Here is a 144,179-nt window from a genome sequence, read left to right as displayed (position 1 = left end):
AATGGAACTAGGGTAGAAGCTCTGAGGGATACAGGTGCCAGTGTCACTATGGTGAAAGACACACTGGTTTCCCCTGAGCAATACTTGATTGGGAAGTCTTACCCAGTCACCAACGCTGACAGTGTCACCACTAGTCATCCCATGGCCATGGTAACATTAGGCTGGGGGGGGGTTACTGGCCTGAAACAGGTAGTGGTCTCTCCAAAGTTGCCAGCTGCATGCCTGCTTGGAAATGATCTGGAAACCTCAGCCTGGGCTGAAGTTGAGTTAAAGGCCCATGCAGCCATGCTGGGCATCCCTGAATTGGTGTGTGTGCAAACCAGAGCACAGAGCAAGAGGAAGGGTGAAAAAGTAGGTTTGGAGCCTGGAATAATGGCCCAACCAACCAAGAGGAAGGGCAAGGAGACTGGGGGACCAGCTTCTGTACAGCCAAACACTCAGAACCCCTCTCCCCCTGGAGAGGATGTAGATACCCCTGAGGGAACTGAGTCCATGGAGCTTGACCCTTACCAGGTTGAACTCTTGGGCCCAGGGGGACCCTCTAGGGAAGAGCTGTGCCAGGGCCAGCGAGACTGTCCCACTCTTGAAAGCCTGAGACAACAAGCTGCTTCAGAAGCCAGGGGAGATGTCAGTGGTACCCACAGAGCTTATTGGGAAGAGGGATTACTGTATGCTGAGGCAAGAGACCCCACTCCTGGAGCCACCAGGAGGGTGGTAGTGCCACAGAAGTACAGGGAGTTCCTCCTAACTTTGGCTCATGACATCCCCCTAGCTGGACATCTGGGGCAATCCAAAACTTGGGAAAGGTTAGTGAGTCACTTTTACTGGCCCCAGATGCACCAAAAGGTGAAGGAGTTTGTCAGCTCCTGTGTTACCTGTCAGGCCAGTGGCAAGACAGGTGGCCACCCAAAGGCCCCCCTCATTCCACTACCAGTGGTGGGGGTCCCCTTTGAAAGGGTAGGTGTGGACATTGTGGGTCCACTTGAACCTCCCACAGCCTCGGGGAACAAATTCATTCTAGTAGTAGTGGATCATGCTACTAGGTACCCTGAAGCAATTCCACTTAGGACTACTACAGCTCCTGCAGTAGCCAAGGCCCTCCTGGGTGTCTTCACCAGGGTGGGTTTTCCTAAGGAGGTGGTTTCAGACAGAGGTTCCAACTTCATGTCTGCTTACCTAACACACATGTGGAAAGAGTGTGGAGTGCAGTACAAGTTTACTACACCCTACCACCCACAAACCAATGGCCTTGTTGAGAGGTTCAACAAGACATTGAAGGGTATGATCATGGGACTCCCTGAGAAACTCAAAAGGAGGTGGGATGTCCTGTTACCATGCTTGCTTTTCGCTTACAGGGAAGTGCCACAGAAGGGAGTAGGTTTCTCACCCTTTGAACTTCTGTTTGGTCATCCTGTAAGGGGACCACTATGTCTTGTAAAAGAGGGCTGGGAGAGGCCTCTTCAGGAACCCAAACAAGACATAGTGGACTATGTGCTTGGCCTAAGGTCCAGAATGGCTGAGTATATGGAAAAGGCATCCAAGAACCTTGAGGCCAGCCAGGAGCTCCAGAAGCACTGGTATGACCAAAAAGCTGCACTGGTTGAATTTCAACCAGGGCAACAGGTGTGGGTTTTGGAGCCAGTGGCACCAAGGGCTCTCCAAGACAAATGGAGTGGCCCTTACCCTATCCTAGAGAGAAAGAGTGAGGTCACCTATCTAGTTGACCTGGGCACTAGCAGGACACCCAAAAGGGTCATCCATGTGAACCGCCTTAAACTCTACAATGATAGGGCTGACATCACCATGCTGATGGTGACTGATGAAGAACAGGAAGCAGAGAGTGAGCCACTCCCTGACCTCCTATCCTACAGCCCAAAAGATGGGTCAGTAGATGGTGTGATTTTCTCAGACACCCTCTCTGCCCAACAGCAGACTGACTGCAAGCAAGTCTTGCAACAATATGCTAGCCTCTTTTCCCTGACCCCTGGTCTGACAAGCTGGTGTACCCATGATGTGGACACTGGTGACAGTGCACCTGTCAAGAACAAAATCTATCGACAGTCAGATCAAGTCAAGGAAAGCATCAAAGCTGAGGTCAGCAAGATGCTGGAGTTAGGGGTCATTGAGCCTTCAGAGAGCCCCTGGGCTAGCCCAGTGGTTCTGGTCCCCAAACCTCATCAACAGGGTGAAAAGAGAGAGATGAGGTTCTGTGTGGACTATAGAGGGCTCAACTCTGTCACCAAGACAGATGCTCACCCTATCCCAAGAGCAGATGAACTGATAGACAAATTGGGGGCTGCCAAATTTCTCAGTACCTTTGACTTAACTGCAGGGTACTGGCAGATTGGCATGGCCCCAGGAGCAAAAGAAAAGACAGCATTCTCCACCCCTGATGGGCATTATCAGTTTACTGTGATGCCCTTTGGGTTAAAGAATGCCCCTGCCACCTTCCAGAGGTTGGTGAACCATGTCCTGGCTGGGTTGGAGTCCTTTAGTGCAGCTTATCTTGATGATATTGCTGTCTTTAGCTCCACCTGGCAGGATCACCTGATCCACCTTGGGAAGGTTTTAGAGGCTCTGCAGAGTGCAGGTCTCACTATCAAGGCATCCAAATGCCAGATAGGGCAGGGCACTGTGGTGTACTTGGGCCACCTTGTAGGTGGAGGCCAGGTACAGCCCTTACAACCCAAAATCCAGGCCATCATGGACTGGATAGCTCCAACAACCCAGACCCAAGTCAGGGCATTCCTTGGCTTGACTGGGTACTACAGGAGGTTTGTGAAGGGGTATGGGTCCATTGTGACCCCCCTCACAGAACTCACCTCCAAGAAAATGCCCAAGAAAGTTAACTGGACAGTTAGTTGTCAAAAGGCTTTTGACACCCTAAAAGAAGCAATGTGCTCAGCACCAATTCTAAAAGCTCCAGATTATGCCAAGCAGTTCATAGTGCAGACTGATGCCTCTGAGCTAGGGATAGGAGCGGTCCTATCCCAGACCAATGATGAAGGCCAAGACCAACCTGTTGCTTTTATAAGCAGAAGACTACTCCCTAGAGAGCAGCGTTGGAGTGCCATTGAGAGGGAGGCCTTTGCTGTGGTTTGGTCCCTGAAGAAGCTGAGGCCATACTTGTTTGGCACTCACTTCCTAGTTCAAACTGACCACAGACCTCTCAGATGGCTAATGCAGATGAAAGGGGAAAATCCAAAACTACTGAGGTGGTCCATCTCCCTACAGGGAATGGACTTTGAAGTGGAACACAGACCAGGGACTGCCCATGCCAATGCAGATGGACTTTCCAGGTTCTTCCACTTAGACAATGAAGACTCCATAGGACAAGGTTAGTCTCATCACCTTTCGTTTGGGGGGGGGTTGTGTGAGAAAGTGCCATCTTTCTTGCATGGTATGCCCCCACTTTTTGCTAAATTGCTGAATGTACTTCGATTGAGTGTACCCTGGGTTCCTGCCAATCAGGTGCCCAGGGCCTATGTTCCTTCCTTAAACCACACAAACCCCAAATTGGCAAACCCTAGCCACATGTCAGCCCCTAGTAAATGGTACCCTAGGTACCCAGGGCCTTGTGACCAGGGAAGGCCTCTAAGGGCTGCAGCACTCATTGTGCCACCCTCAGAGGCCCTGTACCCTTACACACACACACTGCCCTTGCAGGCTGAGTGTCTGGGTGCAGGACAAAACAAAGAGTCGACATGGCACACATCACTGTGTACCATGCCCATCACCTACACTGCCCAGGCATATGTCAGCCACCCCTCTAGCTGGGTGCATTACGCCTATGGTGTGGGCACAGGAGCAGGAGCCCTGTGCCCCTACAGTACCCAGGTCCATTCCTGGGCACTGTAAGTGCAGTGCTGTCATTTAAGAATACATGGTGCTGAGAGCTTGTCAAACACGAGCTCCACAGCACCATATTGGCAACACTGAAGCCTGGGAAGTTTGGTATCAAACTTCTCAGCACATTGAACCCACACTGATGCCAGTGTAGGATTTAATGTACTAAGCGCCCCAGAGGGCATCTTAGAAGATGCCCCCTTACAGCTAACTTGCAATCCACGTCTGCTCTGAGGCTGCCCAGGCTGCCACACAGCAGACACGTTGCTGGACCCCTGGGTGGGAGAGCCCCTGCTCTCCCGGGCCTGCAACAATGCACATCCTGGGTGAGGTGAGAAATCTCCTCCCCCAGGATGAGCAAAGGGAAGCTTCAAAGGCATGCCGCCAGTTGGAGTTTCCCCAGGCCACTGCAACCCCCCACTCTGGCGGGAAGCTTGGCCGGAAACCCCATACAAGGACAGGGGATGTGCCAGCCTGCCCACCCCACCCCTCAGGTGGGGGAGGCGAGGTGAAGCACATCTCCGGGCTCTCGCCATCTTGAAGATAGGAGGCCCTACCCTATCAGGATTAGGCTACTGCCCCCTCCCACAGGAGAGAGGCAGGATAGGGGGTGTACCCACCCCAGGACAAGGACCCATTGGTCCATGGCCTTCACCTACCTGTAACGCCCCTAAATCTAGTATTTAGGGGCCCCCTGAACCTTCCTTCCTCAGATTCCAGATAGAAAAACGACAAGAAGAGCAAGAAGAACAAAGACCTGCCCTGCAGCTGCTAAAAAGAGAAGAAGACACCAACTGCTTTGGCCCCAGCCCTACCGGCCTGTCGACTCTCGAACCTGCACCAGCGCGGCATCCCACGTGGCCAGCAACCTCACCAACCCCGGAGGACCTGGCTACCTTTTAGCTCTAAGCCCCTGGGACTCCCACGAGTAGAGGCTCTACTCAAGAAACCTACTTGCTATCCCTGGCACCAGCCCGGGACCGCGGACCCAACACACTCTGCACCAGCCAAGCCGGGCCAGTGCCGGAGTGGACAAAGACCCAGAGGACGACCCCACGGCGACTGTGACCCAGAGTCCGGCACCCAAGGACCCCCCTCGACATCCCGGAAGAAGCCTGCAGCCTCAGAACCAAGTGCCACCCCAGCCGCGATCAACCAGAGGGTAAGATTCCCGACGTCAAAAGGCACCCCTGCACCCGGCGCCCTGCGACCCCCTGTGCCCAATCCCGGGGTACCCACCTAACCTACAACTACCCAACTTACCTCTCGAAGTGGTGGTGGCACCTGAAACATCCTCGTCCCCGAGCCTGCAGCCTCTTTCCAAACCGGAACATTCCCATTGATTTCCATTGAGCGCCCTAAGGCTCAAAAGCACCCTGCACCCAGCCGCCCGAGTGGCCCTGGCAGTGCCCTCTCTACACTAACCTACTTCCCCACTTGCCCTGAGTAAGTGACCAGGAGCCCAGCTCCCACAGCCGCGTGGCTTGCCAGACAGCAGCCACCAACCAAGGCCCCCCTATCCCTCATAGGATAACATTGGGCCCAACTCTCTCTGCACCCGGCCGTCCTGAAACCGCTGAGGGTGAACCAACTGTACCTACCTGACACTGGGGGACCCCTGAGTCCATGCCCGGAATTTCAACACTACCAGTCGAGTACTTACCCTTAAACCGATAACTTCATTTTCCTCATAGGGTAACATTGACTGGCTTTTTCTTCAAAAATCTTCTAAGTGTGAACTTTTCAAAACTGCAAAAATTCACCAAAAATCAGCCAAGTGACAAAAACGAATTTACTCACCTGCTCCTAGGTGAGCTCCCAGTGCTGGATCTTGGTGCCCAGCCCTGACTCTGAAAAGTGTTCACAACTATACTTACTTCTAACTCATTTTTCTCCCATAGGAAACCATTGTCTGCTTTTCTGTGAAATTTCTTCTAAGTGTCTACTTTTGCAAATTTGAAATATTCTTTTAAAATCGTACCATTTCTGCAAACGAAATTACTTACCTGCATTTGATAAGGACCCCAGTCCTGGGTCTAGGCACCCAGTCCTGGATTACTAAAGTAACGATAAAGTACTCTACCTGCAATTTGAATTTCTTGCCATAGAGATCCATTGAATGTTTTCTGTGAAATATTTTCTAAGTGCTAACTTTTGAAATAGCTAAATATTATTTAAAAATCATTACAGTTATTAAGTCGACTTTCATCACTTGATTCTGAATACTGACCCCAGGCTGGTTCTAGGATCCAGACCTGGAATTCCAAAAGTAATCTGAAAAGTAATTTATTACAAATAACCTGAATTTACCATTGAGCTCAATGCATTGTTATGTTTAGGAAATAGGATTGTTTATTGCAACCAACTGTGACTGTTTACACAAATTTATTGCTTGAAACAAAAGTATTTATATTCAACCTCTCATTCTGAGAAAGTATATTTTTACCCCCTTGTGGTTCTAAAAATAAAACAAGCATATATTTTATATATACAAATCATTGGCCTAGAGTTCAGTTATTGAGTGTGTGAAACCATTTGCTGACTGAGTGTGTACAATAAATGCTTTACACTGTCCTCTGGTACTGCCTTACTGCTCGACCAAGCTACCACTTTTGAGAGTAAGGTCATACCTAACTTTGACCTCTATCAGCCTCTGGGGGACTGTGGACTCTGTACACCCTGTACCTATTAGGGAACAGTATATACAGAGCCACTTTCTCACACCGGGTCGCCCCCAAGCGCGAATCCGGGGTCAGGAGAGAAGTAGGCCGCAAACTTCAATCGGTGCTCACTCCGGCACCCGAGGTCCGATTCGAAAACGGGAAACGGGTACCACCTCGGCTCAGGCTCACCGACACAGTTCCCTCAACTGATGCAGGATGAAGACAGGATAAACGTAGGAGGTTGCGGAGGTCCTCGGGAGCCTCGCACCATCTTGGTTGCGCGCTAGGATCCTCCTCCAGTGGACAGGACTTATTCAGCTTTTCCCATGAGAGAAAAAGAAAAGACAGTAGATGCTTATCCTATGAGAGAGATTCCTGGAGGTGGATATGTACATGTCCCATGGACTAGACAGGATATTTTATCATTTACGAATGATTTCCCTCGATTGAGAGAAGAGCCCGTCGAGTGGTATAGACAGGTAGACAGGTTTGTGAAATTGTCAAAAGTGCTGTGGATTGACCTGAATAGTCTGTTTGATATAATTGTTCCAGCAGACTTGTGGGCTGAGTGTAAAATAGTTGTAGATTGGCCTGCTAAGGAGCATCAAAGGGATCAAAAAACAGGAGCACCAGATCCAGAGGTGATGAAGAAATATGATCAGGTAATTGTGTTCCTGAAAAATAAAGTACCCCCGAAAGAGACAGATTGGGTTAAGATAGATCGAACACATCAGGAAGCAAAAGAATCAGTTCATGCTTTTTACGAAAGGCTGATACTGGCTTTTAAACAGTTTAGTGGCGATGAACACCTGGGTGATAAAGATTTGAGTCATTTTGTATACAGATTTGTATATGGCTTGAGACCTGAAATCAGTGAGAGAATTCGTGAGCATACAGTGGATTGGCAGAGTAAAAAGATTGACGAAATCTTGAGACATGCGAAATACTTCAGTGATGAGATTGAAGCCAAACAGAGAAAGCTGAAAGAAAAGGCAATGTGGGCACAGGTGAAAGTTGCTGAAAGACAAGAAGCACAGTTGGTGGAACAGGCAAATAATCCAGGAAATAGGCCCAGATATGCGGGAAAAGGAAAGGGGAATCTTGAGGAGGCAAAGAAAAAGTTCCCTTGTCACAACTGTGGACAATTGGGGCATTGGAGATCCGAGTGTACCAATCCACCATTAGTGAGTAATGAAAATAAACCCTTAAATCAACAGGTGCAGAACGAGGGGTGTAATCAACAGCAGCAACAACAGAAGGTTGTCAGACAGCAGAGTCAAGAGCCAAAACCGCCCTTGCCGCAGAATAGAGGGTCCCAAAAGTATAATCAGGACTCAGGATTCTACAATGATGAGCAGGTAAACAAACCGAGACGTTCAAACCCGTTACAACAGTACTGGTTAAAAAATGAGGGGAGTGAGTCTGAAGGGGACTATTGACGGTGCCGAAGAGAGGAGGAAGAGTGCATACTTGGTGCAACTCTAGAAATAGACCAGACAGGACCATTTGTGGATGGGAAAATAAATGGGGAGAGTGTTACTTTTTTGGTAGACACAGGAGCGACGAGATCAACTGTCAGGTCAGCAGATATTAAAAATCTTCCTCTCTCGGACGAAGCAATCCAAGTGGTTGGTGTAGCCAATACACAGATTAAGACTCGTCTTACCGAACCAGTAAGGGTAAGAATAGGGAAATTTTCAGACATGCACAGATTTGTTGTCTGTGACACTAGTCCAGTGAACTTGTTAGGTAGGGACCTATTGTGAAAAATGAATTGTACAATTTTCTGTACTCCGGATGGAATAGCTTTTGAGACACCAGATGAGGATGTTTTGTACCGGATGACTCTAGACAATAGAGAGAGTGAGATTGTTGGTACATATGCAGTGTTTAATCCAGATGATTTGCCTCAGGAGTTGAGACACACAGTAAAAACAGCAGTTTGGGATTTTACTGGAGAAGATGTGGGATTGATGAATAATGTAGATCCAGTGAAGATTTCAGTGAAAGAGGGGATTGTTTATCCTAATATTCCTCAGTACAGATTGACACCAGAAATAATTGAGGGAATAACTCCTATAAGTGACAAGATGATTCAACAGGGTGTTTTGAGAGAGATACTGAGTAGCCCGTGTAATTCACCAATAATGGGGCTGAAGAAACCTAATGGAAAGTTTAGGATTGTACAAGATTTGAGAAAGGTTAACAAAATTGTGGTGGCATGTTGTCCCATTGTGCCAAATCCCTCAGTGATTTTGTATCAGATTCCTCGTGATGCTGAGTGGTACACAGTGATTGATTTGTGTCATGCTTTCTTTTCAATTCCATTGCATCATGACAGCCAGCCGATTTTTGTATTTCGGTTTGGCCAGCGTATTTTAGCATGGTGTCGTATCCCACAGGGGTACACAGAGAGTCCTTCGATATTCAATCAGTTATTGAAAAAATCATTGGAGAGTTTGATCATGCCTGAAAGCTCAGTACTAGTGCAGTACTTCGATGACCTACTGGTGGCATCGAAGACACGTGAAGCTTGTGAAGTAGATACCATAGCTTTACTGAATCATCTGGCAGATGGAGGGTTAAAGGTATCTCCAGCCAAATTGCAATTTTGCAAAAAAGAGGTGCATTATCTTGGACACAATATTGAGAAGGGTCTGAGAAAGGTGACCGATGACAGGATCAAAATTATCAGAGGAATGAGAGCCCCAATGACCCAGAGAGAAGTGAGGATGTTTCTGGGGATGGTGGGTTATTGTCGTCAGTGGATAAGTCATTTCTCCCTGATAGCAAAGCCACTAATTAAGTTGACTAAAAGTGAGGTGAGAGACCCATTGGAACTGGATGGAGAACAAATGGCAGCATTTGAAGAGTTGAAGAGCAGAATGTGTGAAGCCCCTGCTTTGGAAATGCCAGACTATGAGAAAGAGTTTGAATTGTACTGCAGTGAGAGAAATGGTTGTGCACTTTCAGTGTTGATTCAGAAGCATGGACAACTGAGAAGGCCGTACTTCTCATCGACACTTGACCCCGTAGCTGTGGGTTTGCCAGGTTGTCTGAAAGCAGTAGCTGCTACATGCAGAGGTTTGGAACAGAGTGAGGGTATAATAATGGGATATCCTGTACGGGTATTCGTACCTCATGATGTGGCTATTCTTTTGACAAGAAGCAGGACTCAGTACATGTCACATAGTCGGCTGACTAAATATGAGAAAATCATTCTGGGAGCTTCAAATGTGACTCTTGAGAGATGTGTGAATGTGAATCCAGCGACACTTTTACCAGATGCTGACAATGTGAATGTTGGAGATGATGTTGATCATGATTGTTTAGATGTGCTTGATTACTGCACAAAACCAAGACCAGACATAAGAGATTTGCCATTGCCTGAGAGTGATCATGTGTTGTTTGTGGATGGATCATGTTTGAGGACTGATGATGGTGTGCTAAGTGCAGCATATGCAGTGTGCAAGGTTTCAGAAGTTATGGAAGCTTCACCTTTGAAAGGAGTGAGATCTGCTCAAGTGGCTGAATTGGTGGCGTTGACAAAAGCTTGCAAAATTGGGAAGAATTTGAGAGTGACTGTGATGACTGATAGTCAGTACGGATTTGGAGTCGTTCATGACTTTGGCCAGCTTTGGCTACAGAGAGGTTTCTTGACGTCAAGTGGGACTCCAATAAAGAATGCTGAAGTGATTGGAAAATTGCTTGAGGCAATACAGCTGCCTAAAGAACTAGCAGTTGTGAAGTGTGCTGCTCATGGACAAGGAGATGATTTTGTTACACTTGGTAATAGATTTGCCAACGACATAGCACAGTATTGTGCGAAAACCAATCAATCGATCAATAGGGCACGAGAGAAGGAAATGTCTTTTTGTTCTGTGATGTTTACTAATGTCCTAGAAACGTGGGATGAAGTGAAACAGTTGCAGGATGAGGCAGGAGATGAGGAAATGAGAGATTGGATCAAGGCAGGTTGTGCCCCAAGAGAGACAGATCATGTTTGGATCTATAGAGATGGTAGACCAGTCATGCCCAACTCCATGTTGTCGACAATGGCAAGAATGTATCATGGCCAGGGACATTTGGGAAGGGATGCGATGATCAGGTCTTTTAAACAAACCTGGTACAATGCAAAGTTCAGGCTGATTGCAGAGAGCATCTGTCAAAGATGTTTGATTTGTCAACAGTTCAATACTGGGAAAAAGACAGTGGTGAGTTTAGGAACAATAGGCAGAGAAGGAGGTCCTTTTACCAGAATGCAAATAGATTTCATTGAGATGCCCCAAGTGAACAAATTGAGGTATGTGCTAGTGGTAGTCTGTTTGTTCTCAAGATGGGTGGAGGCTTATCCGACTAGGAGAAATGATGGAATAACAGTTGCAAAATTACTGTTAGGAGAGTTGATTCCTAGGTACGGGTTCCCAGTGACAATTGAGTCTGATAGAGGTGGACACTTTCTATAATGAGCTCATGGGTTTGATTTGTGAAGCATTAAGCATACAGCAGAAGCTACATTGTGCATACAGACCAGAGGGTTCTGGAGTCGTTGAACAGATGAACGGCACAATAAAAAACCGAATTGGTAAGATGTGTTTAGCCACTGGAATGAAATGGCCTGATGTCTTGCCTCTAGTGCTGATGACTATTAGGTCTACTCCAGATAGAACAACAGGTTTGAGTCCGCACGAAATCTTAATGGGACGTGCGATGAGACATGCATTTGTGCCTGTCAACAAGTTGATGACAATAACTGATGACATGATTTTGGATTACTGTAAAGGCCTGGCTGATGCAGTTCATTCTGTGTTTCACCAGGTTGGAGAAGACGCTACCACACTTGAGAAGAAGCAAGCCCATGATCTGAGTCCAGGACACTGGGTGAGGATTAAGGTGCACAGAAGAAGAAATTGCTTGGTTCCAAGGTGGGGAAGGCCAAGACAAGTTATTCTAACTACGACAACTGCAGTAAAGTGTGCCGGTGTGAAAAACTGGGTGCATGCAAGTCATACTCTGAGAGTTCCAAATCCAAAAGAAGGGACTGGTAAGGAGTATTTTGAAGAGTCAGATTCTAGTGATGATGCAGAAACTGAACCAGTGAGAAGGAGAAAGAATCCTGAAAGGAGTGAAGGAGAAAGAGAGTCAGGTGATTCTTTCTTTCCAAGAGAGGCTTCAAGAGAAACATTGAGAGTTTCAGAGGAGAGATCAGATTCTGTAAGAGTGCCTGAAGTTCCAACAAGCAGTGGAGAAAACAGAAAGGAAAAGAGTAATTCCGCAGTGACTACACCTGAATCAGATGAAGAAGTTGAGAATCCACTTGAGATTACACCTGAAGAAGTAGGGTCGGTAGGAGTTAGAGAGGGACAGATTGCGGAAGACCCCCGAGGAGGTGTAGGGAACATTCCTGATGAGTTAGGTGAAGGGACAAGTAGACAGCAAGAAGATTGCGTGTCGGAGACCCGAGGAGGGACAGAAATAGGGAAATCTCAATAAGTGGTAGAAAAGACTGTGGAGCGAAAGGAAATTGTTGAAGAACAAGAGGCGAATGAGACAGAATCAGATGGGAGTGAAAATGAGAAATCAGAGGGTCGAGTTCTGAGAAAGAGAACTTGGATTGGAGAGAGAAATAATAAAGAGGTGAGACCAAAAAGGGTTGTAAGAGGAGATCTTTGGTCTAACAGGATAAAGAGGCTGAGGTACAGACTGACACGAACAAATCCATCAAAAGTTGAACAAGTGAACGAGGTGTCGAGTCAGAATCAAGCACAAGGTGAAAAACTAAAGGCTACAAAAGAACCAGAGGAGATCAAGAGAATAAGAAAACCTAACCAGAAGTATAGGTCACCGGAATGGACGTATGTGGCACTGTCTGAAGGTGAAGAGGCAGATAGTCAAGGAAATCCAGAGGGGACCGTACGTAAAGTGGTTGAGGAGAAAACTGTTGGAATCCTGAAAGTTATCTTGACTGACATTGGAGAAGAATCAGATGCACAGGATGTTGTTGATGATCTGATACAATTTGATGTTTCTGAAGAAAAGTGAAAAGTGATGAAAATCCAAATTGAGTGAACTAAAGGAGTCACTTGGAGAAAGTGAAAAGAAGAAAATCTGAAATTAGCTGTTTGAAAAAATCTAGTGTTCTAGTGTTTCAGTAGCGGAGTAGAAGAGGCTAAGTCAAAAGACACTGCCAAAGTAGTAAAATGGCTAACACAGAAAATAATCAAAGTAGATGTGCCTTCTTGAAAAGATGGTGTAGAATGTGCTGCTGCTGTACTGGATTATTAATGCTACTATGGGGTGTACTAGCTTTATTAGTTACTTTTAGAATTACAATAGACCATTTTGGAATACATACTGAGAATGTGACCAATGTAGAAAAGAGTTCGCAGAAAGTAGTTCCAACTAGAATTAGTAACATTTACATACATAAAGATAGGTCAATTAATGATTTTTCTAGCAATGTTTTTTCAAAGTTTTTGTACGAATCCGTAAAGACAATGGAAGTTAGGGATTGCTACGTTTGTATGCAATTACCTGCGTCCGTTTCAGAAGGTGTTACTTATCACCATTTACCAGCTACGTATGGAATTTCATGTAGTGTGTTAAGTAGTGTTTTTTATTTGTTAGGGAAAATAGATTATGAGATGTCTAACAAAGATAACATTTTTGGGCAATTGCCTATAAACAAAAAGCTGAATCCAGCTAAAGAAGCTAACATTTTTGGTGAGATTTTTATTGAGAAAGAAGAATTAACATTAGATTACATTTTTAAGAACAATTTAACTTGTAGTTTGAAAGAAGAAGAGAAGGCTTTTCTGAACATGGTAGAGGAAAGGAGAATGAGCATGCATGAAAAGGCAGGGAAATACAAAGTGAGTGAGACAATTTGGGACATTGAGATGGGAAAGGAATTGAGGAATGGGGCTAGTCCAACTTTAGCTTTAGATGCACCACAGAAGGGTAAGCTATGCATTACTAGAAGAAAATCCCAATATGATACATATTTTGTTGGGACTAGTGAGTGTTATGATACATACTTCATTGCAACAGGATGGGGTTTTAAAGGTGGAGAAGATCCAGTTTTCCCAGGAGTGTATTATGTTTGTGGGAACAAGGCTTATTACAAGTTGCCTGACCATTGGTATGGCACATGTTATGTGGGCCTGGTTTTTCCAAAGATTTTTCATATAGATAGAATAGAGGATGTAGAACATATTAATTTACTAACACGTTTTAAAAGAGAAACTTGGTCAGAAATAGTTGGTGATATATTTGGAGCTTTAATTCCAGCAGTGGGAATTTCATTGAATGCATATGGTATTCGGAAACTGTCAACAGTGGTGGATCGCTTATCGACAAGTACCGCTGGAGGGTTTCTTTTGGTAAATACGGAGATGATTGCCGTACGTGCCATGTCTATGCAAAATCGACTTGCCCTTGATATTCTATTGGCCAAGGAGGGTGGAGTCTGCGGAATGCTGAAAGTTCAACATTGTTGCACTTACATTCCTGACGAAAGCAAAGACCTAAAGGTCTATATCAAAAATATTACTGATTTGCATGAAGAATTAGTACTACTGGAAGCTGAAAGTATCTGGACTAAAATAGCTAATAAGATAGTTGCTGTTAAGAGTATTATTGCTAAGATAGGTAGTACCATTATTGGTAAAATATTTTTTCCATTGACTTGCGTAATTGTTGCTTTATTGTTACTAAGATTGCGGTGTTTGTGTTGTAAAAACAGGGGAGGGAAAAAGAGAATAATTAGAGAAAATGCTGAAAAGAAACAAAAAAGGTCAAGGAGAGATCCACAAGAAATAGAATTAGAAGAGTTGAGGGAGAGTGTTTATTTGGAGACAAAGAGGGATGATGTGAGGGAGTCTGGTGTTTAATGTTGTGTTATAAAAGACATTTTCAATTTCTCCTAAAAATTGGGTCTTAAATTTGTTTTTTGGGTTGGTTTTTGTGGTGATAAGATATCACCAAAGGGGGGATTGCTGGAGCAGAGTTTTCTGTTGAAAATTTATTGAGTTTTAAGCTCCAGTTTTGTCTATATGTTTTGATTAAAAAGATTAGATTAAAAACACTAATTAATAGTTTGTCTTGTTAAAGTCAGACTAACCAACATTACTAATGAGAGAAACTACACGTGGGAATGCATATATGTTGCTTAATAATAATGTGCGGGTCCTATTAAATGAATGTCGCAAAGTGCTATTTGTTTAAAGCACACATGCTTTTTAAAAATGACGTGTACTAATGCTTTATTGCGTTGCAAAAGGCTAGATAATTACATACACATAAGGGTATTAGTGGGGATTAACACTGTTTAATCATTATGCTGTGGTAACGTTGTTTTGTGTTTCTTTTAATTAAGATGGTCTGTTTTGGCCTAAAACAAGATGGCCGCCATTTACAGCCTGCACTCGAGTGATTGAATTTTGACGAGAGGCCTTGCTGAACATGGTCGAGAGTCACCTGACCACAGCTTTTGCCTGGTTAGAAAATCTTCCGTGAGGACAGCAGCTCTGGGAACGATTCCAGCTGTCCTTGGACAAGGATAAAGCACAATGAACATTGTCCAGTCTGCGGTGGCTCTGCTAAGATATCAAGGAAGAACATTTACGAAAGTAACATTTGCAAACTCGAGTTCCCTTCTTCCGTCTTTTTATTTTTGTGATTTTTCCTGAGCGGAGGTTTTCTAAATGTAACTGAGAGACTTCCTTTCCTGCTTGCTCTGCTCAGCGGCTCAACGGATAGTCAACATTTGTTTGTAACTTTTGTTCGCAACATTTTCTATAAATATGTTAGACTAGAGAGGGTCCATGTTCGTTCGTTCATTCATTTTTTCCTGGTGGTCATCGCGTTTGGACGTTACCCATGCTGAGGACGGCAGCTCGAGAGACTTTACCGAGAGACCTGTCCTGACCCTTTTAGCTAGAATAGGTAACTATGAGAATGGCAATTTTGCTAATGATTGACTTTTCATTTGAATTAATTTAGATAAACAAGCACTTGTTTGAATTTCAGTGTCGGGTGTTTATTCCTTGTCAATTATTGAGTTCCAAATGTATTTCCTATGTTTTAAATCATGACTCAGGACAGTAATTTTATGGTCTCATTGACCTCATTGTAGATGCAGATTGGTTTAGGTTTTCTCTCCTATATTCAGTGTGGATAGAGTAATAGCGTGAATTTAGTGTGATGGGCCCTAGCGTATGATGTATGTATGTGCGTGTGACTGTAGATTTACTCTGTCCGTGGAAGCAGGGAGATTTTATATGCGCCGATCTGCAGCACCGAACCGACTAATCTTTCCAACTACCGGCCCATATCCCTCCTCCCTTTTGGAGCAAAGATCCTGGAAGCCCACGTGGCTAGCTGCATCTCCAATTTCATCGATACATCGGAGTATCTGGAACCTAACCAAGCCGGCTTTCGCCAGGCGCACTCAACCGTGGCAGTGATCCTCGCAGTTCTGGACACAATGAGATCCAACGCCAACAGGGGTATACATCAGGCCTTGGTGCTTCTGGACCTGTCTGCAGCGTTCGACACAGTGGACCATACCATCTTATTACACCGTGTCGAACAAGCTGGTCTGCGAGGATCGGCCCTCGGTTGGGTGAAGTCATTCCTGAGCAACCGGACCCAGGCAGTTAAACTCGGGAACTTTACAGCGCCCAAATTATCTACCACCTGTGGTGTCCCGCAAGGTTCGTCATTGTCCCCCCTCCTATTTAATCTATATCTCAAACCCCTTTTGCATTCCTTAAAAAACAGGAGGGCTATGATTTATAACTACGCTGACGACCTGCAGCTAATTTTCCCACTGGACTCAACTGACTCCGCCGTGGAATTTCAGGCAACCATGTTACACATCCAACGGTGGATGGAGTTGAATCATTTAAAACGTAATCCCGGGAAGACCGAGCTGGTACTCCCGGGCAAAAGCTTGATCAGCTGGGGCCCTCATTTCTGGCCGTCAACAATGGGATCCCCTCCTTCCCCCTCTCCCTCGGTGAAAAGCCTCGGGATTACCATTAACTCTGATCTCTCCCTGAATAGCCAGGTAGGAGTGGTGATCTCATCTAGCTTCCATCAATTGCGCAAAATTAGAAAAATTGCTCATCTTCTCACTCACTCTGCTCTCATTCATGTGGTACTCGCCTTGGTCCTGTCCCGATTAGACTTTTCAAATTCTATTTATTTAGGCCTCCCCCTGTTCTTGTTTAAACGCTTGCAAACTGTGCAAAATTAAGCGGCTAGATTAATCTTCAAGAACCGTGGTGGGAGTTCGGCGAAACCATTGCTGGCCACTCTTCACTGGCTACCCATAGCCCAACGGGTAATATTTAAAGTAGGATGTTTGGCCTTTAAGGCTCTTCACGGGAAAAGTCCCATGTTCATTAACAACTTAATAATCAAACATGAGCCTAACCGCAATCTTCGCTTTGCTCATCAGTCCCTTCTCACTTTACCCTCCTTCAAACGGAAGCGTCAAGGCGGGTGTCGATTTGCTTTTCTTGCCCCAAAGGTGTGGAATTCTATTCCCCTGTTGCTCAGGAAATGTACCAATCTTATGGAGTTCCGGGGAGCCTTGAAGACCTGGCTATTCAAGCAAGCTTCGGGATAGGTTGATTGTTTTTCATTCTTTCCTCACTATCAGCGCCATGAAACCTCTGGGTGCCCGTGCGCTTAATAAATTCAGAATAACATAACATAACATAACGGGGGTTGTTTAGTTTACATGGTGGCGACGCTTGGAGGCTGGGCGGGCCGGAGGTGGCAGAGGTGCAGTGTGCCACCTCGAGCTAGGTATACTCCTTGGGGGGTGTTATGGTTAGATGAGGCAGGAACTAGAGGGCAGGAATTTGTGTTTGGGGTGGACATTTGGGGAGACAGCGGCGCACATATTACACTGCACAGGGTCAGACAGATCTGATTGCTGTTGTAAAGACTAAGACTGGCCTCTCAGAGCTAGGAGTATATATTTTTAATGGAGACTTGGGGTGTTATCGAAATGCACATTTCACACCTAAAATTCATGTAACCATTGAAGAGATCTTTTTGTTGATTTGATTACAAAAGATAAATAAAGTTTAAAAGAAAAAATAAAAAAAAATCCCTCTGCACACGTCAAAATTTCTTAGACAGAGCTCCGGTTTCTCCCCAGGAAGAACATTAATCAAATGAGTTCTCTTGACATTTTCATTGCTGGGACTAGGAACGCGGCATAAGGTGCTTTTAGAACAATAACCTTGGCGCCCCCACCCCAAGTCAGCGCCTGGTGTGATGGCACCGATCGCACCGCCCTAGAGCCGGCCCTGCCCTCAAGGCTCTATACTTGCACCCACTTTGTTCAACCTCTATTTGGAACCATTGGGAAATCTCCTAAGTAAATCTGGGATCCTCTATCATCTTTATGCGGACGACACCCAAATCTACCTTAAGGTGTCCTCCACACACTATCTCTCCATCCTAAACTCTACTCTCAACTCCATTCAAAACTAGATGTCAACTCATCAACTCATTCTGATTTCCTTCAAAACTGAATTCCTCCTCCTCTCCTCCTCTTTCTCTCCTTCTCCGTTTCAATCATGGATGGATCAGATGAATCTACTTAACAATAAACCCATCATTGTCGACAGCGCAAAATCCCTTGGTGTCATACTGGACAAAAGACTCAATCTACTCTCCCACATCAATTCCATTGCAAAGTCTGCTCGATACCAACTGCGCCTTCTTTGGGGGATCCGACGCTTCTTCCCGGAACAAGACCTAAAAACCCTGGTCCAATCGCTGGTTCTCTCTAGATTGGACTACCGGCAATTCTCTTCTTACTGGCCTCCCCAAATCTCACTTGTCCCCCCTTAAATCTGTTCTCCATTCTGCAGCTCGTTTCATATATGGGGCCAAAAGAAGCGACCACATCACACCCATTTTATCGTTGCACCGTTGGCTTCCCATCGAGGCAAGATCTATCTACAAGACTGCCTGTATCACCTTGCACTCCTCCTCTCCTTGCTACTTGGTGAATAAACTGAAACTCTCTGGAGGCTCTAAACCATCACGCAATGCGGAAAATGTATTGCTTGAACCTCCCACTTTCAAAAGGGAAAGATCGATGGCCCAATCCTTTTTCAGACAACGCAGTGAGAATCTGGAACTCACTTCCGCCTCAGCTCCGGACCACCACCTCCCCCAGGTCCTTCAAAACTGACCTCAAACTTCTCCTCTTTCAAACACACTTCCAAACCTAATTCACGCCATATCTATTCCCTCAAGGAAGTTCTCTCACTATAGGAAATTTTGTACTCCATGCCTACAGAAGTGCCTTCCCAGTGTGTTCTTGTGTTTTGAATGATTGCCACTTATTGCAGTATTATATCTCTACTTGTATCCAGTATGCTTATGTAATTTACTGAATTCATGCCACATCTATTCCCTCGAGGAAGTTCTTTCACTATAGGAAATTCTGTACTCCATGCCTATAGAAGTGCCTTCCCAGTGTGTTCTTGTGTTTGGAGTGACTGCCACTTATTGCAGTATTATACCTCTATTTGTATCCTGTATGCTTATGTAACATGCACACTTGTCACTCTTTCCCCTTGTAACGTATCGTTTGCTACCTCATCTTGAATATTGTTTACTGTTGTTACTTGCACAATTGTCACTTTTTCCTCATGTAACGTAACGTTTGCTCTTGTACTATGCACACTTGTAATTTTCTCCTCATGTAACGTTACTGTTCCTATTGTGAAGCGCTCTGACACCTTCGGGTAAAGTCTGCGCTATATAAACACGCATAAATAAACTCCAGTCCATATATCCCTTGTCTCATTACTCCTCTTTAATTGCTGCTCAAGTAAAGATAAATACTTTTAACGTTCGCTGAGAGTAACCGTTTTTAGGTCTCGCCTGGCTATCGCATAAGCGATCGCTCAGCGAGACTCTAGTAAGGGGCTCCCAAAAGTGCTCCCAAAAGTGGATTGCATGGCGAGCACGCGCACAATCACGTGCATCGTGCCGCCATGCAATCCGTTTGGCATCGTACTTCAAAGGGTCCGCTCCCCCGCCTGGAATGCGCTCCCCCGCCCCTCCGCCAAGCGCGCGCGCCATGCTCCGCCGGGCTTGTCTTGTTAATCACTTACTGACATAATCGCATGAATCCAGGGAGGCTCGTCAATGAAGCAGGGACATCTTTCAGATGGAAGCTCGCCCGTACCGTTCCAAGTAGCTGCTCCAGAGAGTCTGTTGAGAATCCTACCTTGAGGGAAAGAATACCTTTTTGGATGCTTTTATTTCAACATTTATTGCTTTCATTGGCCTGCAGGGGCAATTTTGGTTTTCTTACAAGTGGGTGGAATCATAAATGATGACTTTCTTTCTTTATTTCTCTCAGCACTCGTTCTATCGGGATATCTTCTTCCGAGTTGCAAAGTCTGAATGTAACAAACGTTCATAGCAGTTAACGTTCGTTAATGACCTGCTCGATGCGCGTCGTCATGAGCTGTGCCCATCATGGTTTGGTTTTCCAACGCGACACCGGCTTTCTTTCTCTTGTGATCGTTTTCTGTTAACTTTAGGCTTCTTTTCCGCACAGACCTCTGAGCGGTCCTCCCAGAGGTGATTTTCCATTCTGCGGTCTCACCTTTGTCCACATGCGCTTTTAACTCATGACCTGTATAGCGCCTCTCTACTTTTAAGACGCCAGATAGGGGGTGTAAACAAAAAAAAAGTCCATCTTTTGTAGTGTCTGCTGATCTACATAGTTGGACTTCAAAGTCGTGGCTGTAAACGAAACATTCGATTGCTTTATGAGTTTTAAGCCTTCATTAATTGCTTAATCGAGAATAATTTAGCATACTCACAAAGACAGACTTTCCAAGTTCCTTATGAGGTCGCAAGGGAATCGTATTTGAAACCGTCAACATATGCAAATATCAATCAAGCCTTCCCATAATGCTTTGCGTTCAGAGCTGGCCACTCCAAATTTGGTGGCATATCTGAGATCAGTTCACTCCTTCTACTCATAAGGTGTCTCAAAGATTACAAAATTAAAAAATAGTGCAGGTTGAAGGCTTAAGCAGTGAGTTACCAAATGTAATCTAGACACTGAGTTGAGATAATTTGACTTTTTTAATGGCCTTCAAAGCAAAGCCCGGTATCTGTGAAAATGAAAACAATATCTATTGACATTTTGGGTGATTAATTCTTGGTCCAGCTTATCGTTCAAGTTCAGGCATTCTAGGCTGTCGCATGTGTAAGACTTCTCAAGGCGCGGACATGCATGAAGCAACGCGGTGGCCTCGATATCATTCACTTCAACCGTGAAAGTGAGCAAGAAATATGAGTTTAGCAAAATAAAATCACAGAAGGAAAGTCGAGCAAGAATTTTTGCAATTTATGCAAGAAATTGGTACAGCGGTGATACTAAGGGCTTAGGATGGGACTGGCTCATGTTAAGAAATGCATCTTTAGCATATCATACGGAATAGGAAATATTGCAGCCATGATACTAAACAAGAGATGGAGTCACAGCAGCATATTCAGTAACTCGTATTACAACTGCGGCTTATTTAGGAAGGAGTAATTTAGCTATACCATAAAATACAAAAATATATCACATATTGGAATGGACATAATTTTGCACGTATATTAAACAATAATTTTGCCAGTCTCACTCCGCTGGATATTGAATTGTCGCACTAAAAATAAATTCACTAAGCAAGCAAAGTAACCCCAACTGGGAGAGCACTGGCAATGGCAGAATATTAGCAGGAAATATCAGGTCATGGACTATCCTTGACAGTAGCATTTGTTAGCATGCTTTCTTGTTATGAAGAACTATTGCAAGTGAAAAACAAATCCATAAAATAAGTAAAAATGTTGCTTGTATTAGCAAGGATTCTTGTGACCATGTACTAAGCAAGTGTCGACCATGACAGCTCTCTTGTTAAGCCTCCCTGACGCCCCTTAAGTTTTCTAGGAGCTATACAGAAAACAAATGTAGCCTGCTGTCTCCATGCAGTCAGCCACTTTCAGCTTTTACACCTTCTACTCTTGCAGAGTGTCTACACTTAGATACCACCTCAGATGTAACTGCATTGAAACACAAACGTTGGTCCACCAAGACGCCAGGCTGCCTAGCCACATTGTAAGTCCCGCTACACAGGCTGTCATGCGCATTGATGTATATTGAAAAAACAGCAGGGAGAAGAGGTTACCTTCTCTGCTCATTCTAGAAACAGGACTTGAATGACATGAACAACTTTCAAGAGCATCTTCTGACGTCAGAACCACGCAGCTGGAGATGTAATTTTCTGAGTATCACCACCTCAAGAGAATGGTAAAGCCGTCGATACCACAACTGTAAAATAATGTAAACCAGCTCTAAAAACAAGTGGGGTGAACTGTGCTTGGATGAGAGTGCAGTGTGATCCCTCCCTTGTGTTTTGAAAGGCTCCCTTGAGCCAACAAGCTCAGCCGGGGTGCACCCGTGTGCCTGTGGGGAGGTACTGTGACCTGTGAAGACTTCGCCAGCATTTCAGCAAACCCAGGTGACTTTTTCCTGCTTTCTACTACTTCTGCTCTCTACTGATGTTGGGCTAAACTCAGAAACATGTGTCTAGAGATAACAGCACTACCTGCACCAACTTTGGTGAAAAACTACAGCAACTTTGAAGTAAGCGTACTGCATTAACCAGAATGCAATGGGGTGAACTGTGCTGGGATGAGAGGCAGAGTGCCCCACCCCCCTTTTGGGTCTAAGAACATGTTAAACTGTTCTGTTACTAAGTGAAGGGAACACTTAAAATAATGGGACTGATAGGATTGTGTGAATTTTGAATATCTCAACATTAATATTTTATGCTGCCTACCTTAAGAGAATGTAAAACTAGGGGTATTTACAACAGTTATTTCATCTGTAGTGGAGCGTAAATCTGGAAGGGCCTCATGTAATGGAATGTAAAGTTGAGCACATATCCTGACTTTATTTTCATATCTCCGCTCACTGTCACTAGCCAACCTTTGGTATAGAGGAGTTTATGCACCATCCATAATGAGTCTGTAACTCTACAGGCCGCCTACAGGCTCTCCAGCCAAGCTCCAGGGGATGTTCTCTTGGCAAATGCTCAGGGGAATGGGAAATATATTCAGTGATAAGCTGTAGTAGTGTCCCTCGATCTGAGGCAGTGTCCATCGGTCTGAGGCGGTGTCCAGGGCCTATTTTAATATTGTCCTACTCTGATCTGCGCTGCGTATTTACCAAGCTGTTGAGAAAAGACCAAGTCGTCTGGTGTTGGTTCATCTGATTATTAAAACAAAATCCACCACCACACAGACATGACCAGGATGCTCCAGTAAAAAGACAAAAGTTTCAGTACATCCATAGAATTCAACCTATTCCTTGAATTATGCCAACCAAGCTGTTCCTAGTGGTGAAACGTGCTTTGCATCAGGCAGAGTGCTTCCATGGTGGTTGCTAATGATTTGGGGCACAATGTAAACCTGTAAAACAATCAATAGAAGCTACCTTCAAACAGACTGGAAAAAACATCAAATCGTTGTGAGCCCACCGCTGTTGTGTTGCTGTTGCGTTCCTCCAGCAAAAATGTACCCTGCTCAAATGATAGATTGTATAAGGTGTATTCATTTTCCGAACAAGGGGAGGTATAGGAAGAACAACAACAAAAGGGCCTGTCCTCCAGGTAATATGCTACAATCAACAAGCATTTGCAATGCAATAGGTCTCGCATTTGCGAGGGTTTAAGCTATTGGCATTGTAAATGACAATGCCTTTTATTTATGTTTTAAAAGTCAACAGATAAATAAAAGGAGTTGTCATTTACAATTCCACTAGCTCAAACTCTCGTAAATTCGAGACCTATTGCATTGCAAATGCTTGTTGCATATAGGCAATGATAACAAGCAGGAGTGGATGTTTACACTGGCTGCTACTAAAGTAAAATAAAGAAAAGTATACGTAAAGTATCAGAAGGGCGTTTTTTTCTTTCAAAAGCGGTTATCTTTATTTCGTTTTTTATTGAAAAGCATGAAACAGTACCAGACAGCACATTCAAACATATCACCAGGCTATTGATAAGTAATAGTAGAGTGCAGCATCTTTATTACGTTTTGATTGTGTTTTTGACCGTGCTTCCTTCTTCGACACACAATTCGGGCTCCTGCCAAACCGGAAGTCTCAGTCCTCCTTCCATTTCCATGGCGGAGCAGTGGTCTTTCCTCTCTTTCAGTGGTGGACAGCGCAGCGTCTGCCTGCTTTCAGTGGCGAGAGCCTCAGTCTGTTTTTCCTTTTCATTGCGTTTGCTTCTGTCCGTCGTCACTTCCCATGGAGGACGCGCTCTATCGTTGTGCACTTCCGGCGGGGTCGCAGAGTGGCGCTGTGGTCCGGAGCCGGGTTTCTTGCAGTTAGAGAGGCTACAGCCGGAGCTGAACCGCCGAGCGCAGGCCTTAGTCCCGCCGTACGCACCAGTGTCCTGCCGTCCAGTCGAGCCTTGCTCTCGTTCCTCGCACACCCGGAACGCAGGCCTCAGCCGCACTCGCCATGCCCACGGTGGAGGAGCTCTACCGTAACTACGGCATCCTGGCCGATGCCAACGACAGCGCAAGCCAGGTGAGCCCTTCTAAGAGACGCCCACACGATCAGAGAAGGCGCAGGAAAGTTAGGTGAGGCTAGCCAGACACAAAAGGCGTGCGTTGTACCTGCCAGAGCTGGACAGGGGCTACAGCACAAAGAAGGGTCCTTTCATGGGGGAATCCTGAGTGGTGTTTGCGTAGGAAAACCAACTGAGAGATTTTGAGGGTAGAGGAAAGCCGTCTGCTGGGGTCAGGGGCGCAGAGTAGGAATGCTTACGATGCAGTCTACTTTAGATGTGTTTTAATACGACTGGGTCTTGCAAGTTAAACGTATGCATACGCCTTCCCTGTGTGCCCAACTGCAAGTGAAATTGGTATTCTGAGGTTTCTTTTTTGGTCCTGGCACCATGCAATTGCATGGTCCAGAAACTGTTTTGTGACATGGAGGGGATCTCCAAGTGTACCCTCATAGTGGCATTGAACTATCCTCCCTGCCTACGGCTGCATCATACATAGCAGTGATGGCAGCATACCATGTTTTGTGAATCGGTGGTATACCCAGACTTTATTTTGTGGCAAGGAGCGAGCATCCTGACTTAATTCAAAGTTTTACTTTTATGTGCGATCCAGAGCCTTCCCCTGACATTCTTAGCGTGTTTATGTCCCCTGTAATCATGTGAAGATGTGTAAAAAAAACAAAGGTTAAAGTAACATTTTAGGTAGGTGAACTTCAGTGACAACTTTCACTAAAAAAAAAAGTAATTCAATCCCGCCATACACTGCTTATGACCTAACATGATCATGACATGTTCTAGGACATCATTGGTGACATCATCCAGTGAGTGAGCTAGTTTGATTTACAGTTTACATAGTGACTGGTAGCTACCATATTACCTTTCTACCTAATTTTGTACACAGCCTGTGCCCAGTTGATCGGTGTGTTTACAAAATGCCAGTGCTCCTAATGCATTCTAGGTTTGTAGAGGTATTTAACGTGTTCTAAATTTTAAGACTAACCCTGTGTGCAGATGACAGTTGACAGTTTGTGTCCAGCGCAAACAAGCAAAACACACAGGTTTTTAGGCTCCGAGGGAAAAGTTTGCCACAGGGCAAATATTCTACATACAAAATACCAAGAAATCTACAAGAAAATGGCGCTGTGCTGCAAGCCATTTAGCTGTGCTGCGTAATTTTCGAAGCATGGGGCTGCATCATGTTAGCAACAATACAATGCATCCCTGTGCTGTCCCCAGCGCTGGCGCACAATTGTCTGCCATGCGTCGGCACAGGCACCATTGCGTCGCTTTGCAAGGATGGCTGTGCTGCAGGATTATTGTTTTTGTTAAGAAAGGGAGACCTTCCTGCAACAAAACACTCATCAATGGCATTTTCTTCTTTCTATGCATGCTGCATTCTACAGCATGCATAGAAAGAGAGAAAAACACTGATAAATAAAAGTATTTCTCCTCCTTGTGCCATTTCTACTCCTCCCATGGGGAGGGGGTGTGAATTTGAATCATTCCCAGTTTTTCAAAATGTAAATCTCGAACCCATGGATGTTGCTTGGATACACCCACAGGAACACCTGTGGAATGCCTCCACGGGTAGCGCAGTTCACTTTAACAATCAACCACAGACATAAGAAAAGCCCTTTTGTTCAACCTGTATACAGATTTACAATACCTGCTTCTCTACTCCAATCAACTTCATTTGTCACTGTAAGTTCGGTGACTGTCAGGGGTTTGATAGATAAAAGCTGTTTGTAGTAGGTCATTTGTTTTGTAACAGGTGTTCAGAGAAACCCATGTTCCTAAAAATACTGAACAGTTATATACAGGTTGAGCACAAGGGCTTTTCATATATATGTGGTTGATTGTTAAAGTGAACTGCACTACCCGTGGAGTGTAAGGTCAATGCGGCATATAACGTATCCTTTCTACACCGAATGGGGTTGTTTCTGTAATGGCATTAATGATGCTTCGTGTTCTGAGCGATTTTGTACTTACTTTCAGAGCTCTAGTGATATACCCGTCTATAGGGCAATGTTTAAAAAAGAAGTTTGGATGATGTCATCCGTTACGTTCTGCTGTCCTCTGAACACGTTAGTGATGTAGTATGTAAAGTCATAAGCATTGCGTGGCGGTGGTACACGTTATAGTCAGCTCTGGTAACTGTTTCTGGTGATTTTTGTTCATTACATGAATGTTACTGTTCAATTCACCTAACTGTAACATTACTTTAACCTTTGGCTTTTTTTTTTCCAAGTAAAGTTCTAGGGATATTTTTACATAAAGTAATATTGCTTTACTATACGTAAAGCAAACCCTGCTGCTCAAAGCCTTCGTATTGTGAGCATCGGTGAGTTGTCCACTTGTCCGAAAGTATTTTAAATGGTAGTGTGGGGTCGGGGGCCAAATGCCCCCCGAGCCTTACAACACCCTCGAGACTCTATCCTCGAGAGCCTTTAAAAAAAATTATAATGGAGTGGAAGTAGGGGTGGAGTGAGGCCCTCTCCCGTCCCTTATTAGACACTGGGGATCTCATGCCCCATTGCCAATTTTTTAATGGAAGGGGAGGGCCCCCAACAACTTCTTTCTTGGAAATATGTGAGTTAAGTAAATAGGCTGTGGGGAATGTCAGACTCGTGGTTAGAACATACAGCCTAAAACAGTGCTGAAGATAAATTGGTAAATGGCCATTGAGAGCGTGATTATTTATTTTATTTATTTATAGAGCGCAACATTCATCCAAATGGATATCACGGCGCTGAAGGGAAAGCCCTTTCGGGTGAAACTTCCAATAAGGAGGGGAGTTCTATAATTCATCAGGCTTTGGGGAATAGATGTGTGTTCATCTGTTTACTGAAAAAAAAATAGCAACCAGTGAGTCGGAGTTCAGAAGGAAGTTCGTTCCAGAGTTTTGCCGCTAGATATGAGAAGGAGTGTCCCCCTACTCTGGATTTATTAATGCGTTTGGTGATTGCCCTGGCCTGGTGGCATGATCGCAGATTCCGGTTGGGAAGATAGAACTTGACTCTGCCTTGGAGAATTTTAGGTCCGACTTGATGCAAGATGTAAAAGCAATCAAACCGCTGGGGGTAGATTTTGCCAGCTGAAACAAGCCAACAGTTTTGCAGATTAAAGGGGACGGTGTCTCATTATAAGATCCCCAACCCAGCGTTCAATTGTCAATTCTTAATCTGGACAGGGGACTCCCTGGTACCAGTTTTAAACCACTATATCTGCACATTTTTTCACGTGTAATCCCGTTTTGTATTGTCTTCCCCCTCCCTATTGCTCTACCTCCAGCATTGGTCTGCGCGGAAGAGTGTTAGCTGCCCTATGATGAAGCTTGACACAGCTTGCTGTGTGTGAGGGCAGTTTTAATCACTCATGTGTATTTCCCCCACACAAACTTTCTATGATCAAGATTTCTTGTCCCTCTTCTAGGTTGTGATTAAGATATTGTGTGGGAGGTCGAGGAGGGACGTATTCCTCTCACCCTTCATTCTCTTGTGTGAGTTTTATCCTAAACCTGCAGCCACTGCAGTTGGTAAGCATGACGCCCCAAGAATAAGTTCACCGTAGTCTAGAAGTGACATCATTGGGGGGGGGGGGGTGTTCTATTGTTTATCTACAGTCAACAGGTAGGAGTATATTCCTTTACTAAGCTTCCTTATATAGAAGCAGCAGCTCAAAGGGACTATGCTCCCCTGAGCAGAGAGTGATATAGATATGTACAACATAAAGCCCAAGTAATTGACATCTAGCTAGACTAAATGCCGGGTCTAACCCCTGGGGCCACCAATAGGACGATAGGACAGTAGTAAATCCTCAAAACAAAGACTTTTATTTAGTCAGAATCAGTTTTGCTACTGGTAAGTAGGAACATAGGATGGATTGAGCCGTATTGATATCTCTAATCAAGGCCATAATGAGAGAATGGAGATTTCTCTGGGGTTGGTTTACCTCCTTCAATGGAAGTAGACCTTGGATGTTGCCAATTGGTGTTCTTGTTTAGTGTCTGTCATCTGGACATGGCTGGTCCATGCATCAATATTATCACCACTAAGTGTTTGCAAGGAGCGACGCCTATCTTGATCAAACGGCACTCTTCTGTCTATTTAGATATTCTTTGGATTGCGCAGTGGTTTGCATCTATGCCATTTAGTTGGGGTGCTCTAACATTATTATGAGTCATGCTCATAAAAAGAATGTCTTCCATATTCTATCTCTAAGGGGCATATTTACAAACCCCTATTGCCACCACAGCATCACTTTTTGTGTGGTTGTGGTGGCGATAGGCGTCTCCTTATTTATAAGGCAGCATTAAACAACTTAACGTGGCTTATTGCTGCCTTGTAAATCACCCTTTCACACTGTACTTAGCTTGAAAGGGGTGGGCAGTGGGTGTTGTGGTGGGTGTTCCACGGCAACATCCATTGATTTTGACGCAGCCCCTCATTTAAAAGGTAGCGTTAATAGGAGGCAGTGCCAAAAGTAAGACCAAGGAAAACCTGGTCCTGAACAGACGAAATGCCTTGTGCAGCACTCGTAGAAACAGCAAATTGCCTATGGTTGTTTATGTGCAGGAAGGTGACCCTTCTTGCACATAAACAATTCCTCAAAAAATTAAAATTTTCAACTTCTATGTGTGCTGCATTTAGCAGCACACATAGAAGTTTCAAATTTCCATGACGGATTGTTTATGTGCAGGAAGGGAGACCATCCTAGACAAACATTTCCCCCAACACATGCATCCTTGATCTATGTGGAAGGGTGCCTGCGTTGGTGCTAGGCAGCTGAACTCTGCGCCAGCACTAGGGGAAACACAGGGGTGTGCTGCATTCTTATGAATACGGCGCATCCCTGCATTTTCAGAATTGAAGTGTGGCGTTAGCAATGTTTGCTTAACACCACGCTTCTCCATTCTGTTGTAAATATGCCCCTTAGTCTCCTTCGTGATTGCAACCTGGTAGCTGAACCTCTTGGATTGCTCTATCCCCAGCTTGTCTGAATCTATTGAGATTCATTTCAGATACTGGAAAAACGCATTGCTCTATCCCCAGCTTGTCTGAATCTATTGAGATTCATTTTAGATACTGGAAAAACGCAATGTAGAACCATTTGAAACCTCTGCCAGTCAGCAGATTACCACTTTTTGTTTACGGTATATCTTCTTTTGGTCAGTAAGTAGAAACCCATTTGATGGGGCTACTTCCAAGTCAGAGAATACAGGTAATATGTTGCGTTTTCCTTCCATGTTAGGCTGCTTTTGAGGATTGTGTGTTGGGCAACCTCTTCGTAGACCTTTGGAAGTCTTTAGTTTGTCTAGGCCTATTTAGAGTTTACCTTTACATCACTGCAAAGTTTCCTGGAGTACTACTGTGCTGTTTTAGAATACATTGACCCTTAATGTAGGCTTATAAGCAAAATAACCGCAGCCTGATCCATCGCCGGCAATGCGCCCAAAATCTGGAACTCCATTCCAGTCCACATCAGGATCACGTTCTCCCCCTCAAAATTCAAAAGACAGCTCAAAGGCCTCTACCTCAATCGCTCTCCCTCGAACAGATAGCGTGTCACCAATTCAAACCTGCACATTGCAACAGAATAGTCTTGTAATCAATCACCTCCCCTGGAACTGACAGCTGCCACCGAAGCCCACAAAGCCTGCACACTGCAACACACCGAAACTGTGACATTAAGACTTCCACCTCCTCTTTCCCCGCCCATTACCCCCCTCCCTGATGGAGAAGCAACCCTAGTCAACGTTCTTATAACCAGGACATTAAAAGACCTCCTTGCTGCAATTGTTCTACTTCTCGCAGAGTCCTCAGAAGCGACTTGAAGCGTCTGAGCCAACCCGCATACTGCTGCTATATTAAGTGTAGGATTGCTGGCTTCTCTGAGCCAACCTGTGTTGCTGCAATACTGTGTGACTCTCTCGCTTCGTTTGCTGTAAAGCGCTCCAATACCTTCGGGTGGGGCAATCGCTATATACAACTCTTAAATAAAATGACCGTAGTCTTTGTATGTAGTATTTGGGCATTGATTATTATTTTTTGCCTTTGCAATGATGCCTGTTTTGTGGCTATGACCATTCTTTTGTTCCTTTTATTATGAACTTGAAGATTAGCGCTTGTCACATTCACATTTACCAATCTTTTTAAGTGGTAAGACCTAGATTGCTACGTGGACTTGTCAGCTTTGTAATTAATTAATTGTTAATCTTTATAGGTTGAGCTGAGCTTCCTCAGTGTGATGTTTTTATCGATGAAGCAGTTAGAAATTCTGGCTTAACAGAAATTGGAATCTGCTTGTGTGCATTTCAGTAGCAGCATCACTGCACTCTACCGAAGCAAACAGCCATACCCCATTGCAAATATTTGTCTCATGTTGTACATGGTCTGCAGAGAAGGGTAAATCGTGTTTGCTGGTTCTCTCGCAAACATTCTAGTTCTTATGTCTGCACTGAAAAAGCTGATAAGTATTGGTCTGTTTTATAAGAGCTTATCCAGCCATTAAGCACAATAATCACTCTAAAAGCAGAAATCAGGAACAAGTAAATTGTATCATAAATGGCAGAGCTATTAAAAGTTTTGACTTCTCAACCGTGTATGTATTTGTACATGCAGTAGGTGACACTTGTTCTACATTTGCTGTGCATTTGTTTGGTGTTAATTATATATGTATATTTAATTGATGCTCCATTTTCGCCGAGATGCCATTGACTAATAAGTATTTAAAAGAATGAGTGCAGTATCATTGCAGTATGACAGCTTAAAAAGTTGCGTTACCCCGGGCAGTGAGCGAGTGCTAAGGAAAAATGTGGACGTAGGCTGGGGAAGAGCTGGTAGGTAAGAGGTACTTGGGATCATGAGGACAAAGAAAATGGAACACTTATAATTAATTTGCTTGGTCGTTGTGTGTGTTAGAGGTAGGAGGATACAGTACTGTTTGGGAATGGGCTGGCTCACGAGTAACCGTGAATTAGGAAGGTTGAGTGTGAGTGATAGAGCATGCATGACTGAGTGTGTTTGAATGAGTGAGTAAAAATGTGACCGCTTTTAAAATATGTGATACGGTTACACCTTAACGCTTCGATCTTATACCGCCTGATAAAAATCATGTTAAAGAACAACATACAGTGGGAGTAGATAAAGACTGTAAGAACAATAAAGCTGGATGCACTTGGCTAAAGTTCAATTGTAAAAAAAGAGGCTAAATATATTTATAGTGGAGGGTATTAAACCTAGGGCAAATAAAAACTATGTGCAATCTATCAGGGGTAGAAATATTGTCACAGACACATGCAGGAAGCTCAGAGACTTTATGCCACCCACCAGTTGCAAATTATTGTTGGGTGATCATGTTCAAGCTTAACGGGGTCAACATCCTTTTACGGTAACCAGAACTATCAAGGGTCAGATAAAATTCTAAGCCAAGCGTCGATTTAACCAAATAATAATGGGTCAACGAGCACTCGGTCAGCGCAAGATCCTCTCTCTCACCTTGGTGGTGAAGACCTGCTTGACCCACTTAATATCTGCTTTGGGGATGCGGTCTGCGTCAGAAAAGAGATTGAGTCTGCCGAGGTCTCTCATAGTGCTCATGATATATTGCAGCCAGGGTATATGAATCCTATAATCCAAGTCCAGACAGTCCCTTAAGACATAAGTCACCTAAGGTATTTTGATGGCATAAATCAAAAAGTTCTGGCTCTGGTGTATTTTGTGGAATTTTTGGCATAAGGGGGTTCAGCTCCTATGATAGAATAGGTATACTTGCGTAAAGGATATCATTTTTGATATGTGGAAGATAATGGGATCACCAGCTGGGGAACGTCCTGTTTCATTGACTTGCCACACCATATTAAGACTATGAAGATTTGATGGGTACCCATTTTAGCGAATGAGTGTTTTTTTTTGCAAATATATGTGGAAATAGTGCTTTAAAATACATTCTTTCCTCAAAACTTTCTTAGCGAGACCCTCTAACCCTCTCCCCAACAAGAGGTCATACTCGCTACCGTTTAGATCTCCTCACCATTTTCACAGATCACCAACGCCAAGAAAAGATTTCACCAGTTGTAATCTCAAAAAAAAAGTCAGCATTGGTTTAATCAAAACAGTTTATCAGAACTACATATACAGCCAGAGCTAACACCTGTATTTGTGCATTCTTAATTGCTTTGAAATATGTTTGTGTGTGTGTGTATATATATATATATATATATATATATATATATATCTATATCTCCCCCCTATGGAAAATAGGTCCTAACTGGCGACTGCCAGTAGATAAAATATATAATGTCAAACATTGTTCATGGGATTTGCCAATCACAGTAAGTTTAACACTGAAAGACCTATATGCTGTTGACTTTACTTGCCACAGAGCTTTCATTTTTTAAATGTGTTCATGTCGGACTATATTTGTGCCCTCTTGAGAGATGTCGTTTTTCTAGGGAGTGGAACTGAACTGCTTTTCTGATTTAAAAAAAAAAAAAAAAAGCTATATATTTTTTTTCTCCTTTTTTTTTTTTTTTTTATTTTAGCACAAAGATGCCTACCAAGTTATTCTGGATGGAGTGAAAGGTGGACCTAAGGAGAAAAGATTGGCAGCACAGTTTATTCCCAAATTCTTCAAGCATTTCCCAGACCTTGCAGATGCAGCCATAAATGCTCAGCTGGACCTATGTGAAGATGAAGATGTTTCTGTAAGCGTTGTATCTGTTGAGGGCTGGACATTCTTTCAGTATATATAGTTAACCCTTGCCCTCTGATACCATTGGTTCTTTTCAATTACTGCTTTGTTAAACCACTCTGAGATGGGGGTTCAGTGACACTTAGGTAGACTAAGTGGTCCGATTACCATATTTAGGTCCCAGCAGTGCTTAATTTGAGCTGGTGGTTTCCTGTGCCTGGCTCCTTATTGTCAACACCGACTCTTATCACAGCCTGCCACTTGCAGGCGCTATTGGTCTAATTTTGTGAGGCGCACAATAGTTTCTTATTAATCAAATATACATTAAAAGTAATACATGCCACCCAAAGCTATAGGAATAGCTTGGGCAGCATGTATTAGTCATTTGTAATGTATATTAAAAGTCTGAATTGTTATACTTGTACGAGTGTGATGAGTTATGATGGTACTGTCATTGGCAGAGCTAGTGGCTGCAGTGGATAATGCAAGCTTTAGTGGTCTGACAAAGGTCATGACACTTATTTTTTTAACATAAATTTAGTTCTGGGTCCTAGGCACTAGTTGCTTCTGCATATCTGCATGTAACTATTAGCAGTAGAGGGAGTCCTTGGGACTCCTCTAGTATTGGTGCACAGACTCTTCTCTTCTGCAGCACAGTGCACTCTGGATAGTCTCCACTTCCCTCTGCTTGTCTTTATTCACTGTGCTTCAGTATCTCTGCAGGGCATTTCAACCTTCTGTTAACTTATTCCCTGCCCTTTCTGTTAAAGGTCTTATCTACGATTCACCATAGTTTTTGTGAAGAAATTTTGTTGCTTTTCAACTACCTTTCTCCCCTCATGTGATGTGCTTCACAGCGATCCCCATCAGTCACAGGACTGGCCACGTTTATTGTATATTGCACTTCGTTCAAAATTGTAGATGCCTGCCTGGATTCCTGTTTCCTTAGAGTTATAAAATCTACAAAATATTACATCTGTACTCATTAGATACCTTATTTGTGTTGATGATTTGTTTTGCAGATTCGACGCCAAGCAATAAAAGAACTGCCCCAGTTTGCTACAGGAGAAAACCTTCCCCGGGTAGCAGATATCCTGACACAACTTTTGCAATCCGGTACAGTCACCTCTGCATAAACTTTTTGTGGATGCCAACGTCCAAACTTACAATAGATGTCACATCAGATTTAGCATAGTTTGCTACAGTTGACTATAAAAAGCATACAGTTCGAGACCCAGTTTAAAACCACTGTGCCTCTATAGTGGAGTGAAACTAGAGAGGAATGGTGTCTGCCCATGTCGAACACTAAAACAATCCTCTTATCTCAAAGCTTTCCTCCTAATTAGAAAGAGATAACGTTTTAGGTTTCTATGGTATCTTAATCTCCTCAGGACTTCCCATAGCAGTCTTCCACCCAAGGTGAGGTCTGCCTTGTTCCAACCTCTTATCAGTTTCTCTATACATCCACTCACATTGTAACAGTACTGCCTGGGCATATTTCAGCAAGTCTGAGACACCTAGGCACCTTCTTGTAGGCTTAACACTTGTTGGTTGTGGACTAGTCATGCCTTCTTCCCCTGCTGTACAAATTCAGAGCAGTATGGCAGATTTTTTGCCCGCCCTTCATTGTAATTCAAGAGGCATAATCCGTAAAATATAGAGCATCCTGAGTGATGTGTACATCTTTAAATCAGCTAATTTCCCCACCCATAATGGTCTGATTCCAACTGGTGAGGCCTGTTTTGTCCTGATTTTAGAGTAATTTGGCATGGGTGGCTTTAGTGCCCTCCAGCTTGGGGTATCAGCACTATACAGTGATGTTTTTTTGATTCTGAAGATCATTTGAAGGGGGTTGGGCTTGCAAGTGCTTCAGGACTTATGATGTTTAAAGCTTGCATATTTGTTGAAGCCTATCTTCAAACCTGATACCCTGTGATACTTCTGGAGTTTTGCCATTATTGTCAAATAGTACTTAAAATATTGGAGTCAGGAAGGCCAACATTGCCAAAGAACCTAAACGGGTCACCTTTTTTTGCGAAAGTTGTACACTGGTTCCCATAGATTCGAAGTTAAAAATTCTAAGTATTATGCACAAAACGCTCACATGCTTTGCGAATGTCATCTCGTGTGCATAAACAATCAGTTAAAAGATATTCACTGAAATCCTGCAACAGAAAAATGTAACTTTAACCCTCACAACATTGATCAGATGGAAAGCTGTGCATACCTAACAAATCCTTGCCTATTGCCCTCTAACAAAATGTTACTCTGTCGTGCATTTCTGCCTCACTAATAGTCCTGCACATATCTGATAATTTATCTTCCCCCCCCCCCCCAAAAAATAATTGTGACTAGTTAAATATTTATGCCATGAGTAGGTGTGACTTACTGTCCGTAAACTAAGTAGTAAGTAAAGCATAGACTTGTTTGCTGAGAAAAATCTTTCCTAATTGTGTCTTGTATGTACCTGCATTATGTTGTCTGGCAGTGACCAGCATATGTTTGGTCTTCAGCATAGCAAGTTGCTGACAACCTTTTTCTTTTGACAGATGATTCAGCCGAATTTAATCTGGTGAACAACTCGTTGCTGAGTATATTCAAGATGGACGCAAAAGGTAGATTATTAGTCTTGGGTATGAAAGGAATGTCTCATTAAATCCGTAAGATGCAGCTTCTCAGTGCAGACGTTCTTCACTGTATTACCTTCAGAGCCACTGGAATTTTGTGGCTGGTTGGAAATGTTTCTAGGGGTATTGAGTAGATACCTTTATATTAAAGACTGAGCATTACGAAGGCTATATCTTTGGAGTAATAACTAGCAACTGTGGCTAGTTGATAAAAAAAAATATCTTAGTCAATTCGGAGTCCTAAAGGAGAAAAAAGTGATCTTGAATGATTTTTTTCATATGTACATGTGAAATATTGAATTAAGACAAAGAAGAAAACGCGTCTTTGAAATGTTGGCTATTTGTGGAATTGTGTTAAGTAAAATAAGCATACATTCATTAATTAAGACATTCCTTAAGAGTCAAACTGTAATGAAGGCATTCCTTAAGAGTCAAACTGTCAGCAATCTTACCACTGCTCCTTCTCGTAATACTCCAAACTAAAATACATTTGTGACTTAATTTGGCTCTCAAAGAAGTATTGTATTGGTGTCTACATGTTAGTTCTCTAGAAGGTATTGTACCAGTCTGAGCGTTGGTTCTCAAACATCTTGTAGAGGCATGTTAAGCTGTTACTGCTCAAGTCATCTGTATCCTTTATTATCAGCTATGTTGCTATGGTTTTATCCTTATTTACCATAAAGCTTCTTCTTTATACTTTCCTTTCATTTATGCTACAAAAATCTGAATTAAATGATATCAACCAGATGCGTTACTAAATAGTTTCGCTTAAATGCTCAGAATAACAATGTTTTAGAGGTCTTGAATCTTACTCCTCTTTGTTTTTAAAAGTTAAATGTTCATAGTTTGGGCTTGGGGTTTGCTTGTGATCTGGTGTAAATGCATTTGCCAGTGGTTCCTCACTTGGGTACCCAGAATTGTTTTACTCTGCCTTTCTGATGCAAAAAATGCTTTTTGTGCAGGAACATTGGGGGGCTTGTTTAGCCAGATCCTCCAGGGAGAGGACATCGTCCGAGAACGGGCCATTAAATTCCTGTCCACAAAGGTGCGGAATCTTCCGGAAGAGGTGATGACAAAAGAGGTGGAAGATCTCATATACACAGAGTCCAAGAAGGTGAGCTTCTCAGTTTAAAGTTGAATTAGGGTCGGTTCGTGTGTAAACTGTATTACAGCACAAATGTGTGTTTGTGTGTGATGAGGCACATAAAGAGATTCTTTACATTATAACAAAATCTTTAGGCCCTCCATGAAGTGCCATATTTGGCAACACACTTTAAAAAGCATGTGTTCACAGTTCCTTTTCTCATTATTTTGTATTCGGGGTGCCTATCCGTTTATTGCGCCAGGGGGCTTCCCTTAAGCATTATATACACCCTGTGCAACCCTGTGATAAGTCCTTTGTATGAAGAGGTTAAATGTTTGCCCGAACCAAGTTTCATTAGAAGCTACTATTAATAAATGCAAATTTTATTAATTTTTTAAAATCCATTAGGGCGAGAGTAAAGTTTGCTGACCTCTAGCTTGTCATACAAAATGCGTCTATCATGCGACAATCCTTTTCACTTTCCCCTCTCAGCCAGCCTTCCAAACTGCAGTACCATCCTCCCTCATATGATGACAAAGCTTGTATATTCCTTACACAAATATAATGTTGGTGAAACAATCTAAAATAAATAACCAATGAAAACTAAAACCAATTGATTGTACTTTTTGCTGATCAGTGTGTTCTCGTGATATTTTTTTTAAAAACAATTTTAGGTCCTTTATGATGTAACAGGAGAGGAGTTTGTCCTCTTCATGAAGATCCTCTCGTCTTTGAAAAGTTTACAGTCTGTCAGTGGGCGTCAGCAGCTGGTGGATCTGGTCTCCGATCAGGCCGGCTTGCACCAGACCCTGAATCCAGCAGATCCCGATTCAGTTGACCGGCTCCTGCAGTGTATGCGGCAGGCAGTTCCACTATTTTCGGTACATGGTTTGTTGTCTTTGCTGATTGCCCTACAGGATGTTCTAGTGAAATAGCCACTCAATGTGAAGCTTCTTGTGATGTTGTTTTACTGTTAGTGAAAGGACTTGAAAGTTAGTTTACAATCGGAGGGTATGCAAAAACATTGTGCTGATCACATTAAGTGAATTGTAGATCAAGCTTTCTTGTCTTTGTTGGTTTGTTTTATGTGCACTGTGCCCCAGTTTACCTTCATGCTCGGTTTGACTGCAAGCAGTTAGTCTTCAAATATTATGCTGATTTAATTGAGATGGCAGTCATTATATAGTGATGCAATAGTAGGCAGAATAATATGATCTTCTTCCTTTATTTACTTGAGAGAAAAAAACCATCAGGTGATCTGTGAAGTTTTTCCTTTCGGGCAGTACCGTCAGCACTTGAAACCAAATCAATATGAGCACTCTGCGCTCCTAAGAGTCTGTTAGCCAAGCAGAAAAATATGGTTTAAGGATCCACTCTGAAGTTTATGTGGTGTGGCTCTAATCGGTGTGGTGTGCAACTGAGTTTACTAAGTGAGAGCCATGGTACTGCCAAGATCTTATTACAAAGCCTTAAATATTTGGAGTGGAGGATTTCAGATTTTAGTAAGACATCACGTTGGAACCTATTTTTTTTTTTTTTTTGCTAAGAAGGAATAAAATGTCCCAGCAGCCACCTTTGCTGCTCCCAAATTCAGTGCCTTCATCTTGATGTCAAGAGACGTTTATAGGTTTCTACTAACCATTTCATTATGTGTGTTTATATCTGTAGTTGTCTTAATGTTCGTAATGGTTGGGATCCCTGTGGATTGTTTTCTAAATGCTTATAAGTAATTAGGGCTCCCGGTTTTATGGTAATTATTTTTTTACCATTTCAGTCTGTTTTTATCCATATTTATTTTTGTCGCAAGCAAAAGAGGACACGGCCGTTAGTATTTTCTCACATTTATTTTAATTGTCAATGCACACTTGCATGCGATTGTTATTGGTTTGGATACATTTATATAAACGCCAAATTAACTAAACCCAGTTCATTCATCTGAAACTTTGCCATTGTAGTACAAGCAAATGTGGATTTCAAGAGACTTTAAGGATACTGAGGCTCTTACGTGTTTGTTAATGAAATGAAGACCACTGAAAACCTATTCAATGTTTGCTGATGATACTGGAATGGCCATAAGATTCAGTAAAGATTTTACAGTTTTGGCCATTCTTGCTTTAGAGAACGCAATCATTTCATTGGTTTTTGGTCTTTTGCATAAACCAAGCCTGAGGTGGAACATTTGGTATGAGGTGGGTTTATCAGAGTATTAAGAATATTTTCTTTCAGGAGTCTTGCTAGAGTTACTGCACAATTATTTGGGAGTGGTTGTTTAGCCATGTTTCGGAAGGAATTCTTGGCCCAGTTTAAGAAGATAAAGAGTAAACCAGCATTGGCATACCCAATAGGTCTCGCCTTTGGGACGTTGTAAGTGTTTAGCCATGCAACAGTTGCATAACTAAATACTTATAAGGTCCCAAAAGCGAGACCTATTGGCTATGCCAAGCGTCCGTGCAGCCGCGAAAGTGAAAGTAATCGCGGTAAAGCCCGGCGCGCGCCCGTGCACATGCACTGTTCTAGGCTTGCCTGGTAGCACTTTTTGGAGCCCTCTCAATAAGTCTCGCCAGACCAGCGCATGCGCTGGGTCAGGCGAGACCTAAAAATGGAAGAAAAGAGAATTGAAGCAAGAGTGCAGTATTTAAATTGGACACAGCTGAGGAGGCGTTGTAACGTTAGAAAATTGTCATGCAGTTTAGTTCCCAGGTATCAAGACCAAGTCCTGGGCACACGTATAGGTATACAGTTTAGTACGTTTGTAGTGTTCAATTAATACAGAAATCAAGAGATCGACGCCGGTAGTTCCGTGTATTGAACGATGTTTATGCAAGTTTTAGAGTTCGTCAAAGCAAAACGCCAGCCGACACGTGTTTCGTCAACCGGTAGTAGCCTGTTACTCTTCAGGGCTGAAATAGCGTTAGGAATACGTAATCAAAGGACCGATGATAATTCTGACCCGGTCGACGGGTAACATGCGAGCTAGGGTTGTAGGTCAAAATAATCGTCAATCACATGGGTGGGTACGTCCGTGTTTGGCGTGGGCTTTGTAGAGCAGGGTCCAGCTTGTGCGTGTCTCGTTCCAGGATATGAGCCCTTTAGTCATCAAAGGAGCGCACTAAGCGCTCAAAAGGGGTGAGCGCCTGAGTGGCGGCCAGCGTCAAGGAAGATGGGTATACCCAGTGACGGAGCTGTATGTATTGTAGTCTGGCTCCCTCCGAGAGTTGGAACTCTTCCTTGCAGTGATCAAAGGATTTAAATATATCGCCTAGGAACAGATCCCTAATCGTTCTACACCCACCATCCAACCGGTCGGATAACACTTGGGGGTTAATAGCAGGCAGGATTTCGAGTCCCAGCTATGGGAGTGTGGTGAGACGGGAAAGTAGGAAGTCCCTTAGAAACAGCCACCTAGTCCCAGATGTCATGTACTGTCCTAGTGGGAAGAGCAATGTAGGCACTACAGGAGCGTGCGGCCCGGGGTAGCCAGAGGAGGTCCCAGATGGATCTTCCAGTCACCGCCTTGTCCATATGGAACCAGACCTTTTTGCTCTCCCACACCATCCACTCGGAGATGAAGCAAAGGTAAGAGGCCCAGTAGTACTTTAGAAAGTTGGGGCATTCCCCCTCCCCAGCCGTCCTGGGGAAGCATCAGAATTTTGTTGGAGAAATGCGGTCTGCGTCGGCCCCAGATGGAAGTTTGTGATTTCGCGTTGGCGACTTTGGATCTGGTGTTGCGGGAGAAGAGTGGGAAGACCTTGAAATAGGAATAAAATTTTAGGAAGCACTGACATTTTGATTGCATTCAGGCGGCCCAGATCCGCCAAAACCACCCTCTTGCAGTCCTGCCAGTTGACTTGAGACCATGTGGCGAGGGACGGAGTCAATTGGAGTCCCTGGTAGCGAATGGAACTAGAAGCCCACTGGTAAGGGACGATGGACTGAAGTGTAGGGATCTCATCCCTCAGGATTGTAAAATTCAGTGCCCAAGACTTCTCTTGGTTCATTTTGAGACCAGATGCCAATTTGAAGGACTGTAGCAAAGAGAGGAGTGCCGAAAGAGAGGTGTGCGGGCGGGCGAGCGTGAGAATCAGGTCTGCGAAAAAAGCTACTTTGTGTTGTTGGCCTCCAAGGGGGATGCCGTGTACGTCGGGAGCTTGTAGGATCATTACGGTCAGAGGTTCCACCACAAGGGTGAACAGGGGGGGGATAGAGGGCATCCCTACCGCGTGCCTCTATGTATGGAAATGGTATTTGTGAGTTGACCATTAACCCGCACCCGGGCCTGTGGGGTAAGATAGGGGGCCATGATCCGGGTTATGATTAACGGGCCCAGTCTCATTTTGTGCAGGACAGCCCGAAGGAAGGTCCAAGCCACGCGATTGAGCGATATTTAACATGCAGGTATGTTCCAATGATGGGCCTTCCCTACGAGGTGTGCAATACGCCGCACGTCCGCGCCCTCGCGGTGCCGGATATAGCCAACCTGGTCCGGTTCAATAAGGGCGGGTAAGTGGGGATCTAGTCGTTTAGCCAATATTTTAGTATAAATTTTAAGGTCTGTGTTTAAAAGAGCCATGGAGCGAAAAACAGAGGGTGGGATCCTTACCTGGTTTGGGAATGAGAGCAATTTCAGCCAGCACCATAGAGAGAGATGGCCCGGCCCGGCAGTGTCGGTAAAAGAGTTAAAAAGACGTAATAAGTGTGCCTGGATCTGTGGCAAGAAAATGCGATAAAAGTATAAGTGGAGCCCATCCGGGCTGGGAGACTTTCCAAGGGGGAGGTCCTTTAGAGCACTCGCAAGCTCTTCTCGGTTAAGTGGTTCTTCCAGCTGTTGAGCATGGGATGTACTGAGCGGCGTCCAGGTGCATTCGTTCAGGACAGCTTGTACTCGGCCTGGAGGTGGTGTGGCTTCGGCATAGAGCGACTAGTAATGGGTATGGAAGGCGTCGCGTTTGACTGCTTCCATGGTAGCCCACGTGCCATCCCCATTCTGGACGTTAGCTATGTGCACTTTGGCTGCCCCTTCCCACAGGCGCCTAGCCAGGACAGTACCCACCTTGTGTCCCCCCCCTTCGTAGTAGCGTTGCTTCAGCGCTAGAAGAGCCCGTTCAGTTTTATTAGTTCGAAGAGTGCGCAATTGGCCTCGGAGAGTAGCCAGGCGTCTTTGTGCGAGTGCTCATGGTCCTGTCTCTCAAGAACCTTGATATCTCTAGAAAGGTTGTTTTCCAGAAGGCGCACTTCTCGTGCTCGTGCAATCGCGATAGACGTGATATGGTCGTGGATCGTGGCCTTGAATACGTCCCACACTACAGGGAAGGGGGTTTCGTGGATGTAGTTAGTTTCAAAATGAGACCCAATGGCAGCGCGCAGGCTCGCCACGTCCACCGGATCCCGAAGGATGTGTGGAGGTAGGCGCCAGCAGGGTGCTCAAGCGCGTGTTACCTGATCTCGCAGGAGGAGTTCAATATGGGCATGATCAGAGACCGAGATGTTGGACATGGAGGCCGACAGCGACTCGCCGATCAGGGCGTGGGAGATAAAAATGTGGTCAATGCGTGAGTATGAACGGTGCACATGTGAGTAGTATGATTAATCACCCGCGTTGGGGGAATGATGACGCCAAAAATAGAGTAGGCCATGGTCCGACAGCTGTCTCTTGAGGGCCTGAGGACATGGCCACTGCCCCATGAAATGACCCGTCACTGCGATCCATAGCAGCGTCCCACACCATGTTGAAATCTCCCCCTGTGATCGGTGAAGGATCCTCCGGTGGTATATGCTCCCTCAGGAGTGCCCAGAGGTAGGGGGTCCTGCGCCTGGTTAGGTGCATAGATCTTGCACAGAGTGAATGATCGATGTCCGATCTTTACCCCTGCCTTGACGAAGCGACCATCTTGGCTTCGAAATACTTTGGGTTCCCCCTGCCGGATGCCAGGTCTACAGAGTATCGCCACTCCAGTTGTTAAAGAGGGGGCTGTAGCCCAAAACTGGAGAGGATAACGAGGGTGGCCATGTGAGGGACATCATCCTTCACCAGGTGGGTCTCCATATCTGGTGTCGTTTATTAGGGGAGTTGAGTCCTTTAACGTTAAGGGACAGGATTTTCAAGCAGGGTACAGTAGCCATGGTTGGGTTAGGGTCGTGGTCAACCTATTCCGCCTTAGTAGGGAGTAGGGTGTAGCAGCAAGGGGGAAGGACAGGAGGATGGCATTCCTATTAAGAAGAAGGGGTAGTCTTGAGGGGCACCCCCACCCGCCACGGGGAAAGTTAAAGGGGGAGAGAAAAAAGGATAGGATAAGAAAACGAGGTAGAAAAAATACAACATTGGCCAACAGGGCCACAGTGTCCTGTTCCAGTCCAGGGATAATAGCGGCCCAGAGGCACAGCTCATCCCAGCGAAGTCACTCTTCTAGGATCAGGGGGCAGCGGGGGTGGGGGGGTGGAGGGAGTCTCCAAGCTTAGAGCGTGTCGTTCAGGGAGACAGTCCAGCGCTGTCTATGTGGAGCAGGGAGGGCACCAGTTCGGAAGATGGGGCGCCGGCACATCTTTTCCAGGTAGCAGATGTGAGCGTCGCATCAGATCGATTCGGGGGGAGGCGTGCATCCATTCCTTCAGGGTGTAGACGGTCGAGAGCTAGCTGGAGATCGGCTCTCCTCCATGGAGAGAATATGCTGCATAATGTCCTGTTTGGCTTGTGAAGAGGACTGCGCCTCAGGGTGTGACGTTCGCCGAGAGTGCCACATTTTGGACCAGGACTGCTTTGCAGGCTCCCGATTGAGGAGGGGTAGGCGTGTTGGGCTTGGTGGCGGCATGAGGGAAAGTTGTAAAATTTGTGCCGCTTCCTGGAAGGATCGCACCATCCGGCGTTTAGACTCCCATTGAAAGATAAGCACAATGGGGTGGCCCCATTGATATTGGATGTTCAGACTTCTCAATTTATCCGTCGCTGGTTTAAAATCCTGGCGTCTTCGCAGCGTAGTGGGTGCAAGGTCCTGAAAGATCTGTATGTTAGTACCTTTTATAAGTGAGCTCTGGTTTGGAGCGCGCCGCTTTAAGAATTGCCTCCTTTTCCGTAAAGAAGTGGACCCGGGTTAAGATATCCGGGATAAGGCCCGCTCGATGGGGAGGGCCTGACACTCCATGTGCCCAGTCCAAAGCCGGTGGGGAGGCGACATCACCACCCCAGATATCATGTAGGTGCTTCGCAACAGATGCGATCTGAATGCTGTGTTTGATGTTGAACTACATCGATCGCACCCTCAACTAGCTGGCACTGCTGCGAGAACCCGCGCTGCGGCCCTGGGTCAGTGGGCACGGGGTTGGAACTTGCTAGATCTTTGGAGAGCGCAGCACTCGACTGATAGGGAATACTCCTTTTACTCTCATCCCCATCAGTTGCATACACGCCTGGACTACGTATTGGGCTCGCCGTCTTTATCCTCTGCGGTTTCACACTGCACGTATTTGGGCAAAACCCTATCCGATCACAACCCTATTGAATTGCGCCTCCAGTGGGGCCGATCTCCGACACCGATACCGACTTGGAGGATGCAACCCCTTCAATTAGAGGACCAAGTCTTCCGTGATACCTTACACAAGGCGATCACCACATACTTCACTGTTAACGAGGGCACAGCTTTGTCACGTTCCATAGAATGGGAGGCCTTTAAGGTCTCTATACGGGGGGTATCCCTGGGCTCCCTGGTGGGAGCCCGCAGGGAGGTGATCCGGGACTTGGCAGACCTGGAGGCATCGTTGCAGGAACCTGCCCTACTCCTATCCTGGCTATTAACACCCCGCAGCATGGACGAACCCAGACCCATTTGGGGATAAATTTGGCATTTCGGACCCATTACGAGGAGCTCTATGGAGCGCGCCGGGTGCGGATGCAATGAATGAATTCTTGACACAGGCGAACCTACCAGTCCTAACTGCAGCAGAAATCCATGCCTTGAAAGCGTCGATTACTTCGGCAGAGATCAGAGTGGCGATCAAATCCTTGGCCCGTGGGAAGACGCCCGGTTCTGACGGACTGCCCATCGAATTTTATTCCACCTTCTCTCCCTTACTAATTCCCAAACTACTACAACTCTATACGACATCACTTGCAGAGGGGAGGCTACCCCCTACCACTCTGGAGGCGATTGTCACATCCCTTTTAAAGCCGGATAAAGATCCCTTAGAAATGACTTCCTACCGGCCCCTGTCAATCCTGAATACCGAATATAAGATTCTTAGTAGGCTTCTTGCCAATCGCCTTCTCCCGCTTATCACGGCTAATTCATACAGACCAATGCGGCTTTGTTCCACGGAGGAGTACGTCGCTGAATCTCCGGCGCTTCCACGCGATTCTGCGTGCCTCCGGGCTTGGGCCGTCGGGGGCAGGGTGTCTGTCCTTGGACAACTCGCAGGCATTAGACACCCTAAGCTGGTCCTATATGTTGGCAGTACTGGCAAAGATGGGCATCCCCCCAGAGTTGAGTGCCTGGATTCGACTGCTCTACACCGCCCCCACGGCTAGGGCAAGGACAGGTTCGTTAATTTCCTCAGCCTACCCTATTTTTCGGGGTACGCGCCAGGGTTGCCCATTATCGCCTATTTTATTTGTCTTGGCGCTGGAACCACTGGCCCAGAACCTTCGGCGGGCCATGATCCCCCATGGAATTCCAATGGAGGGTGCCCTGCATTCAGTCTCGCTTTATGCAGACGACATGCTGCTGTATTTTCGCAATCTCCAGGCCGACAAAGGGGAGGTGGCAGGTCTTTTTCTTCTTTTCGGGGAGGTCTCTGGACTGCACCTTAATGCTACTAAGTCCGTTGCCTATTCCTTTGATGGGACGATCAGAGCCCCGGAGCTCCGTTTTGGGCCCTTATCGTTTAGGGTGGCACCAGTCACTTTTAAGTACTTGGGGATTAATATATATCGGTCAGTACCGGATGTCATAGCAGGTAACCTGCTGCGCACTATTTCTTCGTTACGCTCCCAAATCGCGTTCTGGAATACACTGCCTCTCACTGTGGCGGGACGAGTAGCGATATCTAAGATGGTGATGCTACCTCGCCTGCTTTACTATTTTGTCAACATCCCGGTGATCTACCCCGCTTGGATCTTCCGAGAGTTAGATGTACTGCTGACCTCGTTGGTCTGGGGCCCGGGGAGGCGCAGGGTGGCATTGGCTAAACTGAGACTACCGAGCGGTGCTGGGGGGGATGGGGGCGCCCGACTTCAGGGCGTACTGCATTGCGGGTCAACTGCAATGGCTGGCATACTGGCTGGCCGGGAAAAACCTGTTTGAGATTGGCTACACCCCGTCACTGCTGGCACGCGGTGCATTGCAGTCACTGTTGTGCCCCGGTGCCCCTAGACCATCGGATCCACCCGGCCCTCTTGAAAATAGCACTTCATTATTGGTCATCGGCATGTAAATATGCTAAGATTCACAATCCATATTCCCCTAACATACCGCTGTGTGGTCTCCCTACGAGGCAGGGAATTCTGAGTGCCGGGCGAGTACGGGGTTGGGCACAGCAGGGGGTGGAGACAATTGAAACCTTTTTTCAGGAAGGCAGTCTGATGCCACACGTGGATTTTGTGCGGGTGAATAGGGTACCCGATACCCACTTTCTGATCCATGCGGCGATCTCCCGGTACATCCGGGCGCAGTGGAGGGCGACACCTGCAGAACCCTCAACGTTTCACCTCCTACGCTCCCTGCATATCATGGGCCATGGGCCCTTCCTGGTTCGCTGGCTGTACCGGGGACTACGGGAACACACACAGATCTCCTTGGCCCCTCTTAGGCTGCGGTGGGGAAACAGATCCGTCCCGAGCATTTAGTGATAAAGAGTGGTCCTTTATTCTGGAACACCCCAGGAAAGTGTTCCGCAATTGCAGATTGAAAACGATCCAATTATTTATCCTCCATAGGGCTTATCTTACACCCCATGCACTGGGTAAGATGTACAATGCGGCAGTTGCGGCCTGTCCTCGCTGCCCGGCGCCGGATGCGGACCTGATGCACATGCTGTGGCAGTGCCCGGAGTTGCGTGGATACTGGGGTAGGATAACACAAATCTTAAGTGCAATCACCGAGCGCCCCTCCTGGGACGTAGCAGAGGCTTGTTTACTGGGTCTTTTACCAATCCCCCTTAAGGCGAAACTATTGCGTCGTCGTTTTGCCAATCTGTCACTCGCGCTAGCAAAGCGCCTAATAACACAGCGTTGGAAATCCCGTGCTCCGCCGCGGTGGAGACCTGGGGAGAGGAGGTCCTATATCCTTGGAATGGGTGCACCTAACTGAGCTGTTTAGGGGGGAGGTGGAGGGGTCTGAGGGGGCCGCCCCCCCGGGATCCCCAGTGCCCCCCTGCATGAGCTGGGATGTATGTGGACGATTGGGTTTGATGTTTGCTGGAACAAGTCTCCTGGCATTAAATGAAGACGTATCCCGGCTGATGGAGGCCGCATGCAGGTTGGGGGGGGGGGGCTCGAGCCTCCTGCTTACCGCCCCCCCTCGGCCCTCTGGGGAAATGCCTTGCGGCACTCAGATTTTTAGTGGAGATTATTGCGGCGGCTCCGGTTTTCCAAATCCTCCTGCTTTAATTGTAAGTCAATATGCTGCTCATCTAGGGCGGCCAGGCGCTGCCAGAGGTGCTCCTGGTCTTCCATTCGCGCGTCCACGGTCTTTTCGAGGCCATCCACTCTCTCCGATTTCGGCGACCTCCTTTCTGAGTTTCCGTACACTGGAATGGACCTCTGAGCGTAGGGAACCAATTTCAGATTTGAGCTCCATCATGAAATTGACCAAGGACTGAGTGGCGCCGTATCTCCTCCGGTCGATGTCATTTCTCCAGAAGCGGTAGGACCCGGCTTGTTCCAGAGCGCAGCAACCGGGTTGTCCTTCGTGGGCGCCCCAGAGTCCTTCACTGACTTAGTGCGCTTTATCTCTCCCTGAGGCCTAGCACACTCCGGCTCCAGGTAAGGTGGCCGAGGTGGACAGGGGGGGGGGGGGGGGTCAACCAAGGGCCCCCGCAGGCCCAGGATATTGGGGAGCTGGATCCCACTGAAGGCACTATGAGCAGCGACTCGCAGTCAGTGAGGTAAGATGAGGGGCAAGCGACGTTGCAGGAGTCGATATTACAGCAGATGCCATACAGGAATGGTCAATCTCCGTATGTCCGAGTCATGAAGACCGGGGCTACCGTGGGCCACACGCCAAGCGTGATGCAGGGGAGTTGAATGCGAAAAGAGAAAAAAGTTCGGGAGTCAGGGACCAGTTTTGGGCCGCAGCAGAACAGGTAGCAGCGTTGGGGCCACTAGGCGGTAAGGGGCGAGAGGACAACCCCCATCTGGGCAGTGCTGGCCTCGAGACTAGAGAGCGCAGAAGATACCACCCTCTGCGTAAAGGTGGTCAACGGAGAGTCCCCGCAGCCCGGATCTCGCCCACCAGGGCTGACAGCCCAGCAACAGTGCGGCCCAGCAAGATGGCATCGCCCCAGCCCAGATATGGCGGGCCCCGAGAGACCAAGGCTCGCAAAGGGCCCACCAGCTTCAGGAGGCGCAGTCACTGAGCCCCGCGCTCTCTGAGCTGTCCGATCCCCCAGGAGTGCAGGTAGCGGTCCCTGGGGCCCCGGCTCGCCACTGGGGTAGGCCTCAAGTAATCCCCAACATGCAGGTGAGGCTGACAGCCGGTGAGGAGCAGCCCACAGGGAGTGGTCCAAGAGTCAGCTGATCGGGGCCAGGGTGCGCATGGAGTCCCACCACTACACTTCACCTGCCCAGAGAATCGGTGTCACGGGAGCCCAGTGGAGAGGTGGCGCGGAGTGGGCAGGGAGAGGTGCAGGGCGACTAGCAGGCTTCTGCCCAGCCGCAGACTTACCAGGCTGAGGGGCCGCCGACCGCAGGCTGCGTCGCAGTAGGGACGCAGTCAGCCCCTCTGCAGATGAGGACTCTCCGGGCGCCTTCTCGGATCGCCGCTCGACAGCCTGTGCAGTAAGGGGCCGCAGGTCCAGAAGTTCGTGTAAGCGGCAACTCGGACCAGTCCCGCCTCGGGTGATGGATAGGCCTAAGAGGGTGGCCGCCGCAGGCCTTGTCAGTTCATCCGCACAATTTTTATCAATTTACAATTTTACCCCTGTCACAGTGGGGCCCCACACGGGTCCAGGTGCCCCTCGCAGGGCAGCGGGGTGTCCAGTGGGTCGGGCACGGCATGCAGCACACGAGGAGGCTCAGGACTGCGGCAAGTAAGATGGCCGCCGCCGTCTAGTCCGGCCGTTGAAGGCAGTAGAGCTGTGTCCCCGCGACAGACCGGCCAAAGCCGCCGCCCACTCGTCAGGAGGTCCCCTGTCCATTCCGCCACCCATGCGCTCCGATTTGCAGTGCCGATAAGGTCCCAGCTCCGCTGTAAAGGCGTCTAAAGGTGGCCTGTTGGAGCTCCTGCGGTGTGCGTCTCACTCCATTCGTAGCAAGGCCACACCCCCCCCCACAAAGCATTTTTAGGTCTCGTGAGCCAAAGGCTCGAAGAGACATTTTATATGTGAGTTTTTCAAAGTGCTACCCAGTCTTTTGGCTGGCCTAAACCTTGAGTGCACGAGATCACATGCACGTGCACAGCTGCTCCTCTGCTCATTCCATTCCCCCCTCCCTTCTCACCCAGCCCTTTGATGCTCTGCTCGATTACTTTCACTTTCGCAGCTTGGACCCTTGCATTCCCCCCTCCCTTCTCACCCAGCCCTTTGATGCTTTGCTTGCATCTCCCTCCTCCCTGGGCGTGAAGGGAGACAGAGCCACCCTGCTTGATTAATGGCTTTGCATTCCCATGTGTTCCCGTAGTAAACAAGCCCGAGGCGCCAGCCGAGCACAAGGCTCACGGCCAAAGATCACACAATGGGAAGACTGCAGTGCAGAGCTGAGCTCCTCGCCCCCACCTTACTTTGCAGCAGGTACTCTGGCAGCGACTGCAGCTTGGTTTGAAGGGTGCCACGTGCTTACCAGGGCAGCGTTTTATTTTCAGGAAGCAGGCCTTCTCGTGAGAAGGCATTCAGTGTGTTGTTGATTTAAGCCCCTATTGGTCCCAGGCACCGACTTAGATGTGGTTGTTTAATTTCACGCCACGTGATGGGAGTGGGCAACCGTCCACCACGTTCACAAAAGAAAGTATTTTTGACACTGAAATCACTACAGTCAAATCACAGTTTTGGTGCATTTACTAAATAAATACATTTTCTCACGAAATCATCTCGAATTTTGTGTTGCGCAATTGACTCGGGCACAGCACAAGAGTTCCAATTTTCATAGCAGAGAGACTGCTTGCAGAATCACGTAAGAACCCCAAATAATGTCTCACTTGCGTGACCACCTTCAAAGTAGGACCTGCGATGGCACGCTTAAATGTCAGAGAACACGCCAATAAAAGGTGCGGACTTCATATTCCCGCAGTGAACATAGATAAACATGTCCCCTCTCTCGCAAAACCGTGTGTGCTCATTGTGAACTGAATGCACAAGAAGGCTTTTTAAGCTTTTGCAGGGCAGGCCTCGCGATGGGCTGAACCCAGCATGCAATGCGGTTAGATACCTGTCTGACACTGACGCATCTGTATAACACAAAGCACTTTTCCCAGAACACTTGTTCTTTCAAAGGAAGCTGGGCGCTGGGCCACAGCTAAAATGTTGCCTACTGCAGCTAATATGTAATTGTAATAAATGCCCTGTCTGAGGGCAAGGAAGGCAAAGGCCCGACCCACGAGGAGCCACATTTGTTCGATCTACCAATCATTTAAACCCACCATTATATAAGTAGCCATCCCTTCTTCTGCATGTGCCAGCGCTGAGCTGATATTAATTGCATTTAAAGCTGTGCTTATGTTTGTTACTGGATTTTGGAATTGTTTGACATGCTGTTTCTCGAAATCAGCAAAAGCCAAAGTCTAGGTACGCATGACAACTGAGTCATGGAGAGCACAGATGCCTGGTGCTAAACGGGTGCTGGTTTGGACATGTGTGTGCAGCACAGGCATCGAGCCCAGTGGTGTAACAAACATGCTAAGGTCCCTAGTCCAGTCATGCAAAATGGCCTTTCAATCTCTTCATTACATTGTGGCATATGGCCATCATTGGAGTTCACAGGGCCCCTCGGATCCCTGGCCCTGGTGCTTCTGCACCTGTTGCACTGTTTAGCGTCACGCCCCTAAATGAGTTCAGAAAACATGTGCACATCTATGCTGGAATCTATCAGTCAAGGATTGTGAACTGTAGGGCCTGGGCATACAGTGGCCTCTCGCACACTGTACAGTGTGTTAAATGGTGGCACGTCTGTTTCTACATGGCTGCTACATCCAGAATCTTGTCTATGAATTGAGCCTTTGCTCCATCCTGCTATACATAAAGATACACTCAAATGCACAGTCGTGCCCACTTACAACCACCTAGATACGCACACATAAACCTACTTACATTTACAAACATAAAAAAAACATACACATGCCCACACCAGTGGTATACTCATCTGCCAACTAGCTCGATATCTCAGAGTGAAATGCGCTTGTATGCCAATTTTTGACATGAGGACTCATTTCATTTTAAAAAATAGCGCAAAAACCACATTTGCCGCAAACAATAGCGTCTCATGCTCTGACGGTTTGCGTTGTTCCTGCACTTTGCTATAATTTACTGTCAATAACGGCATATTTACACAACAAAGTGTAATGGCTTCATTTTGAGAATTTCACGTCAGAAGCATAATGCAAAATTTCCCAAATTACATGAATTACAGTAGCATAATTTAAATTTCACCCCGGCTGAGACCACACATACATAAACATGCAAACACAAGTCTTAAAACACACATACACTTGCAGCCATCCAGATTTATACATAACATAAATATTTGTTCACACACCTACACACACATTGCACACTTCCATAGCCACTCACAGGACCACACACACAAACAAATTCCACACTCACCAAACTGACCACAACTAGGCCTTTCTGGATGTATAGTATAATATCCCTCACCCCGTGCTTCCAGGGTATTCAACATGAACATTTTAGAAAACACAGCATGAAAGACCTTTGAATGGAGATTGTTTGCCTATATGTTGGTGGGTTTCATATCCAACTGGTTTTGATATTGGGTAGTTCGACGATTGAGTTCTAGTCAGAGATTTATGTCTCCTCTTTAGGTCTTTCCTACAAATAGTTTGTTGTCAAGACCTATTGTGAACCATACAGTACTTACAATGGGTTTTGGTTAGCCCATTTCATGCTAATGTTTGACTTTCTTGTCAATATTGTTTGCTTCCTCTTCTTGTATTTGTTACTCCCATGAAGCATAGTTTTTTTTTACAATTCTCTTGATTGGATGACTTGTATCCTTCTACTGCTCACATTTAGGGAGCTACTTTTTTTCTTTTTCATTCAGCACTCCATATGAGTGCTTGTGCTGTCTTGCTCTTTGCCTTATGTGCTGCTTCCTCTCCAAATCCCTGCCCCTCTGCACTGTTACCACCCACGCCTAGTTTGTCATTTGCTTTCCTCATTGCTCCCCATCCATTTTTAGGTCTCGCGGAGCCCAGCGCATGCGCTGGCTCGGAGAGACATTTTGTAGTCAGGAATTTTCAAGTGCTGCCTGTGGCCTAAAGCTTCAGTGCACGTGAGCGTGCACGCGCGCAGCCGCCAATCACTGCTGCGCGCGCACCACTCACGTGCTTGCCACACAGCGCTCCCGTCCAAGCGATCGTGATCACTTTCGGTTTGATCGCGATCGCTATTACTTTCGTTTTGCATACAGCCATTACTTTCGTCCTCGGTATAACTGTCAAGAGTATCTAAATGCAATGAGAGTTTAATATGGTAAATGACCTCGGACTAAAAACCTAGGCGAGCACGCAGACTATATTATGCAAATGAGAAAGGCATCTCTAACTTGTAGTGGGCACTATATGTTCTCTCCCGTCTTTTTATTCCCCCCACCCCCCTTTTCTCGCATACAATTATGTGTTTTCGGCTCTTTCCGTCTCCCTCTGTTGCTTATTCTGTCACTCACTTTGCTCACCACTCTGTCTCTTACGCTTTGTATCTATCCAGCTCTTTCCATTCTTCTTTCGCTATCTATTTGTACTGATCTGGCCTGCCGTCTTTTTCATCAGCACCTGCCGTTATTTCCATCGCTCTTTATCCACTCTCCCTTGACTAGTCTGTCTCTTTGGCGGTTTTCTTTTAAGATACTCTCTCTCTCCTTCTACCCCCTCTGTCAATCATCTCTTTGAATATGTCTCGACTCAATAATGTTTCTTTATCTGACTCTACTGAAAGCAGTCTCGTGTCTCTGCCTATGCCACACTCCCTGCTCACTCTTCCTTGTCCTGCAGCTGTCTCTCTCCGGTGCTGACACTCTCACACCCTCTGAACGTAAATGAAAGGGGGTCTGCAGGAAAGAGGCATCAAATAAACAGGTCACAGAGTGACGGAGAAAAATGTTTAGGGGGTTTCTTTTTTGACATTTGAACTACTCGGTCTCTATCTAGCCCCCCACCCCCTCTCCTTCGCCCCCTTACCTATATCTCTTAATTTACATCGTTAATTGCATTGGCCCTCCCGCCCGCATCATATCTTATGTGGATAGGGCCCATCCTTGGCTCTACAACCACGTGTCTCTTTCTATTGTCCTGCCCCTTCCTGTCACTTGCTCTGGGCAGCCTGGCGTCACAGGACGGCCGAGAGTTGGCTTCGGGCCTGCCAGGCTCCGAAGTGCCCTGGTGCCCTACATATGCCATGTGGCTTGCCCAAATCTCGTGTGGCTGGTTTTACGTGAGTGTGCAGCTCACATGAAAAAATCTAATTTGCAGCAAAAAATGACTCTGCTGAGACACTTTCTGGTCAGAGCAATATCTAATGGGCAACAATGACATGAAATTGCCAATCACGAAAATCAGCAAATTTCGCGTAAGTTGAAATTTGAGAATTTCGCTAGCGCAAATAGAATATCGCCCAGGCCTAGCACGGGCGAGGTCGTTCTGGGAGAGTTGTCACCAGCTGTGTGCCGGTTACACGAGGGCTTTAGGGACGAGGTTGGAGAAAGACATCTGGCGGAGGCTCCCTGCCCCAGCCCGACAGGCCTTTCAGAGGCCGCTTCTCAGTCTCTCTGGCACAGTCCATCAGTACCCGGGCCTTTTTGCAAAGTTTATTTTGAACTGCACCCTTCGTCAGGTCCACTTTGGCACATCTTACTTGGCAACATTTTCTTGAGTAAAACTATGAGCTCCTAGCTGTCAGCTAGCTTCATGTGACACCGATGACTTTCAGCGGGTTTTAGTTCTCAGACCGCTGTACTAAGAATGCTGGGACTTGTAGTATTACCTCTTCCATTTATATGACCAGTGCATTAACCAATTGAGTGATTTTACCCTGGAATCATACACAGATTACCGCAGTGAGTGGCCAAATGTCACCTGTGCGAGTTTTATCTAGCCGTGGTGTTCATCTGACATCACTAAGCATGCTAGGACGTATAGGTCCCAGCATGCTTAGTTTCTATTTATTGAATGAAGAGGATTGGTTGAAAGTTACTTTAGCCAATAGGTGGGGGCGATATTCTAAAACGTCCCACTGGCTAGTGCATCTTCTTTGAAAGTCTCTAAGGAGGAGACCTCTGTTACTTAATTTTGTCTTGGAACAGAAGTCCGGGCTTTACGTCGATGAGACGAAAGGCATATGTCGCTGCTGTCTTGGTATTGTCTGTGGTGGGAGTTAGATCATCGCTTGTGGATGTCCAAGCTTGAAATGTTCTATTTTTGTGCATTGCCCCTTTAAAAAAAAGTACATTTTTATACAGTTCATTTTAAAGCAAAATTGATGCCTGTTCCATTGACTGCTAGAATGCAGCAATTGTCCCGTTGGACTCCTGTGTAACAAATCCTCTCTGTGACTCGTATGCAACGTCATTGAATTCTTCATTACTTATTAAATAATGACACTTTTTTTCTTTACTCAGATCCTCAATAGACTTTATAGGAACTCGGAGCAATATATACAGTGTAATTAATAATAGTGCTTGGAAAAGCTGCCTTCTTGTGAGGGTTCAGTGCACCGAAGCATAACTTGGGGCTAGTAGTAATTTGTGATCTAAAATGAAGTTTAAGATGGTAAAGTGCTCTTCCAGTGGAGGAAAACCGAGAGTATGCTCGATTTTACGCAGTGTTTACTTAACCAAAAACACGCAAGTCCAGAGGCGCAAAGTTTTTCTTCAGAGCGCGCTGCTGATGCTGCTGAAGGCTGCAGTTGCAGTACACCAAGCCTGCCTAGTCCAGATTGCACTTCATGGTTTCAATGACTCTTTCTTTGACCCTACGCCTCCTGGCTCTTAATGTCACTTGCAGGTTTTTATCCATTCTTTATATCTTTGATTGCTTCCTATGCTTTGGTTTCCTCTTGATTGTCCCTTTCTTTCTTGCTTTTGGTCAGAGTGCATTGATGAAAGAACACACGCTCGCTAGAAAACCCAGCACAAATTAAGCACTAGATTTTTACAGCACTGTGAATTGAGGATTAAGGATGGGGAAACTGGTGTTTCCAGGATAAGGGCAGATAAGTGGACCTTGAAGTGTAAATAACAGGTCGAAATTTTGTGGATGTTCACAACTATTCCCAGTGGAGCATTCCACATATAAAATTATTCTCAACTAAGGATGTACCAACCTGAAAAGAAATGTAAAACAGGCAAATCTTAGGTTCACACAAAAGGAAAATAAAAAAATGTGACAAACTATAACCGCACACCAAAAGGTAGGAGAGAAACATAAAAGTAGATTTAAAAAATAACTCCATTGGCACACTGAAAACCCCTTTAAATAGAAGGAGAAATCTTGTAAACATCAACACTTATCAGAGGAAAGAGTTTTAATGCAACAAAGAGGTACTGGGCAGGCTCTGGCTGTGATATCCTATAAGCAATGAGCAGATATACCATTTTGTCTCCAATAAATTGTCTTTATAGTTGCCACCTACAGCAAGTACCCAATCAAAAATGAGAATATGCCTTTAGAATGCCAGTAGGTCTGGGTTGAAAGTGCTGACACAAGGTGAAAGAGTGTTAGCACTTTAGAGATAGACACTCTACGAAACAAACATTGTCTCCAAAGTCTTTGTAAGATCACGACTGCATTCTTGGTGTAAGACGTCTCAAATTATCCAAAAAAAAACCTAATGGGATGGTAAGGACTGTCTCATGCTGTCGAGCGCTGTCAAGGGATACAAAAAAGCATGCACTGTTAAAAGAGGCAACACATCCTGACTTGGGTATGTAATGCAGGTGTGAGGTGAAGAATTCAATATGCAAATAGTGTTATGCACCAAGTGTATTTACTCTTTGTTTGTGATTCTCCCCCGGCCCCCAATGCAATAGGTCTCGCAATATAAAAGTGTGAGCAGTTGGCATTGCTAATAATAATGCAACACTAGCTATTGGCATTGTAAATGATAATTGCATTTATTTGTGTTTGTTTTATAAAATAGATTTTAAAAAAAGGCATTGTCATGAACAATGCCAATAGCTTAAACTTTTGCAAATGCGAGACCTATTGCATTGCAAATGCTTGTTTAATGAAAGAAGCTTGTCACGTCATTGAATGGATGTGTCTAGTTCTGAGACATGGCTGCTTGGCTCCATGAATGAATGAATGAATGAATGAATGAATACTAAAATGTGTGAGGTGTGGATGTGGGATTAATTGGAGAGTGGATGAACTTTAATAAAGACTTTAGGCTGCATGAATCAAATGGTATCAATGCACTGACCATGGGTGGGTGCCATTGTTTTGATTTTACCGTCTGCATTACATCACCCTGCCCAAACACTATCATTAATCCTTATGAAACATGCATAGAACGGATGTATTTAACACAGGGTAGAGATTTATAACCTCCAATAATTAAAAACAAAGCATTATGCTTTGGTCTAAAATACTTGCAGTGGCATAATCACTGTAGGACCATTGCAGCTTACTTCAGGAATACTCCTGTGCCACCCCACTCCAAATCTTTTGTCTTGTCGCCAAGCACCCCCAATGTACATAGCTGTCCTCCGTGTGATAGAAGATGTAAGAAATACAGCTGTAGGGGATAGCTCAGAGGATTAGCCACCTGTGAGGCAGGTCTGTTTCATTTGTTTGCCTTGTGCCAGGGATGAGAACCTACATTACATACTTCCCTTGTTGATGCATGCATTTGCAATGTCAGTAGGTCTGGCTTTAATGTGCTGCACTGTGCACACTCTGCCTTCCCTTTCATTAATGCCCATCACCTTGCCTCTACATAGGCACTCGCTCACAATAACGTATTGAGTTCAATGGAAGTTTTAAGTTATTTGCAATTTATTACTTTCAGGATTACTTTTGTAACTCTAGGACTGGATCCTCGATTCAGTCCTGGGACAGTTCTTAGAAACAAGTGATAAAAGTCGACTTAGTAACTGATTTTTAGGCAATATTTTGCTATTTTAAAAGTTGACACTTCAATGATTCCCTATGGGAGAAAATTCAAGTTGCTGGGAAGTATGTTCTCGTTACTTTTGTAATCCAGTACTGGGTTCCTAGACTCAGTACTAGGACCTCCTATCTAAAACAGGTAAGTAATTACGTTTTCACAGTTGGTACGATTTTTAAAGAATATTTGAAGTTTGCAAAAATCGACACTTAGAAGAAATTTCACAAAAAAACAGTGTATGATTTCCTATGGAAGAAAATTGGGTTACTGGTAAGTACGGTTGTGAATATTTTTCAGGGTCAGTGCTGGGCATCAAGATCCATCACTGGGATCTCTCCTAATAGCAGGTGAGTGTTTTCGTTACTCGGTTGATTTTTGGTGAATGTTTTAAGTTTTAGAAACTCCACACTTAGAAGAAATTTCAGAAGAAACCAGTCAATGTTACCCTATGGAGGAAAATTGGGTTATCGGCTTTTGGGTAAGTACTCGACTGGCAGAGTTAAGGTTCTGGGCTCAGATTCGGGGGTCTCCCAGGGTCCGGTAAGTACAGTTGTTACACCCTCTGCGGCACAGGGGCAGCCGGGTGCAGAGTGAGTTAGGCCCAATGTTATCCTATGGGAGGCAGGGGGGCCTTGGTTGGTGGCTGCTGACTAGCAGGCCACGCGGCTGTGGGAGCTGGGCTGGGCTCCTGGTCACTTGCTCAGGGCAAATGGGGAAGTAGATAGGTGTAGAGATTACACTGCCAGGGCCACTCAGGCGGCTGGGTGCAGGGTGCTTTTGAGCCTTTGGGCGTTCAATGGATTTCAATAGGAAAGCTCCTGGTTGAAAAAAGGCTGCAAGCTCGGGGACTAAGATTCTTCAGGTGCCACCACCACTTCGAGAGGTAAGTTGGGTAGTTGGAGGATAGGTAGGTACCCAGGAGTTGGGCACAGGGGGCCGGGTGCCTTTTGGTGTCGGGAAATCTTACCCTTATTTGATCGCGGTTGGGGGGATACCTGGTTCTGAGGCTGCAGGCGTCAGGAGTGTCGAGGTGAGTCCTTGGGTGCCGGATTCAGGGTCACAGTTGCCGGGGGGACGTCCTCTGGGTCTTTGTTCACTCCGGCACAGGCCATGCTTGGCGGGTGCAGAGTGTGCAGGGTTTGGGGTTCTGGGCTGATGCCAGGGGTTAGAAGCTGGTTTTGAGCAGAGCCTCTGCTCATGGGAGTCCCAGGTGCTTAGAGGCAAAAATTAGCCAGGTCCTACGGGGTTTGTGAGGTTTCTGGCCACAAGAGGTGCCGGGATGGCGCAGGAGCAGGTTCGAGGGTCGTCAGGCCGGTAGGGCTGGGGCCAAAGCAGTTGATGTCTTCCTCTTCTTAGCAGCTGCACGGCAGGTCTTCTTTCTTCTTGCTCTTCTTTGTTTTTTGGAATCTAAGGAATGAAGGTTCGGGGTGCCCCTAAATACTAGATTTAGGGGCGTTATAGGTAGGTAAAGGGCAGGGACCAATGGGTCCCTGCCCTGGGGTGGGTACACCCCCTATCCTGCCACTCTCCTGTGGGAGGGGGGCAGTAGCCTAGTCCTGATTGGGCAGGGCCTCCCATCTTCAAGATGGCGAGCGCCCGGATATGTACCTGAGGGGTGGGTTTGGCAGGCTGGCACATCCCCTGTCCTTATTTGGGGTTTTCAGCCAGGCTACCCACCAGAGTGGGGGTAGCAAGTGGCCTGGGGAAGCTCACAGAGGTGGCATGCCTTTGAAGCTTCCCCCTGCCCATCTTGGGGGAGGAGATCTAGCACCTCGCCCAGAACGTGCATTGTTGTAGGCCCAGGAGAGCAGGGGCTCGCCCACCCAGGGGTCCAGCAACATGTCTGCTGTGTGGCAGCCTCCCAGACCAGACGTGGATTGTAGGTTAGGTTTCAGGGGGCATCTCTAAGATGCCCTCTGGGGTGCCTGGTACATTAAATCACACACTGGCATCAGTGCGGGTTTAATGTGCTGAGAAGTTTGATACCAAACTACTCCGTCTTCAGTGTTGCCATATGGTGCTGTGGAGTTCGTGTTTGACGACCTCCCAGCACCATATACTCTTAATGGCAGCACTGCACTTACAGTGCCCAGGAATGGACCTGGCTACTTTAGGGGCACAGGGCTCATGCTCCTACGCCCACACCACTGGCATAGGGCACCCAGCTAGAGGGGTGGCTGATGTATGCCAGGGCAGTGTAGGTGGTGGGCATGGCACACAGGGATGTGTGCCATGTCGACTCTTTGTTTTGTCTTGTATCCAGACACTCACCCTGCCAGGGCAGTGTGTGTTATGGTACAGGGCCTCTAACGGTAGCACAATGAGGGCTGCAGCCCTTAAAGGCCTTCCTGGTCACAAGGCCCTGGGTACCTAGGGTACCATTTACTAGGGGCTGACATGTGGCCAGGGCTTGCCAATTTGGGTGCGAGGTTTTTAGGGAAGGAACATAGGCCCTGGGCACCTGATTGGCAGGAGTCCAGGGCACACTCCCATTCAGCAAAAAGTGGGGGCATACCATGCAAGAAAGATGGCACTTTCTCACACTGACCACAGCATTCATTCCACAGATCTCTCACACTAGAATGCATACTGGGTCTAACCGAACACATAAAATTAGGAGCAGTCGGTTACATGGATATTACCGTGAATGTTTGCTCCTCCGCGTATGCAAAAGAAAGAACCGCTACACCACCTGAAACTTCTGCGTCATGATGTCATATCTTGCTGTTATTTGTTACTGAAAGTGAAGGCCGCTGGATGCCATGCGATTCTTTGGCATTTTCCGCATAGTCTTTGATTTATTTTCCACACAATCCACCACCTGGCACATGATTAGACCAATTTCAACAAACATTTTTAGATCAAACTTTACATTAAAAAGCGGCCACACAGTGGCAATTTGTTTGCAAAAGTTTATTTATTGATATTTCAGTTCTTGATTGCTGTATTCAGTTGTTAAACATATTTTTAAAACGTGAAATGTTTGCCAGCCAGAACATGTGATAAAATGTTAAAATAGCAAAATAATACACAACATAATACACAACATAATGAGCCGCCCTATGTGTATTTTTTTCTTCTGTTACAACCCAAATAAGTCCTTCATTGCTGTGTAATTCTACTGGCCATGATTGAATTCCATACGCATTTCACTATAATTGACAATTGCTGGTGCTTTAAACAGCTACATTTGCAAGTAACCGATGAATGTCTCATTACAGAAAACCATATAGTAATATGGATTATGTGTTTGTTTTTCTTCTCCAGAAAAACGTTCATTCCACAAAGTTTGTTTCCCACTACTGTGAACATGTGTTGCCGAATTTGGGGTCCCTCACCAGCCCAGCGGAGAGCATTGACATCCAGCTGGAGGTTGTATCTTCTATGAGGCTTCCTGGCATTTTTAGTTTTAGTTTGTGATTTGTTGTTACACCGTTATTGTCCACATAGTATAATTTGATGTGCACCTTGATTCTGAACATTGAAACCTATAGATTAAAAATTGAATTGACAAACTATAAATATCATTGCTTCAAACTTGCCTTAAATTGTAATAGTTTTCCATTTTTAGTCCATTTTTTCAGTCTATTTTCTTGTAACCCTTTTCAACTACAGTAAACATTTTGAGGTATTGTAAGCATCTATTATACATCTAGAGTTGCCTATCTTGCATTACCCGGACGTTTTAAAACGGCATTGAACTTTGCTTTACTTTGCTTCCTCTGTGCATGAATGCCTTGTTTGCCTGTTGTTCACCCTGTTGGCAGCATGCTACAGTTTATACCAGAAAGAGCAGAACTTATTAAACAAGATGTTAATGCTCGTCATTTTCATGTTCCTTTGGGGGGGGGGGGGGTGGTCATAGAAAACTACTTCTACTTTACCAACAAACTACGATGCATTAGCACCAGCAACATATCCATTGTTGAACGTTGGGAATCCAACATGTACAAGTATTTGACCCTGTTTACCACAAAGAGCTGCTCCAAGTACCTACTTGCAGACTATTATTGCACCCTGACTGTTTTTTTAACCACCTTCTGGAATCCATGCTTTTTGGCATTGAAAACCTTAGATGCAGTGTAAGAGCCAATCCTAGAAGGCTAATTACTTGTTTGCGGACCTGAAGATCGTATTATTACTATTAGCGAGAAGATAAAGAAAGGTGCTGCAGTATGAGGGTTTTTTTTTTTTTTGCATTGTTGAGATGAAAGGATGGATCCCAAAAGTAATGTTTGTTGTAAGAATGAAAATTCTCATTACCAGACATCTAAATGTAAAACTGTAGAGTGATGGAGAGACTGAAGTATGGAATGCTTTGTTGTAATTTATTTTAGTTCAGTAGCTTTTCTGTTATAGTAAATTATATTGCATAAATTTTTTAAGAAGGAGACCCGGAAGAGTGTCTGTTTGCTGTTGGCAAACGCTACTACCAACACAAATAAGCTAATCTCAAGTCCCCAAACCACCTTCTACCTAACCTCTACAATATTTATATAGATGCCATATCTCCTACCCAATAAGTATCTTGTTTGGTTGGATGCAAGTCAGAGTTAAAATCGCCTGGACTTACCCTTCATTTTCTTACAGGTCTTGAAGCTGCTGGCAGAGATGAGTGCGTTTTGTGGTGAGACAGAGAAACTGGAATCCAACTTAAAGAAACTATTTGACAAATTACTGGTAAGAGTACTACGTAGATTCTTTGTTAATATGTGATGCATGGTTGTTTAAAAAAAATACCTAAACCTTTTAATTCCCTTAGCTTGCAATTCTTTATAGACATAGTAACTTCAACTTGCTAAAATATGCACACGCATATTGGACACCACACTAAAATATAGTCTTAAACAAAATATGGTTAAAGACTCTACTTGGCTTCTTCTTTGTCCTTTCAAACTAGTTCTGTCCATTCTGTCTAACTAAAAGAACAAACTCCCTTTTAACACTTTACTTTCTGGGGATATGCTGTAAGGCTGTCAAGACTTATTCATAGAAGTGGTGTGTGCTTAAAAACGCATGGTATAACACTTAATATAATTTATTGGTCAGTTTTTAATAAAGAAACTCACTTTATAACAGGTAATTACATTTCAGTGCACAATAAATTATAAGAACTGAAAGTGCCAATGAGGTTCTGGGTTGTATGATGTTGGTGACTTGCCCATGGTACTGGAAAACAGTTTAATATTGAGCTCAATGTCTTTGTTAATCTTAGAGGGTGCTGTGGGTTCTCTCTAAAGTCATGACGTGCTCTGGTCCTCCTAAAACTAGACCTTTTAGTGGTGGGATAATGGCAGATAACCTTTTATAGTCTTTCGTTTTAATTACCTATGGTACCCAAGTGTGTATGGGATTTAAAAGATTTACCCCTAAAATTGTCCCCAAAAACCTGGATCCTTTAGCATTCTAGGCTATTATTGGTGGAGTGCTGTTCACCAGATGAATGACCACTGGCTACCAAAAGGGGTTATAGATAAAATTGCTGTAGTCCTGTATCCTACTTGATTCTTTTTTGGGGGGTTATTTATTAGACTGGTGGGTGTCCACTGTTTAAACCAGAATTTGCCATTGCTTTAGCAGGTCACTGGATCTCAGATCGTTCACGTTGTTGGAGAGGTTTTTGTCGTTGCCGGTTTACCCACAGGAAGCCTGCTGGAATTCGCGTGGCACTCAGGATGGGAGGGAAATGTGACGCAAGAACCCTCTATCCATTAAGTTGTCTTTAAAAGGAGGGCGTCCTTAGCTCTGTTCTTTTGAATCTGATCACTTATTCCCGGCAGTTGCAGTCTAGCTACTTATGCAGCAGGTCAAGCTTCAGGGAGATTCCAGAGGCTTTCCCAGTCAAGGTTAAGTCTGAAGGGAGAGTGGGGGCGTGGCCGAGCCGCAAAATGGCTGTCGAGTAACGGGGCTCCGCCGGCCGAACACACAATCCGGACACCAATCCGCCTAAAGCCTTCGTATCTGAGCAATAAATCTGCGGCGGGGAGTGCCTACGCGCTGCGGCTCCGGAGGAAGCCATCGCGACTGAAATCGGCGGCGGCGATCGGATGCTGTGACCTTCGCTGCATCGGCGGCCTGCGCCCGTCTCGCTGGGCGGCCAGAGGAAGTACTCAAGTCCCCGGTTGCGGGCCTGTGACCCGGCGCGCGGAGCTACGCAGCCCAGAAGAAGCGCAGGAGCGGGACTGGCCCGCCGTGTGTGGCGAGGTCGCTGAAGCGGACCATCCGACTGACCGTCAGCCTGCAGGCAAGCACTAGCGGAGGTGAGGCGGGTGGTGAAGTGCGCTGCGTGCTGCTGAGGCCCTGAGAGTGAGGAAGAGCGCCCTGGCGCACTTTGTTCGCTGCCATACACGCCACCATGGGGAGGAATGACTGCTGGGCCCTGGAGGAGTGCACCGATCTGCATATATATATATAGCACCTGACTGCATGCCTGCAACTGTGAATATCCTGGGGAGCAGAAGATTGGGGACAGGTGTTACAGCGCGGTGACTGCGGTGCCAGATTGGAGTGCCCTGCCCAGAGTGTCTATTCTGATACTGCGCTGACGCTGTGCATACAGCTAGGGCGAGGACGCCGCCATAGGCCTACGAATAGTGCGTGCTGGTGAATCGCTGGGCTTGACCGGCTTGCACGAGATTCTATTCACGGCGGGGGGCTGTGGGGGCGGCCCGCGCCGGGCGAGAACTCGGGCACGTGCCAGCCACAACGATCTGAGCGAGGGCGACACACAGAAGTGGCCAATTGGTGCCCCCCCCCTGATGCCCCCTCCCCTTCCCCCCCCCCCGAGGTGTCTCCCCGGAACCATCATGGGGAAGTCGGATGCCAAGCAGCACTGCCCGGAGCGCTGAGAGGACACGAATGTCTCAGACAGTGGTCCCTGAAACACAGATGGAGCCCACGCCAGAGGACGACGTCAGGAGTATGTTTCGCGACCTCAAGGGCTGCCTCAAAGAAATAGACACTAAATTGGACTCCATGGCACAGCGTATTGACGGCATGTCCCACAGAGTTGATCAACACGAGGAGCGACTGGCGGCAGCGGAGACGCGGATTGCGGAATGTGAGGAAGGACAAAGCGACACTCGAGAACAACTGTTGCGCATGGACAAGGTCCTGGAAGTAATACATGGGCGCAACAAGGATTTGGAAGCCCGCTCCCGTAGAAATAACATACGCATTATTGGGATTGCGGAATCCACCAATATTGGCAATATGGAGCACTTCGTGGAAGGTATGTTTCGTGAATTGTTTGGGACGGACCGGTCGGCCATGTTCCTGGTCGAACGCGCGCATCGTACGCTGGGCCGGCGCCCAGTGCCGGGAGCGCCACCTCGCCCATTTCTGGCCCGAGTTCTGAATTACAGAGATACGATCTTGAGGTTATCCCGTGAAAAAGGCAAATTAACCTTCCAAAACATGGCTATCTCCTTATACCCTGACTTTACGCAAGCTGTGCAGTCTGCACGGCGCGAGTTCCTGCCGGCCAAAAAGATCTTCCAAAAAGTGGGTGATCTTCACGGAGGCGAAGGAGGCGCTAAAATTTGCACGACAGACAGACAGAACGATCGCATCAGGAACTGCGCGATGGCCGGGGGACCCCCCCCCCCCACCCCCCCCCCGTCTGGCCAGCTAAGTGACTTTGAATAGTCACGCGTGCGGATACGAGTACTATGGCCATTCGCAGTGCTGTTTGCCGCCCTGCGGATTCTAAGTTCAGCATACGCCATTTTCATTCCCAGTGTTGGCCTGAGGCCTGGAGTTGGCAATGGACGCGGACCTGGGCTGACGGGGATGGTTGGCCGTGGGGCGGACTCTGATATCGCTTTGTGGCCGTGTACCAATGTTGTGATGGATGCTACGCGGGGCATGTCCTGCTGACCCTAGACTGATTGTGAAATGTTGAAGGCGGAAATGTTCGGCCACCCTGTCACTTACAGACGGGGTAGTGGGCCGGTGACCCCACGCCCTCAACGGGATGATTCCCATGCTACTGTCACAGGAAAGTTTTTGTCGGGTTTGTTTGAGGGGGGGTGCTGAATCTCAACCTGATTGGGGGGTTGGAGTGGGAGGATAGGGGGTATATTTTTTGTTGGTTTGTGTTGATGTACTGCAGCATTCGCTTCCACAACTTATTGATAGAGTGGCGTTGTTCCCTGCCATGCCCACATGGCTATTGGGTGCTAGACATGGTACGCTAAGAATCTCACCGCTCGCCCCACCTCTTGTACCGCGAATAGACACACCGCTGCGTAGGACACATGCAAATACACATCTCTGACCGCGCTGCCTGACATGGAACATTCGCGGTCTAAATGACCACCGCAAGATCCGACTGACTCATGCACACTTGGCCAGACACCATATAGACATCTGTTTCCTACAGGAGACCCACCTAATGCAGGGAGCCGGGGAGAAGCTTAGGCATACCAGATGGGGCGAGGTACACACTTCCGGCTATTCTAGCTATTCCCGGGGAGTGGCCATTTTGATTCGGAGGGGCCTGCCCTGGCAGACACTGAGGGTGCACGCCGACTCCGAGGGGTGATACATAATACTGTTGGGGAAATTATTTCACCTGCAGGTCATACTCATCAATACTTATGGCCCCAACGACCCAGGTTTCTTCCGGCAAGCGTGGCTTAAGGCGCAATCCATGGGCGTAGGGGCGTATATTTGGGGCGGAGATTTTAATGTGGTCCTTTCGTTGGAGCTAGATAGAGAAGGGGCCGCTCGCACACATCACCCACATGCGGCGGGCACTCTCCGAGGTCTTATGGAAGACTACAATTTGCTAGACTCGTGGCGGATACTGCACCCCGCGTCGCGAGAGGGAACTTGCTTCACCCCGCACAGGAAGGCCTGGTCCAGACTGGATTTTTGGCTGTTGACCCCGCATATACATGCCTGGGTAGCGGAAGTTTCTCACAGAGCGCGCACCCTCTCCGACCACTCCCCGGTTGAGCTGCTGTTGCGAGTCCCCCAGCCGTATGTTACTCCCTTCGCATGGAGATTGCCGCCGCAGGCCTTGTTAGATCGGGTATTTCGTGAAGAAATACATCAGCACATCCTCGACTATTTCGATCTTAACACAAACTCGGTATCATCGGTGGGCACCCTATGGGACGCCTTCAAGGTGGTTATAAGAGGCCACTGCATTGCGGGACAAGCCAGAGTGCTGAAGGCCATACGAAACACGCTCAAGGGGCTGGAGGATCGACTGCATGCTCTGGAGGTGCAGTACTGCTCTGACCCCTCGGCGGCAACGCTGGCGGATACGCGCACTACCCTTACGGCATACCAGACTGAGGCGAATAGGGAACTCAAATTTCTAACTAAACATGTGTCGGCCCGCCGCTATGGTGAGGGAGATCGCCCGGGCAAAACGCTCGCCAATCTGTTGCGTTCGCAAAGGACTTCCTCTTACATCCCATCAGTCGAGACGCCGCACGGTCATCCTGTCTACACTCCTCCAGAAATCCTGGACACATTTCGGACATTCTATAAAGACTTGTACCGATCAAGGGGAGGTCCTCCACTGGAGGACTTGTCTGAATACCTGGACATGGTGCAGCTGATCTGGTTCACTGCGCACCAAAAGGGATATTTCGATCGACCCTTTGAAGTGGACGATGTAAAGGACGCAATAGGCTCCTTGGCAGCCGGAAAGGCGCCAGGACCGGATGGCCTGCCGGCGCAGTTTTATAAGGAATACGCTGAACTCCTGGCCCCCAGGCTGTTGGCCGTCTATGCGGAGTCTGTGGAGGCAGGCTTGCTCCCAGCGTCAATGAGAGAGGCCATCGTAATCGCACTTTTAAAGCCGGATAAAGATGCCCAGAAATGCGACTCATATAGGCCACTATCCTTAATCAACACTGATGCGAAAATCTTCGCCAAAATGCTCGCGACGCGACTACAGCCAGTACTGCCACTCATGATACGCCCATATCAATCGGGATTTGTGCCGGGCCGCTCCACGTCTCATAACCTTCAAACTCTCTTTGGGGTGTTGCACTATTTGGCCCCACACGTAAAGGCCGCAGTGGTGCTACTGGACGGCACGAAAGCGTTCGATTCTCTGGAGTGGGGATTCCTGTTTCCTTTACTTCAGCGCCTGGGGATGAGTGAGGCCTTTATTCGTTATATTAGATTACTCTACACTACCATCACTGCCCGAGTACGAGTAAACGGGCTTATATCTGAACCCTTTGCCATTAGCAGGGGTACTAGACAGGGCTGCCCCCTGTCGCCCCTGCTGTTTGAGATTGCCACCGAACCATTGGCGGCCCGTATTAGGCAGCATCATGCGGCTAGAGGCGTTGGGTTCTCTTCCTGGGCTCTGACCGGTTCTATGTACGCGGATGACATAACACTATATGTGGTCGATCCTCATGAAAATCTCTCCCCCATGACAGGAGAGTTGATGAACTATGGCCGGCTGTCTGGGGTGACTATAAACTGGGAGAAGTCGGTCATTTTGCCCCTGACGACTGGGACGTCCCGCTTCACTCCGGACTGCCCGTTGAAATGGGCGACTGGCCCCGTGCGATATCTGGGGATATGGATTAGTACGGACATGCAGAAATTGTGGACAGAAAACTATGGACGTGCCCTTACGTGGATAGAGGAAAAGGTTGACCGCTGGAAACACTTGCCCCTTTCGCTGGCAGGGCGCATAGCGGTGGCAAAAATGGTGCTCCTACCCAAGCTACTGTATTTATTAGTTAACATCCCGATGCCTCTGACTGCGCATTTCCTGAACCAAGTGCGTTCGCGGATGATAGAATTGGCGTGGGGTGGCGGGCAGCCAAGAGTGGCCTGGGAGACCCTCACTCTCCCGCAGAGGCAAGGTGGTCTGGCAGCACCGGATTTCACGCTATATTTTTACTGCGCACAGGCACAGTTCTTGCACTACTGGGACATGTGGCCATAGAGATGGATAGGGCTGCCCCACTGCCGCTCAGCACGGCCCTATACACACCGCACAAGAGGAGATGCACAGACATTGATACTGTACACGCGCTTAAATGGGCCTGGGATGGGCTGCGTCGACTAGCTAAGTTGGACCATCTCTATGCCAGATCGGTGCCACTGCGCGGGAACCCCATGTGGCCCCCGCTGCAGCACGTGAAAACTGGGGAACGCGCGGCATCACGCGGCCTTCAGACGGGGGGGGGGGGGGGCCCTCTTCCCGGGCGACACTTTTATCACGCTGGAACAATTGTGCGGTACAGAGGCACCAATGATGCTTGATACACTGCTCTATTATCAGCTGCAAAATACAGCGAAAGCTATTTCCTACATTTTCGGCGCCGCCGGCGGACTTGCTGGCCTTAGAGAATGTGCTCAAGGTGGAGTCGGGGCGTAAACTTGTGTCCCGATTGTACAGCTGCATGCAAAGCACTTGTCCGGTTGTGGTTCCGGCGGCGCGCTGCATGTGGGATACGGAATTGGGCACCGAACTCACTGATGACCACTGGGATATGTGCTGTAGACTGCTTGAGACCCTTTCCCCTAATTATCGTCTCCGATTGATACATTTTAAATACATACACATGATCTACCGCACGCCTAGTCGGCTACATCGCATGGGCTTGCGGGATGCAGACAACTGCTGGCGCTGTGACGCACGCGGAGCTCCGTTTTTACATATGGCATGGGAATGTCCCACATTGGCCTCATTCTGGGTAAGGGTGATGGAGCTGGTGAATGCAATTACCGACCTACAGATCCCCTGCACTCCACAGACTACATTACTAGGGATTTTACACATGGTCAAGCCTAAACACCGTAAACTGCCGTCCATGCTAATCCTGCTCGCCAAACGACAGGTTGCGATGCAATGGGGAGCTGTCACATCGCCTCACATTAGGGAGTGGATTAAAAGCGTGGTGCACTGCCAGACGCAACTCGCACTATACGGGGAGCTCTTACCAGCGCGCTCGCGGCCGAAGGACATATGGGAACCATTCACACACTGGTTGACTCACACTACGGTTCAAGCGATATGAAACAGTGCTTTTGCAGCGTGAATCTTTCTGGATTCACTATGCTGTGCATTATTCCGTGATCTTGTGGTTGGGTCCGGATTCGTAGTCTTTTCTTTGTTTTTTTTTGTAGCCCAGGTGGGCGTCGACGTCCACCATTTGGTGCACCTCCCGTGACGTCGTCGTGCTTCCTGCGGAAGTCCCACCTTTGGGGCGCCATCTTCAGATTCTTTTTTCCGCCGTTGGGTCTGGATCGTCATCGGGAAGCTCCAGAATTACACTCGGAGGAAGAAGGAAGAAAAGCGAGTTTCGTCGATAGAATCACTAGAAGATATCAGGAAGGAAGAGATTTCATCAGGAGCGCGAAGAAAAGAGGACCAGCGCCCTTTTTCTTCGGCCTTGGAGAATGCACGCTCAGAGACCCTGAGCGCAATGGACAAGACGCCATTCAAGTTCTGCCCAAACTGCCACCACAAGTTCGCGCAGAAAGACCAGCATCCGGTCTGCAACCTCTGCCTACCGGTCGATCACCAGAGTATCGACTGCAACGCCTGCTCAGCCTTCGCGCCGAAGACACTCAGGGTGAGAGAGCGACAGAGAAGAGCCAACGCCAACATGGATGGCAAGGGGAAGCCCCCGACGCTCTACGATCTGGGCCTCTCCACGGACGACGAGGACAACGTCGCCGAGACAGCCGAAAACTTCACGGTCGTAGAGACCGACAAGAAAAAAGAAGACGAGGTAAGAGAATCGTCGAGCGCAAAACAGAAAGTACCTCAAACACGAGGGTGACTCGAGAAAAACTGAGTCAAAGTCCACGAAGGGAGCCCCGGCGCCGAAAACTTCGACGTCCAAAGGGGGGAACCATGGACAAGAGGCCGAGTGGATCCTTAGAAAAGGACTCCCTGGTGCCGAAAGACGCCGAAAGGCAAGGGTCGTCGAAAACATCCCATGAAACGGGCCGATCGACGCAGAAAGAACGTTCGACGTCGACGCAAGTTTCATCGAAAAGACCCGCGGTCGACGCCGAAAGCATCTCCGAGATGGAGAAAAAGAGGCGGCTCGAGGCCGAAATGGAGAACATCCTTCAAAGGAAGAAGGAGTTCGACGCCAGGATGAAGGAATTCACGATTCCAACGGTTTCATCGGCGGACGTCGGTGAGGTCGAAGACGAGTTCGACGCCGAAGGGCTGGCAAGGGATCTCGAAGAGGAAGAAGTGCCCTATTATGAGGGAGAAGCCGAGGAAGAAGACCAACGGTCGTTCTACGAATCATCGGCATCTACCAGCAACGACGTCGAATGGCACGATCTCGACACCGAAAACCCGGAGGAGCCCGTGAACACGTACCCTTCGAGGCCTTCGCCACCCGACGACATCGGGGTGTACAATATGGTGGTCAGGAGCGCAGAAATGGCCTTCGGCGTCAAACTCGACGAGGAGAAACCGAAAGCCGATTTTCTCGTCGAGACACTGCTCCCCATCCAGACAAGGAGCCAGTTCCTCCCCATGCTACAAAGCGTGATGAATCGGGGGAGAGAAGCCTTCAAGGAACCTGCCACCTGCCGGTCGATCACGCCCAGGACAGAGAAGAAATATAAGCACTCCTCCCTGGACCCCCCTTACATCAAGGGTAGCGTAACTGCAGACTCCATCATAGCCTCCACGGCCAGGAGAAGGGCCAATGTACCAGCAACTTCGGGCCCACCTCCGGATAAGGAGAGCAGGAGGATTGACCTCACAGGAAGAAAGGTCGAGAGGAACGCCGCAATGCACTGGCGCATGGCGAATTCGAATGCACTCCTCAATAGACACCAATACCAGCACTGGGATGAGATGGGGGGAGCTAGTAAAGCACCTCCCCGAAGAATACCGCCAGAGAGCCTCTCACCTGATAGACGAAGGGAAGAACATCGCCAACTCCTGTATAAAGACGGCGTTGGATGGGGCAGAGACTTCAGCAAGACTCATGGCCATAGGGGTCACAGAGAGGAGGCATGCATGGCTAAGAATCTCGGGATTCAAACCGGAAGTGCAGAACAACATCCTTGGCACCCCCTTCAACGGAGAGACACTGTTCGGAGCAACGGTGGACGAGAAGCTCACCCAGCTGAAAAAAGAAAACGAGACGGCGAGGTCCATGGGGGCCCTACAGCTGAGGGGAATGAGGCGAGGAAATCCCTCGAGGAGACCCTACGGTAGGGGAGGAAGCCAGCAGGGTACGTCGCACCAGGCGTTCCAACAAAGTCAGCAGGGTGAAAGTCACGGACAAGGTCAGCAGAAGCAAAACTGGCAATATCAACCTCGGGGCCAGTCCTTTCGCGGGAGAGGGAACGGACGTGGCCAAAGGAGGAGAGGGGGCGAACAGCCCTCGTCGAAGTGACTCAGCACGCAAGAGGACGCCTACCCTCGTCAGGACCCCAAGGGTGAGGCGCAAAAAAGTGTCATCAGGGGGAAGAGAAGATTCAAGAGCCTACGAGCATACGACACCAGTAGGCGGAAGACTGAGGTTCTACCTTCAGGAGTGGCGGCGTATAACCACAGACAAGTGGATACGGAACATTGTGCAGTACAGATACTGCGTAGATTTGGAGAAAAGACCTCCAAACAGGAAACCAAAGGGAAGACTGAGATCGGCCCAAGAACTGGCAATACTCAGAGAAGAAACGTGGAAACTCCTACAAAAGGGAGCCATAGAGACAGTGCCGTTCAGAGAACGCAACAAAGGGGTCTACTCAAACTACTTCGTGGTTCCGAAGGTAGACGGAGACCTCAGACCCATACTAGACCTCCGTTACCTAAACAAGTTCATCAGAACGCAAAGGTTCAAAATGACTTCACTGCAGGAGGTTCTGCCACAGATAAGAGAAGGGGACTTCATGGTCACCGTGGACCTCAAGGATGCCTACCTTCACATCCCAATAAACAGAAGGCACAAGGGTCTTCTAAGATTCAACATCGAACAGGAACACTACCAGTTCACAACCCTGGCCTTCGGATTAAAATCAGCACCAAGGGTCTTTACAAAATGCCTGTCGGCGGTAGCGGCACACCTACGAAGGCAGGGAATACATATCTACCCCTACTTGGACGACTGGCTGGTCAAGGCAAACTCACGCGAAAAGTGCGAGAGGCACGCAAAACGCGTAACAGACACCCTTACGAATCTGGGATTCTCGATCCACTGGGGAAAATCATCGATGGAACCGGAACAGGTGAAGATTTTCCTGGGGGCAAAGCAACTCCCGCAACAGTACAGTAGTGCCCAGCGACAGGAGGACAGATGCTCTACTGAAGGAGGCGAAGCTCTACCAGAAGGGGCGAGCTCTGACAGTGAGGGCTGTGAGCAAGATGATGGGGATGATGGCGTCCTGTATCCAGCTGGTGCCGAATGTACGCCTGCACATGAGACCATTCCAGGAATGGCTACAACAGCAATGGTGCAGTGCAGGAGGAGATAACTTGGTGGAACAGAGACAACATAACAACAGGGAGGAGCCTGACACCACCAATCCCAACAGTGACCATTACCACGGACGCATCGCAGAAGGGATGGGGAGCGCACATGGACAACCTCAGAGTGAGGGGTCTATGGGCTCCAGCAGATGCGGTCCGCCATATCAACTACCTCGAGTTGAAAACAATCCTGCTAGCCCTGAAGGCATTCCAGAGACACCTGTTCAACCAGAGGGTGTTGGTCCAAACAGACAACACCACGGCGATGTTCTACATCAACAAACAAGGGGGGACACAGTCGTTCCCACTCTCATCCCTAGCTCAGGAGATTTGGAGATGGGCCATACCTCTCAGGATAGATCTACTGGCAATTCACCTACCGGGGAAGGACAATGTGGAGGCAGACTGGCTAAGCAGGCAGACCTCAGCATCACATGAGTGGGAGCTCAATGGCCAGGAAACGGAGAAACTCTTCCGGAGATGGGGGACTCCCACAATAGACCTATTTGCAACACGCCACAATGCAAAATGCCAAAGCTTCGCGTCCAGGCAACCAGATCAGCAATCCAAGGGAAATGCCCTATGGATAAGCTGGTCGAGGACATTTGCCTACGCCTTTCCACCGATACCCCTGTTGCACAGAGTCCTCGACAAGTGCAGAACCAGCAACATGACTCTGATCCTGGTGGCTCCGCAGTGGGCGAGGCAGACATGGTTCTCACAAATTCAAGAAATGGCGCAAGGCAACCCATACAGGTTCGAGAGGAGGAAGGACCTGCTCTCAATGCAAAACGGAGAGGTCCTGCACCCAGAGCCAGAGACCCTCAACCTGGCGGCATGGCTCCTGAAGACCTAGAGTTCGCACACCTAAGATTGCCGCCGAGCACGATGCGAGTGCTACGGGAGGCGAGGAAACCAACTACACGAAAATGCTACAGCGCAAAATGGAAGAGGTTCACTGTGTGGTGCCGGAAAAAGGGCCTGCAAAACAGAATGACAAGAGACTCAACAGTACTGAGGTACCTCACACACCTTCTAAAGAGTAACCTCTGCTCGAGCTCACTAAGGGTACACCTAGCGGCAATCGTGGCCTACACCAGAGGTGAAAAAGGTGGAAGTTTCTTCAGCTCGCAGGTGCTGAGGAGATTCATGGAAGGAGCCAAAAGGATGGCCCCCCCCGAAAAGGTTGCCGCCGCCGGCATGGAATCTGAATGTGGTCCTGACGGAGCTCATGAAGGCACCGTTTGAACCCATTCACAAGGCCACACTGCAGATGTTGACTATGAAAACGGCCTTTCTGGTGGCCATAACCTCACTACGCAGGGTGAGCGAGCTTCAAGCACTAACGCTGCAGGAACCCTACATTCAGATTCACAAGGATAGAATAGTCCTGAGAACGGACCCACACTTCATGCCCAAGGTGGTGTCGGCGTTCCACATGAATCAGAGTATTCAGATACCAAGTTTCTTCCAAAACCCGACTTCAAACGCAGAAAAGGCCCTGCACACCCTCGACGCAAGAAGAGCGGTGATGCACTACATTGAGAGAACCAAGGAACTCAGGAAGTCGAAACAGCTGTTTGTGTCCTTTGCTACTAGCTTCATGGGTAGGCCAGTGACTAAGGGCACCATCGCAAGGTGGATTGCCCTCACTATTCAATTCTGCCACAAACAGGCTGGACAGGAGCTAGCGGAGGGGCCGCAGGCTCACTCCACAAGGAAGAAAGGGGCCACCGTGGCCTTCCTGGCGAACACGCCCATCCAGGACATATGCCTCGCGGCAACTTGGGCATCTGTGCACACGTTCACGAAACACTATTGCGTGGACATTCAGATGAACAAGGAAGCACAGGTTGGACAGAAGGTGCTTCAGCACATTTTCAACGACCAACGCTCATCTACCACCCAGCCGCCACAGAATTAGGGAAACCGCTACAAAGTCTATGCACAGCATAGTGAATCCAGAAAGATTCACGCTGCAAAACGAATAGTTTCTTACCTGTCGGTGTAGTTTTGCAGCTTGAAGATCTTTCTGGATTCACTAGCGAACCCACCCACCTCCGCCAGGAAGATGAGGCTGGAGGAAGAGGGGGTAAAATGGAAAAGATCAAAGAAATGAAAACATACAGAAAAATGGACAAGAAGGATTAATCAATCGCCTAGGGTTAAAAAAAAAAAAAAAAAAAAAAAGGAAAGGAAAAAAGAACCCGAAGATGGCGCCCCAAAGGTGGGACTTCCGCTGGAAGCACGACGACGTCACGGGAGGTGCACCAAATGGTGGACGTCGACGCCCACCTGGGCTACAAAAAAAAAACAAAGAAAAGACTACGAATCCGGACCCAACCACAAGATCGCGGAATAATGCACAGCATAGTGAATCCAGAAAGATCTTCAAGCTGCAAAACTACACCGACAGGTAAGAAACTATTCGTTCTTATTGATGGGGGCCGGAGGGGGCCGAGGACCAGTTACATACTGAGGTGCTGAGGTCATCGACTGTGCTGTGGGAACAATGCGGGCTGGGTGTGGGCGGGGGTGGGAGGACCGTGCGGGACTTACTGTGAAATGACGAGTTGGCACCCTGGTGTGATATTGATACTGTTGTTTTGGTGGGGAGCTGTGCTGTCAATCTCATTTTATACTTACACTGCAGTGAGTTGTGTTTGTCTTGTTGTTGAAAATGCAAATAAAAAGAATATAAAAAAAAAGTCTGAAGGGAGAGTGGCAAGCAAATCACTGGCTTTCACATTCTTCTGTACAGATACTGGTATACAGGACCTCCTCATTGATCAGTTAAAAAATCGAACAAACTACTGGCTAGCTGAGGAGGGCTGGTATTTATTATTTTATCCTTATCCAAGCTTGGCCAGTGAAGTCTGGTTTGACAGTGTTAAGCTCCAATTTGAGACCTTTCCTGCTAGTCCCTCCAGAGACTGTTATAGGTTGGCTCTGGTGGGTTTGGTGGCCCATTTCATGGAGGATGTTGTTCACAGATGGGATGGAAAATGGGTTTAACTATATCAAATGTAAATGGACTGGATGTTTCTTCCACTCCCAGGTGCACCGTTTCTGGGCAAGGGGGCAGAAAATGTGTGAATGCATGTTAGTATGTCCATGTAATCTAGACTTGGAAATTGGGCCAATTCTGAGAGACAAAGCAGTTTTTTGTCGTTTGTGTTGCTTGTGCGTGGAAAGAGATTGATTCACCGCAGCTGAAGTATTCAGAACGTATTGACTTGATGTTTCACACTCTTTGCTAGTGAAAAATACTCTTCATCTGCATGGTATATTTAATTCTGCACTTGTCGTTCCACCAACACTTCTGCTCTGAACCAAAAGGGCCTCACCATGCACAGCAAGCTTGATTATGATCATTAATTCCAAAGATTACAGACTCTGGACATGGCACACATTCTCCTCCAGCTGAATGGTCCATTCCAGGCTGTTTCATATAACCTTTTCTGATTGTTGTTGTACTTCCGGCCTTTAACTAGGTTACTTCATTAACGACTGTGGCTTTTCTGTCCTGTACTTGCCCATTCTGTTGAGTGGATTGTCCTACAAAGGCCAAATCCACTAATTTAAGGTGCTGTTTTGTTACTACACATGCTAGCCTTCTTTAGAATGCGATGTGTATGCTGCTGCTCAAAACTTGTCAAAGTTGTTTCAACCTTCAAAATGCATAAATTGTGTTGTGAAGGTGGCAAACTGCGTTAGCATCTTGAATTTTAGAGAAATAATATTTGGTCTCCTTGGTTTGAGAAATGAGAGACTAGCAGGATGTTTATTGTTGGCTTATTGGTTTATCCCTCAGGAGTACATGCCACTTCCCCCAGAAGAGGCGGAAAATGGGGAGAACGCTGATAAAGAAGAGCCAAAGCTGCAGTTCAGCTACGTGGAGTGCTTACTGTACAGTTTCCACCAACTAGCCCGAAAACAGCCCAATTTCCTTACCGACAAAGTTGATGCAGAGAAATTAAAAGACTTTAAAATCAGGTATGGCTTGTCACATAATTGTTGTAAGGGCTGTTTTGACTATGCACAGTGCACCATGATTGAGTAAGTATTCCAGTGTCTTGTGTCTGTCCTTATGACTGCATTTGAATAGGGTTTTTCTGCCTCTGTGATGGAATCTGGTGTAGGACTTAAGAGCTCTGACGTGTACACCTGTGTATTGAAAGCAGTGTTTCTTCATTGTGGAGCAGGCACACCGGAAAGGACAAGCCAAGGAATGTAGTGCTTTGTACTTTTCTCTTTTACTGGATTCGTGAAAATAATTTGAGGTGCATTGGCCGAGCTAGGGTAAATGCTTGAATACCATTCTTAGGAAAAAAATGATTAGATTTTAGTGGAGAGAATTTGGAAGTGAAAGGCCTCGGCTCCAAGTGTAGTACTGGAACTGCTATCTCAATCTCAAAAAAATCACCAATTTTTCTTTTTTTTTTTCTCCGTGAAATTACTTTGTTTTTATTTCAAATATGTGATGTGGACTATGCCAAGGGGTTAGGATGGCTAAAAAAAATGCTCAGCATTGAGGATTAGGGTTGCAGTGCTATGACTAGGGATGATTTAAAAGAAATTGCCAAACCTGCATAATTCTGGTACAGAGGGAATTATGCTGTTTAAACTGTTCAAATTAACTCTGCCGGCGAAACTGAGAATCCGGCAGTTTTCATGGGCTTTGTGTGGACCTCCCTCACTACGAAATTGTAGTCTGGGAGAACCACGCACATTGAGCATTTCTGTTTTGTTGGCTGTTTTCTTACTTTTTTTTATCATCAATGGCTGGCAGAAGCTGATGTGTCAAATGAGAAAAAGAATTGTTCTTGTTTTGACAAGTCTTCCACTATGCTTTGGAATATGGTTTAAAACCCATGCCTTAGTTATGTACCTGGCTTTCTCTCATTTATGTGCACAGGGTCTAAGAATACTGTACATCTTGTGATAACAAGCACTTGATTTAGGCTAGTATGGGCGGGGCAGTGGATCATATGGCAGAGTTGCATCCAAGGATTTAGCAGTTATGAAAATAACGTGCTACTATCCTAGCTCCCAAATTATTTTTCTTCAGATTGTGTAAAGATAACAGAAGCATTTTTGATAATCTCTCTCATGGATCCAGCTGTGTTTAACTTGATGTTTAGAATGGTGTGTTATTGATTGGGTTTATTAAAATTATCCACTCCTAGATAGTGACTACAAATGTAACTCACTAAATGGCAAAAACTGTCTACTCCCCAAAGCATTGGACTCGACCTGGAGTCTCCAACCTTTTCTGTAATATAAGCTACTTAAGTTCAATAAGCTACTAATATTAGTATTTTAATTGAGACCGCATTAGACAAGAATACATTAGTGGCCACTCAGTGCAAGATTATCAGCAGGGGTCCCCTCAGTGCATCAAGCAGGATTGCCGGCAATAATGTAAACATGGCTTTATAAATGAGGAGTAATACCTAACACCCATAGTTTCAATGCCCCTGGCACCAGTCTAATAATATGAGTAACTCACCCCCCCCCCCCTGTTGCAGGATTTAGCACACAAATATCAGCTTTAAATAGATTTCAAAATTAAACCATTTTCCTCCAAACGGCATCAGTTCTGAAATATACAATTTGTTCTTGGATACATGCTGGCCAATTTTAATATAGGTGTAATAGTTCAACTAAGTAAAAGCTTCTAATTTAGTAGGGTGGGCTGCACAGACGAGAGCTACCAGTAGCTCACAAGCTACTCGTTGGAGAAGCCTGAACTAGTCCCATAACAACATTTGGTGTTCCTTTGATCATTTCAGTGTAGTTGTTTTCCTCTGGATTCACAAAATGGGGTTTATTGAATAGGATTTCCCTGGTCTGCGTTCTATTTTAGTTGCCTGTATGCTGAAGGTGTGTTTCAGAAGATGATTGAGAATGGTGCAAACACTTAATGTGTCAATTTCCTGATTTAATGGATCACTTTCTTCTAGAGTTGGCACTTTCTCAGGTGGCGGTTGGTGTCTTTTGAAAGTGGTGGGTGTATTTTCACTAAATGATGTGATATTTTCATTAAGTAGATGCCTTGGGAGCTACTTCCTGTGAGAAAATGTTGAACAAATGAGCCAATCTCGTGCATTCTGCAGCACACCTTTTACATGCTTTGGCTCCAAATCCAGAAGTTCTCCAGGGACACTTATGAAATATTGGAACATATGCACGGCGACTCCCCTCCAGATTATTGGGGATTCATTCTCTCTTTGACAGCTTGGAAACAATTGCATTAGTTATTATGAGTTTAAAAACTGTATGAAAATGGCTATCCTCTCAAAATGTCATTGCACATTTCTCTCACCATTTAAATATACTATTGAAATGTTTCTCTCCTGCTTTCCGAACTAGACGCTATGTCATGTTAGGGCTGATAATCTGTTTGGGAGGGGTAGATTTCAGAAGACTAAAAGCAGCTCACAGATCTCATAATCTCGGCTACAGCCAGCAGAGGTAGGAAGATTGTACATGTGCTCACTACATGGTTACTACTCAGGTTACAGAGACCATTCAGGTTCAAGCAGTAGACCCATTACTCCAGTTTTAGGGTATATAAATCAGAAGAGATAGTCATTAAGTGCTGCATCAATATATAGAGACCACCACACAAGTTGGTAAATAACACTGAAAATAGTTAGTGCTCTCTGCAATTGAGGAAAACTTTTAAGAAAACTTATGAACTCGGCAAGATTCATCTCCAACTCTTCTGATTGGAAGTGTAATTTCTCCAAAGTATCAGATTATCATTTCAGTAAATCTGCACTTTCCTCCGAACCTTGGAACACTAAACACTAATTTTATACCCCAAACTCAACTAATTTGATTACAAAATGCTTTCTGGCTGCTAAAACCTTTTCTGTAAATAACACTCCTTGGGTATCCATGGGAAATTCTTTGCTGCGTGGAAGTTCTGCCTTTCTACAATGCACCACTCACTACTCCTTATTGGCCATTCTAGTCCTCTCCTCCCTAACACCACTTCCCAGATGGCACATTCTAGCGCTGCCCTCCCTGTACCTTGGTCAGCTGTCTCTCTGATGCCTACACTCCCTCTGCAGCCGTCCCCACCTGCCGTTATTCACTTCCTTCAATGGGTATATTTGTAAAGCGTGGCGTTCACTCCAAGGAGCATCTAGGTGCTAGCGGAAAAGACATGGGGAGATCTGTGGTAAGGGAAGGATGAGGCTAACACTTGGAATGAGTGTCAGATGAGAGAGAGCACAGTATTATCTGGGGCAGCAAAGATCCATGTTTTTTGCAGTATTTTTTTAACATGGGTTCAGATTGTGCAAGTCTCAGTTGGGAGGGCAGGGTATTCTAGGCTTTTATTCCCAGTAAAGCCATTGCCTCTTTTCTCCCACCCCCTCTCTCGATTTCAGACGAAAGGTAGGGGATGTAAAAGAGTTTCCAGAAGATGACTGCAAGAGGCGTTGAGTGCTATAGGGACTGATTCTGGACCTTAGATATTTCGGTCCCATTGCCCTGGAGGCCTTGTAGATGATTATTAAAATCTTCAAAAGAATCCTTTTATGAATTAGTAGCCAGTTTAGGGTTTTGAGTACTGCTGCTGAAGAACCCTTAGGTAGCTTGAGTACTAACCTAACTGCCGCGTTCTGGACCACCTGTAGTCTTTTCAGAAGTCTTATTCGCTCCTACCTACAGGCTGTTGCAGTAGTCAAGACGGGACAGGATTAGTGCTATGGTAACTGTCTTCCTAACGTTCCTAGGAAGTAGATCGAGGAGTTTTCTCAAGATCTTTATTGCGTGGAAGCACACACCTGCAAGAGCTTGCTTGTGGAAAGATAGTGTGGGATCGAAATTGATCCCTAAATTCCTCAGTGTTTACTGTGTTTGGAGGTGGAGCCGTATTTGATGGCCACCATTGTTTTCGCTTTAAGTGATCACATTTTCCAAACAGCATGATTTCCGTTTTTTTGCTGTTACATTTAAGATGGTTGAGTTTCATCCAGTCCATGACTGCAGTTAGACAGTGATGAAATTTCTCTTCAGCCACTGTGGAATTCTTCTCTAGGGTAAGAATTAGCTGTGTATCGTCCGCGTATGAAATGGATTCGATGACTAAAGTGTCCATCAAGGTAAGCAGCTGTGTCATATAAAGATTGCATAAAGTCAGGCTTCGGGACCAGCCCTGAGGGACCCCTGATGACAGCTGTCTTCCTGTGGATTTGTAACTACCAAGTGTTACTATGTTACACTTGTTCTCTAGAAAAGATGATAGCCAGGCGAGCGCCTTTTTGGTAATGCCACTATTTGGCAGCCTATCTCTCAGATCTTGGCAGCCTATCTCTCCGATCTTGAGAGACCGTATCAAAAGCGGCGAAGTCCAACACAATCAGTACCGCATCCTTGCCCTGATCTACGGCAAACTTTAGGGTTTCAGTTGTGTGAAGCAGCACTGATTCTGTTGAGTGGCCAGGTCTAAAACCAGTCATTTTTTGCCAGCACCTCCTTACTGTGCCCCACACTTTGACTCAATCCTTTTAACAGACTTCTCTGTGTCCGTTTGTCCCTTTCTCACAGTGCACCCAGCACACCTTTTGCTGTTTCCAGCCATGTCCCAGTGTCTTCAGCCGTTTTTCATAATGCCCTATTCACTTCACATGAAAACAACACTAGCCTCTTATGGTCGCATACCTCCCCTCCAACTTTTCTCCTGTCTGTCACGTCCATCTGCTCCCCGCTCTCACTACTCTTGTTGCATACCTCTGCATTCTGAGCATCTGTCATTAGTGTACATTTGAATATGCAATTGAAAATGAGCCTACTTCTTTGTGAATACTAGTGATTGCATTTGGGATAACAAATATACAAAAGGTATCCACTGCTTGTTGCAATTACTGTAATAGGAATACTATCTCATAAAATGTAACCTCTCATGCAGTTTGTGAAACAGAACAGCAACAAAAGCTGTCTGAATTGTGGTGAGAGTAGGATGAATAGTGAGGAATACTATGTGTACATAATTTGAGGGGGGGGGGGATATACTATGTACATGGTAAATTGCAGGACAAGCACTGCCTTTTTCGGAATGGGCCCCTTCACTGAGCATGCATACAACAAGGGGCAGCACACTGGTTTACAGTTCGAAAGTGCCCTTGCAGTTTGCTGGGTGAGGGAGGTGCTTGAGCACGAAGAGGCGGGTGAAGAGTGACAAGCTGTTAAATGATTGCATTATTTTTCACAGGGGTCATCACAAGCCTTTCTTTTCTGCTATTATTCACGCTGCACTTTTTTCCCCCTAGGGAAATTTTGTTCTCGAACCTAAAAACAAAACTGCACACACAGGACACATTAGTTAGAATCCGTTCTGGACAGGCATCTGCTATCTTCATTTATACAGCAATCGGTCGGTTCACTTGTCATTGTTTTATAGTATTTTTGATCTGCTCACTATATTTCGATCACCAAAACTTCAAGCTCCGGTCATTTCCATATGATGTGTGAAAACATACCTGACAAGACACTAGCATTGTTTTCTGTAAGATCCCCTGTACAACACTGAAATAAATATTTCAAAACGCTGAGTGCACTCCCTCTCAGCCTCTATCTGAGCTGGGCTGCGCGGCTCCTTTGCACGCATGGGCGTGCGCTTTGAAAATGCAGCAGCACCCAGGGAAGGACGGAGCTTGAAGCAGAAACCCCAGGATCACTTTTAATCTGTGTACATCTCGGTTTCACTACAATACCTATACATGGTGTATGGGGCTTCTTGGTTGATTGTGGTATTCGTTCCTTATAGAAATAAAGCATAATGTTGGCAATTCAAGTAAGCAGGAGCCCAGTTGCTGCAAACATCAGTTTTCTGTCCGGTAATGCTCAACATATGTACTCCATCTTTGTTTTGAGGGAGGCGTTGTGAACGCGACAATCATAGCTTTATATACATAATGCGTTGCATAAAAAAACTCTTAACTTTCATATATCTAGCTATCTATCTTTATCTATATTTATGTATCTTTTATCTTTAATCTATCTTTTACCTAGCTATTTGTATTTCATCAACATGCTGCACAGCACCCACACTACTCTACAACATAGCTTAAAGACATTTGCAAAGCCTATAGCTCTGGCTTAACTGTTATAAGGTCCCAAAAGCTAGACCTTTTGGCTATGCCAATGCTTTTTTCACTTCTGCCCTCCAAAATGGTCAGTTGCATGTGTAGATATTTATAGAGCAGCGGTAATATGTTATTTCTTATTTTTGCATGTGGTTTGATTAATGTCTGTTGTCCCCAGGTTACAGTATTTTGCTCGTGGCCTCCAAGTGTATATCAGACAGCTGCGCCTTGCCCTACAAGGAAAAACAGGCGACGCATTGAAAACGGAAGAGGTAAGAACTCTGGCGGCTGCTGTGAACTGCTGCTGGGTGTGTGTTTTTCACAGCTCTTAACCAACAATCTGGACTTAAATACGTTCTGGAGATTTTATATCTTTATAAATTAATGTAGTGCTTTCTCTTTTATCGCCCTCTCCTGTCTTCGTACATTTTAACTCTATATGTGCTAAGAATATAGCTTAAACCATGTCCCATTGAGATTCTGAAGTGAATGGTGGGCTTTTACAGATGGGGGAGCATTATTCGATTTAATTATATATGTGATTACATGCAGCATCCTAGGTTACAGTCTAAGTTACTGAAAGAAGGGTGACCGTGACTTTCTTTGCCATCATTCACTTTCGACAAATCACTTAACCATTTTTTCCTAGAAGTGGTTATCTTGTTGCTGAACTAGAAAGTGCTACTCAAAGCAGTCACCCACCTTTGTCCAGTAGCTTGCCCTCTCAGGTTGCTGGTTTGAAAATACCCTGCTTTTCACCTAAATATCTGGACTCTGCTTTGTGGTTGTCCATTTTCTGGTACAGATACCTGCGTTTGACTTGACACTAGGAGCATACAACCAATTTGTGCTGTAATAGCATTGCAGAGTGTTTTGTTAATAGGAGGAAAAGATGGACCTGTGTAAAGGAGATGCTTAAATATATAGGGCACCCATTTTGGCAGACTTGTAAAATATTTTGTCCCTAGCTTTTTTTCCCCTCTTCCTTTACATCAAGATACCACTTAAATAACTTGCTTCTGAAGCGGTTTGCAGTGTTCACAAAACAAATCTGATCACTCTGGATAAGTATTATGTTAACTGAAAGGGGTTTGCTCTTTCTGCCCCCTTCTCCTAGGCTTCTATTAAAACACTTAGGCTTCAGAACCTCTGGGCATGGCTACAAAAAAGTCACTTTCTTTCATCACTTTTTTATTAGTACCTATAATATGCCAACGTTTGGCCTCATCTAGATTACCTAGATGGCGGCTGAGAGGGTTGTTTCTGTAAAATGGGCTGAAGAATAAGTCACTTGTATTCTTTGTCCTCAAAACGTGGTGAAAGTGTCTTCAACATTGATAAGGACCTTTCAGTCCCTAATGGCAAATTCCGACATCCTCTCTACTGCTCTTCAATTGTTGTTCAGACTTGGTGTCAAAATTGAAAAATGAATTCTATGTCTCTGGCATCCCTAGACACTTCTCCTTTCTTCTATCCTCATTAACCTTCCCCATTTTTGTAGTGATTTGAATGTATTTTTTCTTATGTCCACTACTGTTGTGGACAGGAATCTGGTGTCTATCAAATCGGACTCTGCTCAGATCGCTGTTTCATGAGAACTATTAGTTATTAGTATGGCATTGGAGATCATCACTCTTATGCTTACTGATAAACGAAATATCTCTCTGGTGTTCAGTGGTCTGTATAGACTCAAAGACGACCTACCATTTTTGAAACAGATGACCAGTCCATGGGCAATTATTTGCCTATATGTATTCTCCTATTCCCTTTGAAAATAAAGTAATGTTCAGCCAATTGTGGACACTTTCTTTTTCTGGAAGATAACACATCTGCACAGCATTGCTACAGCATTAGGCACTGAATGGAGACTGTTCTGATGGTTGCTTTAAACAACCTCCATATGACACTGTACAAAACCGCATGACCATCTTATGCAACCCTCTATCATTTTAGGTGTTAGGGATTTTGCCTTCGCCTAGCTTTATTCTTTTCATGATGGCTACACTTTACTCCATTTTTTGATTTTATGTTCATGATTCACTCCCTCTCATCTCTTATGTTTGCCTCAGCTTTCTCTTCTGCTAATGATGAAGGCCCTCAATTAATTGGTTTGAGTGGTGTTACTGCCAGTCTACTTTCAGTTGTGTTGAACATTAGCCATCACCTGGATGAATGTGCACTTCCTAAAACTAAACATTGACAAAATCGAGTTCTTCATCCTAAGGAAAACTTCCACATTGAGCTAGGCCATCAAGTGTCTGAACGCCAGCAAAGTCCAGTCCTAATCTGGAGTTGGTTTTCCACCATTGAAATTCTCAAACACCAGGTTGGCTAGCTGACTGCAGGCCTCTTGTTCTTTGATCTGCTATACCTTGTCTTTCTGGTATTGCTTACAAAACAAGTCCTAGTCAGATGCTGTGAGAAAGTGCCCATCCTGGGACGAGGTGCCAAGCCTCCTCCCCCAGGATGGGCTTGGTGAGCTTCCCCAGGCCACTTGCTGCTTTCAGTAACTGGTCCCCACTGGTTTGAAGGGCACCAGAATTCCTTGGTGTTGTTTTCTTGGAGACCGCCGCTGTTCTCTAGAGTTCTGGTCTTTTTCAAAGGCAGGCAGTCCTACCAGAGGTCATGGAGGTCCATTGCTGCAGGGCAGGGTCTTTGAAGCTGTAGACAGTCCTTTTTAGGTCGGCAGGAACTAGTTTGAGGGTGTAAGGGAACCACCTAAAATACTAGATTTAGGTGCTTTTTAAGGGAGTGACGGGTAGGGTCAATGGGCACCTTACCTGGGGTGTCTAAACCCTCAATGATGCCACCCTTCTGTGGGAGGGAGACATAATCCTATCCCTGATGGGAAGAGTTCCACCATCTTCAAGATGGCCAGGACTGAAAGATGTGCTCCATCTCGCCTCCTGCACCTTGTGGGTGGAGTTGGCAGAGGTGGGCACACTTCCTATTCTTCGTGGTTTTCCTGCCCAAAGTGGGGGTCTAAACCGGGGGCTGCCATCTGCTGCTAGCAGCAGAGGCTGGGAGTCTCATTACAAAGGTAGCAGAGATTTGAAGCTTCCCTCTGGAACACTGTACCCATCCTGGGGGAGGTGCGACGCCTTCGCTCAGGATGTGCTTTTGTTTCTGGTCCCAGGGAGCAGGGGCTCTCAACCCAGGGGTCCAGAAACATATCTGGTGGTGGAAGGCTGATTAAAGCCAGTCTGTCATCACACCAGCGTTGGTTGTTTTTCAGGGGACACCTCTGGATTGCCCTGTGAGTATGTTTAAGCAAATCCCAACTGGCATCCGTGTGAGTTTGAGAGTAATAGTTTGGTACTAAACACTCCTTTGTTCAGAGAAGTCATCGTTGTGCTGTGAAACTCGAGTTTTAAAGTTTCCAGCCCATGTACTCTCCATGGCTTCCCTGACACAATATTCGGGAATATACCTAAATATTTTAGGGGCATATCTGCTCATGCAAAAATGCCCACACCTGTGATAGTGCCCCCTGCCTTAGGATTGTTAGGCCTGCTAGAGGGGTGACTTACCTATACCTTAGTGAGTGCTGGTTGGCATGGCACACAGGCAGTGTGCCATGTTGACTTGGTTGTTTTTGTCTGCTCCAGGTTATGTGTGCATGCTGCAGTGGCAGTCTGCATGACCTAGGGAACCCTCTTCAGTCCCAATGCCCGAGGTATATACCCAGGTATCATTTACTTGGGGCTTACATGGGGCCGCAAGGGCGAATTGTGGAACAGTTTTTCCTTTTTTCGTGTTCTCTTCAGACCACCCCTCCTAGAGGTGTCTTGGCTGGCAGTGCAACATTCCTCCTGCTTAGCTAGTTTCCCACCTGTGAAACAATGTCATCACTTTGTTCTAGGAAAGGAGCACTGGCACTGAGGTCTGGTTAGCAGGCCTCAGTGCACTGTCTGAGTCGGAAACCTGCATTCAACAGCTGAAAAGGGGGCAAAAAGTGTTGGGGGGGGCGTGTAGGCTACTGCAACAAAAGTCCAGTTTTCTACACATACGAGATTGCCGGTCATGTCCCCAATCCCCACTGTGACCTCACTCAGTCGTTAGAAGGGAACTACAATATTTATTTGTTTTGGTTAATCAATAGCTCACACTTGGCAAGTAGTTACATAGACCACAGTACACACATTTACTAAACACTATTATGTTGATTGTTTTAGAAAAAAGAATTTAGTGAAGTAAAACATCTGAAAGAAACAGTAATAGATTCCTCACCTTAGAATTACCCCTGGGCATTAGACTGGATTCGCAAAGTTTTTTTCGTCAGCAGTACCACTTCGCGTCGGAAGGTGGCATCGGTCGACCCCGCATTTAGCGTCGTGGTCCCCGGGATGATGTTGCGGTTGCTACATTGACGCCGCCCTCACGCGTTTACGTCCGTTCTTTTTCCGCGCCTGCTAGCTTAGATCCGGAGAGAGCGGTACCTCCTGTCACTTTTTGACTGACTTGTTTCTCAACTTTTGTCAAATCCGTTTTTTGAGTCCATCTACTCCTGGTGCTCTCGGGATGCCTGGATTCAAAGCCTGCTGTTCCTGTAACTGACTGATGTCAGTAACGGACCCGCACCGCGTGTGCCTCTATCGCCTGGAGCACCACCATGGCCCAGAAGTCTTTGCGGGAGCTGTCTCGAAAGCTACACGAGGTCGCGGAAGAGGTCGAGGGACCGGTCGCGGAGCCAGCACCATTCTTCGTCTAAATCTTCGCATTCGGGGGTCGGGTAAGTCAAAGCACAAGAAGTCGTCGAAGAAGCATTGTCACTCTTCGACTTCTCCCCGTCTGTCAGCCGACCCAACGAGGTATGCGGGTGGTGCCCCTCCCATGGCTCCGCGTGCAGAACCCACTGGGTCGACTTCAGGTTTCCCTCCATTTCTGGGACCCAGTGCGACCCCTGCCTAGCTTCAGGGTTTCTACGAAGCGATGCATGCCATCTTCGGGCAGCCCGCTTCTGATGTTGTGCCTTCTGACCCCGTGGACTCGGATGGGCGCCCTGGGTTTTCGTCAGCTTGGGCCTCAGCGCCGCACGGTCCCCTTGGATCCAGGCCTGAATCGGGATGGGCGCCGGTCGACCTGGTTATGCCTCTCCCTGCGTCGATTCCACCAGCACCATGTCCGCAACCGACTTCAGCTGTGTCCCCCCGACATCTACCCCGGACTCCACCTCGAGGTAGACACTGAGTCGGACCGGTGTCGTCGGACGCCGACTGGTACTTTTGTGCCCCTGTTCTAACATGGCTCTTTGAGACCAGATTGGCAGCCAGAGGAGGGTGAGGAGGACTGGAAGGGGTCTGGGGACCCTTTAACTGACCAGTTGACTTCTGAGCAGGACTGGATAGAGGAATTGGGGGAAGCCAGTGGTCTGGATACCTCACCAGACCATGGCATGTTGTCTCCTCCTCCCGTGGCTACAGAGGAGGGAGCGTCGTACTCGGTGGTGTTGTGTAGGGTGGCCGAGGCTCTCCACCTTGAGCTACCTATGGTGGCAGTCAGGACTAACCTCCTGACAGAAGTCCTTCAACCGGCAGCAAGCTCTTCAGAGCCCCTGCTGCCGTTTAATGAAGCCCTCACTGACATACTTTTGGGTACCTGGTCCAGGCCCAACACAGGGGCTCCTGTGGACAGGATGATTGCCCGACGCCACCGCCCGGCCCCGGGTGACCCCACTTTCCTCTCCCAACACCCCACCCCTGAGAGCTTGGTGGACCAAGCCTCTACTTCCAAAGGCACATTCCTTAACTCGCCACCAATAGGGAATCCAAAAAGCTGGACCACCTTGAGAAGAAAATGTTTTCTTCTACCAGCTTGGAACTGCGGTTGGTAAAGACTGCATGTCTGTTGGGCCCTTACACCCACTCTGTGTGGGATACGGTAGCGCAGGTGCTGTCTCAGTGCCCGGAGGAGGCCCGGGCCGTGCTCTCCCGTGCAGTTGCCGAGGGGAGAGACGCAGCGAAGTTTACCATCCGCTGTGGACTAGATCCCGCCGAAGCACTAGGTAGTACGATTTCCACGTCAGTAGACCTTCGATGCTACACCTGGTTGCGGTCGACTGGTTTTTCCATGGAGTTCAATCCACTCTTATGGACATGCCTTTTGATGGCAGTCGCCTTTTCGGCGACAAGGCAGACAACGTGCTGGAGCGCTTTAAGGACTCTCAGGCTACAGCCAGGTCCTTGGGCCTCTCCACCACCCGCCCTGCGCAGTCTGCCATTCGTGGCTACGGAAGGGGTGTCCCGCCACATCCCACCCAGGGCCACAGGCCGGCGCAAGCTGTGCAGCCTCTGCGTGGCCGGAGACGTGGGAACCAGCGTCGTGATTCTGTGGGCCAGCCGGCGGGCCAGTTCACCACTGCCCTCTCTGCAGCAGCCTCCAAACCCTCCTAGTCCTGCCTTTCAGTGCCACCAAACGCCAGTGGGCAGCAGGATTCGCCAACACCTCCCCGCTGGCGCACCATCAGGTCGTACAGGTGGGTTTTGCAAATAGTCTAAAGGGGCTACTCTCTCCCCTTCAAGACTACCCCTCCATCCATGCCACCTCAGTACCATCGCATGTCTGAGGATCATCAGGCCCTTCTCCGACAGGAATTTTCAGCACTCTTGGCCAAGGGAACCATCAAGTGCGTTCATGCGCCAGAAGTAGGTCGTGGTTGCTATTCCCACTACTTTCTGGTGCCCAAGAAGGACAAAGGCCTGCATTCTATCTTGGATCTCGGGTACGTCAACCGCTTCCTCCAGAAGGAGAAGTTCAAAATGTTGACGCTCGCTCAGGTCTAGTCTGCCCTCGACCCTGGAGACTGGATGGTAGCGTTGGACTTGCTGAAGGCTTACTTTCACATCCCCAGCTTGCCGGCCTACCGGTGTTGCCCACAGTTCACTGTAGGCCACGAGCACTTTCAGTTTACCATGCTCCACTTTGGCCTTACCAGCGCCTCTTGGGTGTTCACGAAAGTGATGACAGTGGTCGCAGCTCATCTGCGCAGATCAGGGTTTCCAGGCTTCCTCTATCTCGACAAATGGCTGTTGAAGGCGGCCTCGCCCCAGGCTGTCGTCTCCCACCTCTAGACTATGGCAGACCTACATTCGCTGGGGTTTCCATCAACGTGCCGAATTCACACCTAACCACCTCCCAGAAGCTCCTCTTCATCAGAGCGGTACTGGACACAACGCAGTTTTGGGTTTATCCTCCCGAACAGGGATATTCGGACTACGATTCTGCTCTTTCTGCCCATATCCCGAAGTTCGGTCAGAATGACCCTCCGACTACTGGGCCTGATGTCCTCCTGCATCCTGCTGGTGGACCATGCCAGAAGGCATATGTGGGCTCTTCAGTGGGACCTGAAGTTCCAATGGGAACAACATCAGGGGAATCTGTCAGTTTGCAACCAGTCCTAGGATGCTTTTTCCAGTCCAGGGAGGACCTGGCTTGGCAGTTCGGGCTGGATTGTTCCCATGAGGCACAGGGTCAAGACTGATTTGCATATGGCCAGGTCTAAACTGGGGTGGCATGGTGAGCAAAAAATTGATGGATTTAACCCAGATCTCTTGACTGGAGGTGAATGTTTTGATTTTTTTCTGCATTTCCTCCCATCAATTGTGTGTCTTTTGTTATCTGTCAGTTTGCGTCCAGATCGTGGAGGGCACTGCACACCAATTGCAGTAGTGGCTGCTAACGAACCAGGACTGGGCGGACAGCAGATCCTTCTCCCTTCCTCAACCAGAGTTCACAGTGGTGACCGACTCATCACTTCTGGGATGGGGCGGCCACATGGGGGAGGCGGTGATCAGAGGCCTCTGGCCTCCGGCGGAGTCCGGGCTTCACATCAACCTTCTGGAGCTTCAGGCGATTCGTCTTGCACTCGAGGCATTCCTTTCCTCTGTCCGGGGAAGAGTAGTGCAGGTGTTTACGGACAACACCACTGCCATGTGGTACTGCAACAAACAAGGCGGAGTGGGGTCGTGGACCCTATGTCATGAAGCCCTCTGCCTCTGGACATAGCTGGAACATCAGGGCATATCCCTGGTGGTTCAACACCTGACAGGTTCCCTGAACGCCAGTGCGGACACTCAGCCACAGGTGCATGATGGATCACGAATAGCCTTAGTTAGATCCATTCGCAGCTGAAGAGAAAGCACAATGTCAGCAGTTCTGTGCATTAGATTTTCCTATGTAACGCTTTTCGTCACAAGTGGAGTTGCGGTCTTCTATATGCCTTTCCGCCTATACCACTTCGACCAGTCGTTTGACCTGCCTCCCGAATTCTGCGATGTTGTCTTGGCAGCTAGGCGTCCCTAACTAAGACGGTATACGCCTGTCGATGGAACAAATTTGTGGCATGGTGCACAGCAAAGGCTGTGGATCCCCTTTCCGCCCCTCTTTCTAAGGTTCTCTTGTTCCTCCTTTCTTTGGCCCAGCAAGACTCTGCTCTGGGCACTCTAAAGGGCTACCTCTCGGCCATTTCAGCCTTTCTTAGGCTTCCTGATCAGCCTTCTCTTTTCAAGTCCCCTGTTGTAAATAGATTCCTTAATGGCATTACTCATCTTTATCCTCCTGTTCCCTTCGTAATGCCTCAGTGCGACTTGAACTTGGTTCTAACCTATCTTATGTACGCTTCCTCTGAGCCACTACATAACTGTCCTCTCGGGCATCTCACTTTAAAAACTTCCTTTCTGGTGGCCATCACATCTGTGCGCAGGTTGAGGGAGCTACAAGCTCTTTCTTCCAAGCCCTCCCTTTCTATCTGTCCATCCAGACAAAGTCGTCCTACGAACTATACCTTCCTTTCTTCGTAAGGTGGTTACTTCTTTCCACATTGACCAAACCATCCCTTTGCCCACCTTCTTTCCTCATCTTTCAAAAGAAGAAGAGAGGTTCCACCATCTGGATCCAAAACGTGTGCCTTCCTTCTACTTGGATCGCACCAAACAATTCCGGGTAACCTACCAGCTCTTTGTTGGTTACGTGGGCGCTAAGAAAGCTCGGGCCGTGCACAAACAGACAACCTCCATGTGGGTAGTTCTGTGCATTAAAGCCTGCTATTCTTTAGCAAAGAATGAGCCTCCAGTGGGACTGCGCGCCCATTCCACCAGGGCGACGGCAGCTACCACTGCACTAGAACGAGGAGTCCCCCTAAATAACATCTGTCAGGCAGCTAAGTGGGCATTGTTGCACACGTTCACCAAACACTACTGCCTGGACAGCCAAGTCTGGAGAGATGGCTTTTTTGGCCATTCTGTTCTCCAGGACTTTCTGGTGTGAACTTATTTGCAGACCCACCTCCGGGGTTGGTATTGCTGGGGTATCTAGTATAAGGTAAGGAATATATAACTGTTTCTTTCAGATGAACAAGTTACATACCTTCGGTAACAATATATCTGTAAGAAACATAGGTCATATATAGATTCCTCACGCCCCACCCATGCTCCCTGTTCTGTAAACTGACTTCTAGGGTTAAGGACATCCTTTCAGGGCCCTAGTTTTGTGCACATGTGGTCCGTGTCTTGCATGGCTCTGCGTTTTTGGCGTGGAAAGTCGTGTACAGAACGGATGTCAGCGCAGCGTCTATGCAGCTACTGCGACGTCGTCACGGCGCTGCCGCCGAGCGCGGAGTCGTCCGACGCCACCTTCCGATGCGCAGGGGTACTGCTGACGAAAAAACTTTCCAGATCCATTCTGACGTCTGGGGGGTAATTCTAAGGTAAGGAATCTATAACTAACCTGTTTCTTACAGATATATCGTTACCGAAGGTAAGTAACTTGTTCATCCACAGCCCCACCATAGTGAGTATGGCTGTACTGCTTTACATACAGTTCATGCACAGCATGTGAAACGACAGTAGGCGCACATGGAAGACTAATGTCGTAGCTCACTTAAGGCATAGAATTGTAGTTTGTTTTTCTGAAGATTCAAGTGGCCACCCCTCCCCAGGTGTCATGAAAAACATTAATTAGATGTATATAACAACGATTTTATCAATCGAACCTAAACACAAATACCAACACTGCAAGTTGAAATCTACCTTGGTAGATTGCATTGCAAGTTTCAGGATAACGTGATCTTGAGCCATGCCGAAGTCTTCCAAATCAGTTGCAATGTTATTTCTTGTAATGATGAACATATGATATTATTTCTATGTCCTTATGTTCAGTAAGTAATGCAAATGGTCTTTTTAATCAATATTCATATGCTAGCAAACTACTTTTACACTGGTACCTTCAAAGATAAATTAAACAAATATTAGTGCCACAATGAGGGTTCAAAGTCAGTACCCATGTTTGTTAGTGACACTGTCTTTCTTTTCTCCACAGAACAAAATCAAAGTAGTGGCCCTGAAGATCACGAATAACATTAATGTCCTCATTAAGGTCAGCTTTTTTGGCTTTGAGTTTTCAGTTGTGCTAGTACTTTTCATTAATGCCTCATTGCGGACAATTGGTAGTGGTCATATATGTGATGGGGAGCAAATTAAGGTCCATGTTCATTCTTGAAATATCTCTTTCCAGCAAATCATTTTTCAAGTCATTTCACAGTTGGAAGGGGGGCTTCACAGGGCTCCTCAATAGAACCCTGTTAAGACATTCAGGTGCTACATGACACAATCTGAACAAAACATTAAGAAGTAATCTGTTCTGTATTTGTGACTGCCAAAACTGGTGCAAACGTTGGTGCGAATATCACACCATTCAGTGAAAAGGATAGCAGTGCGATTGTCTCATGTGGCCAGCCTTTAATTCATAGACTGATGCGATTCTTGTGTGTGGCAAATGTGTACATATTTATAGCTACCCTCTGTTTCTTAAATATTTGAGTTCTCTGCGGAAGATTGGGCTCAAGTTGAAAACCTAGCCGGAATGATTGTGGAAAGATCCTGAGATGTACAGGGCACGCTGCATAGACGGTGAAATAGATCTTGTAAAAAAAGTTCACTGATATGAAAATATTAGATCATGAGTTGCTGGCATTCCAAAGTTGGGGCCTCACACTGGAGACCAATCCATCTCTCAGTATGTTGATTGCCAAGTTAATAGCGGTACATGTTGATGAACACAGTCCTGCTAGATCTAGTCTGTTGGTGGACTGTATTCTCTTAAAGCAAGATAGATGGGGGTAAAAGGTGTGGGGTAGAGGGAGATCTCATTGGGCGAGGGAGGGAGGGGCGGAGAGATCTGTGCTTGGTTGGCTGTAAGGGTGTTAAGCGTCCGACATGTAGGAATCGCTCACCATTTGCTGGGTTTGAGGGAGCAGGGGGACATCTACAGGTGTGTGATAGATTGCTCCAGTTCATGTGATGGGTGGGTTGGGGACTGGGCAAAGCTGTACTAAGGTGCTGCTGGTAGTCAATGTGGTGGGAAAAGGTAATCTGCATTTACCTAAGGAAGTTTGACTTTTATGTAGGTAAATATCAAAACTGTCCAGATTTTCCTCTGTTAAATGAGTGAGCTTTGATGTGCACAATATAGTCGGTTCTTCTGGTGTACAAAGTAGATCCCACCATTTTTTGAAGGGGATCCCAACATCTCTATAAGTTATAGATATTTGGGAGAGAAGTTAAATTGGGTGGATAGGCAGAGATGCTCAGGACTATGATGTTCAGGTATAATTTTAGATGAGTCTTAAACATATTCCGTATGATTTTTTTGGATATTGAATCTCTAAGACCAAAACTTGCGCTCAATATCCCCTGGTGGCGATGCATTTCCATCATAGTATATATTTGAGAAGACCAAATTTATAGTCCCGCTGTAGTCCAATAAGTATTATGTATTGACCAGAAATGGGTTTGGGCAAGAGAAGGTTTAACTTTGCTGTGAAGGGTGAATGCCAAATTCTTTCCCAGATTAAGTCCGGAGATGTTGGGGTCTGGGATTTGGGGGATCTGTACATCCCATGTATTTCTTCATTTGTTTTGTCAGATGATCATGTAATGGCTCACAAATTTTGTAAAGTCTTGACGCAGTGTGGTCATGTTCTTCATGTTCTTTAAATTTACGGAGCATGGTGGGTTGATCCGGGGTGTGGGGAAAGGCTGTTTCCCAAAGAGCAAAATTTAGTTTAAGGAACTTCTAGAAATCCCTGTTGTGTAGGGCAAAGTTAGCTGTGTGGGTGGGAAAGGGCATAGGTTTATCAGGAGAGCCTAGATCTTTAATAAGAGTGATACTCTTGTTAGCCTAGGAGACCCAGAGGGGGCTTTGGTACAACAAACATACCAAAATTCTTGACAGAGTGATGCCATGTCTAAATTTATAATTTTTTTTGTTTCGATTTTTGTCTGTTTCGGGGCATTTGAGATGCTCTGAATGACTGGGCGAGAGTTCCATGGGCAAAAGGCTAGTCTGATTCATTGTTAGGCTACAACATACGGTTTAAGGTCGCATTAACTGTGCTTCAATTGCAAACCATAAATGGGGACACAGCCTATCAGGGTAAAACCACCTAGGAATGCAAGCTGGTCTCTCTGGAAATCCGGTAAGTTCAAGCCCCCTTTAGATTTATTCAGTCTGGGTTTGTATAAAGAGATCCTCACCTTCCTGGATTTCCAGAGCAAGTCGGGAATAATTTTATCTAGCGATTTGAAGGAGGGAGAGGGATTGACTGGAACCATGCCTGATAAGAAGTTTGGCAGGGGAGCAATGATCATTTTGATGTCCATTCTTCCCCACCAGTTAATATATTTAAAGGACAAAACATAACAGACCCTTGACCCTGGAAAGAGTATTGCTTTAATTGATTGTCCTCGAAGTGTTGAGATTGTAGGTAAAGTGGATTCCTCGATTTTTATTGAAGTTGACTGCTATTTTAACCCGGAATTACCTATTACCTTTGGGGTACAGGGGACATTCAGTGGGAAGACCGTGGTTTTCTCTGTGTTCAGTGAATAGCTAGAGACGTTTGAGTATTCAATGATTTCTGTCATGATGTCCGGTATAGCCATGTGTGCATCTTCCATGAAAATGAGTACGTCAACAACATATGCCGCTATAAGTTGCCTACAACTCAAGAATGGAATTCCTTTTAATATTGGCATTAGTCTTTCATGTGCTTAACAGTGGCTCGAACAATAACAGCAACAGAGACGGAGGACATCTCTGATAAGGTCCCTGGGATCATTTGAATTGATTAGAGAGTTGGCAAATTTCCTAATTCTAGCTTCTCGATTGGAACATAGCACCATTGGCATGCATATGATTTGTTGCCCAGATCTTATTTTTGCAGTTGCTTGCGGGAAAGTCCAGGAGACCTTATTGAAGGTTTTCTCTGCATTATTGCTATGGAAACGGCTGGTGATGTAAGTTTTTGGCTTTGTTGATCACATGGTAGAATAGCCTTATTATCTGCCGCTAGCCTCCCCTTAACAAAGCCTGGATATGTTTGCCAATAACCTTCTCAAGACTGCAGGCTAAACATTTTGCATATAATTTGTAATCAATATTAATTAAGGATATGGGTCTTTAGGTTTTAGTGTCTGTGTGATTCTTGCCTTCTTTACGGATGACTATCGTGGCATTGGTTGCCATTCCTGAATTTGCACCATTTTCGCCAAATTGTTCAAAAAGGGCTTTCAGTGGGTCTAAAATGTCAGAGTTAATCGGTTTGTTGAGATCTGTATGATCTGCTTGATCCATGTGAGGGATGGGAATATTATTTAAGTAATGGTTGCTGTACTCTACCGAGATTTCTTTGTTTGAGTTGTATAGGTTAGAGTAGAAGTCTTGAAATGCTTTGCATATGTTCCCAGTTGACATAAGTACTTCTCCTTTTGTATCTTTGATGGCATGGACTATGGATATGTTTTGTTTTCCTATTATTTCCTCGCCCTATTTCTTTTTCATGTTGTCGGCGTTGTTTGTCATCCATTTTTGTGCTCTTAAAATTCTGTTATATTCATATTGAAGAGCATGCAGCCTTTTTTTAAGGAGGCTGAACCTTTGGTGTGCTCTAAATATTTAATATTATTTTCCAGATGTAAATGTTTGTTTGTGGCTTTTGTTTTTTAATTGCCATTATCATTGTGCCTCGCAAAATGGCTTTTAATGTATCCCGTGAAATAACTGATGAGTTTCTATTAGATTGCATGATTTACTCAAGGACTTTGTCCTTTGATTTTGTGTCCTCTAGCTGCGCGTCATAGTGTCTCCATTGTTTTGCCGGTGGCATGTTCTCGCCTGTCAATATTTCCAAGGACATGCATGCATTAGCTGAAATGACGACGTTAGGTTCAGATCTCGGATTGGAGGTCATTGGTACCAAGTTCTTGTCTGTTGGTATGTAATATATTGTAGGGAAGATGTGGTGTTGTTTTGATTATAACATGTAATCTTTGCCTTTGCAGTTAAATAGTCACCTATAATCTATAAGGTTGTGTTGATTGCAGAATCTTCTCCTCTGGTTGTTGGATTTTGTTTACCTGAATTTGATTTCAAAACTGTCTACATTTTTTTCAATAGAGAGGTTAAAATTGCCACTTGGAATTTGCTCGGATCTCCCAAATGACTGACAAATACTATCTAGAGAATCCCAAAACTTAAATGAGTTGTATGTGGGGGCATATATATTGACGGTGTGAAAAGCCTTGTCATTCTTGCCAGTAACAGTAAGCCATCTCCCCTCATTGTAATAGTGTGAAAGAACTGAGAATTATGATTTAAAAAAAAAAAATACAATTAACTCGGTTAGTTTAATGTGGCACTGGGTAGATTATCAAATATCCATGGGGCCTGAAGTTTAATATTGTCTTTTGGGTCTATTCTTGTCTCTTGCAGTAAGATTATATCACCTTTCAATCTTTTATAATACTCTAGAATGTTGCGTCTCTTGACCGGATGGTTTAAACCTTTGGTATTTGATGATATATTAACATTTTGGTCTTTTATCGTGCTGGGATGTCTTGTAGATTGTTTGGCGAGTAAAGTCGGAGAGGGTAAAGCTGGTATGGGCATTCCAGGTAAATCATGATGTTTGCACCGCGTGAGTATGGCTTTGATAACCGTGGTGAAAGACTTCTGCAAAAGAGCACAGAAAGTGGATGCCTTTCATGTCTCATGATAAACTGGTTGTTAGTAGCATATGGGGGCTGGATGAGGAACAAGCATTGGCAGAGCCAATAGGTCTCGCCTTTAGGACCTTTTAAGTGTTTAGCCAAGCAGCACATTCTCCTTGGTCCTGTGCTGCCAGGGATAGAATAGCTATACAACTGCTTTTTTTCCTGGTCACAAAGCCATCTTTATCCGAAAAAGATAATGTGCAATTGCACAGCATGGCTGCCATTCCCCATTTGGGAATAGTAGCTGAAATCATTAATCTATACCACAGTGTATATCCATAGAACTCACTAAATGTCTGAAAAGCTGATCCACTTGCATCATTTCAGTCACACTACAGAGAGTCCTGTAATTATTTAAAATGTACTACTTTCTCAATGATGGAATTTTTCAGTCTTCAAAGCTGTGATGGGAAGGAGGGTAGACTTGTGCAGTGGGCTATGTATGACATACATTGTTGGCAAAGACAGTATGGAGGCAACCTAATGACAGCAATCACTATGTAGCTGTGGCACCGTGTCTAAGGGTAATAACTGTCTTGTCACAGATAAGATGATAACAGTAAGATATTGGAACAGAAAGTAAAGGAGTCAGAACAGACAGAGAATCACTGAAATCTTCAATCTAGTATAAAGAGGTGAATATGCAGTACTGATGCAGCACAGATATTAAGAGTTGTATAATTTTGGCACACAAAGTAGGATTTACCTTGCAACAAATCTGTATGCCTTTTTGTATTTGTATGTATTTGCTAGAGTGCACGGGGGTACCTTCATCATATTGGCTCTAATATAGTGACTGGTTAGACTCTCAGCTATTAGAAAGTTACACAAATATGGTTCAAAATCATTTGTGTCACTAATGTGACAGAGATGTCACTGCCCAATATTAGCACCATGGACATGATAAATTAACAACTCGTATCAATAAGAATATGAAGGATGCTGGATCCCTGTGAGGTACAAGCTACAATGAAGGGAGGGTCACAGTGTGATATTGGCAACAATGTGGGTGGTCTCGTTGACATACCAGCACATACTCACAAGGGGTAATCACTAGGCCAGGTTTATAGCCAGGACAATATGAAGGCCCCACACTTTATGCTGAGCACACATGTAACTTCATATCAGCTTTTTAAGCTGCACAAAGCAAACAAGAACTCCATTGTATTTACCTGGGAAAGATGAAGCAGACCAATGACCTCCCAGAGTCTTCTTACAGTAAACATAAGGCTGACACATGCAAGGCGTGCCGAGATTTTCCACTTAAACAGCCACACATTAACACATGACGCAGGACTGCTATTCTCCAAATTGGCAGCACAAAGGCATTCTGAGAGTTATGATATAGATAGATATATATATTATAGCGCGCGAATGTCAAACTGTGTCTTGGCGCTAGCAGTGCTGAGTGAGCTGGGTTCTTGTGAGCTGGGTTCTCTATTTGTTGAATAGCCAGGTTTTAAGAGCTTTCCTGAAGGCTGTCAGAGAAGGGAGAGTTCTTATGGAAATAGGGAGGCTATTCCAGAGCTTCGTAGCGCTCACTATGAAGCTCCTGCTGCCCCATTTGGATTTACAAAATCTGGAAGGGAGCATCAGTTTTGCCCCTTCTGAAGGAAGGCATCTGTTTGGAGAATACCAGTGCAGTTACCGCCTCGAGAACTGAGGGCCAATACCATGAAGTGCCTTCTGCATAGGGCCTTAAAATTAATGCGACTCCTAACTGGAAGCCAGTGCAGCTTCTGAAAATGCTTTCCGACTGATTTAAACTTGGGGATTTCTAACAGTAGACTTGCAGCGGCAGTCTGAATCATCTGAAGCTTATGAAACTGCTTCTCGGGCATGCTGAGGTGAAGCCCATTGCAATAGTCCAGTCTGGCAAAAACTAGACACGTAACCACAGTTTTCCTACTATCTGCTGGGATAATAGGTAGGATTTTCTTTATCCCCTATCGTAAAAAGAAGCTAGATAAGGAGACTGCATTGACCTGTGCCTCAAAGTTCAATTTCTCATCAATAATCACTCCCAGATTCTTTGCTTTGGATGCTAGGATAGGTACTGCCCCCAAGTAGTTGCCAAAAAGGACTATCTCTGTTTTCCTGAGTTCAGCTTGAGGCAGTGTGAGCTCATCCATGAGCGGACTACCAGCATATAAAACCTGAATCTTTTAACTGGCGGCATGCTGTTTTTAAAGACTGACAAGACGATTTGAGTGTCGTCCACATAAGATGTTAATGCCACTGCTAATTCTGACACGTAGATATTAAAAAGAGTAGGGTTCATTGAGGACCCCTCAAGGGAGACCAAAGGACGGGGATTCGTAACTGCCCAAGACAACCGATTGTGTTCTGCCAAATAGAAAGGAAGAAACTAATGCTAGTGCATTGAAGATGGTGGTTAGAGTAGGGCCGAGAATCTCAGGGACCTTTTGAATATCCTGGGGGGGGTGATGTTCATAGGGAGAGCCCGATTTGGCCTGTAGGATAAGAGTTATCTCATCGTTGGTTACTGGTCTAAATTCCGTGAATACTGGAGTACAAGGGGATCGCAAATTTACCGAAGGATGTGTATCAGATCTGGTCTTGTTAAAAGTGACATAAATTTGTTCAACTTTGTTTTGAAAATGCTGGGCTAGTGAATTAAGATCCGATTGTGTGGGATGGGGCAGCACATGGAGATATGGAGGGGGCGCTTTGAGACCGTGATACACACTTTCAGACCCACAGAACTGGTTACGAAGAAAACAGTTGGGATTGTGTAGGCACAACATAAGTGACTTGGGAGGCAGAGGTCGTTCTTGCTGTGGGTGTCAAGGAAGGCGGTGTGTGTCAGGGTAGGGAGTGCTTTGGTGTGCCACAGGGGAGAACTTGTCAGGGTATGTTGCACAGGGTAAAAGACAATCTAGTACGGCGGTGGCAGAGAAGATGGGCAGAAATAATTGTGGGCTCCTTATGTCAAAAAGATCCAACAAACTTAAAATTGCACGTTGCCAAATGTTGCAAGGGATAAAGGAGATTCCAGTACGATGGTAGGTGTGTTTCCTGAAGAAATATGGTTATTAGTGTCCAAATGCACTGAACCCACAAATAGTGTACCTTGCAGTGCGGCCAGTCAGCAGGATCTTAACCAATGCTGAAGCAATTCCAGCAAAGCTATTACATATTTAAAAGCGCCACACGTCTACTGAACACGTTATGCAGGCACAAGATAAAGCATATCCAAACCAAAAATTTCACATTAGAACCTTAAACATGCAATGGCAGGCTCAAGGTCGGCGCGCATGAGAAGCAGCTCACTCCCAAGGACATATACTTACTGGTACAACGGTTTGACGCGCCATGCCATGCAGAAATAATAAAAGGGGCGCAGCCTTCTTAAATGGCTACTATTCTTTGCCTAGAAGGAAACCGGCAGGGGAAACCTGTGGAGGAGGTGAGGCTTTACTTAAATCAAGAGAAAAATAAATGACGAAACTTGGCCACTCCTAAACAAACACTGAAGCCTATGCCCTGCAATATTTTGAGATGGTGTGGCTTAACACCCAGAACTGCTGACTTTGAACCTGAGGGACCAGGTATGAGTCTTGGCTTCGGCTGTCCCCCCGTCTATAAGAACTGTGAATTAAAACCCCGTTCTCTCCTCAAGTGTTGAAGTCTTACAAAACAAACACAGCAAATGAAGTGACTGCGAACCTTTCATCAAGCACCATACCTAAACGACCACCTTTCCTTCCACGCACCCAAGAGACTTCTATCAGCTGAGCTGTCTCTGGCTACCATCTCCTGCATCTACAAGACCAGAACGGGAGGAAAGTCCTTCTCCTACCTCGCAGCCAATGCCTGGAACAGCCTCCCCCTCTGGCAAACCCCCACACTACACCAGTTCAGGAAGAACCTCAAGACCAGGCTCTTCAGATGACCCCAGCACTCAATGGAGTTGCCCCACCCATCCCCCCAACACCTTGATACACTCGCTGGTGAGTAGTTGCGCTATAGAAACCCCAGATTGATTGATCAGGCCCGTGCACAAAGTAAACAAAACGCAAACTCTTCCCACTATAATCCAAACACGAGCAAAGGCACGCCAACAAAAAAAAGTGCTCAAAGTATCATAAATAAAATGAGTAAGAGCGCATGTAACAGACGCAGTCCAATTGGGATGTTACAGAAGTCCAAAAGGAGGGTCTAGTAAGCCATTTCACCAGTCAATTCGGAATTCACGAAGAACAATAAGAGGAACAAATGAAAATGATGGGCAATGCTCGAAGCCCATATTGTAGATAAGTATTTGAAAAACAAGGGGGACCCCACAATTTTCAAGAACCTGGGTTAATAGATAATATTGAGAAAAACAGTGGTTCATTGGCTCAGTCGGTCCCATACATGTTTCTAATATGAAAAAAGGGTATTTACATTCGGAACCCAAATGCACCAATTCAATCCTAAAGGAAAGTATGATGAACAGCCTACGATGATTTTTTGTAAGTAATTCTTTGCAGCATAATATCTCATTTTTTTGGCTCTTGTTTTTATATATTTATCACAATCCAGTGCTTACAGAGTGAAACAAAAGTGCTCTAGTGAGTGAAAAAAATATTCCAAAGTGTTGGTCTTTAAAACAATTAACTACTGAACTCCTTTTGGTTATTTTATATAATGAAATAATGAGTTGGGTGAGTCGACGGCATTTTGATCTCATTCAGTTGAAATCATCATCGGGACAGGTGTGTGAGCACCTAGTATCTTGATCAGCCTGGACAGCCGTACATCTGAATCCAGTTGAGGGGGGTGTGGTTATCTTGTGTGTGTGTGTGTGTATATAGTACGCTCACAATGGATGAGCAGCAGGGACAGATAGCTTCTTGTATGCTTTAATCAGTTAGCAGCACTCTGTCCCAGTGTCTCAATTCTAGTATCGCTGTCTTCGGTTGGAAATGGTTAAGAATGCTTAATTAGAATGCCTCTATGTGATTCGTTCCAGTCGCGGATTGGATCTGATTGTTTAAGTGGAGTTCATCTGAAATGCGTTTTCATTCGGAGATGGACAGTTGCTCCGGTAGCTGGAAGTGAATCGGTACCTAAAAACTAGGTACGGAAGTGGTTTCTCTTTAGCAAGAACATCAATTCTATGGGGGGGGGGGGGGGGGGGGGCGGTGCTTGAAGCCCATATTGTGGATACCGCATGTCTCGGATACGGAAACAGATAACATAAACCCACCCAAAAGCCCACAGTCAAGTGTTCCGAGGAATCGTCTTCCCCACCCAACATTCAACAAGAATTTTGAAGACCATGGCGAGGCTCGTCCAAGATCAGATTCCATCAGGGAGCATTCTTTATGAAGCTTTGTTGTCAGTTTTTGCCCACTGAGTTAATTGCTCTGAGTAGAACAAAAGACTAGTATAGGACATGCTTTTAATACTGGAAGGTTCAGTAGTGTTGTGTATATAATCATGGGTTTAATGAAAATAGAGTGGTGGTTGATGCCAACGTTAGGAAGTGATCACCTACCCCACGGGTCACACATTTCTGCAGGGCGTCTGCTTATGTCTAGGCAGCGATGTCTTAGAGTAGATGGAAAATGGACATCATTACATCACTAAGCTAAGTGAAAACCTTTATATTGCTATAGAAACGGTGGGAAGAAACCTAAATGGAGCGGTCAATCAGAGTGATTGAGAAAAAACGGTGAATACAATACATTACTAGCACCTTACATTCTAAGTTTCATCTTAGCCTGCTTTGAAGAGAGAGAAATTATTTTGTCTCAAGAGCTGAGCTTTAAGGAGCTGGATTTAAAGCAATGGGGGCTGAATCCAGCACAGCTGGTGGCAGCGTTTCATCAGTACACTCAAAGGGAAAGGTACACATGCCCAAAGGTCTGGTGTCTGATTATGGAATGGGAGATGACCTAGATCAGTGGTTTCAGGCCTATGAAATTGCTTTACAGATGCATAGGATTCCAGAGTGGGACTCTGGGTGCAGGTTTATGGAAGCAATTCAAAGGGGAGGGAGGGACACCTAATTGGCCATAGTAGATGAGGACAAAAGATGGTACCCTGTCATGAAAGAGGCCCTGGTTGGGAGAAATATAGGCAAAAGTTCAGGGCAAGTGAGAAACTTGGTCCTCAGACACGGTAGTGTGAGGATACCTTCTGCAAAGCACTGGATGATTGGGTGAAGGGCAGTAAGGTAACAGGCTATCAGGGGCTGTACAGTTTGATTGCACAAGAGCACATTTAGTATGTTTTCCAGAGCTACGCCAGCACTTGATTGACAGTAAGCTAACTGACCCCAGGAAGCTCGCTAATGAGGTGGACATCTGGCTCAGCACCAGGTTCCAAAAGAAGTTGAATGGGGGAGACTCTACCAAGGGTGGGCAGGTTCCCCAGCTGAAGGAGGTGGGGGACAAAACAAAATGTAAGGCGTTCTCCCAAAGGCCCCAAACTAGTTTCCAGAGTAAGGATTCCCACCCCCCTGCTGTAAAGAAGAGTGGGTTCCCTTCAGGCAAGCCTGCGTGGGAGTGACCCCTGAAGTGTTTTGCTTGTAATCGGGTAGGGCACCAGAACGGGGATCCCAAGTGTCTCAAGTGGGCACAGCCCCCCGCCAGTGGGCAGTCACTGGCGATTGTAGCACTTAGGGGAGGAGTTGGTCCCAGCTAGTGGCGGAGAGCCAGCTGAGATCACCCTTGTCTCCCTCGATGACAGCGGAATGGTCCAGAGAATCCTCATGCCTGACAACACTAAGAAGTATAGGCATTGGGTGACCATCAATAGGAGAACGCTCGGAGAGATACAGAAGCCAGTATGATAACTAACTGGTGTCATGTGTTGTCTGAAAAGCAGGTAGTTCCCAATGTGGTCCACCAAGTACATTCAGTAGACAACAGGTAGCACCAGTTTGTGGTGGCTCAGGTTTCCTTTGAATGGTGGCATCTCTGGATTCTTGAAGGTAACTGGGAGTCCTTCCATGGTTGTTGATTGTCTGCTGGGCAACGACCTGGAGCATACGGCCTGGCAGGAGTTTGAACTCAAGTTGCACTCAGATGTTGGGATTGCCAGAATTGGTATGCCTGACCACACAGTCTATGGCCACCAAAGAGGGTGATCAGAAGGACCTGGAGCTTGAAAAAGTGGCATAGGTGCCTGCTAGGAAGAGGAAGGGCAATGGGTGCCGGAAACTTGCTCCAAAAATTCCCACAGTCTGAGAGGAGGCTGATTCTGAGCCGGAACGCCCCAGAACCTACAGGAGTAGATGTGGCTGAACTGGGGCACCTGCCTGAGCTGACCCATTAGCAGCAGGAAGGAGACTCCAGTAGGGAGGAATTCTACACCGTGCAGAAGGAGTGCCCCACTCTTGTGGGTCTTCGGTAAAAGTCAGAGGACAAGGCAGCTGTTGATGCCTCAGAATCTTACCTGATCTATTGGGAGAAAGATCTCTATACAGCAAGCCTAAGGTTGCTGAGCCTGGCGCAGCCCGTGTTTTGGTGGTACCCCAACGCTGCAGAGCCTTCTACTGGGTTTGGCTTTTGATGTGCCACTGGCTTGTCATTCTGGGCAGACATGTGACAGGCTTGTCACACACTTTTATTGCCCCAAATGAGGAAGGCCGCAGGTGCGTTCTGCAGCTCCAGGGGGATGCAAGCATCACCTGTAACAGTTCCCGGGCGTGTGCACCCCCTTTCGAGGGAGTGGGCTTTAACATTGTGGAACCTCTGTATCCCGAGTCAGCCATATGCAACAGGTTCATCATGGTCTTGGTGGGCCCCGGTACCCAGAAGCTATCCCTCTTGAGGATGGTGACTGCACCCACCGTGGCCAGGGCACTGATGGGGATCTTTACGCGCATTAGTTTACCCACGGAGGTGGTGCCTGACCATGGTACCAATTTCATATCCTTGTACATGAAGGCCATGTAGAAGGCGTGTGGCATAACCTACTAGTCCACCATCCCTTACTACCCCTAAAGTAATGGGTTGGTTGATAAGTTCAACCGTACCCTGAAGGGATTGGTTATGGGTCTCTGACTCCATGAGGCCTAAGTGGAGCGTCCTCTTTGACATGCCTTCTGTTTCCTTACAGGGAGGTACCGCAGAAGGGGGATGGCTTCAGCCCCTTGAAACTTTTGTGCGAGCGCCCTGTAAGAGGACTTAATCAGTTTGGTGAAGGAAGGCTGGGAGCAAGCTCCTATGGAGCCACCCAATATTCAGTTACATGCTGGCCTTCCGGAACCAGACCGCCCGCTTCACAGAAACTCGCCCAGGAGAATCTGGTACCTAGCCAGGAGGACATGAAATAGCACTTCATGTTAAGTTTCTTCCTGGTCAAAAGGTGGCGCCAGTACAACCACATGCTCTACAAGACCACTGGTCTGGCCCTTATGAGGTAAAGGAGCACAGAATTGACGTCATCTACATGATAAACTTGCAAACTCCTAGGAAACCCTTGCAGGTCCTGCACGTAAACCCCCCTCAATTCACATTTTGAGAGGTTCAAGTTGACCATGCTCTTGGTCACTTGTGATGGGGTGGAAGAGGAGCGTGAACTTCTCTCCAACCTTTTGCCATCCAAAGAGCAAGATGGGTCAGTGAAGGTATGAACATCTTCACTACACTGACCCCAGAGCAGCAGAAAGACTGTCGCCAGGTGCTGGGACAGTTTGCAGCTCTGGTCTGGCTCATCCCCGGAGTCACCCAATAGTGCATCCACGACATTGATTCTGGGGACAGCCTACCTGTTTCAGACCAGTCTAACAGGTTGTCTGACAGAGTGAGGACCAGCATCAAAGGGGCAGTCTCTAAGATGCTTGTGTGTTGGGGGTAATTCAACTCTCCAACATCCCTTTCTCCAATCCAGTGGTTCTGGTCCCCAAAACTGCCCTGCATGGTGTCGCAACTGAACCACGTTTCTGTGTGGATTACCATGGGCTCAGTGTGGTCAGCTAAAACTAACGCACACCTGATCTCCCAAACTGATGAGCTCATTGATCAGTTTGGAGCTGCCAAGTTCCTCAGCACGTTTGATCTAATGTTGGGGTATAGGCAGATTGCTTTGACCGAGAAGGCACAAGAGGTCAGCGTTCTCAGCACCAGAAGGGCACTACCAGTTTCGGGTCATGCCTTTTGGGTTGAAAACCACCCCTGCCACATTTCAGAGGTTGGTCAACCAGGTCCTGGTTGGGTTGGGGAACTTCAGTGCAACCTACCTTGATGACATTGTAGTCTTCAACTCCAGTTGGTAGGACCTTTTGTACCGCCTCCAGATGGTGTTGAACGCCCTGCAGACGACAGGCCTCACTATCACTGCCAGTAAGTGCAGATAGGGCAGGGGTCTGTGGTTTACTTGGGACACCAAGAAGGGGGCGGCAAGGTGCAGCTGCTGCAACCAAAGATTGATACTATATGTACTTGTGCACCCCCCAGGACCCAGACGGAGGAGAGAGCCTTTTTAGGTCTCACCGGTTACCACTGAGGATTCGTCAAGGGATACAGCCCCATAGTTGCCCCCTTGACAGAGCTGTCTTCCAGGAAGCATCCCAGTCAGGTGACCTGGACAGAGGCATGCCAGACTGCTTTTGACACCCTTAAGGACGCCACCTGTACGCCTAGCTTCTCCAAGGAATTTGCGGTGCAGACTGAGGCCTCAGAGTATGTTGTGGGAGCCGTGCTTTCACAGCTAAACGAAGAGGGCCTATATCATCCTGTAGCCTTCATTAGTAGGAGGTTACTTCCCAAGAAACCAAGGTGGAGCGCAATAGCATGGGAAGCTTTTGCTTTCGTCTGGGCGCTGAAGAAGCTAAGACCCTACTTGTTTGGGACTCACTTTTGGGACAATGAAGATGAGGGTGAGAATCCTAAACTGTTGAGGTAGTCCATCTCCCTACAGGGAATGGACTTTATGGTGGAGCACCGCCTTGGAAGAGATCACTCCAATAATGGTCTTTCCAGGTTCTTCTGCCTTTTTGATGGGAGCTCCCAAGAGGTTGGGTAGCCCTCCCCACTTTCAGTGGGGGGGGTTAGGGGGTGCATGTGTTAGACCTGGCATCTTTTTTGTGGGTTTCCCCTGTCTTTTTGCTTCTGACCTCCTGTTTTTGCCTGCTGAATTTCGTTTTTGCTGGATTTAGGACTCTGGGCACTTTACCACTGCTGACCACTGCTAAAGTACATTTGCTCTGTAACCAAAACGTGATGGCATTTGATTTCTCCTTGATTGCAATATTTGATTTACTAGTGAGTCCCTATTACAGTGTACTACATGTGCCCAGGGCATGTAATTCCAATGCTGCTACTGGCCACAGCACGGATTGTGCCACCCACCTGAATACCCCTTCAAACCTCTGTCAGGCCTACCACTGCAGCACCTGTGTGGGCAAGGTCAGACTGCCCGACCACCTGGTAAGTTTAACCTACTTGCCAGGTCCAAACCTTTCCATTTATTATATGTAAGGTAGGCCCGAGGTAGCCCTGTGGGAAATGTGCAGTGGATTTAAAAGGTAGGACCTGTATATATTTGTTTTACATATCCTGGTAGTGAACAACTGCTAAATTTGTGTTCAGTAGGTTAGCATTGGAGCTGCCTTGTAACATCGTACAAGGCCAATCGGGAGAAGAACGACAAGTGAAGTTTGGTATCTCTGAACTTGCAATTTAAAAGTACACCATTTAGTTAAGTCGGTTTTTAAATTGCATGTCTGAAAATGCCACTTTTAGGAAGTTGGTATTATCTATCTTAACCATTTAGTGGCTCTGCCTGTCCCTAGAATACACGTCTGTGTTGGATGACAGTTGGGCTTTGCGTAATACCTCTAGACAGGAGCAGAGCACACCGGAAGTGGAGGAGTGCCCTGCATATCCTGCTGGGCCATCACGAGGTTGATGAGCCTTCCTGAGCTAGGGTGGTTGGAGGAGCTGACACCTGCGCCAGAATAAGGTGGTGCCAATCCTCCTACAAATACACCACCACATAGTGTGCACTAGAAAGACCTTTCTTTGAAGTCTCCTTACTCAGAGTCCAAAATGGGTATAAGAACTGGACCTCTGAAACTGTGTACTCTGAACTCTCTAGACTGAGTACATTCTGCCAGGAAAAATACCAGTTGTGCTGCCAGGAGGGACTGCCACTTTGCTGCTCGCTTTGCTGTGTTGGCCAGCTGCTTCTGTCCTGGGAGTGAGAGGACTGGACTTTGCTCTCTACGTCCTGCTATCTAAGGTTCTCGAGTTGAGCTTGCCTCCGGTTGGAATTCTCAGGACCATTAAAGGCTTCACCCATAGCACCTGGGCTCCGCTGCTGGGAGTCCTACTTGCCAAATGGTGCTAAATCCAGTTCTTGGGCCCTTGGAAGTGAGTCTGCTTGATCCCCAATGCTGGTCCTCACTCCCCAAGGCCGAACTGACGTTATATAAAGTAGTCCTCATCAAGCGCAACTAGATTGCCCTTTTGGTGCTTTTGTGTGTCTAAATGTCATACTTGATCTGATATTGGAAAACTCTTATTCTGATTTATGTATGTTGGATTGTTTTTGTCGTTTTGGTCTCGTTTAACTCAGAAATTTTCGTTCTTTTCTAAACTGGTGTGCAATTCTTTTGTGGCGTTTTCATTGTTACTGTTTGTTTGCAGAAACTTTACACATTGCCTCTGGGGATATGCCTGACTGCTTTTGCCAAGCTATCAAGGGGATGAGCATGGGTTACTCTTAGCATGGACCTTACCAGGACTAGAGTGCAGGTCCCTACTTGGACAGGGTGTAAACACCTGCTAACAGAGTCCCCTGTCTCTAACATGTGGGTACCCTTCTTGCCTTACTGTCCCGTTGGTTGGCATGACGGCGCTCATGGTATGTAAGCCAATACTTTAACACTTGTTGTCGGAGTAATGAGGATTACTCACTGGATGTTTATAGACTGCTGATGCAAATGCACATGAGTCGCATCGGTGTAGGCTTGTCTTTTTATCGGCGGCTGATTGGTGTTTTGATGGCAGCCATGATGTGGAATCATTGTGGTGTACTACTGTTATGCACGGTGTGCTGCTACTGCTACCGCTCACATTCCACTAGGGATTGCTCAGCAGCAGGAGATTTTATGTTCTCAGCCTAGACGTTCAGGTATTGCGGAGTAGGTTTGGATGTGGCATACGTAATGGTGATTGTGAAGTTTGAGCCACTACTCAGACACTGAAGGCGCCTGCAGTGTGTATCTGTGGCACAGCAGCTTACCTCATCCATCTAGTTTGTAGAGCGCTTTCAGGGCTGGCTGCGTATGTGAGGACTTTCGGGCTGTCAAAAGGTGGTTGGAACCACTTCTGTGGATGTGAGATTCATGGCGGCAGCCATGACGTGGGTTCCGGAGCATCAGGCTGGTGCACGTATGCCGACTAAAGGCATCAGGATTTTGCACTGGAAAAGGCTAACGGATTGTCTGGGAACGTTGGAGGAGGCTATTGATGGAAAGTCATGTCTTGAAGTGTCTGAAAAGCTCTGCTGATGTGATCGTTGAGATGGAGCTGTGAGATCAGTTGGAAATTTTGCTCAGGCTCAAGCCCCCCCCTCCCCCTTAAGTTGGCTTCTAAAAATTTGGGCACATCTTAAATGGAAATTATTTGATAGGCTGATAAAGCCACAGAGGGCATGTTCTTTGGCCGGTTTATGCTTTTCTGATCTCAGTCTTCAATCTAAACGATTTGGGTCTACAAATTGTTTGATAGTGGTGATTTAAGTGTAAGTGATTGCCTATTAGATTTCTGTGCAAGTTTTGAAATGAATACCTGTGGGTTTGTGTTTGCTAATGCTGTTAATGCCTGAGCAGGTGCTGGCATGATGTACAGTGAACAATCTTTGTTGAGAGAATATTAGGCAAGTATTAAAATATTGAAGGCAAGTAGGGGGATATTTCCAACCCATTATAAGGGCAAATGTACAGAAATACTATGCCATCAGAAAACAGTACACTACAGGTGAATGAACTCCTCTCCAAATATCATTTTTGGTACGAAAAGGAGTAGGTGGACTCAAAGTGCATCCTTTATTAAAAATAGCATTGCAAGGCTTAAGCAGATGTACAATTTGGTGTCAGAATAACCCTTGTGATTGAGGAGGGCTATGGCAGTGTAAGAGGAAATGAGATCTCAGTCAGAGAGCAAAAGACTTGAGACCCTTGGTTACAATACCCTTATGGATTATTGTGGTATTTTCTTGGGTAAGGATATTTCCTGCTCTGTGAATAGAGGTCCACTATATAGCTAAGACTGCCCACACACCGTGATGGGACTCGAGGCCTACTTCATCTCGTTAGACCCCATGATGATACTTACTTGTGTCTGTAGCAAAGTGTGATCGCTAGAAGAGTTAAATGCTTATTTTACAGACCAAGATGTACAGACCATGTTTTTTACATTGCTGTTATTTTCCTGTATTAGGATTTGTTTCACATTCCTCCATCTTACAAAAGCACTGTGACGCTGTCATGGAAACCTGTGCAAAAGGCTGACACTGGGTAAGTGCTATATTTTTTTAATGAATTACTAGCCAGAATGGTTGACATTATACATGATTGAGCCGTTTTTGTAGGTGCTGTGGTCTGTAATAGTTCCATCTATAAGACCATTGTGACCTGAAAATAGTTCAACAGTCTTCGTGTCACATACAGCATATTTGGCTAAGACTAGGCCCTGCTGTCCTGAGTCAAGCCTGTGAGACATAGAACTTAAGTGATAAGTATTATCAAGTCTATATGATATGTATTCTAAGGGATATCTCTTGTTTTACGCATCTTCCTTTAGCACCTTTAAGATAGTCTGCTGTCATGGCTTAAGGTCACTATTGTGCTGTTCTGGGGAAGCCAAGTAGTTGCAAACGAACGCCCCACCTATGATGCTTTACTGATGTTAATGTGATAAACAAAATTTCAAGTGGTCACTCCAGCAATTGGATTCAGATACCAAACAAGTGAACAGCTATATTTAAAAATGTATTTCTTTATTTTTCTAACGTTCACCTAGGCGTCTGCTTTACTGCCCTAGCTGAAGGCAAAGATGGAATAAGACAAGATACCACAATATTTGTACTTTCTGGTGATACCTAGGAATTTATTGTCCAGTTCCAGCTATAAAAGAACATTAAGGACTTAATTGAAAATCATTATGTGATGACGATACCTTAAAATACCTCAAATGAAAAAGTGATGAGCTGTGCTGTATATGGGTGGGAGTTCACGCTGGATCTCTAGTAGGCTGAAGCAAGTTGTTCAGTTTTCTTTACAAAATGGCAACATTTGTAGGAAATAAGGTATGTCTAATTTCCGCTGCCCTTGAACGTGGGGATAGTCAGTCTTCGAATCTGGAGAAGAACTGCACTAAAAGCAATGGTAAAGACTTCTGCAGCAAAACAAGTTGACAAGCAGTGTGGGTTACGAACTCAGGCAAGTATTTTAGCCATTGAGTTGGTCATCAAGTGGGTTTCAATATTCTGCTCTGAAGGTAGAGTAAGATTGTCTTAAACTTCTTATAGGTGGTAGGATATGAAATTGAGGCAGACTACACTGTGTATTTATGTGCTTGCTAATTTACAGTAAAGTCTGTGTTAACATACGTGGATTTAAACAAATTTATGTTGTGTGTGTTTGACTTAATCCTATACATTAATTTTGGTGGTATATAAAGTTACATTTGATCACAGATACAGGTTGTACAGAAAATCTTATAGCCCTTTTTTTCTTAGACTCAAGAGAACTGGTGAAGGTACAGCTTCCAGCTCCCCGCCTAAAAAAACATCTCCAGTGCCGAAGAGGGATGCGAGGCAAATTTATAATCCCCCCAGTGGTAAATATAGTGCCAGCCTGGGCACCTTTTCCTATGGTGAGTGTGAAATGTGGCTTAAAAGAAACAAAATATTCCCGAAATCTGCAGCTAAAGGTTTACGCATGTGCCTATTGTTCTACTTCAAAACCACTTAACTTCCCTCTCGATCAGACCGTAAAAAGCATTAACTTAAAATGCAGAGTAAAAAATAGATCTTTGTTAATTAAACCATAGCAAACCCAGTATGTCTGCCTTTGTTAGAAGTGTTTCTTAGTAGTTGGATGATGTGTGTTGACCACAGGTGTCCTACAAAGATAGTCCTATAATAAAGCTGAAAGTACAGCAAAGGGGCCTTTTGCTGAACAGACACCATTGGAAGAGCCAATCCATAACCTCAGAAGAGTGGTATAAAAAGGGCCCAGAAGACACATTTTGAATAGTAGGTGTTGAACATATAAGACATAGCAAGCATTTTTGTTACATCTTTGAGAATGCCAGTGTACATTTGTGCATACTTTATTTTTTGCTAAACCAAGCTGTAAATCCAATAACGATGGAGAAAAATGTCTTCCCAGCTATCATACCACAAGAGTGTGCTGGACTGCAGTGTCGTGGGATAGCCCTATTTTTTTTTTTTACTTTTTGATTTCAAAATAATCAAAAGAACAATGGGCCGTATACACAGGCAGATCACAAGTGACAATTTGAGGTCTCGGAGGCAAAAAAAACCCTTTATGATACAGCATGTATAATAATTTACACCAGACCTGGACGGAGCATAAATCATAATTGGTGCGATATCTGCCCGCATGGCATTTGTGGCATGTAAGCATATGGCATCTGTGTTTAGACACTTTGTGTGTAAAGGATCAATGTAAGTCGTCATCTATGGTTAACAAATAGTCCCTTAGGGGTTGTTAGATATCCTTGAGGAGAGGGGTTGTAGTGAGGCGTAAACTTAACTAGTGGAGACACAATATACCATGCTTTTAAGCCACGCCTTAATAGTGAGGCGGATCCCACTTCCCCAGTGCAACACCACTTCTTTTAGCTAACAGTACGCAGTAGCTGTATACCTATGGGCTATCTGCTACATAACCCTGGAGTGCCAGGAGGGGATCCGGGACATTAAGGAGACTCAATCTTAGATCACACTCCATTAGGTTCCAATATGCGGGCACTTCCATGTAAGGTGTGCAAATTCTGCTTTCAGTGTGTTACATTTCCGGCAGGTGGAGGTCCTGATATGGTCTATTTTAGCAAGTGAACTAGCAGTTATAAGAGCCTTGTGTTAGAACTTAAAATTGGAGTGGCTTGTGTCAAGGATTTGGAGAAACCATTCCAACCTGTGCACAACTGTAATTCCATTCTCTGTTGGTTCCTGACCCAGGTCTCTTCCCCATTGTCCCTTGGTCTTTCTCAACATGGGCAGGCCTGCGCGCCATGCAGGCCTTGTAAAGTTTGGAGATCAGTGTCCCCTCCCCAAGGTTAAAAACAATAGATCAGTGCGGAAAAATCATCAGGGGTAATGGGGATATGAGGGAATACAAGCACGAAAAGCGGCATGCAAGCCACACATGAGAAAGAAATCCTTCTGTGTGGCCCGGGAGAATCTGACCTCATTGGTGTAGGAAAGGGCATGACCATTAGGGAAGATATCACACATCGTATGTAATTCGAATTTGCTGAGCATGCGTTGCTCCACAGTTTCACAGGTGAATGGGATCCATGGATATTTTGCGACCGGAAGTAATGGTGAATGTAGGGTAACTGTTCCAAGTAGGCAGTTATGTTTCTTTCAGGCATAGCACGTGGTGGACAGTGTCTGGATATCTTGGGGGTGGGGGGGCAGGGGGGCAAGCTGGATTCCCCCTGCTTAGATCGCTGTTAATTGAATGTCCTCTGCTTGGTCTTTCAGGTACGGAGTAGGGAAGTCCAGCGTCTGGGTGAAATCAGTGGTAGGCATACTGCCCCTGCGCCACTAGATAATGTTTGAAAATCAGACACTAAAGCCGCCTCTGTCATACCGAAGCACAAGTGTGTCCCATCAGATATGTGACCGCTGGTCTGCCCATATAAGTCATAGCAAAAGCCCCTTTAGTGTGTGGAAAAACTAGTTGGGCAAGGGATTTGGGATGTTTAAAAACAAATACAGAAAGTGGGCAAGCACCTCCATTTTTAGGTCTCGCCTGCGTTACAGCGCATGCGCTGCTCGCTGGCGAGAAATTGTGTGAGATAGGGATTTCAGAAAAGGGCTTTGAGACCCGCCCCTCATTTCCATTGGCTGGCGTCACCGTTTATGCTAAACGGTGGCCTGCCATTGGAAATGAGGCTTTTTGGTTGATGCCCTTTCACCTCTCAACCGACTGGGTCGCCTGCTTTGCTGCTGTCGCAAGCACTTTCTTATCTTTATGGGGCCATGTGTTTCTAATTAGAAACACATGGCCCCATAAAGACAAGAGATCGATGCTTGTTTTGTAGAGCAGTTACGGGTCAGCCTTGAAACGTGGTTTGGTGAAACCACGAAGTACAAGGAAGCCGCATCTCCAAATCCATCGGTCTCACAATTTACAGGAATGAGAGACCTCTTTATTATTTTTTTCGTGCGATATTTGATAATGCATCAATTCTCCACTGTAGAGTTCGACGCTGGTGTTGCACGCAGCGGCCTGTAAAGTGCATTTCTTTTGCATAGCCCAACCGCATTTTCCTCTAGGTAGTTGTAGGAAGGTGGATATCTGACTATGGTTACCCCCAAATTTTTGCCTAGTGTCTAGCTGGTTTTTCGACTTAGTTGGCCTGAGATCCTGCCATTCAGGATCTCAGCCTGGCTGTTCTCTCTTTAAAATGGACTCCATGTACCCTAGGTACATACCCAATTGGTTGGATCACCCTGTGAGCCCCTGTACCAGTGTACACTAGGTACCCAGGGCATTGGTGTATCTAAGGCCTGCCAGGGGCTGAAGCATGTATTATGCCACCCCAGGCTTGGCCTAACAAATTTGACACAACTGGCTGATCACTCAGCTGGGGTAAGTTGGTGTAATCACCTCTTACTTAGGTGTAGTATACCTAACCTTAAATGGGACACATGTTAACCTATAAGTCACTCCTATGGCAGGCCTTAACAATCCTGAAGGCAGAGTGCTTGGTTCCATGTGAGATGGCGCTCTGGCATGAGCTGAGCCTGTCTGCAGTGGTCGGAACCCCTTCCTTCTACTGTTTCCAGATATCGTCATACCATATACTCTTAAGTGCATTATGAACCTCGCGGTTAAATGCTAACTTTGGTTTTGCAGCGTGAATCTTTCTGGATTCACTATGCTGTGCATTATTCCGCGATCTTGTGGTTGGGTCCGGATTCGTAGTCTTTTCTTTGGTTTTATTTATTTATTTTTATTATTTTTTTTGTAGCCCAGGTGGGCGGCGACGACCACCATTTGGTGCACCTTCCGTGACGTCGTCGTGCTTCCTGCGGAAGTCCCACCTTTGGGGCGCCATCTTCAGATTCTTTTTCCGCCGTTGGGTCTGGATCGTTATCGAGAAGCTCCAGAGTTACAACCGAAGAAAGAAAAGCGAGTTTCGTCGACAAATACATCGGAGATATCACAGAAAAGGAAGATATTTCATCAGGAGCGCGAAGAAAGGAAGTTCAGCGCCCTTTTCTTCGACGACCTTGGAGAATGCGCACTCAGAGGCCCTGAGCGCAATGGACAAGACGCCATTCAAGTTCTGCCCAAACTGCCACCACAAGTTCGCGCAGAAGGACCAGCATCCGGTCTGCAACCTCTGCCTACCGGTCGAACACCAGAGTAAGGACTGCAACGCCTGCTCAGGGTGAGAGATCGGCAGAGAAGAGCCAACGCCAGCATGGATGGCAAGGGTAAGGCCCCATCGCTCCACGATCTGGGCCTCTCCACGGACGACGAGGACAACGTCGCCGAGACAGCCGAAAACTTCACGGTCGTAGAGACCGACAAGAAAAAAGAAGACGAGGTAAGAGAATCGTCGAGCGCAAAACAGAAAGTACCTCAAACACGAGGTTGACTCGAGAAAATCTGAGTCAAAGTCCACGAAGGGAGCCCCGGCGCCGAAAACTTCGACGACCAAAGGGGGAACCATGGACAAGAGGCCGAGCGGATCCTTAGAGAAGGACTCCCTGGTGCCGAAAGACGCCGAAAGGCAAGGGTCGTCGAAGACAACCCAGGAAACGGGCCGATCGACGCTGAAAGAACGGTCGACGTCGACGCAAGTTTCGACGAAAAGACCCGCGGTCGACGCCGAAAGCATCTCCGAGATGGAGAAAAAGAAGAGGCGGAACGAGGCCGAAATGGAGAACATCCTTCAAAGGAAGGAGGAGTTCGACGCCAAGATGAAGGAATTCAAGATTCCAACGGTTTCATCGGCGGACATCGTCGAGGACGAATTCGACACCGAGGGACTGATGAGGGATCTCGAAGAGGAAGACGAGACCTATTATGACGAGGAAGAAGACCAACAGTCGGTCTACGGCTCGGCACCATCTACCAGCCACGAGATCGAATGGCAGGATCTCGACACCCAAAACCCGGAGGAGACCGTGGACACGTACCCTTCGAGGCCTTCGCCACCCGACGACATCGGGGTGTACAATATGGTGGTCAGGAGCGCAGCGACAGCCTTCGGCGTCAAACTCGACGAAGAGAAGCCGAAAGCCGATTTTCTCCTCGAGACCCTGCTCCCCATCCAGACGAGGAGCCAGTTCCTCCCCATGCTACAAAGCGTGATGAATCAGGGGAGAGAAGCCTTCAAGGAACCAGCGACCTGCCGGTCGATCACGCCCAGGACTGAGAAGTATAAGCACTCTTCCCTGGACCCCCCCTTACATCAAAGGTAGCGTGACCGCCGACTCCAGCATAGCTTCCACGGCCAGGAGAAGGGCCAACGTACCAGCAACCTCGGGCCCACCACCTGATAGAGAGCAGGAGGATAGACCTCACAGGAAGAAAGGTCGAGAGGAACGCCGCTATGCACTGGCGCATGGCGAATTCCAATGCTCTCCTCAATAGACACCAGTACCAGCACTGGAACGAGATGGGGGAGCTAGTAAAGCACCTCCCCGAAGAATACCGCCAGAGAGCCTCACACCTAGTAGATGAAGGCAAAAACATCGCCAACTCCTGCATAAAGACGGCGTTGGACGGGGCAGAGACTTCAGCAAGACTCATGGCCATGGGGGTCACCGAGAGAAGGCATGCATGGTTAAGAACCTCGGGATTCAAACCGGAGGTGCAGAACAACATCCTTAGCACCCCCTTCAACGGAGAGACACTGTTCGGAGCAACAGTTGACGAGAAGCTCACCCAGCTGAAAAAAGAAAACGAAACGGCGAGGTCCATGGGGGCCCTTCAGCTGAGGGGAATGAGACGAGGCAACCCCTCAAGGAGACCCTACGATAGGGGAGGAAACCAGCAGGGGCCGTCGCACCAGACGTTCCAGCAGGGTCAGCAGGGTGAAGGTCACGGACAGGGTCAACAGAAGCAAAACTGGCAGTACCAGCCTCGGGGCCAGTCCATTCGCGGGAGAGGGAACGGACGTGGCCAGAGAAGGAGAGGGGGGGGACCAGCCCTCATCAAAGTGACTCAGCACGCAGGAGGACGCCTACCCTCGACATGCCCCCAGGGGTGAGGCGCGAAACAGTAACATCGAGGGGGAGAGAAGGATCAAAAGCCTACGAGCATACAACACCAGTAGGCGGAAGGCTGAGGTTCCACCTTCACGAGTGGCGGCGTATAACCACAGACAAGTGGATACTGAACATCATGCAGTACGGATACTGCGTAGATTTGGAAAAGAAACCGCCAAACAGGAAGCCAAAGGGAAGGCAAAGATCGGCTCAAGAACTGACCCTACTCAGAGAAGAAACACGGAAGCTTCTAGAAAAGAGAGCCATAGAGCCAGTGCCGTTCAGAGAACGCAACAAGGGGGTCTACTCAAACTACTTCGTGGTCCCGAAGGTAGACGGGAGCCTCAGACCCATCCTGGACCTGCGATACCTAAACAAGTTCATCAGAACGCAAAGGTTCAAGATGACTTCGCTGCAGGAGGTTCTGCCCCCAAATAAGACAAGGAGACTTCATGGTCACCGTGGACCTCAAGGATGTCTACCTGCACATCCCAATAAACAGAAGACACAAGGGACTTCTAAGGTTCAACATCGACCAGGAACACTACCAGTTCACAACCCTGGCATTCGGATTAAAATCGGCGCCAAGGGTTTTTACAAAATGCCTGTCGGCGGTCGCGGCCCACCTACGAAGGCAGGGGATACACGTCTACCCCTACTTAGACGACTGGCTGGTCAAGGCAAACTCACGTGAAAAGTGCGAGAGGCACGCAAAACGCGTAACAGACACTCTCACGAACCTGGGGTTCTCGATTCACTGGGGGAAGTCGTCGATGGAACCGGAGCAGGTGAAGATTTTCCTAGGGGCAAAAATCAACTCCCTGAACAGTACAGTGGTGCCCAGCGACAGGAGGACAGATGCCCTACTGAAGGAGACGCGGCTCTACCAGAAGGGGCGAGCTCTGACAGTGAGGTCAGTGAGCAAGATGATGGGGATGATGGCGTCGTGTATCCAGCTGGTGCCGAATGTACGCCTGCACATGAGACCATTCCAGGAATGGCTACAACAGCAATGGTCACAAGCAAACGGAAGCTGGGAGGATCTAGTGGTTGTTACGCACGCAGTGCAGGAGGAGATAACTTGGTGGAACAGGGACAACATGACAGCAGGGAGAAGCCTGACACCACCAAACCCAACAATGACCATTACCACGGACGCATCACAAAAGGGATGGGGAGCGCACATGGTCAACCTCAGAGTGAGGGGTCTGTGGGCTCCAGCAGATGCGGTTCGCCATATCAATTACCTCGAGTTGAAGACAATCCTGCTAGCCCTGAAGGCATTGCAGAGGCACCTGTACAACCAGAGGGTGTTGGTTCAAACAGACAACACCACGGCAATGTTCTACATCAACAAACAGGGGGGGGCACAGTCATTCCCCCTCTCCTCTCTGGCTCAGGAGATTTGGAGATGGGCCATACCTCTCAGGATAGATCTACTAGCAATTCACCTACCGGGGAAGGACAATGTGGAGGCAGACTGGCTAAGCAGGCAGACCTCGGCATCGCACGAGTGGGAGCTCAATGGCCAGGAAACGGAGAAGCTTTTCCGGAGATGGGGAACTCCCACAATAGACCTATTTGCAACACGCCAAAATGCAAAATGCCAAAGCTTCGCGTCCAGGCAACCAGATCAGCAATCCCAGGGAAATGCCCTATGGATAAGCTGGTCGAGGACATTTGCCTACGCCTTTCCACCGATACCCCTGTTGCACAGAGTGCTCGACAAGTGCAGAACCAGCAACATGACTCTGATCCTAGTGGCTCCGCAGTGGGCGAGGCAGACATGGTTCTCACAAATTCAAGAAATGGCACAAGGCAATCCGTACAGGTTCGAGAGGAGAAAAGACATGCTCTCAATGCAAAACGTAGAGGTCCTGCACCCAGAGCCAGAGACCCTCAACCTGGCGGCATGGCTCCTGAAGACCTAGAGTTCGCACACCTAAGATTACCTCAGAGCACTATGCGAGTGCTACGGGAGGCAAGGAAACCAACTACACGAAAATGCTACAGCGCAAAATGGAAGAGTTTCACGGTGTGGTGCAGGAAAAAAGGCCTGCAAAACAGAATGACAAGAGACTCAACAGTGCTGAGGTACCTCACACACCTTCTAAAGAGTAACCTCTGCTCGAGCTCCCTAAGGGTACACCTAGCGGCGATCGTTGCCTACACCGAGGTGAAAAAGGTGGAAGTTTCTTCACCTCGCAGGTGGTGAAGGGATTCATGGAGGGAGCCAAAAGAATGGCCCCTCCGAAAAGGTTGCCGCCGCCGGCATGGAATCTAAACGTGGTTCTGACTGAGCTCATGAAGGCGCCGTTTGAACCCATTCACAAGGCCACTCTGCAAATGTTGACGATGAAAACGGCCTTTCTAGTGGCCATAACCTCACTACGCAGGGTGAGCGAGCTTCAAGCGCTAACGCTACAGGAACCCTACATTCAGATTCACAAAGACAGGGTAGTCCTGAGGACGGACCCACACTTCATGCCCAAGGTGGTGTCGGCGTTCCACATGAATCAGAGTATTCAGATACCAAGTTTCTTCCAAAACCAGACTACAAATGCAGAAAAGGCCTTGCACACCCTCGATGCCAGAAGAGCGGTGATGCACTACATTGAGAGAACCAAGGAACTCAGGAAGTCGAAGCAGCTGTTTGTGTCCTTTGCTACTAGCTTCATGGGTAGGCCAGTGACTAAGGGCACTATCGCTAGGTGGATTGCCCTCACTATACAATTCTGCCACAAACAGGCTGGACAGGAGCTAGCGGAGGGGCCCCAGGCTCACTCCACAAGGAAGAAGGGGGCCACCGTTGCCTTCCTGGCGAACACGCCCATCCAGGACATTTGTCTGGCAGCTGACATGGGGCTAGGCTGATGCGACGTACATTGTGATCCTGGGCACATCACGCCTCAACTTGCATCCCGTCCTCATCTATCAAACTCGGGAACCCTTGGAAACAGCTGGACACCAGCATTAATGCTATAAAAATATTGAAGCTGTATTTTAGGAGCATTAATCAAATGTGAAATGGTGGTAAATGCATGGAGAACAGTATTGTAGAGCAAAAACACCCCGCTAAATGAAATGAGGGGTGAGTCCAGTAACCACATTGGCCACTATGAAACTGTTACACATTTCCTCTAATCCAAGCATCCCCTTTTAGGTGCATAGCGTGATCCTTGGCAGACAGAACCTTATCCCTATGGCCTAGTTGTTTAATTCGCTAAAAGCAGAAGCAAAAGGCTTAGAAATGGGTCCAATCCCAAAATTAAGCACTTTATAAAAATATGCAAAGTTCATATCTATTGTTGAATGTAAGTGTAAAGTCTTGGTCGCACTTTCTATTTAACTAGTAGTTCCTAACACTCTTCTGTTGCACGTTAAAATGCACGTTCTACGTAAAAGAGTTATGATTTTTTTTTTTAGAGGATTATATGTGTTCCTGTGGTGAAATTACCGAATGCAGACCATAATGTTTGTTTGTAATCTCGGCTTCACCGCTAATTATAAAAGTGTGATCCTAAGCAAGTTTACGTGTACCATTTCCCTCTATTACATGATCACTGGGAAAGGTGCAGCCATGAACACAAAACACACCCTAAAAAAGCATTCATAAATGTTCACGGGGTAGTGGGAAGAGAAATGTTTCTGTTTGTAATCTCGACTTCACCGCTAATTATAAATGTGTGAGGCAGAACTAGCAAATAAACAATAATAGACTGCCCACCGAGACGTGATGGACCCTCTGAGCCGGAGGCTGCCCTGTATGGGGCAAAATAACCCCAACGGGGGCACGCCTTTGTGGCTCAGTCCATGTACAGTGTTTACCTTGCGGGAGCGGACACGATAATTGCAAACAGATGGCGCTGCTGTTGGCTCCCGCAAGGTAAACGCTGTACATGCAAGAGTGCTCATTGGAAACGGTGCAGTACATGCACGAGTTACCAAAAAAGTATGGAGCGATTCCAAGAGGTCACTCCAAAGCACCGCTTGCGCGCTGCGTAGGCGAGACCTAAAAAGTAATGGTGACAGAGGGCATCCCTGTTGTGTACCCCTAGCGATCTTGAACTGATGATTAATTGAGCTATTCCCCCAGAGCCATGCCACTGGTTTGGAGTATAGGAGCTTAATCAGCTCTACAGAGCCTATAGGGAGCTCTAATTTCTGCAGTGCAAGAAGTCAAATGTTTTTTCAGCATTGAATAAGGTGATAGCTGCAGGGACCTCCAATGAGACATGGGATGGTGAGCGCCATACCAAGATTTTGTGCTGTGGATCTGAGGAACGAACCCTCATTGGACCGGGAAGCTGATCTAGTCCATCAGTAATGCCAACCTTGTGGATATCAATTTAGCTAAGATTTTGTTGTTGAAATTTAATAAAGAAAGCGTTCACAGGAGGCACACAGATGTGGGTCTCAGCTCTCACATTTTGTTTATCTCCCAGAAAGCTGATTTATGAGGGAGGTAATAAACATCAAGTAACTTGGCCTACTGGCAGGAGCTGGGCAGCAGCTGTGTGTGGAGGAGGGGACAGACATCTGGCACAAACCTATTGCGGCTTCAGATTTCTGATCCCTGATGTTTCACCTCATAATATTAAATCTATGACTGACTTGGTGCGGATGGGGGAAGGCAAATATTAATAGCAGGAAGAAGACAGGAGAGGACACTAACATGAGGTACAGCGGGATACAGACATCGGACTTAAGAGGGTCCAAAACAAGAGACCGCAAGAGGAGGGATGGAGTGGGCATCGAGACAAACCTTTTAAATATGGTTTCGTTTTAAAATTTGAGGTCTAGCTATTATTTGTATTTAAATCCTGCTTCTTTATTCTACTGTTTGTGATAACACTCGACAGTAACAATTCCTATCTATGGGGAGAGATCTAGAAATGCTCCTGCGGGATTGAAAAAAGAGTCTGGTGATAAACGCTCACAAGGAAAGTGGGGCCTTCACACCAGGACGACCGTGTCCTGCAATAAATTACATGCAGTCTAAAACAACCTAGAGACCCCTCCGTGTGTAACCCTTCCCAGGGCATGGGGCTGAATAAAGATTATACAAATAACTGCCTGTGCCCAACGAGTGCTAAAGAACACTAAACTATCAGGCATGTCTCGTACCTATACTTTAGCCAGGTTAGCAATTACTGTGTATCACTAAAAACACAGTACTCTTGTCCCATTATTCTATAGCAATGCATGCTGGTACTTGTCTTGCTTCTCATCAATTGCTTGTAGTCCATTCCACAAAAGCCACCGGATTTCACGTTCTCCTTAATTACGTATTTAGATTTTAGCCTACAGCAAACTGGCTTATTGTTGCGATCTACTAAAAATGTATTTACATCCATGTTCATGGTGCAATTAACTAAGCTTGGTGAATGCGTACACAGACTAGTCTGCCTTTTAATTTTGCAGTAACATAACTCGCGCTATCGGATCCAACACATGAGAGCTCACATTTTTCCTTAAATGGAGATGTGACCTAATGGCAAGAGCTGCCGACTTTAGAACTGTGAAAACGGGTTAAAGTCCCAGCATCAGATTGTGATTCTGCAACACCACTTAATCTCCCCATGCCCCAAAAAATTAATCTGACCTTGTGTACTGTAACTAGTGCTCATGTAAAGCGTTGATTCCCTTTGGGCTAACTCCACACTATATAAACCTCCCCAAAAAAGGGACAAAGACTGTTTAAAGATTGGAGTGATGATCAATCGTGGTAAGGACGTAGGGAAAGAGGCCGAGGAGATGAACTGCTACTCAGGGCTGCAGCTATCATCAGTGCAGTAGATGCAGTTGTATTGAGGCCAAGGAGTGGGAGGTGTTGACAACACTCAAATTATGGGGAGCACAGTTTTGTGGTCAGTTTCTGCTTTTGTTTGATAAATTTGCCCCATTATAAGCTCACATTTATTGTGGATTATGAAGTACTGAAAAAGTAACCATGAAATGATCTCAAACTCCATCCCTGAGCTTAGTCCTGTCCTTCTCACGCCCCCAATCATTGTCATAAAGTGTTGGAGGTGCCCAGTCTTCAAACCATTTTGCTTTGGTAGGCTTAGAGCTAAAACAAAAGGTTGAAGACCTTGGGTCTGAAGTTCACCTATTAGGTGCTTGTGAAGTTTTAATTGTTGTTAATCAGTTATCTTGTGACAGGAGATCAAGTATTGGATAAGAGTAGAAAGCCAGAGGTCGAGCCCTACGCTCTACCTGGCCTTTGCAGTGAAGTCTCTCCTAACCGGCCTCTGCACTTAAGCTTTCTCTGTCATTAGGCCCTCGCACTGCACTTAACATCTCTCTGCCCTTTCACCTTGACTCAGATGGTGGGGAGCTACAGTTAAGATGGAGGCAATGGCGGCTCCCCCATTGGAGTGTGGGGGCGTCGCCCCACTGCTTTCTCGCGGTGCGAGAAGGCAGAAACATAAACGGTAAAAAATACCATTAACGTTTCTGCCTTCTAGCATTGCGAGAAATCAGAAGTGCCTCTGTGCCTGGTTGGGGGTGGGCGTGCTGGAGGGAGTGGCTTACCCACTGTTGTGGGTACTGACTGTTTGGTCGGCCCCAGGGCCGAACAAAGCAGTCATGCGCACTTCCCCCTTTTCTCTATGTCAACCTAGAGAAAATGGCTCAGCTGGGGCGCTCTCCGCTGCGCCTCACCAATCACAATGCTGCCATTGCAGCGTTGTGATTGGCTTGGGTAGGGGAGGGAAGCTGGCTGCTTCCTGTTCCCGCAGCAGGAACACGCGGACCCAGGTGCGCTACCGGTACTCCCGGCAGTAAGGTATGTTTAACTTTAATTGTTTTATTCACCACCCGTGAACCCGCCCCCCCTTTCCCTCCCTCCCTCCCTCCCGCAAGCATGCCGGGCGCCGCTGGGCCCCTGTCAGTCATGTATTCCCCAGTAGGATCCTAGAAAGCTATTTTGAGGTGCAAATGCACGTTTTTGTCCTGGTATCATGATATTTGGTGGGGAAAAGTGAAGGCAGCTAAATGGAGCGCCAGGTCAAAAAGAGACAAATCCCTGTTAGTGTCATTATATATAATGTAGGGTCAAATCTTAAATGGTTGTATAACTATTGTCATCTTATTACAAGTGTTCTGTATTTTCCGATCTGCACAGAGATCGGAATTACAATTTGTTCGAGGCATATGAGCTGCAGATCTATACACTGTGCATAGCTCGCCATCTGGTGTTTGGCCCGGATGTTTGCAGTTTGTTTTTCCCCTTGGAAAGTCTTTGGAAGTCACGAGGTTGGTGAATCCACCTTTGGTTCGTATTGCGCATGGGCTTCGGCTCCATCCTCAGATTGTTTTTTTCCGCCATCGTGCTCGGATGTAATACTTCGCGCTCCGGTTCCGAACATTTCCAGTTCAACGATCGACGCAAAAATCCTCGCTCATCGAGCTCCTTCAGATAATCATCTCAATCACCTTCTCTTCGGCACTTCTTCGATTCCGGGCGGCGGCGGCCTTCGGGCCTATTCTGGCTCCGGTCTCGGCTGATGGAAAGAACTCCCTTCAAGAAGTGCCCTCGATGTGGGTCCAAGTTTCCCCACACCGATCTTCATGAGGTGTGCAACCTCTGCCTCTCCCCTGAACACGAGGCCCGAGACTGTCCCGCCTGCAAGTCTTTTCGCTCTAAAAAGACTATTCGAGATCGACGGGCTAGACGCAACATGGCGCACTCATCGACCTCCGTTCCAGTCGAGATCTTCGGGGACGACGTCGAAGCTCCGGGACAGCTGCACATAGAAGAAGAGAATGACGACCTCGTCAGTGCTTCCGAGGCCGACGACTCCGATGTGGAGGACATCACCCCGGCGCTGAGGGTCGTGAGTACAATACCCCCTCCCACACCCACGCCGATACCCAAAAAGGCTTCGGTCACACCTTCGCCTTCGGGCCTAGGCAAGACCAAGGATACTGCTTCTCACACCCCACCTTCGGGCCCGGTAAAGAAGCCTATTAAGCCTTCGGGCAGCTCGGGCTCGAGCCAGCCTACCAGAGGTACCGAAAAACACCCTTCGGCACCGAAGAAAAGATCGGCCTCTACCTCGACACCGAGCTCCACACCAAAGCCCTCGGTGTCGAAACCTGCCCTCCCGGTGCCGACCAAACATCACAAGGCCCTCGGCACCGACACTCCCGCGCCGAAGCCTTCTTCGGCACCGACAAAAAAAATCAGAGGTCCCAAAGAAGCACGGCTTAGACAAGCCTAAAAAGCCTTCGGCCCCGAAAACTTCGGCGCCGACCGAACAACCAGTGTCGCAGGAACTTTTCACACCGGATCTTCTGCAAAAGACACTAACCAAGGATCCAAAAACTGGACATTTGACATTGTCTTCAAAAAAGAGACACTTGGACAAACCAGCTCCACCTCCAAAGAGGAAAGACACTGCTACCTCCCCTTTCAGGGTGCCTTCCCCACCTCCTCCACCCTCCCCACCTCCACCACCCTCCCCACCTCCACCCTCTCCACCCCTGCCTCATCGTTCCCCAACCTTGTCTCCTGTCCCAGACGATTTAGGAGACCCTTATTATGATCCAGCAGACGTGCCACAAGACCCCACCCCTACTGCATCTCCAGACCCATGGGACGACTATCACAATCCGGACATCCCAGATGTCCCACAGGATGACCTTTACCCATCTAGGCCATCCCCGCCTGAAGATTCCTTAGGCTTTTACCACCTATTACAAAGGGCGGCACACTACCATGGGGTGGAGTTGCATACTTACCCAGTGGAGGAAGATTTTCTCCTAGGCACCTTCGACAATGCACATAGGTCTACTGCCATTCTACCTATGTTAAAGGGAGTAATTAAACATGCACCGGAGGTTTTTAAAGTCCCAGTCAGGGCCAGGGTCCTAAACCCCCGTATAGAGAAAAAATACAAAGCCACCCCCACAGACCCTTCATACATTAAAGGCCCTGCACCATTGGATTCCCTAGTGGTATCTACAGCTAGGAAGCGCTCAAATTCTCAGACGAAGCACCACCACCTGATAAAGAGTCCAAGCTCTAAGACGCGTCAGGGAAGCGCACTGCGTCACAAGCCGCCAATATATGGCCTATTGCCAATACGCAAGCGCTGTTGGCCAGATACGACAGAGCACATTATGATGAGTTAGAGACCATCATGCACCATCTCCCTGAGAAATATAAGAATAGGGCTAACTAATTGATCCAAGAGGGAAAAATAATAACTTAATACCTCTACGCTGTGCCCTAGATGCTGCAGATACAGCCTCCAGGGCCATAAACACCAGTGTCCTTCTCCGTTGCCATGCCTGGCTCAGAGTTTCAGGTTTTAAACCTGAGGTACAAGCCTCCATATTGAACCATCCAGTCGACCAAGATCATCTATTTGGCCCCAAGGTTGATGAAGCCCTCAAAGATGAAAAAAGATACCGATATGGCGAAATCCATGGGAGCCCTACAGTCTCACACTCCTAGGCGCTCTTTTCGCCGCTCTTCCTTTCGGGGCACCGGTAGAGGCTACTCCTCGGATACATCCACGTCCTACAAATCCCCTCCTCAGTCTACCTTCACAAAAGGTTATCAAAGAGGCGGATACAGAGGCAATAATAATAAGGGCAGAGGCAAGACAAATACCGCCCGCTCTGCCACACCGCCTACCCAATGACTTTACCCCGCTCCCTCCAGACCATTCCACTCCGGTCGGGGGCAGGATACAACATTTCCTTCACGTCTGGGAGACTATCACCTCAGACAGATGGGTGACCCAAATTATTCATTCAGGGTATTGCCTAGAATTAACATGTACTCCCCCCAAACATTCCACCCAGGCAACGCCCAATGTCTCAAGAACATGTGACGTTACTAAAACAGGAGGTATCCTCCCTCCTGCAAAAACAAGCCATAGAGCAGGTCCCCATCAATCAAAATTTAGGGGTCTACTCCCTGTACTTTCTGATTCCAAAGAGAGACGAGACTCTACGACCTATCCTAGATCTCAGACCTCTAAATGCTTACATACATTCAGACCATTTTCACATGGTAACCCTTCAACAGGTTCTTCCACTCTTCTCCCAGAACGACTTTCTCACCACTCTGGACTTGAAAGACGCATACTTTCACATCCCTGTACACCATGCTCACAGAAAGTACCTCCGATTTGTAGTGGACGGGCAACACTACCAGTTCAAGGTGCTCCCGTTCGGGGTAACAACAGCACCAAGGGTATTCACCAAGTGCCTAGCAGTAGTGGCGGCACACCTCAGAAGACCGCACATTCACGTCTTCCCATATTTGGACGACTGGCTAATAAAAGCCACGTCCTGTGCAACACACCGCCGCTACACTCCAACTACTTCACCAGCTAGGCTTCACGGTGAACCACCAAAAGTCCCACCTGGTACCATCACACACAAAACAATACCTCTGTGCTACCATAGACACCTCAAAAGCCATAGCCTATCCCAATCCTGCCAGGATTGCAAACATAAAGGCTCTGCGTCACAAATTCATATTTCAACACTCTCTCCCAGCAAGAGTGTTTATGCAACTGATAGGGATGATGGCCTCTTGCATCTTGCATAGTGCCCCATGCAAGACTCCAGATGCGTCCACTCCAAGAGTGCTTAGCGCGCCAATGGAACCAGGCCCAGGGGCAACTGACAGATCTGGTGTTGGTAGACGGTCGCACCCATCGCTCTCTGCAGTGGTGGAACACCACAAACCTTTCCAGAGGTTGACCGTTCCTGGACCCGGTTCCACAAATAATACTAACAGACGCATCGCTCTCCGGCTGGGGAGCTCATCTATTACATCTCACAGTACAGGGCACATGGACTCCGCAACAGAAGTTACTCCACATCAACCATTTGGAGTTACTGGCAATCTTCCTAGCCCTAAAATCCTTTCAGACGCAGATTTCAGGCAAGGCAGTCCTCATTCGCACAGACAACGTGACTGCCATGTACTACATTCAAAAACAGGGGGGCACACACTCTCCACAGCTCTCTCAATTAGCACAGAGCATATGGAGATTGGCAATTCCACAGAAAATCTTTCTCCTGGCCCAACATGTCCCAGGAGTCCAAAACACCGTGGCAGATCTGCTCAGCAGACAAACACAACAGACAAAAAATGCCCAAGCTTCGCCGCCAGATATCCACACCCATTGTCCAAAGGCAATGCGATATGGATGAACTGGTCAAACAAATTTGTATACGCCTTTCCACCTCTCCCACTAATTCCATTAGTGGTGCGAAAGCTACAACAGCATTCCCTAACGCTGATCCTAGTAGCTCCAACATGGGCCAGACAACCGTGGTACACCACACTGCTGGAACTCTCAGTAGTACCACACCAAAAGCTACACCTCTCACCATGCCTCCTAACCCAGAACCATGGAGAGATCCGGCACCCGGACCCAGCTCAGCTCAACCTTGCGATCTGGCTCCTGAGGTCCTAGAATTCGGATACCTTAACCTTCCCCCTGATTGCATGAATATTATCAGGGAAGCTGGACGCCCTACTACTAGGGCATGCTATGCTGCAAAGTGTAAAAGATTTGTTGTTTACTGCCACAACAACACAATCGATCCTCTAAATGTGTCCATACAGCGTATTATATGTTACTTGCTCCATCTCCAAAGGTGTAACCTAGCATATACATCCATTCGGTTACACCTCGCAGCAATTGCTGCTTACTTACAAAACGGGCAGCACCTATCACTTTTCAGGGTGCCTGCCATTAAAGCCTTTATGGAAGGCCTCAAAAGAGTAATTCCACCTAGAGTACCACCCTTACCTGTTTGGAACTTGAATATAGTTCTCACAAGGCTAATGGGACCCCCTTTCGAACCATTACATAAATTTGAGCTGCAATTTCGCACATGGAAAACAGCATTCCTAGTGGCCATCACTTCCCTTAGAAGGGTTAGTGAAATACAAGCACTCACCATACAGGAACCTTTTCTTCAAATGCATCATAACAAGGTGGTACTCCGCACCAACCCAAAATTTCTACCCAAAGTCATTTCTCCCTTCCATCTAAACCAGTCGGTAGAATTCAGTCTTTTTCTCACAACCTCAAACCGTTGCGGAAAGGGCTTTACACACACTGGATGTTAAAAGGGCCTTACTTTACTACATCCAAAGAACACAACCTTTCGGAAAAACCAAACAGCTATTTGTTTCTTTCTCTCCACCACATAAAGGCAACCCTATTTCTAAATCAGGGATAGCTAGGTGGATTGTAAAATGCATACAGATTTGCTACCACAAAGCAAAACGAACGCTATCTGTTCCCCCTAAAGCCCACTCTACAAGGAAGATAGGGGCTTCTATGGCTTTTCTAGGAAACATACCACTAGATGACATCTGCAAAGCAGCGACATGGTCAACACCGCACACCTTCACAAAACATTACTGTGTAGATGTGCAAACCAAGCAACAAGCTAGTGTGGGCCAAGCTGTACTAAAAACACTGTTTCAAACGACTGCAACGGATGCCAGTGGTCGCCGCTAGGGTTGGGTACTGCTATATAGTCTATGCACAGTGTATAATCTGCAGCTCATATGCCTCGAACGGAATATGCTACTTACCAGTATGCATCTGTTCTTGGCATGTAGAGCTGCAGATCTATACACGCCCACCCGCCTCCCCGGCTACCTGTATCCGTTCCAGTTTATCTTATTTAGATACAACACACATGGGTTTCTTTACTGTTATCACTACGCTCCATCTTTCCCTGCTGGCGAAAAACAACCTGAGGATGGAGCTGAAGCCCATGCGCAATACGAACCAAAGGAGGAATCACCAACCTCGTGACTTCTAAAGACTTTCCAAGAGGAAAAACAAACTGCAAACATCCTGGCCCAACACCAGATGGCGAGCTATGCACAGTGTATAGATCTGCAGCTCTACATGCCAAGAACAGATGCATACTGGTAAGTAGCATATTCCTTGTGTTATTGCCACATTCGCTGCAATATTCCACAGGGAACGCGTGCCAAAATTTACCAGATAGCACTGATATCCGCTCGCAGGATTCCATTTTAATTGTCAACTTGTAACAGGAGACGTTATGGCACATGTTACATTCCTACTCCCTGCTCATGATATTGGTTTTTAAAGGTGCGATAGTTATCACAGTCTCCGCGGGCCACCACCATTCACAGTTTGATCAATCCACATTCATCAGCCATTGGATGGTTGTAGCTGAAGTTCATGACTTGTAGATTTTCATCTGTGCAATGGCAAACTGTAACTTCATTGGGGCAGCAGGAAGATGCGTGCTGATTGGGAAGGTAGCAGTTTTCCTCTTTGTGTTGTATTAAGACATGGTGTCTGCTGCCGATAATGCATCTGCTTTTAGGGACGTAATCCACTTTAACCTTTTCTTTCCCCTTTACTTGGAGACCATGGAGCACAGTACGAGATGCCCACCCACCAAACCCCCTATCTCGCTGAATTGATGACGCGAAAGGTTCTATTTCCCTTCCCCCTGTCCCCCCACACACACAATAAAGCTAGGTTGGCTTGTTCAGGTGAGGCTCGTGCGGCATGTCACGTTGTGTGCTTTTGCCTGGAGAAAGAGGAGTGCGGAATGACGGTTTGTTTACCGCCCTGCTCTCACTTATGATTTTGGCACAGGGTGGATCAAGGAGCCCAACGGCCCTACACTGCGGGATGAGTCCTCGGCTTCCATTGTTGCATCCATTGATGCTGCAAGTGCTGTGAGGAGGGCACAAGGCCTGAACGCGAAACCCACACTGAGTCTGTCTTTAGGTTTCCCTCTTTGTCCTTCTCTCTGCATGTTTACTGCTCACAGAGCCCATTTCCTCCACCCAAAACTTTTATAGTTCCCCCTCTTGGTGGTCCAGGCGTATCCTCTGATTCTGAGCACATTTGACCTAGTCCTTTTTAAAGTGGCTTCACCTGATACCCGTGTCCAAAGGCGCTGCACGGTACAGAATAAGTCATCCTCCACTAAACTGTTGGGGTGGTTATTCCCTAGGACTGTCTCCATATTTGTGGTGTAGGGTTGATTGTCACTTCTCTGGGTTTTGTTACAAGGAAGGTTCCTCAATAGTAGTTGTTCTGAGAGCAACCAAGAACTGCAAACCCTGCAGGCTAACTTGGGTTATGGTTGTACACTCAGATTGTTGTACCACGTTTTTGCATGTTTCTGATGTGAAAAAATATACTACATATGTGTGCCTGGGCCTTGGACAATGCTCACTTAAGTGGTGTAATGGATTGCCGGACTTTTCTCAGCGAGGTGTGATTCGGTTAGTTTGCTAGTGTCTGACGCGTCCACAAATGAAGGGTCGTGAGGGACTCCCTGGAACTCAGCTATTTGCGGAAAAGGTTGTCTTAATGTTTGCCCTTCTCAGCGACTGATCCGATAGTCGCCGTTTGCAGGTGCTGTATTTGCAGTAATTCGTTTGTTTCATACCCTCATAAATAAACATTTACTTTTGGGGGTCATTTTATGGCTGTGGAGAAGACTTTTGCAATCTACATTTGTGATTCCGGTTTACAGGCTTAGAAGAGGCATGAGAAAGAGAGCACCAGGGAAAGCTGAAAGCATGGAAGAGAGAAAGAGTGCACTACATAGAAATGTGAGAAGGTGCGTGTGCGCATGTGTATATGAGAGAAAGAGTATTCCGAGCTGGGAGAGATAGAAGACAGTTGTGATAGAGATATGCATAACAGAGGTGAGAGGGGTAGCAAAAGAGACATGCAGGAAGGAGACAGGAAAATAAAAGGAGAAAACAGTAAGTAAGATGGTGAGAACTAAAGGTGTCCAGTGAGATGGGTGTATTAAAATTGTAGGCTGGTGAGAGACCGCTCAGAGTGAGCGTGGGCGACAGAAGAGAGAAAGAGACCTATGATTGAAAGACAGACTAGAAAGAGGCAACTGAGAGAGTTTGGAAGGATAGACAAATGGACAATATAAACTGGTGAGAGGTTCTTTCTCAAATTTGCTTAAAAATGCACCATTTGTCCACTCTTTTTTTCAAACCATGTAACTGGCCACACAAATATCGTAATATAGTATTCCAGTCACGAATACATACGATCACTCGTTTACACATCCTGTGCTTGTTACTGGCCTGTCCCACAACAAATCAAGTCCATAGAACATGCTGCTTCTATAATGAATGACTGCTTGCTTATACTTGTGAGTCACTAGCCTTCATTCATAGTTGGAACCTTGGATGCCATCACTTTTTAGAAACCAGCCACGTGCCTGTATCTGTAAACCCAGCAACAGCGAGTACCCATTGCACAGGAAGTTCTTTCTACTTAGCGAACCTCTACACATACAGCACAATTGAAGAGTATTAATTTTGCTCACAGTTATCAAGGAAGAGAAATGGTATAAATCTGCAGTAGTTGCAAAGTGGCACAAAGCATCATTGATAAATCTTTCTTTTTTACGTGGCGCTGATATTCTCTTTTTTTCTCTTCCTTTACAGAGCAGCAAGGTGGTTTCAGGGGGGGCCGAGGCAGAGGATGGGGTGGGCGTGGCAATCGCAGCCGAGGCCGGATCTATTGAAACTGGAGTTTGGGACACACTCGCTCTCTCGCTCTGTCGCAAGGACATGCCATCGACAACTGTAACACAACCGCCGGTGAAAGAAGCGTAGGAAGCACACCAACAAGGACTGCCTTCAGCCCCACACTTCAAACGAATCTTCTTTCTATCTTTTTATGTAAGACGTTCCTTTTGTAACGGAGCATAGATTGAGGACTGCCTAACCACAAATGTATTTTATGAAGTCAGATTCCACATCGTTCGAAGAGGCTGTGCTGCTCTTTTTTTAATTTTATTTTTTCGTGTGTCTTTGTAAAAGTTTTGAACATGATAGTTGTATGATTTTTGAAACGTTATTATTAAAACCTAAAAACCCACTCACCTAGGTACAAGTAATATAATTGAACCTGACTGTTTAATTTGACACATTGGCGAGAAGGCAAAACAATTGCAACTTCTCAGATGGGCAATTGTGACCAGCCATGATCATGCATTCCGGTTGGACAGTGTAAGCAGGGAAGGTGTGCTTACACTGTGTCCTAAGTAATTGCAGTACGAGTACTCCCAGCTTCTCGCCATTGAAAAGTGATGCCAGAAACACAAGTTTAAAAGGTGAATTACGAATGCTCTCTTCTCACCTGATTGGCTCATACAAAACTGCCATCTTGCAAATGATCAGATTGGGGACAAAGGAGAGGGTTCAGGGTTCAAGCTAGTGACTATTGAGTTATAGTTTGATTTATTGCACCATTTCTGGCTTAACTCCTGATAGCGAAAGCTGAAGCGCTGCTCTAGTGTCTACTGCTTAGAACTGAAATTAGTAAATGAATGCCCAGTAATTGCCGATTACTGGCTTACGTGCATAATGTGCCAGGCATTGTGTGGTCCTGCAACCCCATGCGTAGCTAGTTTTTGGTTGCATGGAATCATTTAGCTGTGTCAGCACTTTGTTTGACGTCATCACATTGGGCAATGAGCTTCCCCACCTTCCAAATAATCTCAAACCTCGTCTGCATTGAGTATTAATGGTCTTTCGCATGTACAGGATTTTCCCACCAAGGAGTGTTTTTTTCACAGTCCCTGCATCCAAGTCACTTCTTTTAATTCATTTGTTGTTAAAATGCAGAGTTTCATATTTTATGTATAAAAAGAAAAGTTTTGCATTTTGGAAAAAAAATAGGTAAAATCAGATGACCGCAAAAGTATGAATAGTTGACTTTTGAAATGTAAAAAATATGTTCATAGAAAAGTAAGTTAGTAGAAACCATCATTTAAATAAACGCGGTTTATCGTATTTGCTTGGTGGTATTTTTTTCTTTATAGCCATTGTCTTACTTTAGCATGGAAACATTTGGTTTGAAAAAGATTGTGAGTTTTCTTGTTGCAGATGTTTTTAATTTTTTTCTAAGGCATATTTAAGAATGGTTGAAATATTTAGGGTGCTTATAAATTGTTTCTCATATTTTGCTCGTGAAGGCGCTGGTTCAGCATTTTACTAAATTCAAGAGCTTCTCCTTTGAGAATGTTCTCTGAACAAGTCCTATGTAACTGTAGGTCTTGTGGGAGAGGTGAAACTCTGAGACTAATTAGCCTTTAGCGGCAAGAGATCTTGCCTTGGTATAGCTGGCATGCTTTCTATTCCCAAGTGGGCCAAATGCTGGACTGTTGTTCAGATGGTTGATCTTTTATCAAACAGGGAAAAATATGTGTCACTGTACAGTAATTCATGCAAATTGTTCTCAGGTGCCTACACAATTATCTGTGTGTAACTGCCATGTTTTCAATTGTAATTACTTTTGCAGTGAGACATTGTTGTGAGTTATAGGCCTGAACATTAATTAATTATTTTAATAGAAATGCCCTCTGTAAGCAGCGTTGGTGACCTACTGAGATGTTGAGGCCTCCCAGAAGTGTTTTCCCTGATCAGATTATGCACAAATGCTAGAGCGATAGTCTTTGTGTATGGTTGAGATTCTGCTTACTATGAAATTCTGGATTTTTTTGAATAGACGAGAGTATACTCTAGACTAGAGTAATAGATTTGTTTTCAAATAGATTTTTTTTTCAATTAGAATCCAAACGCACAATAAAGCAAACAAATGTAATGACTGTATGCCTAAAATCTTAGTCTTACATGGATTTCGCTGACTGGTGTAGTAAGGATTAACGTTTATAGTATATATTAACAGTTCGAGGCATATGAGCTGCAGATTATACACTGTGCATTGATCGCCATCTGGTGTTGGGCCCGGATGTTTGTAGTTTGTTTTTCCTTTTGGAAAGTCTTTGGGAGTCACAAGGTTGGTGACTCCTCCTCTGGTTAGCATTGCGCATGGGCTTCGGCTCCATCCTCTGATTGTTTTTTTTCCGCCATCGGGCTCGGATGTAATACTTTGCGCTCCGGTTCCGAACTTCCCAGTTCACCGATCGACGCTCAAATCCTCGCTCATCGAGCTTCTTCAAAGATATAAATCATCTTCTCTTCGGCACTTCTTTGATTCCGGTGGTAGACGGCGAACTTCGGGCCTATTCCGGCTCCGGTCTCGGCTGATGGAAAGAACTCCCTTCAAGAAGTGCCCTCGATGTGGGTCCAAGTTTCCCCACACCGATCTCCATGAGGTGTGCAACCTCTGCCCAGAACACGAGGCCCGAGACTGTCCCGCCTGCAAGTCTTTTCGCTCAAAAAAGACCATTCGAGATCGACGGGCTAGACGCAACATGGCGCACTCCTCGACCTCCGCTCCAGTCGACATCTTCGGGGACGACGTCGAAGCTCCGGGACAGCAGGACATCGAACAGGAGGACGACTACCTCGTGAGCGCTTCCGAGGCCGACGACTCAGATGTGGAGGACATCACCCCGGCGCAGCGGGTCGTGAGTACAATTCCCCCTTCCACGCCGATACCGAAAAAGGCTTCTGTCACACCTTCGCCTCCGGGCCTAGGCAAGACCAAAGACACTGCTTCTCACACCCCACCCTCGGGCCCGGTAAAGAAGCCTATTAAGCCTTCCGGCAGCTCGGGCTCGAGCCAGCCGACCACCGGTGCCGAGAAACACCCTTCGGCACCGAAGAAGAAATCGGCCTCCACCTCCACACCGAACCCGGCACCGAAGTCTTCGGTGTCGAAACCTGCTCCTCCGGCGCCGACCAAACATCACAAGACCCTCGGCACCGACACTCCCGTGCCGAGATCTTCTTCGGCACCGACCAAAAAAACGGAGGTTCCAAGGAAGCACGGCTTCGACAAACCTAAAAAGCCGTCGGCCCCGAAACCTTCGGCGCCGATCGAACAACCAGTGTCACAGGAGCTTTTCACATCGGATCCTTTGCAAAAAAACCCTCACCAAGGATCCAAAGACTGGACACTTGACATGGTCTTCAAAAAAGAGACACTTGGACAAGCCAGCTCCACCTCCAAAGAGAAATGACATTGCTACCTCTCCTTTCAGGGTGCCTTCCCCACCTCCTCCACCCCCTCCACCTCATCGTTCCCCCACCTTGTCTCCTGTCCCAGACGATTTGGGGGACCCTTACCATGATCCAGCAGATGTGCCACAAGATCCCAACCCTACTGGATCTCCAGACCCATGGGATGATTATAACAATCCGGACATCCCAGATGTCCCACAGGATGACCTTTATCCATCTAGGCCATCCCCTCCTGAAGATTCCTTGGGTTTTCACCATTTGTTACAACGGGCGGCACACTACCACGGGGTGGAGTTACATACCGACCCAGTGGAGGAGGATTTTCTCCTAGACACCTTTGACGATACACATAGGTCCACTGCCATTCTACCTATGTTAAAGGGCGTAATTAAACATGCCCCTGAGGTTTTTAAAGACCCAGTCAGGGCCAGGGTCCTAAACCCTCGGATAGAGAAGAAATACAAAGCCGACCCCACAGACCCTTCTTACATTAAAGGCCCTGCACCATTAGATTCTCTAGTGGTATCTACAGCTAGGAAGCGCTCAAATTCTCAGGCGTCGGGCGAGGCGCCCCCACCTGACAGAGTCCAAGCTCCTAGATGCGTCAGGGAAGCGCACTGCGTCACAAGCGGCCAATATATGGCGTATTGCCAATACGCAAGCACTGTTGGCCAGATACGACAGGGCGCATTATGATGAGCTAGAGACCATCATGCACCATCTCCCTGAAAAGTACAAGACTAGGGCTAATGAACTTATTCAAGAGGGAAAGACAATAACCAATACCTCGATACGATGTGCCCTAGATGCAGCAGATACAGCCTCGAGGGCCATAAACATGCCTGGCTCAGGGTTTCAGGGTTCAAACCAGAGGTTCAAGCCTCTATATTAAATCACCCATTCGACCAAGATCATCTATTTGGCCCGAAAGTAGACGAAGCCCTCTCAAAAATGAAAAAAGATACAGACACGGCGAAATCTATGGGAGCCCTACAAACACAGACTCCCAGGCGCTCCTTTCGCCGTTCTTCCTTTCGGAGCACGGGCAGAGGCTACTCCTCGGACAGTGCATCCACGTCCTATAAATCCCCTCCTCAATCTACCTTCATGAAGGGTTATCAAAGAGGCAGATACAGAGGCAATAATAATAAGGGCAGAGGCCAAACAGATACCGCCCGCTCTGCCACACCTCCTGCCCAATGACTTTCCCCCGCTCCCTCCAGACCATTCCACTCCGGTCGGAGGCAGACTACAACATTTCCTTCACGTCTGGGAGACAATCACCTCAGACAGATGGGTGACACAAATTATTCAGTCGGGGTATTGCCTAGAATTAACATCTACACCCCCCAACATTCCACCCAGGCACCGCCCTATGTCTCAAGAATATACTGCGCTACTAACACAAGAGGTCATCTCCCTCCTGCAAAAAGGAGCAATAGAGCAGGTCCCCATAAATCAACAAAATTTAGGGGTCTACTCCCTGTACTTCCTAATTCCAAAGACGGACGAGACCCTACGACCTATCTTAGATCTCAGACCTCTAAACACCTACATTCATTCAGACCATTTTCACATGGTAACCCTCCAACAGGTTCTTCCACTTCTCTCCCAGAACGTTTTTCTCACCACTCTGGACTTGAAAGACGCGTACTTTCACATTCCAGTACACCAGTCTCACAAAGTACCTCAGGTTTGTGGTAGACGGACAACACTACCAGTTCAAGGTGCTCCCATTCGGGGTTACAACAGCACCAAGGGTTTTCACCAAGCGCCTGGCAGTGGTGGCTGCACACCTCAGAAGACCGCACATTCACGTCTTCCCCTATCTGGACGATTGGCTGATAAAAGCCACGTCCTACCAACAATTTGTGCAACATACCGCCGCTACGGTCCAACTACTTCACCAGCTAGGTTTCACGGTGAACCATCAAAAATCCCACCTGGTACCATCACACACAAAACAATATCTCGGTGCCACCATAGACACCTCAAAAGCCATAGCCTATCCCAATCCTGCCAGGATTGCAAAGATACAGGCGCTGCGTCAAAAATTCCTGTGTCAACACTCTCCCAGCAAGAGTGTTTATGCAGCTCATAGGGATGATGGCCTCTTGCATCTTTATAGTGCCCCATGCAAGACTCCAAATGCATCCACTCCAAGAGTGCTTGGTGCGCCAGTGGACCCAGGCCCAGGGACAACTGACAGATCTGGTGTTGGTAGATGGTCGCACCCATCGCTCTCTGCAGTGGTGGAACACCACAAACCTTTCCAGAGGTCGACCGTTCCTGGACCCGGTCCCACAAATAATCCTAACGGCAGATGCATCGCTCTCCGGCTGGGGAGCTCATCTGTTACATCTCACAGCACAGGGCACATGGACGCCGCAACAGAAGTTACTCCACATCAACCATCTGGAGTTACTGGCGATCTTCCTCGCCCTAAAATCCTTCCAGGTGCAGATTTCAGGCAAGGCAGTCCTCATTCGCACAGACAACATGACTGCCATGTAATACATTCAAAAACAGGGGGCACACACTCTTCACAGCTCTCTGTTAGCACAGAGCATATGGAGATGGGCAATTCCACAAAAGATTTTTCTCCTAGCCCAACACGTCCCAGGAGTACAAAACTCCGTGGCAGATCTGCTGAGCAGACAGACACAGCAGATCCACGAGTGGGAACTTCACCCACAGGTTCTTCATCCGTTCTTTCAGAAGTGGGGGCATCCACACATAGACCTATTCGCCACCCACGAAAACAAAAAATGCCCAAGCTTCGCCGCCAGATATCCACACCCATTGTCCGAAGGCAATGCGATATGGATGAACTGGTCAAACAAATTTGCATACGCCTTTCCACCTCTCCCACTAATTCCATTAGTGGTGCGAAAGCTACAGCAGCATTCCCCAACTCTGATCCTAGTAGCTCCAACATGGGCCAGACAATCGTGGTACACCACACTGCTGGAACTCTCAGTAGTACCACACCAAAAGCTACGCCTCTCGCCATGCCTCCTAACCCAGAACCATGGAGAGATCAGGCACCCGGACCCAGCTCAACTCAACCTTGCGATCTGGCTCCTGAGGTCCTAGAATTTGGGTACCTTAACCTTCCCCCTGATTGCATGAACATTATCAGGGAAGCTAGACGCCCTACTACTAGGGTGTGCTATGCAGCAAAGTGGAAAAGATTTGTTGTTTACTGCCACAACAAAGCAATCAATCCTTTAAATGTATCCATACAGCACATTATATGTTATTTACTCCCTTTACAAAGGTGTAACCTAGCATATACTTCCATTCGGTTACACCTCGCTGCAATTGCTGCCTATTTACAAAATAGGCAGCACCTCTCACTTTTCAAAGTGCCTGCCATCAAAGCCTTTATGGAAGGCCTCAAAAGAGTAATTCCACCCAGAGTGCCACCCTCACCTGTTAGGAACTTGAATATAGTCCTCACACGGTTAATGGGACCCTCTTTCGAACCATTACGTAAGTGCGAGCTGCAATTTCTCACATGGAAAACAGCTTTTCTAGTGGCCATCACTTCCCTCAGAAGAGTTAGTGAAATACAGGCACTCACTATACAGGAACCTTTTCTTCAGATGCATCACAACAAGGTTGTACTCCGCACCAATCCCAAATTTCTACCCAAAGTCATTTCTCCATTCCATCTAAACCAGTCGGTAGAATTACCAGTCTTTTTCTCGCAACCCCGAACAGTTGCGGAAAGAGCCTTACACACACTGGATGTTAAAAGGGCTTTACTTTACTACATCCAGAGAACACAACCTTTCAGAAAAACCAAACAGCTATTTGTTTCCTTCTCCCCACCACACAAAGGCAACCCTATTTCCAAATCAGGGATAGCTAGGTGGATTGTAAAATGCATACAGATTTGCTACCACAAAGCAAAACGAACGCTATCGGTTCCCCCTAAAGCCCACTCTACAAGGAAGATAGGGGCGTCTATGGCTTTCCTAGGGAACATATCACTAGATGACATCTGCAAGGCAGCGACATGGTCAACACCGCACACCTTCACAAAACATTACTGTGTAGATGTGCAAACCAAGCAACAAGCTAGTGTGGGCCAAGCTGTACTAAAAACACTGTTTCAAACGACTGCAACGGATGCCGGTGGTCGACGCTAGGGTTGGGTACTGCTATATAATCTATGCACAGTGTATAATCTGCAGCTCATATGCCTCGAACGGAATATGCTACTTACCAGTATGCATCTGTTCTTGGCATGTAGAGCTGCAGATCTATATACGCCCACCCGCCTCCCCGGCTACCTGTATCCGTTCCAGTCTTATCTTATTTAGATATAATACACATGTTTTTTTTTACTGTTACTACTACGCTCCATCTTTCCCTGCTGGCGAAAAACAATCTGAGGATGGAGCTGAAGCCCATGCGCAATGCCAACCAGAGGAGGAGTCACCAACCTCGTGACTCCCAAAGACTTTCCAAAAGGAAAAACAAACTGCAAACATCCGGGCCCAACACCAGATGGCGATCTATGCACAGTGTATAGATCTGCAGCTCTACATGCCAAGGACAGATGCATACTGGTAAGTAGCATATTCCTTCCTTGTATCAGACATTTTTCTCAGTGCTTTCTTTGCTAAATAGGCATGCATTTATAAGGCCATTGTAATTATTGAGCCCCCTGAATTGAAGGCTGTAACTACTGAATTTAGTTAGGTGAGCAGAAATAGACCTAGTAATCGGACTTTGCCTCTGTTCAAAAAGCATGGTTTTCTCAATCTATCTCGGCATTAGACGGGAAATAGTCAAGCATGGGAATCTATTATCGATACAAGTGCTGAAGAACAGTGGTTACAGTCAAGTACTTTCACCATATGCTTAAGACTTGATTGTTAGGTAGAGTCTACCAGATAGCACAACTGCCTGGTTGCTAAAGGCAAGTTGTTGACTTACCAAGAACCGTCTGGGCTTGCAGCTCCCATTGCTTACCATTGGTTGGCTTTGATGTCATTCTTATTTGTTTGCTTTTTTATTAGCCCTTCCTTGTTTCGGTTTAGTTTTTTGTTTCTCTCCACAGCTTTGCCTCTTCACTCTTGCTTTGATTGTCTTTCTTGTGTACCTCCTCTGATCACGTTTAGCTATCTACGTTTTTTTTCTTTTAAAATACTCCCTGCAAGTGTATTTTCCAACTGTCTCTCTCGTGTACTTTTCTCCCTCCCCACAATCTGTCTCGCTATTGTCCTTCTCTAACCCCCGCACATAATTTTCGCCTGTATTCTTTTCTCATCTCCCCTTGCCTGCTGTTCTTCCCCCTTCCTGGGTGTTCCTTCACCTTCCTCCCCAATACACTCTCGAATCCTTTTTGTACCTTCAAATTCCCCTCACCTGCACTCATGTTGCTCTCTTGCCCTATGCTTCGCCCTCTTTGTGTTGCTTCATCCCCTGCCCGCCTTATTTCACCTCACCCATCCCTTTTGTGTTGCTACACCTCCCTCCCCAACCTACTCCTGTATCCTGCTTGTACATTTACTTTTTTTGAAGCGCTTTCATGCTACTTTTTGTTAATTTCCTGAACTATGACTGATGGTAAATAATAACGTTTGAAAAATATTGTAATTGTTTGTCGCATGTGTAGCTATAGATAAACATGCTGTGTATTTTTCCACCATCTAATGTTGGGTTTAGACGTATACAACTGATCTTTAAAAGTCTTTTTGAGTCACAAGACTAGGGGAATCCACCTATCAGTGGCAATGCGAATAGGCTCCATTATTAGATATTTTTTTTTCTCCACTGTTGGCTTCAGATATGTTCACATGTGATCCGGTTCAATGGCATGTGGCATTCTCTTCGTATCTGTCCCTCATGGTTTGCGGAAAACAAACCATTGCACTATGTTCATCGGTTTTTCTAAGTCACTTTTCCATCAATTCCAATCCAGTCGACAACCTTCTGAAAAAACATGAATGTGGAGAATGTCCACGTGATAGAAAGGACTCTGTTCCGATTTTGCCCCACTTGCCGTACCAAGTATCCGGGGTCAGATCTCCACAAAGTCTGTAAGCTGTGTTTGTTCCCCGAACACCGTGAAGCCTCTTGTTCAGCGTGCACAGCTTTTAGGAATACAAAGGCCCTTTAGAATCGAAGAGAACGCTGCATTGCCTCGATGGCGCACAGAAGTAAAGAAGACACCCTGGACCTCTTTAGAGAGCGAGAGGGAGGAATCGGATGCCAAGCATCCAGACCCCACAGCTTCAGAAGGTGAGACAGCTTTTTCATTGCAAAGCATCACCTCGAGGCAGACGCCAAGGAAGAACCACCCCTTGGGAACAGTTCCACACCCAGCCAGGCACTGGTCAGATCCTGGCGTAGCCCCCACAGATGAAGGAAATTCCATCTTCGGTCCATTGTAGTTTTCCCTTATTTTAGCCAAACTGCACGCTTTAGGCCACATATGTTTTGAGTACAACACATAGCACATTTATATCTGATAGAGCTATCTAGCCGCAGATTCCTTAACTTAGAATATCTGCCAGGCGCCAGTCTGGATCCGGAGATTTTTCAGCAGTACCTCTGGGCGCCAGGAGACTGCATCGCATGGCTCCGCTCTGACGTTGTCCATGGATATGACATCAGTGGAGCCATACAAGTCCCTCCCGGCACACTGACATCCGTTTTCTTTTCCGCGCTGCAACGCGGACCCAGGAGAAGCAGTTCCTCTGGCTTGTTTTTTGTTCTTGGCCTCACTGGCGCCTTTTTGCTTCTGGGAGTGGTGTGTCGATGCCTTCGGGCTTTAAATCGTGTGAGTCCTGTACGCAGCAGATCTTGGATACGGATTCGTATGCGATTTGTATGTGATGCTTGGGCAAGCACCACGACTCTGAGTGGAACGGCTGGCTGAAGCTAAAGTCCCTGTGGGAACGCAAGATGAAATTGTTGTCTGCCCAGATGTCCTGTTCTGAGTCCAGGTGTCGTCTGGCTCCCTCTCCAGCTGGGGCTCCGGTTTGGGGCCGGTCGTGGAGTCATTCCTGAGGTTGTTGTTCGCCTACCTCAGGTAAACACAAGAGAAGTCACGGAGGCAGTCTGCCTCACGTAGTCGTGTTGTCTGTGCCCGTCGTTCCCGGTCTTTACCAGACATGGTCCCTTAGCAGTCGACCACGCATACCCACCATTTCCT

The 144,179-nt window shown here is 46.6% G+C and overlaps 1 protein-coding gene across 1 annotated transcript; it reads left to right on the top strand.

Moving 5' to 3' along the window:
- Positions 1-23,833: 23,833 nt before the first annotated feature.
- On the top strand, positions 23,834-134,869 carry API5 (apoptosis inhibitor 5). Its single transcript, XM_085643466.1, has 14 exons — positions 23,834-24,150; positions 32,673-32,834; positions 33,844-33,937; positions 35,371-35,436; positions 36,411-36,562; positions 37,207-37,413; positions 60,275-60,379; positions 61,598-61,687; positions 76,261-76,442; positions 82,728-82,821; positions 92,864-92,920; positions 111,003-111,079; positions 112,303-112,439; positions 133,517-134,869. Exons 1-14 carry the CDS (start codon positions 24,082-24,084, stop codon positions 133,594-133,596), a joined length of 1,572 nt encoding a protein of 523 aa, XP_085499592.1. The 5' UTR covers positions 23,834-24,081; the 3' UTR covers positions 133,597-134,869.
- Positions 134,870-144,179: the final 9,310 nt, after the last annotated feature.

The sequence above is a fragment of the Triturus cristatus genome, chromosome 3_1, assembly GCF_964204655.1.
Source record: "Triturus cristatus chromosome 3_1, aTriCri1.1, whole genome shotgun sequence".
In the NCBI taxonomy this organism is placed as follows: Eukaryota; Metazoa; Chordata; class Amphibia; order Caudata; family Salamandridae; genus Triturus; species Triturus cristatus.
Note: the sequence above shows the minus strand (reverse complement) of the source record. Positions and strands in the feature narration are given on the sequence as shown.

What these genes read in the sequence shown, in the direction of transcription:
- API5 (XM_085643466.1), top strand. Translation starts at nt 24,082, where the DNA reads ATGCCCACGGTGGAGGAGCTCTACCGTAACTACGGCATCCTGGCCGAT. An exon ending in GCATTGACATCCAGCTGGAG is followed by an intron (nt 60,380 to 61,597) that starts GTTGTATCTTCT and finishes ATTTTCTTACAG; the next exon opens with GTCTTGAAGCTGCTGGCAGA. An exon ending in ACGCATTGAAAACGGAAGAG is followed by an intron (nt 82,822 to 92,863) that starts GTAAGAACTCTG and finishes TTTTCTCCACAG; the next exon opens with AACAAAATCAAAGTAGTGGC.